Source organism: Aristolochia californica, unplaced genomic scaffold, assembly GCF_029961685.1.
Source record: "Aristolochia californica isolate CCGP_79_NKW_82.1479 unplaced genomic scaffold, dmAriCali1.0.hap1 SCAF_14, whole genome shotgun sequence".
Taxonomy (NCBI): Eukaryota; Viridiplantae; Streptophyta; class Magnoliopsida; order Piperales; family Aristolochiaceae; genus Aristolochia; species Aristolochia californica.
This window is the reverse complement of record NW_027181815.1, coordinates 9563764-9687269: the sequence shown is the minus strand read 5'-3', so window position 1 is coordinate 9687269 and position 123506 is coordinate 9563764. Positions and strand designations below refer to the sequence as shown.

The following is a 123506-nucleotide window of genomic DNA, read 5'->3' as shown; positions in this document are numbered from 1 at the left end:
TTAGTTAAATTCAAAATAAAGAATTTAAGACCATTAATTAATTAATATTAACATAAAGTGATTGATTGAGAAACTTTGGCCATAAACTTTAGTTAAATTCAAAATAAAGAATTTAAGACTGTTAATTAATTAATATTAACATCTTTTTTCTTTTAATATGGTCTAATTAATTAATTTGTTTATTTTTTGTCAATATGACACTTTGGTTGTGGATATTAATAATAAAGAGAAAAAAAAATTGTTTATTTCGTTTGGTCTTACCATATTTGTGTCTTCTAAGAAGTATATGATGTTTCCCTAAAAAAAATATAAATTCATATACGATATCATCATGATGTAAATGTTTACATTTAGGGGGGGGGGTCAGGGCAACATGGGTTTAAGTTCAAGTTCATATGATTACATGGTTAAAGCATTTGAATCTGTTAGGTGAATAGATCATTCACTTGTATTTGTTTATTACAGGGACGTGTGCGATAAATCAACTAGCTAATCAAGTTTTGTTATAGTAGTGTAGTAAAAATATGTTAACAAAATATTACAAATAATTTACAATTATGATTTATAAAAAAACATATTACAGTATCATGATGATAAATTTATGAAATAAGCATTTATAGTTACTTGTTGTTACTATAGCTGTTTTCATTATCACTTATGTAAGTTTTTTAACATGAACAAAATTTAAAATAATTAATATTTGATTTCAAAAGCAATATTATTAACATAAAAGAAATTTAAGGCGAAAAATAAAATTGATGAAAACACAAAATACAAAAAATATTATCTCATTTAGTAAAAACTGAATCAGTAAATTAAAAATAAAACAAGTAAAAGAATAATCAAGATAATAAAATTAAGTTATAATATTTCAAAACATGAAGCATCAAAGTAAAATATATTATTAATTACAATGAGTAATAATAAAACACTACCGATAGAATAAGTAATACTATAATATGTAATAAACTATAAATAAATTTTAAATGATAACAATATTTGAAAAATTTTATGAACTAAAACTAATAAAATAATAAGAAGAGCAAAAAAAAAGAATTAAAATCATTGTATAATATTTTTATTAAATAATAATACAACATTAGGTAAATAATTTCAACGTAGAGACAATTAATATTAACATCATTAAATAAAATATTTTTAATACATTTTTAAAATAAAGTATTAAAAATATTATTTTAGTCAATTAGAATAAAATTAAATATTAAAAAAAATAATAATAAAATTTAAATATTAACCAAATGTTAAGGAGTTTTTTTGCTTTTTAAAACAAAATAATGAGGTGCATATTTATTTTTCAGAAGTTATGAGGTACTTATTTCTATAAAACACAACAACTACTTCATTTTGTATATAAAAAAAAACAAATAACTAATAATAAGTAATAAAAAGTAATAATACAAACAAGTAGAATTATAATTAAATAAAAAAGTAAAAGTCAAATAAATAACGTTCTACAGTGAAAGTTAAAAATAGAAAAAGAACTAATATTTTGACAAAAGAAAGCCTAATAAAAAGAGAAAACTAATAATAAAGATTAATAAAATTTTGAATAAGAATGATAACTAAATAATACAACATTTTGAAAATATATTTAATATAAAATATAATGATTAATGTTAATGATATTAACAAAATCCGCGACTATAAAAAAATATATTTAAATAGTTAAAACAAAAAAAGGAATATTTTTAAATAATAATAATCAAAAGCCTAATAAAAAAATAACAGGAGAAATTTTATTAAAATATTAAAACTTTGTTTAATAATAAACAATAATAGCACCATAACACATACAATAATATAATTTCAAAAATATATAATCATTAATTATAATACAATATAAAATATGTAAAAATAATATAAAAATCAAAATATAGAGATTTGTTAATTTACTAAAATTATAAAATAAAAACAGTTTAAAAATTAAAATATAAAATTATTTTTAATAAAAATTAAAAATCCAAAAAAAGCTGTGTAGACTTATTTGATTAAATTACAAATTTCTTAATTTTACTAAACACAAATATATCACTTTGTTAGAATAAAGCAGTATCATGGTAAATTAAATAATTTTCTTAAATTATTATTCTCTTTAGATAAAAAATTAAACAATATTAAGTAGTATTAATATCACTAAGTATAGATATTAATGTAATAATAAATAAGTAATACATTAAGAAACTATAATATTTAACACTTAATATATAAAAATGGTAAAGTAATTTTATTTGGTTTTCATTTAGAATTATATATATAATATTTTGAAAAAATAAAAAAATAATAGTAATAATAAAACAGTAGAAACTTTGTTTAATAATAATTTATTTTAAAATAATGCAAGTTAATGATTTCAAGCAAAACAAAAAAAAACATTTAAATGGAAATATATATGTATATATATATATATATATATATATATAAATGAAAACGAAATAAAATTAATAAAAAACTATAAGGTGCATATTTATTTTAATCAATTATTCTGCACTTATTTTTATAAAACACAAGTACTACTTATTTTGTCATAACTAAAATAATAAAACAGTAAATTAAATAGCTAAAAACAATTAAAGCAATAAATTCAATAATTTAATTAAGCATAAACTATTTATTCAAATAAAATATAATTTAAAATATTAAATATATAACAATATTATTAAGTGAAAATATTATTTAATACAATATTTTATAACCAATTAAATAAAGGTAAATAGTATATAAAATAAGAAGTATTCAATAAATAAAATAATCAATGTATATAAAATAGTGAAGTTGTTTTTTAGTATGTTTTATGTATCGTTTGTTTATCCCTTTTTTTATGGTGTCCCTACTTGTTCCATACTTCACTCTTCACATATCAATCTACTTATTCAGTAATTAAGTATATTTTACTCTTATATTCTATTGAACTATTGTAGCTATTTTTGTGTTGGCTTCTCAATCTATCATTTTAAATTAATATTAATTAATTAATGATCTTAATTTATTTATTTTAAATTTAACTAATGTTCTTAATTAACTAGACCTTGTTAAAAATAATTAAGAATATTTTGTAAATAATATTTTTTAAAATTATAAAATATCTCATAAATTTAATAAAAGTGACAATTATTAAAATATAAATGATTTAAATTAATTATTAAATAATTTTATCTACAATGGCTAATTGCGGATATGAAATAAGTTTAAACAAAATAAGGATGATTTGTTTCTATTATTTTTTATGAATCATTTGTTTGTTTAAATTTTTTGTGACAACTCTATCTCTATGCTCTCTCTATTTAGTCCATACTTCACTCTTCATATTCATTAATTAACATTCTTAATATTCTTATTTAAATTTAATATTCTTAATTTAACAACACCAAAAAAATAAAAATAAATCAATAAAAATATGTTTAAAAAATAAACTATCTCGTAAATTAAAAATTAAAAATAATTAAAATGATTAAATATTTATCAAATATTTCTATATATAGGTGATAATTAAGGATATGAAATATGTTTAGTCATTGTTTACTCTCTTAAAACAGATAGAATAATCAATTTGACAATACTAAAACAAACAAAGCTGTTAAAAAAATGAATATTAAATAAATACTTATACAATTAATCAATAAAAAGACATTAAAAATTTAAAATCGCCCATTTAATGTAATAAAAAATAATTATTGCTTCAATACTATTGTTATTTATGTTTTTTTCTTTAAAAATTAATTAATTAATTAAAATAGCCAAATATTATAATACATTACCAAGATTAATTACAAAAAAGTATATTTTTTAAGAATGGTTATTCAGTCAAGTGCTTAACCAAAAAATCTATAATAGCTGATTTACGACAAGTGTTTTATTAGTGTTCAATTACATTCAGTTTATTATAGTTTTCTTATCTTAATAGAATTAGTTATTTACGATAAATTAAAATTCATATTAATTCATTATTTACTCTTATAAAACCAATAGAATAATCAAAGTAAAAATTAATATCTTGAAATTTAATTCCTCATAAAAAATAGAAAAAAGTTAATAAAAAGATAAAAATAAAAATACTAAACAATAGACAAAGTAAAATTAATTTTATATAATTACAATTTAAAAGCATAAATAAAAGACCAAATATAAATTTAAGTTTTTAATAATATTACATAATAAAATAATAATGGAATAAGAAGTAATATTAAAATAAGGGATAATCAAATAAATATAAAAAATTAATAATAAAAAGGAAAGTAGAAATAATTTTGTAGAAAGATAAATAACACCTTTTATTGTGTTACGTGAATAAAGTAATATCTAATAAAGTATTTAAAATAAATTTTAAAAAATAGGAAAAACTTACTTTTATTTTTTGAATAATATTTAATAATAGAATAGTTCAATGTTAAGATAATTGAAAATTAAAATTAAATAAAAAAGTTTAAAATTTAATATTATCTTTTAATACTATCAATAAGTAATATTATTATACGGTGCATATTTAATGTATTTAAATACATGTTAATGAGGTGCTTATTTATTTTATTATTAATTATAATAAATAATTATAAAGTATATATTTGTAATAAAATGGGAAATGTAAATAAGTAAAAATAAAAAATTAACATGACATAATAAAACATAAAGCCCGAGCATTCTTCTCGAGGCATGCTTTGTTCTCTCACCCAAACTAACTAGGTGAGATCATCAACCATTTTCATCATTAGGCCATTAATTATACATTAATTTCATTATCATTATCATTATCTATATCCCGATTTGCATTTACATCTAATTTTTGTCTCTTTTCTCTCATTGTTATCATTATCTACCTCTCGTTGATTTTCATTTCAATCTGATTTCACTCTCCTCGTAAGGGCCCAGAGGAGTTAGATACCATAATTTCATATGTAGTTTTTTAATTTAAATCCAACTTATACTTATGCTATACTCCTAATAAATAATTACTTGTGTTTATTTTAAAATAAAATTTAATTTGTTCATTTTCTCCTCTCACATAATTTGGGGAAAAAATGAAAAAAATGGAGGAGTCATCATCCCTTCCCTCCAACCAAGTAAATGGGGGGTGCCCAGTTGCTCTCATTTTTGTTTGATAGAAAAGCTCGTTATGTTGGGCAAAGAGGGCAAAGCCCCTCCAAGGATCCCTATGCAAACACATTGTTCACAAAAGGAGGATCAAGAATAACTCCACCCATCCTTCTTCTCCATAGTGGGACTCTCCCACCATGAGGAAAAGGGACAATCACCCCTTACATGAGGAAGGGAGGGAGGTCCCTCCACTCCTCTTTTTGTGTGCAAAAGAATAATAAAAGTTTTTTATGGAAGTTATGCACAAATAAAAATGGCAGAAACAAAATAGATGAAAGATTAGAGTTTTCTAATGGTAAATCAACCATTCAAAGGGTGGTCCAAGAATAAGAACACAGTCAAAATGAAGCAGCATTAGAATGGTCCCATCCCAGCATTCAAATGGTTAAAAAAAAAAAAACACTAGAAATGTAGCATTTGAGTGGTCCTTATCCTAGCATTCGAATGGTTACCAAACAAAAGGTCATTGAAAAGAACAATATCTGGATGGTCTTCATCTTAGCATTCAAATGGCTCTCAATATAAAATGTTATTGGAAACTAAAAAAAATAAATGGTGCTAACATTTGAATGGTTATAGCAACAAAATTATAAATTAAAATTTTGAGTTTTTTTTTGGCCAAATATGTATTCAAACTTTTAAGTGACTTGCCATTGTGATCAACAAGTCAAAAGTATTATGAATAATAACTTGAATGTTTTTTATAAAAAAAAATAGTTTGTAAAAAGACAATGTCCCTTTCCTAGCTCAACAACTCTATTTCGAAGCGTTGAGGTCTTTGTTGTTTCATTTATTTTTTTTATTTACTTGAACTCAAAACAATTGTTATAGTCACATTAGACTTTCCCTAAAACAATCTTTGACATTGAAATCACTTGTGAAGGTTGAATTTGAGATTCTAAAGTTCATCCTTTATGGTTCTTTTAAATGTTAAAACTTAGAATTCCATGATGTATAATCACAGTAGAAGATGGTTAAGGGGTGAGAAGAAGAAAAACAGTTGAGGAGATAAGGCTTCAAGAGTAGAAAAGGAAAAACAACAATTATGGAGAAAAGAGGAGGACAAACAGGGTAATAGATTTAGTCCAAACCCTCCCCCTTAAGCTCTATTTAGAATCGATAAAAATATAATATTATAATTATACCCTCCAACCTAGTGAGAGTGAATAAGAGATAAGACATAAATTTATTACACCAATTACATCCTAATTACATCATATCTTCCAACACTCCCCCTCTAGCTCGGAGGTAATGACAATGATCCCAACTTGAAACAAATAACACAGATGTAGTAATAATATCCTTTATCATAATGTCTTAAGGATAAATACGACTTTGGGCACATACTCTCAAAGGGTGTAAATGGGTGATAAAACATAAGTTGAAACCAATCTCAAATGATTTTAAACAAATAAAGTGATAATAATCACTAAAATGGGTAATGCATATCATTCAAAAAACGACAATAAAAACCCTAAAGATACTAAAAAAAAGTCACAGTGGACTTTAAAACACCCATATATATAAAAAGGACCAACCATAACAACGCACTAAAAAGGGGTAATGAAAAGTCAAATAAAGGATGGTAGGAGAAAGGCTACCAAATAGTAAAAGGGTAATGGGTAACGATAAGGAAGATGAGATGAAGAATATGAGGTTATCGTGTGCTTTATTTTCTGAAGTAATTCAAACTCTTCATCATATGAACCAATGCCGACAACAGGCACCAAATAATGAACCCAAGGCAAACAACTGAGGAGTTCTTCTTAAAAAATATTGTCTCAATCAAATAGACATAATAACAACTGCAATAATGACACATGAGATAATCTACAACAAGTCCATCTTTGAATAAGGAAGATATGCACCAAATAATAAGCTGGAACCGAGTAATAAGCTGCCAATAAGTTAAATCGAGTGTTGTTAATCTTCTTAAACAAAATAATTGAACTGAGTAATGCTAGTTCCAAGAGCAGCTGCAAGGTTTTCTAAAAAAAACAAGAAGTGTGAATAAAACAGTAATGGATGTTGCTCCCACGCTTATTGCATCAATTACTAATTCAGACACCAAACCGAGAGCTAGCCATATTAAACCAACGAATTAGTAGCCAATGATATAAATGTCATGTTTCTGAATATAGTATATGCTTAGAGATGTAAATACGTAATGAAACTGAAGTTGATAGGCAAGATAAAAAAATGAAAGCAAAGTTTGAAGCTAGACCGGTTATAGCTTGAAAGGATTTCACCGAGTGAGCTGAGCGAGACAACTCACTTCATAAGGAGATAAGTACACCGAGTGTTGTTCGAACATTTTGTTAAAATGTTGCAAAGATTTCTCATAACCATAAAAGAAACACACGTTTTGAATATAACCATAGATTAGAATCCACGTCCCCCCCCCCCCCCCTCTTAGATTCTATGTATAACTAATAAAAGTATAATATTATAATTATACCCTTCACCCTAGTAAGAGTGAAGAAGAGACAAGAAACATAAATTAATTACATCAATGATACCTTAATTACATCATATCTTCCAACTAAATACACTTGATCATTTGCTATTAAATGTTATATTGTACTTGCTAATTTCTAACTAAAATTATGCCCCTTTAGTTTCAAAACATTAGTTAAATATCTAACTGTCATTTGTGTGATAAAAATTTGTATTTCTTCTCCATTTGATTGTGTACAAAAGACTTTAGTGTCAAATCAGTATTTGAGCTTTAGAAAGGGCCTTATATTTTCAAACCAAGTCATTTGGCATTGTATTTAGCTGCTCCTCAAGTTGGAAAGACGTTTTCAGGGTGGAGGAGTAATATTTTGATTTTATATTACAAAATACAACTCCAGATAGATATTAATTACGCTTAATTTGCAAAATAAATAATTTAGTATTATTTGGTGGGCAATCTTTGTGTCAGCACGTAGAAAACTTATCTCACGACCATTCTAAGCCTCTGTAGATATTGATAGAGCATGAGTTTGATAAAAGTGACTTGTGTATCACTGTGTAAAATATTTATTGTTTTGAGTAGTTATAATTTGTAATTTGGTTTGTAAAGTCTCAACTTATACGTGTCGTTAGTCTTTTAACCTGGTGGATTGAACTCTAAAGTGCGAAAACACTTTGAACTCCATGTATCACCTTTTCTAGTTTTGTAAATTCGTATATTATTTTGACTAAATTTTGATTTGCTTGTGCATATTTTGCTTTATAATGATTGATTTTTATTTTTTGAGAAAAAATTGTAAAAATTGTCATTAGACAAATATAAATCTATTGACCCACCCTTATTAGGACCTCACAATATATATAATTACCCTATTACTATATAGCATCAATTGATCTTCCACGTCTTCTATTTTAGTTGATTTTACATTTGTGTGCTCTAGTCATTAAAAATATTTTTTAGAGACGCTTGTTTGGTAAAATCATTATCATAAATGTTAACATTTTCAATAGAATTACGTACTTGATCTTATAAAAGTGTTGGTTGAGTCGATAAAGGTGGTGGGCTAGTAGATACATAAACAACAAATTAAAGTGTGACTATGTTTGGTCTCAATCCACAATGAGACCAAAATAGTCAAAATAGATAAAAAATTTATCTAAAACCTAAAGTAAAATTGATTAGGTCCAATAATATGGGAAGTAGTGCATGCATAATATATTATATATTATTGATAATGAATATTCATTATACAACTTAAAATTATGTAGAAAATAAAAAAAACATAAAAATGTTTCAAGATAAAACAAATTATTTTACATGAAATTAGTACCACAATAAGCATGTAAACTCAATAAACAAATAATACACGATGACATACAATATTCTCCATGCAAGTTTACATGCATATAATAATTATTCCTTTTGGCCAAAATATCTTATTGATCTAACACAAATCCATTCATAGATCTCAATCATCAAGCACAACGATCGCTAAAGTTGCTCCCACTATACAACTAATGGATTGAATATGAAAGAGAAATTCCATAGGAAATCAAGTGGTTCCATTAAGAGCTAATAATAGATACTCCGTAACATAAGCAAATTCAAGTCTTTTCGGGATTTTTAAGGATTATTATAAGAAGCCAAAAAGAACAAATATAAATATAAGAAATTATGAATTGACTTATTGACATATCTTTTATTCTCCCACGTAGTTATACTGAGTTATATTTGTATTACAACACTTGTTGAAGAGTAAACACGAATTCTGACTACCACTCTTTTCATAATCAAAGAGTGACATCGATTTATTTTGTGTTTTAATGCCAATTGTCATTGCCCATATGTCATTTGCCAGATGTCTATCAATTAAAAATTTAAATCAACACTTTGAAGCTTGAATTTTATTAACATTAATCTAAAGTAAAAAATTTCAATGAATTTATGTCGTCGACAAAATAGCCTATTGTTTTCATATGTTGGATTGGATCTAGGCAGAAGAACAATAAAAAAGTATCATGAATCTTTTGCATAATTAAAATGACTGAAACAATTGTAAAACCTTGTCAATTTTGAAAATATAAATTCTGTTACATCAAATCAAAACATGAGGATGGTGAGGTTGAATGTTATCTTTTTGAACATTAGGAAAAACTAAGCACTAGGGATAAGAAGTTCCATACATCTTTCATTTACAATGACATGAGATAAACTAATAGCATACGTGATATAATAGCGATACCTTAAACTATCTCCCCCTCATTGACAAATTGTTGTAGACTCCAATGTGCAAAAAAAGTATTCGATAAGCTTCAGAATGACAGTTGTAATTATATATTTATCTTCGAAGTTTCACTCGTTTAAAATGGATTACTTTACAAGTCTCTAGCTCAACAAATCGATTTAATGAGGACTTGAGCTGTAGTTCCTTGGTCTTTTCAAGTTTGAATTTGCCTAGTCAAGAAGGGAGGTTTAAATTAGTAAGAGATAAATTACTAGTATGTGTGATAAAATAGTAATTTCTTAAACTTCTCCCCCTCTTTGAAAATTTGGAGTATTGGACTCCAAATGTGCAAAAAAAAATATTCGACAATATCATAATGATAGTTGTAATTGTATATTTTTTTATTGGGAGTCTTGATCATTTTGCTTGCCTTGGGTCGACATTACACAATACCTCTAAAGATTTGCATCTTGAAAATATTTCCACAGGGGCAGGTCTACAAATGATTGATTTAGAGGGGGGTTACTGCATTTTCAAAGTGAAAGTGAATTACTTTTTTGAGTTAATGTGCTGAATGTAAAGTAAAGAGTAAAATATTTTCTTGTATCAGTGTGTTCAATGGAAAATGTAGTGGATAGTGGAGAATGAGTTATTAATAAAATATCGAAAGACTTAAGTTTATTAAGATAATTTTAAATGACTTTTTAATTAAAAATAAGAAAAATAATTTACAAACAATAATAATAATTTATTTAAATTTAAAAAAATAATATATCTAAAAAAACATGGTTACTTAAACTAAGTAAAAATAGAAAAATAAATAAATATATGTATATAATTAAATATGAGATCAAACAAAGTAAAAGGAAAATAAAAAATAAATTATAAATTTATATTGAAACACAAAATGAAAAATAGAAAAATATTTTTTTGAACTGATTTTTTTATAGCATTAAACAAATAATAAACATCAAATTTTAATAAATTATTAAAATTTAAAGTATTTTTATTTTTTAATGAATAGGTTAAACACACATAAGTTGAACAAAAAACTAATTAGGTACAAATTTTTAAACAATTAAAATTATTTATTATAAAAAAATAAATAAAATAAAACATAAATTAAATTTAAATAATAACTATTTATTTTTTAAAAATAATTATTATAAAAATGCAAATCTATAAACATAAAATAAATCAATCAATTGATAACATATAATACGGATAATAGAGTGGATATAATTTGTACTTTTTAGTGTTTAGGGAATAAATTAAATCATAAAAATAATTTTAAAAGAAACGCAAAAAAAAATTAAATAAACTTATAAAGCAATTTAATTAGCTATAAATGAATAATATTTTTTGGAAATAAAAAAAATGCGAAATAGATAATTCTTCTAGCTATTATTAGAAAAGTAAACAATTAAAGTTAAAATTATGTAAAAAAATAAATGATTTAAAAAATACTAATCATTGAAAATAAGTGAGTATGAATAGTTTTAAACAAGTGATAATTGAATAAGATTTTTTTTGTAGAATTTAAGACTCCTTCACAATGATCTCGAGCCAAAGAGGGGGGGGAGATAACTAGAAGAAGAGAGACATAAGAGAGTTTAGAGATCGACTTCTAAGAAAAGGGAGAGGAGAGTTTGGACGAATTGGAGAAGGGAGTGGAAAAGTTAATGCTCTACGTCTTAGCCAATGACCTTTATTTATAGTTTTTACAATACCCTTAGGGCTACAACATTACAAGAGAAGAGACATAAATAGGCAAATAATTACATCTCCATGTCATCTTTATGAGAAGTTTTCTTATCTACCAATATGCCACCTCTTGGATGTGTGAGTTTGAGTCCACTTTTTAACACTCCCCATCAAGTTGGAGGAAAAAAAATATCATAAATACCTAATTTGCCATATATAAAAGATAAGATCTTAGACGTATCCGGTTTAGTAAGAATATTTGCTACTTGTTCTTGTGATGAAACATGTTTGAGGGAGATTATACCTGCTTGAAATTTCTCCCGTACAAAGAGGCGTTCCACTTCAATGTGTTTGGTCTTTTCATGGAAGACCGGATTCGAAATGATATGAATAACCGCTTGGTTATCACAATATAGACCTATTGAATTTATGGAAAAAATAAAAAAATGTATTGACTTGATGTAATCAGAATACATGAACCCCTACTTATAATAGAGGAAAGTAGTAGAGTCCAATTACAATTAAATTACCCTTGTTCCAATTACACCCAAACTCTAACACTTAAAGATAAGTTATAACATAATTAAATAACTCAACATAAATATAAGACTAACATAACTAAAACACTTTTAAACTAAGACTCTCTTGTGAGAATCTTGTAAGACTTCACCATATTAATTATAGCTTTATGAGACTGCTTACTGTGAGAGTCATGTAAGAGGTTTTCATATCTTCTTTTCAACACTTCCCCTCAAACTGGAGTTTATAACTTGACCTTGCAATGAAAAGGATTTTTGGTCTCCAATTTTCTTTGTTCCAAAAATTTATTTTTAGATACAAAAACTTCATCTTTTGTGTTTCCCATTTCTTAAATATTTTTGTCACAATAAATTTACCACAACATATGGAATAAAATACCTCTTCCTTGTAACTTTTTTTTCTACTTCTCCACCTCAAGCTGGGAGGTAATGGCAATGATCCCAACTCAAACCAAATAACATAGTTGTAGTAATAAGCTCCTCTATCATGGTGTGCCGAGTATAAGTGCAACACCAGGTACAAACTCTCAAAGGGTAGAAATTGGTGATAAAATAAAAGTCAAAACCAAACTCAAAAGATTTCGAACAAATTTAGTGATAATAATTACTAAAGTGGGTAATGCCTGTCATTCACAACACGACAATAAAACACCCACATATATATATAAAGTCTCAATGGACTTAAAACACCATATAAGTAAAATGGACCAACCAAAGCAATGTTTTTAAATGGTTTGGCCAAAGGGGTGAGTGAGAGTCAAATAAAGGATGGTAGGAGAAAGTCTGGCAAAGGGTAATGGGTAAAGAGGAAGATAAGATACTCAGGCCACCGTGTGCTTTATTTTTCTAAGAAATTCAAATTTCACATTAGACGAACCAATGCCAACAACAATCAGCAAATAATGAACTCAAGGTAAGCAGCTGAGGAGTTATTCTTCATAAATAATGTCTCAATAAAAGAGACACAATAGTGGTAGTGAAAATGGGCCAATGCCCAAATAACATGCACGACATGTGCAGTTGTATAGTAGTAGATAACCAGTAAATAATAGGAGTCCTTAAGGGTAATAAGGACACATGAAATAGTTTGCAGCAAGTCCATCAATATATAAGGAAGTTGCACTAAAATAGTATGTTGGAACCAAGTAATAATCCAAGATAATAATCCATCCAGAGATAGAGAATCGAGTCAAATAGTCGACTAATATAACTGAGTCGCAGAAAAAATATGTATAGAACTCAAGACTTGAACTCATATAACCGAGGCAGAAAATAAGTGGGCTAAGTCAGGTTGACCCAAACTCGAGGTGATTCACTGAGTTGACCTGGGCCAAGTTGGCCCTAGTTAACTACGTAGACTGGTGCAGAAGCAGTAAGTTTGGGTAAGCAAAACCATTGTTAGGTGAACTCAGGTAGAACCAGCGATGGTGTAATTTTTCCTAACTTAGGAAAAATTAAATCCACAACAGTGCATCTTCTTCCTCACGATGTCGAAGATTGCAGAGAGACATCATCGCAGTCGTCCGCTCAGGCAAGTACTTTTGGAAGATGTCAACAGCCAGTGAAAGCAAATAACTCGGTGAATAACAGAGTTCTCAGCGAAGGAAATAATTCAACAGTCCAAAACAGAAATTGGACTTGGCAGTGTCTTGTTCTCCAGCAATGGCAGTGGGAATCAATCAACGAACAAAGAGGATTGTCGGCGATGAACCAATGTTGGTAGATGAGTCAAAAATAGAACCCGACAGGCTAGACCAGTGTCTTCATCCTCCTGAAGTGGTTCTTGGTGATTACCAAGCAAAGTGGGATGAGTTGTTGAGACAACTCAGTGATTTAAAAAAAATTGCCGCAACTATAGAAATAAGATCTTATCCAGTAGGTACACCAAGGCAATCAACAAGAAAATGACCAAAGGTGAACATAGTAATTTCCAAAAATCAATTGAAACAATAGTGGAGAGAAAAATAGCACGACGCTGGAAATACGACTAACAAGGCTTAATCAATGTCTCCTCTCTCCCCGCGATGCGTGAGCCAGTAGAGACAGTTTCAGATTATCAGCAATGCATTAACGGATCGACAATTTTTTTTTACCGAAGATAGTTATGTTGGACCGATTCAAACTTGCAAGAGTTTCTGAAACCCATAGTGAAAAATAAATCTTGCAGTTGTATCTGCTGTCGATGCCAATTTGTCATCTTCCTTCAAAGGTACTTAAGCATCGCTTAACATGGGAGTCCTAAATCCTCAGCTCTGATACCATATAGAATTTAGGACTCCTTCATAATGATTTTGGGCCAAAGAGGGAGAGGAGAAGAAGAGAAGGAGAGGAGAGTTTGGACGAATTTGAGAACAGAGGAGAGAATTTAATGCTCTACCTCTTAGCCCAATGACCTTTATTTATAATTTTCACAATGCCCACAGGGTTACAACATTACAAGAGAAGAGACATAAATAGACAAATAATTACATCTTCATACCAACTTTATGAGAAATCTTCTTATTTATCAATACGCCACCTCTTTGATGTGTGGGCTTGAGCCCACCTTCTAACATTTTTATTTTTATACTAAAAACAAAAACAAAAAAGCTAATTTGCCAAAGTTTCTAGCATCAATCATGTTGGATGTTCTTCCTTAACCAACATCGAGTAGGCGGGAAGAAGGTTGCAGGGAACAGAGAGGGGGGGGCAGCGAGAGGGAGTAGTGATGAGAATGAACAGAAAGGGGAACAGATCAGAAGGGCAACTTCGAGCAACGACACGAGTGGAAAAAATCAAGCGCAGCGAGTCAGAGTGGCGATAGCAGGGCAAGTTGAGTGAGGCAATTCGATAAAAGGATAGAGATTGGATCACGACGAGAGGAGGAGGGGGGGATATGAGGGTTGAGGGCAAGATGAATGCATCAACAACAAGGAAACACTGATTTTAGAGGATAGAGAAAGGAAAGAAACAACGTCTAGGTGAGGGGAACGTTGAGAGAGAGCGAACGGAAGTGAAATCAAGGGTGAACCCTCTGGTTTCACTTTTACTCGTTTTACGCAAGAGAAAGTGAAAATGAATTTACTTTTAATTTTTTACTTATTAGGTACACACTAATAATTTTAGGTAAATCAAAATAAACTAGAGTTCACTTTCACTTTGCTTCGACGTGCACTAAGATGAGTAAAAGTTTAGGTGACACGAATCTGCATATGTGACAGCGTAGCCGATGCGCCTAGAGTCGAAAGCGGTGCGGCCTCGCCACTTTTAGGCATTCAACGAGTTACCCAAATAACCCTTGGTTATTGCCTTAAAATGACGGGAAACCAATGCTAGAGCAAAAGATTGTACCGGGTAAGAAACCGATCCGTAAAACTAATGCTGAAAAGTCGAAACAGCACAACTACTCCACTGTCAGAGACTCAGAAGCGAACAGAGGAGATTCGTGGGAAATATTAGTCAATTAGGGTTACAAGTGTAATTTCATTCTGAGAAGAAGGAGCTAAGGTTTTTTAGTTTAAGTATTCTTTCGTTTCTCTCGTCACCAGATTTCTGTGGAGCAGCTGCAGCTTCTCGTACTCTCAGGTGAACGCTAGGGTTTCTTTTCCCTAATTTTTTTTTAAATTTATTTCCTGCGAGTTAGCTTTTATTTCGTTCATCACGTCAGTGTAATGCGGCTTTGTTTTTCGTTTTTCTATTTCCTTCGTAGTCTTTTTTTAGATTCCTTTTGCGGCTGAATATTCGTTTATATTTCGTTAGGTAAGAACAATCGTGGTTCTGGAGTTATCTTCGTTTCTTATCTTTTTGTAAATTTTTCGATTTTTGCATTTTTTCGCTTGCTTAAAGTTGTTAGGGTTTAGGGTTTAGGGGGTTTTCCAGTTACGGTATCCAGAGCTGTGGATCTGTACTTTCTTAGTTGTTGCCAGTTATTTACCTTTTTTCTAATTTTGTTTGCTATTCCTCATACACTGGGGTCGGACAACAGCCTATAATTATCTTGCCGATTTCTGCTTCTTCGAGCCATATATTTCCGTTTTCCTAACCGTTCCAGAAACTAGAGGAGTTAAATTAGAGTCATGTTTAATTTTCTCTTTGAAGATTTCCGTTGGAGTTCCTTACTGCAATGCTGGATATCTTTCTTCCAACTTTTTGTGTGGAACTGATTCCACCTGATGTATATGGTATTTTTATGGACATATTTCTTGAAGGTAGCTGCGGTATTTCGATCCAAATTCATGTCTTTAATTTATCCTTCCTCACATTGTTAGTGATGTCTGCTGATCCGCTGTGATGGAAAAGGTGGAAAAAATGGTTAAAAAGAAAAATCCTTTGGTTTTTCTAGACGTATCCATTGATGGGGACTCTTCAGAAAGAATGTTATTTGAGGTATAGACCATTTCAGATGATTTTTAAAGAAGAATTAATTAGTCTAGCTTCTGTTCTTCTTGTATGTTGTGCTGATTCCATTGATTTCTACTTTCTACAGCTTTTTGCTGATGTTGTTCCTAAGACTGCGGAGAATTTTCGTGCATTATGTACAGGTAAATTTGATGCATCATTGATATTGTGCATATTTGATCTCGTGAAAAGCTTTGTTTGTTTTATGTGCTCTGGAAGGTACTATGATGGGGATCAGTTAGAAGATTGTGTAATTGTTGTTTGTGCTTGTTGTTCCTTATTTTGAGCTTTATGTACTTATAACTGAATGTCAGAGGAGGTACACTGTGAGCTGGGTTGTAGTTGTAGTTGTAGTGGTTCAGATAACACAGGTAGTTGGTTTCACTTTCTGTTAATCAGAAGTAGATGATATGTATATCATGGAATGTTCACTGTTTTATACTTATCTGTAGTTGTGGCTGTTAATAGTTCTTGAAAAGAAACTGTTTGTATTTCTTAATTATTTTAGAAATTGCTTGGAGATTCTTTGCCAGGGTGTTGAGTGTTAGTTGCTGTTTGTCTCCATATTTTGGCAAGATAGTGAAGAGAACTCTCATTTTTATGTCTCTGTGGAGTGAAATTAGTAGCAATTAGTATGAAAGCAAATTGAAATGATTGACACGTAGTTTTAACTTAATTTTTTTATTTCTGTAGGAGAAAAGGGAATTGGAGCTACAACTGGGAAATCCTTACACTACAAGGGATCCATTTTTCACCGAATAATTAAAGGATTCATGGCTCAAGTATGCTATTTAATTTTACTTTATGTACTGTCCAATTATCAAAGTTTAAACCCTGTTGTACGATCACTTATGTTCTCCAGTTAGCATGAGTTAGAAGCATTCACCTGTCTTTTAGTCAGTTACCCTTGTTTATGCTGTAGGATACAGGGCTGATGGTCACGACTGCTTTTCTTGTGATCTAGATTTTGAGGTTGTATTTACTAGTTGTCCATCCTCATAATTTTACTAAGCATCTCTGCATGTTGAAGTCAGTTTCATGCAAGGTTATCCTTGTTGCTATTGATGTCTGATGATTCGTTGCATGTTGCAGGGTGGCGATTTTTCTAAACGAGATGGTATGTGCTTGCTTATTACTTTATTACCTTCATATATTCCTTTGCTATGACCATTTTGATTGGTGTTTGCTGCCTTTTAATAAATGACTGAATTATCGTGATTTCTTTGTTTGTCTTGGTGGCTTAGAGAAGTCAACATTACTTTGCAAGAAAAAAAATAATTGATTTCTCTAGCAAAAACATTATACTGAACATTATACTGAAATTTGTTTAGTATGTCATCTTTCTCTATAAGTTCGCCAATGTGATTCTGTTAATCCATTATTTTGAGTCATTAAGTTGCCCATGATTTATGACTCTACTTGATGGTCGGTGATGATAATTGTTGGCTTTCACTTCTTGTCAGTCATGTGCATGAATGATTGTTGTGCTGATTTGATTTTCATGTATCTATTATATGTGGTCAGTGTGATTTTAAGAAGCATCTGTTGGTAACTGAAACTTGTCCCATTTGTCTGGATTGCGAGTCAAAGAAAATGTCCAATGTCTTTCATTCTGTGAAAAGTGATTTGGGATTCCTCTTTTTAATATTGTTAGTAGCTAAATGGACTGATCGGATTAGGACTTTTCCTGATAAAGCAAAAAAAATAGCAACAGTATGATTTGGTTTTGAAGATGCTATATGCTAGTTTTTTTTTTTCTGTTTCATGACTCAATTTTTACTTAGTAATTTTTTAAACATTCTTCATTAGCTGATTTAATTTCATTTGTGAATTGTAACTTAAAAGCTTTTAAAAGCCAAATATGACCCTGTTGAACTGTTAGGTCAAAGCTTATGTTTGTGTAGACCATTCACATTGAGTCAGGCAGTGATGTAGAGTAATGTTTCCAAGTTTCTTAATAAACCGAAAGCAGCTTCCTAACTTCATTCTTCAATTTATTGTGTCAGTTATTGTGATAAAGTGGATTGTAAATAGTTTCTATAGAAAAAGATAGAACCTGTCTGAAGGAATTCACTATTTCTATAGGTATATATGTTCTACCATCTTATGAGCCTCAAACATGATGTTTTATCCTTTTGCTTAAAGGGAATCTCTGTCCTCGTTTTCTTATCTTACTCATTTGCCTCTTCATTTTTTACTTATTTGGATTTATGACAATTTATAAATCAGTGATTTCGCAATGATCTATTATCAGGCACAGATGCATTGCGAAAGTTAAATGAGTATGAAAATTGAACTTTACAGGCCTTTTTTTTGGGAAAAAGGCTGATCAACTTTTGTTACTTTCATTTATTAAAAGAAAGTGAAATTTATTTAAGAAATGAATTTTTTTAATCAGTGAACTTGAGAGCTATCTAAGTTATATTACTTTAGACATGCTTTTTTTTGTTTTTTTGAATTAATGGAGAAGACATTAGATATGATCAGTTTGGTGATTATTTTTAGCACAATGCTTATGAAACGACCTTTGTTAAATTTGACTGATGCACGCTATCTTCCAATCATGATTATTATTTCTCATGTTTTGGTAGATAGGGATGTATTGGGGTGGCTTATACTTTGGCTGATAACGGAGCAATAGCAGTGGATAAGCCTGCTGCCTATGTTATCACCATTCCTCATTCTTCAGTTACGTTAATCAGGTTAGAGGCTTTCAGTTTCAACCAAATGTTTTCCTCACTCCTGGGATTGGTGTCCTTTGTTATGGTTTTCAATTGACATCTTTAAAAGGTTTGCTATTTTAGAGTGCTTAATTAACTTTTTGGTAGCTTATTTCTGTTGCCTGTAATACTGTTGTTGAAGCAGCTGAAACACTTAATTTGATGTCAACTGGACACACTTAGTCCTCTGCTTGGCTAATTCATTGTTGGTGAATTTACTGAGGATTGCATATGAGGCAAATGCTGCTTCAGTGTTTAATAATGATTGCTTTGAACAATATGAGGAGCCTATCGAGCAAAGGCTATTGGATAATTCTGCAAACCACAGATATTGAGTACTGGACAAACAGTGCTGTTTTACACTGGTACAAAAGATCAATGAGTCTGATTTTCTGCATATTTATGTGTACATGGGTTAAAACCAATTGCAGAATGCCTTTCTGGCGTGGATGGTGAAGAAACTATTCGTGAGAAGCTTTTTGATTGGATACAGATGTCTCAGTCAAGATTTGATGATATACTGGCATCTGTAGAAAGCTGAGTTTTCTTATGTTTGCATTAGGAGAACAAATTTAATTGCTGCTTTTTTCTTCTTTTTTCTACTGCCAACTTGTCTGGATTGTGTGGCCTCTGTTTTCTTGCGGATGTTGCTAAACAGTTATCTTAATGATTTAGGATGTTTTTACTCTTGATGTTTGTAAAGTTGTAGAGAACTGACTTTGTTGGTGGTTGTTGATGAGAAAGGTTTTATTGATGTTGAATGGTTGGTCTTAAAAATGTCATAAAAATTCTGCATTTTTTTGAAGCACCCGGTATTTTGCTGTTTGTTCTCATTTTTGTGCTGGTCGCTTTCTCATGGACTACTCTTTTTCTAATTAATGTGCTGTCTGAACTTGGTTTCTATTCATGTCATGTTGGTGAGCTTATAGTCTGATAACATATATTGTGTGTCGGAGTGTGCATGTTCAGATAGTTGTTTAGAAATGCTGTCCAATGATATTTTCACAATTAAAACATGTTTTGCATTGTTTTCTTTTTGAATGTTGATTACACACACACATGATCCCTTTTCCCAAGTGAGACTTGAACCCAAGATCTCACACTATAGAGATGCCTCATTATGGCCATTGAGCAAAAGGCCCAATCAACAAACTTTGCACTGTTGTTTAACAAGTTTTTTGTAAAAAAATGATGTGGACTTTTTTGGTCTACATTACACGAATTGAACAAAAAATAATCTCCATAAGATGCTTTCCAAAAATATGGCCACTAATTATTTCAAAAAAAAAAATGGCCACCGAGGCTTACACCCCTTGAAGGTTCATCTTCCTTGAACTTTTACTTGATTTTGGCTTCTTTTAAAATTTTATGAAGTTTTTTTCTCATCTGTGTCTTGCAGGTTCTGGTGGAGAGAGCACATATGGGGGCAAGTTTCCAGGTATTTTTTTTTTCCTTCTGTTCTTTTTAAAAATTCTAATCTTGCATTTTTTTCGTTAAAAAACTCTCATTTTGTTCATGAAGGCATGCATTGTCTGTAAAGTTTTCTCCTTGCCACCTATATAGACATTATTCTGCAAAAGTTCTTACCACAAGGCCTATGTATACTTTATGCACCTACTTAGTTTTGGTTGATGTAATCTTTTTCACTTTTGCAATGGAGTAGGTCTCCAAAAAGACTAAATTGAAGCATGTCACAAGGTCAAGTATTTGTTTATTAATCCATGTATTGAGATCTTACATATGGTATTTTGTGGGTAATCCGTGTAGGATATGTTTCTGAAATTTTAAAATTTTAAGTTTCTTATTTGTCTTAGTATTAATTCTTCAATGTAATTAGGTAGTTGCAGGTCATTTTTATTGATGTCAACTGTCATCTGCTCTTTTCTCAGTTCATTCACAATAATGAGATGTACCTACCTAAAAATGAATGCATTTATGTTTGTGAATTGGGTGGTCCTAACATTATTAGAGAAGTGTTCTGTCAAAAGAAATACTTGCTATCATTACAAGTATATTTGGATATCGCGTCCCGTCTGCTGAAGTGGTTGTTGCTGTTCTGTGCATCATCGTGTTTTTATGTTATGTTACGAGAATGCTATGATTTCTTTCCAGAATGCTACCTAAGCTATTGAGGACTTCATGCATTTTTTCTTATGGTAATAATGGTGAGCTGACTGATACATTCCAGATGAGAACTTCAAGCTGAAGCATGACGGGCCTGGTCTCCTTTCTATGGCAAATGCTGGTCCTCATACCAATGGTTCACAGTTCTTTATTACTTTCAAAGCTGCTCACCATCTTGACGGGTTGGTTTCTTGTCCTCCTTATTCGTACATTCCTCTTATCTAATTCATAGTTTTTTTTTCTAAATATTGAATTCTCTCTTCTGAATCTGTTTTCACGTAATCTAAAGGCACTTTTTTTTTTGAAAAGGGTAATCTAAAGGCACTCAATCCCCTAAATTAGTTGTACCTAATAAACATCTCTTAGTGAGGGTTATTTGTTGAAGTTGGAGTACTGGGTGTTGGAAGTATAGGCCTGTATCACTTGAATTATAATCAATATTGAGGGATTTAGGAAATATTGCAGAGTTTCAATTTTGATCTTTAAATTAGTTCTAGTTATCAATCTTTCAGATAATTTCCTCCTTTTTTTATTTTTAGTTAGGATATATTCTCTCTCCATTTTCAAGTGCAAAAATATTTTGTCTTAGTATGGTAATGAGTTTTTAGTGATTCTAAATTTAAGGAAATTTTTGTCATGTAGAGTGAAATTGATTTTTTCATTTCATCTTCGTGATGCATGTACAACAGTCAACATAAGAAATAGTTTCCAAGTAAGCAGTTGCATTTAAATTGCAAAGAACTAATTGATTGCTTTGTTGTAATAGAATTAGGTTAATTTTTCTCTGTTTCTTGTGTAAAGTTTTATTTTAGTTTCCTGGGTGATGTGACCAAGACTTTTGAACATTTGACAGCAAACATGTTGTCTTTGGAAAGCTAGCTCAAGGACAAGAAACTCTAAAGAAGATCGAACTTGTGGAGACTGACAAGAAGTCGAAGCCTGTTGTTCCAGTGAAAATTGTCAACTGTGGAGTAGTTGGTGGTAAAACTCTGACAGCTTTTGGAGAGAATTTTACTTCTTTTTGGTTATTTTGAATGGTTCTTTTGCATGGTGACCTTCATGCATAACATGAAATACTGGCCTAGTCCTGTTGGCTTCAGATTCAGCTTGATGGAGAGGGAAAGCCTTTTTTCTTTCTGTCTTTTTTCTTTTTCTACCTGAGCTGGGTTCATGCTGGGGCTTGTTACCTTTTGTATTATCCTTTTTTCTTCTTAATGTATACTCTTAACTTTGTTCTCTATTCAAGATGTGTACTAGGTGACACTGGATAACCTGCTCTCCTCAGTTATACTTTTTTCTTATCCTCAATCTGCTACAATTTGTGTTTTTCTTTGCCTTTGCCACTCTCTTCAAGGATCCTTATACTGTTTATCCTTTGTGTGATGGTGTCACAGATAAGAAGAATGTTGGCAAATCAAAACTAGGGAAGAGCATATCTTCTGATGATGATAATCATGAAGAGCGCCGAAGAGGAAAACATAAAAAGTCTTCAAGAGATAGAAGAAGGAAGAAGAGAAGAAGACATTATTCATCTGACTCAGACAGCTCATCAGATACTGAAACTGAATCATCTGATTCTGATAGTTATTCTGATTCATCTCTGTCATCATCATCTGATGCCACTTCATCTAGTGATGATAAGCGTCGGAGGAGAAGGAAGTCCTCAAAAAGAGACAAACATAGACGCGGAAAGAGAAAGAGGGATAGAAAGCGTGACAGAAGGCGTAGGCGTCGTGATAAGAGATCTAGGCGCAAATCAAAACGGTTGTTATTCTCTCTTTTATACTCATATAAAAGGACTTGGTTGTGATTTATGTTTACATATGAAAGTTTGAAACAACTTGCTGCTGCATAAGTTCTTGGATAAGAAAGGGAATTAAAATGGATGATATGCTTTTGCAACTTGCTTTAGATTGATCAAGCCATCATGAGGAAATACAAAGGCAATTAATGTATTCTTTTAAAAAAAGGAAATTAATTTGGATATTCCTTTTTAGTCTTGCAGTTGTTTAGCAACTTTTTGTCATAAACTGCTTCGGTTGAAGTGAATTTCTGTTTTTTGCAAGACTTGTTTAGTTTGTCGTGTTTGGGGGTTGTGAGGAGAAGCACAAAAGACACCAAGTTGTGCATCATGATGTGCATGAGCTAGGATTATTCAGCTTTTAATCTTATGAGTGCCTTTATTCGTTTTTAGATTGTTGTGTAAAGTTGAAAGAAGGCACTTTCTTATGGTGACACAAACACATTGTGTTGAAGGAAAAAAGAATAGATAATAGAAAATTATATTTGTGTCTTATTTTGCCTGTCATGTTGTTGCATAAGTACCTGATAACCAGATAACTGAGGTTATATTCTGGTCGCAGTTTGTGTAGTTTGTGTTTATTAATTTACTTAATGTAAGAATCATACTTCCACATAGGAAAGTAATTCATCAAGATACCAAATAACTTTGTGACATTGCAGTCAATTGTTTAGTAGTCATTTGAATGAGATGCAGGAGTTGATGGTTAGGCAAATGTATTTTATTACAAGTGTCTCTGCTTTACCTTTTCTGGTTGTGATTTTTATTTATTCATTTCTCAAGTGGTTGAAATTTGTGTTTTCGTTAGGAAAAATGGCTTGGCTTTTTGTTTCTTCTCTTCCCGTACCAATGGTACATTCAAATGTAATTGTACTATTTATTTCTTTCTTAAATCTTTTGAGACAAAAGTTCTCAAGTATTGAGGCCTGCGAGGTCAAATGGACTTGATGTGTGCCTACTCTGTGTTAGGGCATGGAGCTAGTTGTATTCCAGTTGGGTTGTCTGAACAGTCCAATTTCTTGTTTTCTGCAGTTGAGTGTCTTACTTGCATTTGTTTTATTTGTATTAGGACTTCGGATACCAGTGACACTGATAGTGACACTAGTGAAAGCAGCTCAGAAGAAGATATTGTTGAAGCCAGGGGTCATGGTCGAAAGTCTCGGAACTCTTCAAAAGCAGCTGGTATACTGGGTTCCTTGGTTATTTCCAGTTCTTACATATTTTGCTTATGTGACTGTCAGATTCTTTTGGTTGCTTGGAATAAGTTGTAATTTATAGGCTGATGAAAGTCTGAAGAGGTTATTTTAACCCCATCATCTATTTTGATATGACATAAAATGAACTATTTTGAAAATTATGGGAAAACAAAATGATGGGGAGATCATTTTTTTCTTTGACCGGTTTGTCTATTGAAAATTTTCTTATTGGAAAATCCCTTTGACTGGTTTTCTGGCATCCCTGCCTTTTGGTTTATTTTCTCATTGTTTCCTGTTGCGGTGATAGGAAACACGTTTTTTTATCCTTTTACATTGTGGAGCAAGCCCCCCCCCCCCCCCCCCCCCCCCCACACACACACACACACACACACACCAAACTGGTTAAAAAGACCAGATTTTTTGTTGTATTGTTTCTTATGGCAGAAACACAGCTGAAAAATTGATTTGACAATTTTGGAATGTCGCTAATTTTATTTGGCTAGATTATGATCTTGGCTGGAGTATGGGGATGTAGAAGACATCAAAACACATTTTATGGTTGGTCTTGGATTATCTACAATTATTTTTTTAATGGCTCGTATGGAATTTTTATCGAAGAAATAACAGAGATTTTAACAACTATAGCTAAGTTAATTGATGTGAGAAGTGGTATGTATGTTTTAGTGCCCTTCTTGGGGATGGGATGATGCATACATGTCTTTCTTGCCTTGGGCCCTTATATCTACAGTAACTTATGAATGAAAAGTTAAAAGTTTGCATTATGTGTTGTTGCTGGGTCTATTAAGACTACTCGAGAAACTTTGGTGCAAGTGCAGTAGACTGCATATTCTTTTGCTATTAGGTATTGAGTTTTCCCTGCCTCTATATATGATGTCTATTTGCTCCATTTTAAGTTGGTTCGCAGTGAAGAGATGATAGTATGAATTATATCTTCTTGATTGTTGGCACCATGTTGGACTTTGAAGCCTTTCCTGCTGCAACAGTAGTATAATTGTTTTGTTTGCTTTTGTTTAAGGTGAATGATAAACTTTTTAAAAAGAGATCACACGATAATGATCCTAATTTGAAAGTTTATTTCACTGATTGAGTTGCTTAATGTTTTATGGCTTTATGTTTCTGAGTTGTTTAAATCTTTTCTCTCCATCAGAGTATCCAATTCTGTGTTTTGTAGAACCAGCTTTTCTAGTACAAGTTTTACTTGTATGCCAATAATTTTAGCATGACATTGTTTGATAGCTTTTTTATTTTCTAAAGCTTCTTTGGGATGAAAAAATTGGTGACTTGTTGAAGTCGTCTGTGAAATTTTCAAGTTAGCTAGTGTTTGTTTAACACTGGAATCTAAAATCTTTTAATATGATGATCCCATGTAGTCTTTTGGCCTTTGCACATTATTCTGTATGTTGTGATAGATCACATGCAGCTGGTATGTTATTATAGTTCGTGGTCCTTTTTCTTACTGGGTTTATTTGGAGTCCTCCATTTAGTTACCTCCATTTTATAGTGTTGTGATATTGTTCTCTCTTTTATCATATCACGTTTTGGTGCTGTGGTTAGTTCTGTTTTGTGTTCTTCTGTAGCCAATCAGGCTTACAGGTTAGTTCTGTTTTGTGTTCTTCTGAGGTTTTGTATTTGTTCTTTACTTGATTGTTTCTGGCAGGACTTTCTCGTACACTTGAAAGGAGCTCAAGTTGTATTGTTTACTTCTTTTTCTTTTGACTGGTTTCTTGATTCTTCATTGTGCATTATTGCATATATTGAGTTGGTTTTTGTGAGCTTCAGGTTCTAATTTTGTTGCTGCTATATTATTACAATCTGATGAAATGTCTGTTATTTGCTGCTTAGCTTTTATGTAATTAAGAGTTTTGTGCTCCTTGTAGTTGGAAAAGAGTCTCCTCTCGTGTTAGATGAAAAGGATGTTGTAAACCATAAAAAAAATGGGAACACAACTGATCAACTCGAGGAAGAAGAGGGTGAGTTCTCAAGGGAAAATGGGGAGTTGACAAGCAATGGGGTTGGGGCAGATGCCAAGTCTGATAGAGGTGCAGAAAGACAACCTGATGTGGATGGTCATCTTAGGAAATCTAGGTATTTCTTCTTTTTGAATGTCCAGGTGTTTTTTTATTATTTATTTATGCTCCATGAATCCTTCAACACCGTAAGTTTATATGGGACTGGTGGCACAGGAGCAGAAGTGTAAGCCCTAAAAGGTCAATGAGCAAGAGTATGAGCATAAGTCCTCGGAGGAGCAAGAGCCGAAGTGCGAGTCCTAAAAGGCAGAGCTTGAGCAGGAGCCCGACTCCCAATCACAGCCGAAGTCCAGTTCGAGGCTCACAGCGTGCTAGTAGTAGTCGAAGCCCTTCTAGGAGTAGCGGTAGCAGAAGCCCAGACAGAAAAAGTGTCAGTAGAAGCCCACCTAGGAGAAGTGTTAGTAGAAGTCCTGTAAGATCTCAATCTCGAAGAAGTGCCAGTGGGGGCTCTTTGAGGTCCTTGCCCCGAAAAAGTGCCAGTGGGGGCTCTTTGAGGTCCTTGCCCCAAAGAAGTCCCAGTAGGAGCCCTGTGAGGTCCTCTCGCAGAAGCATCAGTAGAAGCCCTGTACGGGCTCCATCGAGAAGAAGAAGTGTAAGCAGGAGTCCTGCTAGGGCTCCACCCCAGAAAAGTGTTAGCAAAAGTCCAGTAAAAGCACCTAGTAGGAGCAATAGACGCAGCTACTCAAGGAGTCCAGCCCCCGTGCGCAAGGCTCCAACTCCTCGTCGAAGGAGCTTGTCCAGAAGTGTTTCACCGGATGCATCTCCAAAACGTATCAGAAGAGGGAGGGGATTTAGTGATCGCTATTCTTATGCACGTCGTTATCGAACACCTTCCCCTGAACGATCTCCTGTGAGGTCACGACGTTATGGTGGAAGAGGGGATCGAGATAGGTACAGAGCAATTCCTGATTACTTTGAATTGGTCTTTCGTCTTTAGTTGTTTAATATAAATAACTTGTTATGTTTGACCAGATATTCCAGCTATAGAAATTATTCTGAGCGTTCTCCTCCTAGACGGTATAGGAGTCCTCCAAGAGGCAGAACTCCACCAAGGTTTGGTTCTTCTACATGACTATCGTCCTTTTCACATTTTTAAGAGTTAATGCACCATTCCCTCTTTTTTTATTCTTTAATTTCTGAATATATAAGTGTCATTCATTGCATTATGAACGGATGTTGTGGCATTAATCTGTCTTCATTTTAGCATGTTTTAGTTTGGAAACCCGATGGCCGATTCTCTGGTCTTATGGATTTTCTTAATTTCATTGCAGGTACAGGAGGAGGAGCCCGTCCCGAAGCAGAAGTGTCTCTCGCAGCCCCATAGCCTATCGTAGCAGGGGTAAGGGAGGTTACAGCCGTAGTCCAGCACGGAGTCGCTCTCCTATCTCTGATAGGACAAGGCCCCATGGGTCCCTACGAGGTTCTGGACGAAGTGAGAAGAGGAGGTCGATTTCCAGAAGCAGAAGTTCATCGTCCAGGTCCTCACCGGAGCCATCCCCTAAGCAAGCAACCATTGAAGATAAGTCTAGGTCACCTTCTTCGAATAGCCCAGTGGGGAAGAAAGGGTTGGTTTCTTATGGAGATGGGTCTCCTGATTCTGGCCAGAGGTAGGAAAGTGGACTTTATGGAAAAGCTTAAGCGTACATTTTCAGTTAAAAAAAAGTAATCGAAGGGGAATGAGATTTATTTGTAGGTTTGTGGTGAATGTTCTGTCAGTCGAGATTGTTGTTGTTGTTGTCTCTGGATTTTCTTCGGGTCTGGCGTTACGATGTGTCGTAGCGCTTTTATTCTAATGCTTTTGGTATTATATAACATATTTGTCTCTTTCGACGGATAATTGGCCAACACTAGATTGGCCTTTATAATATAAGCCTATTAGTGAAAACACTTTCCATCGTAGATTTAAAGTTTATGAGGAGGAGAGGTTGGCTTGTTGAAGCGCATGGTTATCTTTTTAAGTAAAGAGTTATGAGAATATTCTGATTATTGATTAAATAATATTTAAATTAGATTCTTTAAGAGAGAATGATCAATGGGTAACCTATTATTTAACAGCTAACAATAGTAAGTTATAGTTCCACATTGTACAATAGTAGTATGTACTCTTAATGTCATAATATAGTATTTGATAATGTATAATATAATATTTTATTATAGGATAATAAACTATTATTTATGTTGAATTTTGGATTCAATGATAAAGAATCTCAATCAAGGTGGTGAAGGAAGAGAGGAGGAAGAAGATGAGAAGAAAAAAGAGGAAGAAAGAAGAAGAAGAGAGAGAGAGAGAGAGAGAGAGAATAGGTCATACAAATTTATGACAAAATGAGAGGCTTTTTACCTTGTGTCTTGAACGTCTTATTTATAGTTGTAAAAAGAGGTTTATAATGATTACAATGCCTTTATGGTTATAAGCTCTGTAATGAAATGACATAACTAGGCATACATCATCTTATTTAATTATACTATTGTGCCATCCTTATGAAAAACCATTTATTTACCTCCTTTGCCACCTCTTGACGTGGGAGAGGAGTTCTCTCTTAATTTATATTTGTGGCACTTTTGTTTTTTCTAACACTCCCCCTCAAGTTGGGAGAGAGAAAACATTATAGATGCCCAACTTATTCCAAATAGTGATTTGTATCTTAGATGTGATCAGGCTTTTAGGAATATTTGCTATTTATCCTTGAGACGAAACATGTGTGAGAGATAAAATTCCGGTTTGAAAATTTTCCCATATAAAATAACAATCTACCCTAATGTGTTTTTTTCTTTCATGAAAGACCGGATTTGAAACAATATGAATGACTGTCGGGTTGTCACAATATAATTTCATAGAGGCTTCCTTATATAACCTCAATTTAGTAAGAAGAGATTTGATCAATAGAAACTCATTGTTTGCATGGGTCATAGCTCTGTATTCGACTTTTGCACTGGACCTTGCAATAACATTTTGCTTCATACTTTTCCGTTTAACTATTTTACCTCCAACTATGGTAAAATTCCCAGAAGTGGACTTCCTTTCTTCAGGTGATCTAACCCAATCTGCTTATAGAAAATCTTAAATGTTGAAGTGACTATGATTTTTATTGAAAAGTTCTTTCCTCGGACTAACCACACTTACTATATATGATGTATCTGGTTTGGTTACTGTTAGGTAAATAAGTTTTCCCAAGAGTCTCTGATACTTTCCTATATCAACATCTTTTCCAGAGCTTGTATATAGCTTTGTGTTTGCATCCATAGGGGTCGCTTATCGACTTCCCATCATTCCTATGTCCTCAAGTAGATCCAGAATATAATTCCTCTGAGATAATATGATCCTGTGTTTTGACTGGAGGACTTCAATACCCAAAAAATATTTCAGAAGTCCCAAATATTTCTTTTTGAATTCTTCGCATATATTTTCTTTGACTTTTTTTATACTATCTTCATCATTGCCGGTTAAGACAATTTCATCCCCATAAACAGTCAGTAATATTTTTCCTTTGAAGGTATCTTCACAAAGACAGAATGATCTACTGAACATTGATTGAATCCAAAATGCAATATTGCTTGGTTAAATTTGTCAAACCAAGTTTAAGGAGACTGTTTTAGGCCATTTAATGACTTCCTCAATTTGCACAGTAACTCCTCCATAACCACAAAGCTATGTGTTTTATGCATATATATTTCTTCTTGAATGTCACCATTCAAAAATACATTATTCATATCTAGTTGATACACTGGCCAAGAGGAATTATCAACAAGTGATAATAAGATTTGTACCAAGTTTAATTTAGCCACCGAAGAGAAAATTTCCTCATAATCTACTCCATAGCATTGATTATACCCCTTTGCAACTAGGTTGGCCTTGAGGCTAGCAATAGAACCATCTGGATAATGTTTGATTGTAAAAACCTATTTACAACCCACGAGTTTCTTGTCGGGAGGAAGTGGAACTAGGGATCCAATCTAATTCTCATATAATGTATTCATTTTTCTTCCATGGTTGTCTTCTATCTTGGATGCCTCAATGCCTCTTGATAAGATGGTGGAGCAAGGGTGGAACAAAATAGATGCAAATAGAAGACAAAAAAAGGTGAGAGACGAATTAAAATATAGGATGAAAAGTGGGGCGCCTAGGTGCAAGTCCTAGGTTATTTTTGAAGAGCTATGATAACTGTGGACCAAATATAAGAGGGAAAGATGGACTTACCTCAGAGAGATTCGTAAAATCCACAAGTGTGGTATCGTACGATGCTTCAACGGGCTGAAGTAGATCTACATCAAGTGGCACAACAGACTTCAGAGCAGCCTGAATAGATAAAAGACACAGAGGAAGATCCTTTGAAGAATAAAAGGTCAAGTCCTAACAAAAGTGACATCCCTAGAGACAATTAGTTTCCGAAGAGAAGGATTATAACATACATATACTTTTTCGGTATGAGAGTAACCCACAAAAATACACTTAAGAGCCTTGGGTCAAACTTACTCTTGTGTGGGGATGCGTAACCAAATACTTTCAAAGGAAGGGAAAAATGGGTATTTATTCGAAAATAACAATGAGTATGCGGACTTATGATTCAACATCCAAGATGGTAACCTATTAATAAGGAAACATATAGTAAGAATTGTGTGGAGGCCAATAAAAATAGGGTACATTCATAGAGTAGAGTAGGTCATGAGCTACATGGAGGAGATGTCGGTTTTTTCTTTCGACTACACCATTTTTTTGAGGAGTCTAGGTACATGATGTCTGATGGATAATGCCATTTAATGTCAATTTTTTTTAGCTTCAATTGTTTAACCTTTATGCTTTATGTCTTTATTTTTCCTATTGAAATGGTAAACACTTGTTTAAGTAGTAGGCTCATATTTTCTCTCTCTTTTTATGTTTATTTGAAAGGTTCAATTCAAATGGCAAAATGCACATGAAATGCTTGGTGATTCTGAAAATGCCTCTACCTCTCTTGTTTAATTTTTTTTGTAAACTTAGCTTACCCTCTCTATGAAGCTTGGAGGCAAATTCTTGATTCCAATATAGGTTTAGGTTATCAGTGTCTAAGCTTGTTGTGACCGTACCGAACGCCCGAGCCGTTCACCCGAGTTTGCTCTACGCTGGACCCGCAACGAGCACACGACGCTACCGTCGCCCTATAAAGAATTAAACGCCGCGCGGCTATTTTAACAGAATCATTTTGATCCGAGCTTCTGCGTGAGTACCCTGGTTGGGGGCGACCTGAGAACTTGATCCAGAGATGTGGAGAAGGCTAAACACTCTTGCTGTATGGCGATCGGCACTCGGTCTTCGCCGATCTGTACCTCAGGTAAACCGGTCTCTTGCGTCGCTTCACTCCTCCTCGCCGTCGTCGTCGCCGTTCCAGAACTCTCCGCCCTTCTTCTCTCAGCACGGTACCTCCGATATTGGTTTGCATTTCTCGTACCCCGGTTCATCGATCTTCACTTGCTTGCTTGCTTCCTTCCTGTGGCTCTTTGCTACCTAGGGTTTTCGTTCCTGATTTTTGTTCCGCTGGCGCTTTTTATGTGCAGATGTTTCATCGGGCGGGAAGAAGAGAGTGGAAGATGTAATGCCGATAGCCACTGGGCTTGAGAGGGAGGAAATTGAAGCTGAGTTGGAGGTGCGTTCTCTTCCCTGAGGCATCTAGGAATTTCATTCGAGCACAAATACTTGCTGTAACACTAATACGTGATGTCGGAGAGCTCATTTTGGTTTGTTTGATATGGTATCAGGGGAGTAAGAGGTTTGATTTGGACCCTCCGGTGGGACCATTCGGGACCAAGGTGAGCCTGCTTGTCTGAATTTTGATAGCTTCCTACCGGTTACGTTTTTGTTGATTTCTGACTTGTTCTGACGCATTTACCTTTTGTTATACTTATTTATTTTCTTGAAAATGTATTGGCTCTATTTTAATGGTTATAAATCAGAACTTTAAGTTGATTTATGGTTAAGGCCTTCATTCTTTTGGTATACATAAGTAGGTTGGTTGTAGATGAACCCGTTTTGTTATTTCATTTCTGTTCACCCCCTGGAAATATCAACTAGTGGAGGCAATGCGTTATGAATCCACCTGTCTTCCTTTCTTTTTCACAAATAGGTTGTTATGGGGTGTCGGTGGGACTACGAAATCTAGTGGAAACTATGTCCTGTAATCCTTTTTCTGTCTTGCCTTTTGATCCTTTATCATTCCTTGTGAATTAGCGCTGTTGATGTTTGATGATTTTCTGCTCGTATGTCCAATATTAGCGATCCAACGCTTAGTGTCAATAATATTTTCTAACTTTCAGTTATTATGTGATTTTTAAGACAGGTGGTCATTTTCTGCTGGAATATTTTAGTGGCACCATTTTCTTATTTTAGCGACCGTTTCTGGTACTATCCTTTTTAAATAATACAAGTCGAAAATATGGGATTGTAGGTGCTGTTTACCCAGGAGTATAAATTAACACTTTCAAATGTTATTAGAGATTCGAATTTTGGATCAAGATGCTTAGGAAGGCAATTCTTGGTGCACCCAGATTTATGGTTTTGTCCTGTCTTTTTCTTCGTTTATTTTTTCCCAGTGTGGAAGCTCTGACTGATGATGGGTGATAACGGGCTTTATGAACTGTTCATTGAACTCTACGACCTGCCTTCCAACTTGTTGCATTTTTGTGTTCTATAATTGATTATTAACCATGCAAGTTAAGATAGGAATATATTTTTATCATCATGGGGATGAAGTATATTAGAAGAGCTATTCCGATGGCATGTTTAATGCTGCTACCACTAACTTCAAACATTACGTAAGTTGGACATATTATTTTACAGTTGTATAGATTTGAATGTTGTGTGCTCTCACAAAAGCCTGAATTGTGGAGTAGAAGAGAAATATTGGAACTCACGTCAATGTATACATTCTCATGTAATAGTTGTTTTGCAGCCTTGACATGGCACTTGTCTTGGATAAAATTCTGTTAAATTGGATACTTGGATTCCTGTTCATAGTGTTTGCAGGCTTAGTTGGCTTCTAGGATGGTACTTATACTGGGTGAAAACCTTCTGAATGTGATAGGTGGATTACTTTCATCGGTGCTTGGAAGTACCTAATAGTTTGACTGGTTAGCAACTCTTTTTGAGCCTTTGTCTGTGTCCAACTTGAATGAAAAGCTATATAAGATACAAAAATATTGGTTTTTGTTGGCAACAAGCTGAGCCTAGTTTTTGCAGGTTCAGGTTTGACTTGAGCCCTAATAATGAGGCTCGAGTATAATTCCATTGGCTTGTGCTCGGCTTGACTCGTAAAAAATTATGGCTTGACTTGACTCAGACTTCTTTGTTTTACCTCTTATGCACAATGGTGTTTTTGTGTAAGATACATAATTTTGAGCTGGTTCGCGAGCCATTGACCTGAGCTGGGCATGGCTTGACTAACAAGCTTAGCTTCGGTGAGAATCGGTCTGAGCCGAGCTAACACCAATTCAAATCTGAGTCGCTCGCAAGCCAGCTGGCTGGTGCTATCCTTAGGGGTGTTATTCTACTCACACTTGTTGTGTTAGTTAATGCAATGTTGAGAAAAAAGCAAATTCCACAAATTGAAGTTGGAACATTTAGCAGATAACCATCTCAAAAAGAACATTTATCAGATACTGTACCATGGCATGGTACTTTGTTTTATAAATCTGTTACTCGTGGAACTCCTTTTGTATATTCTCTCTCTTCACTCTTACAAACGTTTGCAGGGTTGTTTTGCTTGGAAACTGTAGATAGTTTATTGCAAATATTTCTCTGTGGTTCAATTTTCCATTAACTCCATTTACCTTGACACCCTTGCTTTTCTTGTCTGGCTTTTGCTCCTTGCTTGGTTTTTATGCATTTTAGTTCTCTGACTTGTGCACATGTGTTTTAGTTCATTATATGAACATCCCCATCAGTTTTGTAAATCAGTTGATAGGTGCTATTTGTATGCTGTTGATGATTCTGAATCCTTTTCAAGGATTTTAAAAGTCAGTATTTCATAATTTTTGGGTGTGGAAATTATATTGTTGACCATGATTGCATTAGCCAGTATTTGAGTAGATGTATACTCCGATGAATTATTTTTCTTGTTTTTTGCTTGTAGGAAGCACCTGCCATTATTAAATCCTCATTTAATAAAAGACTAGTGGGATGCCCAGGCGGTGAAGGCGGTATGTATTTTATCGTAATTTTTTTTCTATTTGAAATGAACCTATTATTTATAATTTTAATTCTTCCAGAGGTCTAGAGTCATTTATAATTTATTTTGGCTGCAGAGGATGAGCATGATGTTGTGTGGTTTTGGCTGGAAAAGGGGAAGCCACATGAATGCCCTGTATGCTCTCAATACTTCATGGTAAGAGAAATGTGTCAGCTTGCTCTTGGGAACTTCATTTTGTTTAGAGCCTAATCAGCAGGGAGATAAGAGTATCACTTCTCACTTATCGTGCTAAAAGCTGTCAGTTAAAAATTGGTTTGGAGCTAATAGTTCACATGTATGTCCGGTATCTATTTCTTATTACGGCATTGTGGTTAAGATGCAGTGGACTATCATTCATGAAAGCTAAATGAACCAGTAGGGGTTTGTAAAACGACAATATTACCTTTGATATGAATTTTAGAAAACTATATTTAAAATTTGAAAGTAAAAAATAAAAGAATCTCATCTCTTTGACTCTCAAGATAAAGGGAGGCCTTGAATTTGTCTTCGTACCCGTACCCGTCCCCGTGCCCTGTCGCCCTATCTTGCCAGTCGTTTAGAAGAAGGACAACTATGTGCCCCCTAAAGCAGTTTCTGTTAGGATTTAAGGGTCTGTTTGTATTTTTCTCAAGTTTTTTATGTGCTGGGGACAAACTCAAATTCTCAGTTTCTATGCATAGATAATTTCTAAAAACTGGCTGTAATTCTTTTCAAGCAAGCTATGTCTGTCTATATATAAACTTGCACAAGATATATGGATAAATCTATATTTCAATAGTGAATTTGAGTTCTTTATTGGTGTTTGTCTATTAATTGGAGGATATTGGCCGTCCAGAGCTTTACTGCTGTTTGCTGAAATCTGATATATTGTCTTGGGTTGAGACCGTGTCTCTCTTTTCTAATGCGTGTGCAGCTGGAAGTGGTTGGCGAAGGAGGTCCTCCCCCGGAGGATGGTCTGCATTGATTTTGGACACACTGTGGATGAGGCAAGCGTTTTCCATGGTGGAATAAGAAAATTGGTGAGGCGCGAGAGACAGTTTCTGCTTCATAGTGTAGTATCAAAAATTGCTTGTCATTCTCTGCCGTTGTTGGGTATTCATTTCTTGACAGACTCCGAGTTCGACAATTTTTGCTCGGTGATTTTGTTTCACGATATGATCACCTGTTAAAATGCCTGTTTTAAATGCTTCTCAAATAATTCATGATAAGTAAGTGAGTTTCAGTCAATCTTCTCGAATTTGTCGTGCGTTATATAAGTGAATCATTCAGTCGTCATTTACAAATCCAAGCCTCCAATATCTGTAAATGGGAGTTAGATGCATGATCAAGAGTAAGTGACCTTATTACAGTTGCTTCCTAACAAGACAATTCTTCTAGGGTTCAGCTGCTTCCAATTATTTCAAATATGACCGTACCTCACCAAGGTAAGTCCTTTGAATCGAAACTTTATCTAGCAGAGCGATGAAGCTCTCTATCTGGCAAGTTAGCTTGTGCAGTTTCACGGTAACTGTACATCGGCGGAACGTTCCGGGAAGCCTGTCTTATTTGAGATGGTAAAAGAGTGAGGATCCTCCCTAATGTTCTTGAGTCTTTTAGCGAGGTTCGATGAAGTGTCTGAGGCAATAAGGACAACCGAAGTAGTGAGTTTATTGGTGGATGTGTTTTTTCTGGGAAGAGATTGGTGGGTTTTAACGCTTGGGTCTTCCCTTATGTCGCTGCACTGTTTAAGGGAGCCTCTGCTCAGTCAGGCCCGCTATTGTGATCGATTTCTTGAGCTTTGTTGAAGTCTAAAATCTCATCTCCTCAGTTGACTTGGAAGGCCTGCAATAATGGGGGCGAGTAACTGTCCCTGGTTCCTGTCCGACAAATGTCCCTATCCCCAGCCCGAGTCCAAAATGGTGGCGGCAGTAAGAAGAATGGACGAGGATGTGAAATAACAAAATTACATTCGATTAGGGTTCTAAAAATCTTAGAAAGGAAGTTAAATCAATCGTAAATATCGAAATTTGAGTAATGAGAAACTTACCATTTCTGTGGCAACAGGCACGGTCGGAAATCGATTCGAAGGCAACCGGCCGGGGACGACGACGGGATATTTGGGAAATTTTAGGTTTCTGAATTTTTTTTCTTTTATAAATGCCCTTTTATTAAAATTAAACGCTTATGGCTGACAGAAACCCGATCCGATGCCCACCCGGCACCTACTGTGCGATCGATACAAATGCAGGATCCTCGTTTCTGCGAGAAATCAACGCGGAGTTTGAACGATTCAAGTTGGAAGAACGAAGAAAGACAATAAAACACACAAAAAAAAAAAAATTGATTTCAAATTCAAAACCGTGTGGTCACTCTATTATTAAATTGGGAGGACAAAGCCACTCTCTTCTCCGGCAGAGATGTAATCGATGACAATTTCGCCTCATGTCATCCTAAGCAAATGTCAGAGTAGAACTTAAGCATAATAAATTAAAGAACTGTCTTTGATCTGAAATTACTCGTACGAGTTCACAAATCGTCTGTGACATGAGCTCATTGGTGCTCGGGTCAATTTTCTGATATTAGAAAACTGGACGTTAACATATAGGTCCCGCGCTTAATTTAAGTATTCACATCCGTTCAAGACGAAACCTCCGAATTCCCAAATTGTTAGAGGTCAGGAACGTTAACAATGGCGACGGAGTCGTCGAGTAGCTCACGGATGATCGAAAAGGGTTTCTAATCCAGCAAGGTAGCTTTAATGGAGTTCAAGCAGAGAAATTTGATCGCTGCAGCAAGTATCACCGCGCTCCTTATTCTGGTCGTCGTCCTCGGAGTATCTGTCGGCCCCACGAGGACATTCTTTGTCATTGCTGCCGCCGATGGTGCGGTAATTCTGGGAATCATCATCTGGGTTCTCTTCCAAATTGCAGTAAGTCGCCGTCACCGGATGTTCGTCCAGAATCATCTGGCTCTGGAGGGGGAAGAGCTCCGAATAGAGTACAGCTTCCTTAGGAAGGTGGCCGGGCTGCCGGCCAAGTTCCGGTACGAGGAACTAGAGGCAGCCACCGATAATTTCAGAGCACTGATCGGCCGAGGAGCCTCCGCGTCCGTTTTCAAAGGCATCCTGTACGACGGTACTCCGGTAGCAGTGAAACGGATCGAGGAGGCCGAGCACGGGGAGCGTGAGTTCCGCGCGGAGGTGATGGCCATTGCCAACGTACATCACGTAAACCTGGTTCGTTTACTGGGCTACTGCTGCGTTCCGGGCGGGCCCCGCTTCCTGGTGTACGAGTTCGTTCAGAACGGGGCCTTAGACGGCTGGATCTTCCCCCGGAGAGTGAATCACGACGGTGGAGAGTGTTGCCTTCCATGGGCTCTCAGGTACAGAGTCGCCATCGACGTTGCCAGAGCTCTCGCCTATCTCCACCACGATTGCCGATCGCGTGTCCTACACCTGGATGTGAAGCCCGAAAACATTCTCCTCGACGAAAATTTCCGCGCGCGAGTCTCCGACTTTGGGCTGTCGAAGTTAATGGGAAGAGACGAGAGCCGAGTGGTGACGACGATCAGAGGCACGCGAGGGTACTTGGCCCCCGAGTGGCTCCTGGAGCGGGGAGTCACGGAGAAGTCAGATATTTACAGTTATGGCATGGTCGTCTTGGAGCTGGTGGGAGGGCGGAGGAATGTCCTTTTGGTGGGAGACGGTGACAAGTCGGACAGGAAATGGTCGTATTTTCCGAGAATTGTGGATGGGAAGGTGAGGGAAGGGAAGGTAATGGAGGTGGTGGACGAGAGACTGATGGAGGAAGGAGGGGTCGAGGAGAGGGAGGTGAGAACGCTGGTCAATGTGGGTCTCTGTTGTATACAGGAAAAGGCTCGGCTGAGGCCTAGTATGGCGGAAGTGGTGGACATGCTAGAAGGGCGGGTACCGGTGGATGTGCCGCCGGAGACTGAGATGATCATGGTCGATCTTCTATCTATCGATCAACAATCCGGTGTAGCCGCTCGCCGATTGGAGAGCGGGTGCCCTTCGTCGTCGTCCTGTGCGATCACCGTTTCTGTCCTGTCGGGCCGGTAGGCTTTGCCAGGAGGCGTCTCCCGAATCGTCCGGCTTCTAACTCGGAATTGTCTCATTTCCTGTGTAGTATACTTGTTAGTAACATTCTTGTATCTGCTTTTTCAAAATTTTGCACATCTGAAGCGAAGGATCCCAGAGTTTTTATTCACAGAGAGTAGCTCTGCTTTCTCTTTTCCCCCTTCACCTCACCCTCTTTGGCTTGCAATTTCAAGGGTATCTAAGATGGAGCGAGACAGAGAAGGATTTCTATTCCATTTCGACTTGATAAAGGAGATTTAAGAGACGAGTAGTTTTGAGCTTGTAAAATGTTGCCACCCAGATTCTTCTCCATCGAACCTCCGGACTTCACCCAGTTACGAAATTCGCTACTGTTCTCAGTTTTTCTGAACATATCCTTTGATTTGACCCATCAGGAAGGAAAAAGGACCAATGTGAAGACTGCAAGTAAATGTGGTGCGCCCGTGAACATCTGATGATGATTCCCATCGGGAAGACTGCGCACCAGTGTGGCCACTAGAGAAAGTAGCTCGAGAAGAACAGATGTTCAAAAAGTGAGGAGGAACAGGAGACCCTGCTCCCCTGGTGCATCATCCAGATCAACCCATCATCTAATGTGAAGAATAATTTCCATTCCAGAAAAGACCCATCATCAGGAATCTTTCCGTTTGAATCCCCACGTTTCTGAGAAATAAATCCACCCAAGAATCAACACATTCCTACCATCACTAAACACACAGAATCGCAAGAAACTGAACAGCCCTGATGACCCCTCCTCAGATGTGCCAGTTCTAAGCATTAAAGCACCTTCAGAGCTCACTTCTCAACTGATAGTTGTATCAAAACCTCAACCTTTTAACTTCCAGATACTCAAAATTAGTGGCAACAGCATTTGGCATTGCTCAGTAAAAAAACGTCTGAAAGAGAAAACATATTCTCAGACCCCTCCCCCATCTGTTTTTGTTTAATATTGATGCTAATTCTTTGAAGGAAATTGAAAATGGGAGCTAATGAATTACACCCAATGGGTAGGAATGTAGGATTCTCTCCATGAAAAGAAAGAGTCGACATACTACCTGGATATGCCTCCAAATTTATTCTTCTTGAGAAGTAAACTTTGTAGAAGATAAAGTTGGATGTGACCTTTTCGTTTTTATCTAACCTCTTATCTGCTTTGTAGGTAAGACCTACCCAGGCATCACTTTTCCCAGCTTTAGCTGCTTACAAAAAGGCAGATTTAACAAAACAGATCCTCTGTTTTCTCCTCCAGATACTTGGTATCTCATCTGCTGGCAAAATGACCAAACTGTTGGGACCCTGGATTGAGTTCTGCATCTTCCATGGATTCAAGTAAACTAGCTAGCTTCGAGACAGAAAATCAATCGCTCCAGTCAAAGAACCAATCATGGAGTTCTGTGTCATTTCGTTTTTAATTCAGTAAAAAGATAGTCTGCGAATACAGCATCGAATCTGGTTTACTTGGTGCAAAGCTTTCGCCTGATAATGGAGGAGGGATTCGATGGAGAGGATGATATCTTGTTGGGGTTTTTCTTACCGGGCCGTGTACGTGAACCCCTCCACTGCTATTGGGTAGTCACAGAGACTCCTGAGACATCCCCACCATGACAAAGGGATCACTTCCATCTTTGAACAAGTTGCAGAATCCTAGTTTGGCAAAAGATTTAAAATTCTTGCGACCGATGCAGAGTGAATTAGGGGGCTGCACACAATCATTTTCTGATGCTTGATGGGTCTTATCATGGGACACAAACGTCTCCTCCACCCACCAGAGGTTCTAACATTGTTTCATTTTTATATCCCCATGCAGAGAGGATAAACAAGAGAGAAGCTTCCCGCAAACGAAGGGAGCTGTTGACGAAGACGATGATGCCAAAAATTACTCTCATCTTACACCTTTAGCACATGCAGCTTAACATTCAAATGACTTTGCTTAAAAAGCAAAGAAGAATACCTTACGGTTCTCGTAATTTAACGAGCTATCTTTCACAAAACAAGGAAAAGGAAACTGGGTTTGTCTGCCAGTGAAGAGGACACTTCAATCGTTGGCATTTTATGAAGCTGGCAGCAGAAAGAATATCAATTTATGATGATTGCTTGTCTCAGAACCATTTTTTTTTTTTTTTTGAAAAGTTACCAGCTAACAAAGATTTCCTCTGTAGGAAGACGAGACACCACTAACTGGTGACAGTCCTTTGGTTTGCCAAAGACGCGCCATTTCCTTGTCCTCAGGCTAATGGCAGTTGTTGTCAACGATGATGGCAGTTTAAATCAAAATTTTCTGGTGCCCATGAAATTTATTTCAGTTTACCAGTCGTGGGTGTATCTGATGACAAAGTAGGGGCTGTAATTACATTCGAGGAAGGAATCAATCGCACTCTTCTTGTTCCTGAGAACTCATAATCTTCCTGTCATTGACGGCAGGAAGGGCAAGTATCAAACAGAAGGGAAGTGGTCGATCACCTTCACTTTTGTTTCAATTTTCCATTTTTTCTCCACTCCATTGGGACAAAGTGACTCAAATAGCTATTCAAAAGCTAACTTGAACTCGAAAACATGAAAATCTTAGTTTACTTCTCTAAATCTAAGTAAAAAATACCTTCATCATTAGTACAATTTAGTTGAGTAACAAATGCCATCACCCTCAGTGTTGCCACAATAGTTCCTGGTGAAGATGTAAATTATGTGTCACTATTACTGCGGCTATTCTACTATATTGTGTTACGAAGATGGGTATATATATTGATTATATTGTAGGTTAATTTATGTTAGAATTTTTTTTTTTTGTTAGTGTGCATAATGAAAAGTATAAAGAGGACAAAGAACAGGGTTAGAGAGAAGAAGGCGAGATAACGGGAAGGAGACATGGACGGGTGAAAGTGAAATGACAAGATCAGGATAAGGATTTCACTTTTTCTTAACAAAATACTTAGGTAATTCACTTTCAATGCATATTAAGGATAAAAAGTGAAAAAGTGGGTAACCCGGCATAGAATCAAGTTAGTAATTGCAGCATATTTTGAGCTTTGGATGTCTGGAATTAAATTAAAATAATCTTCATATAAAAAAAATCTGCAAACAGCAAATGCTCTGTTTAAGTTTAAACTTCTAAGAAGGATAAGAGGTCAAAGGAAGTTTCACGAAATCCGTAGTGGTATGGCGACATCCTCGATGGTTTCAGGTTCGAATTCGAATCATTTCAAATGTTCAAGAAAAAATTAACGAAACAAACGAATGGGATAATTTGGAATTTTGTGCAATGGCAATATTGCCATCTGATTGAGTCATTGGATTATTTGCTCTGACGGGGTTGCTTACGATGATCATCAAACCTCCACGAGTATATATAAATACACCATTCCGATGCTGAGAAACAAATCAGAACGGAAAAAGAAAAATAGAATGAAATAAACCGTATGAAAAAACAAAGGATCATTAGCTCTCATTGCCGACCCACAAATCCAGGTTGGTTTTTGAGAAAAAGCACGACCGGGATATCTTTCATCCCGCATTTTATTTTTTCTCGAAGTCTTCTTTTTCCATATTAGTTTTCGTGTCTGTAGCTTTGTGTTCCGTCTCTCTCCCTCCCTCTGATCTTTTATTTCAGGATTCATCAAAATATGAAACGAAAACAGACACGAAAAAGCTGTTTTGGTTATAGAAATATTCCTTGGTCCTTTTCTTTTCCGTGCCCACAGGCATTGATTCTTTTGTGTGCGAGCAAAACACGAAGCCCCTTCAATCTATAGTTGGATTCTCTCGCTCGGAAAGTGTGTATGCTTTCTGGGTAGTGCCCTTGTTTTTTCTAATTTATAGACTTTTCAATAACAGTCTTTTGCTGTTGTAAGCGAGGGATTATGATTCTCGGATGCATGGATTTTTTTGCTCGTTCGCCCAAGTGGGTATAAATAGAGAGTCAAATTTGTGTTTTTCATCATTGCAGGAACCGTTTCTAGTAAGTGCAGGAGCTGAGTTTTTTGAGGGTGTTTCTCACGCCGCCAAACTTGTCAACATGAGCTACGGAACTAGCTCTCTGGGTTCTGGTCAGATTCTCCCTAATCTGGTTTTCCATTTTCGACTTTTTCTCGTGTTTTGTGAGAGGGCTGTGCTCCATGTCTTCGAGGAATGAGGACATCCGTTTTTTTCTGTTATTTTTGCTTTAGGTTGCTTCTCATTTATTCACGCTGCTCGTGTTTGTGTTTTATAGTGACTGATGAAATGTTCCACGTATTCAGGGTGTTTTTGGCTTTCTCTGGTTCTTTGAATTTTCCTTTTCCTTTCATCTTTTTTGTTGATTCTTTGCGAATTATGTATTCAGTATCACGCAGAGAATAATGTCTATCCTCTTTTACCTCTTTTTTTCCCCCATTCTTCTTGGATATTTGTTGGTTTCCTGTTGCCTTCAACTATAGTGAAATGAAGCTCCATCACTGTCAGTCAAGATGCACAAATGTTTCTTGTGGTTTCTATTATGAACTTTCTAGCAACTCATCGATTGATATTCCTCATAAATGAATAGCTGGTCCATAAGTTGATGGTTGTTAGTTAAAGTTCTTGCTCGTTCATTTTAATATCCTTTTTTCCTGTTGATTTTCGTTTTGAGTTACATCAGTGTGCTTGCAGGCAGCAGGACTGCTAGGAGGACCTTTGAGTTTGGGAGGACCCATGTGGTAAGGCCCAAAGGAAGACATCAGGCAACTATTGTTTGGCTTCATGGTCTTGGAGATAATGGCTCGAGGTTTGTTTCTCTATTAATCTTTCCTCTCTTGATATCTAAGAAAAACTTGTATTCTTTTCATATTGAACATGTTCAATCTTTCATCATTTTTGAAAAGAAGAAAACAATCTCATTTCCTTAAAAAAGAATGAGCAAGTGAAAGCTGTATATTTCAGTTGGTCATTTATAAAATCAAGCCTCACTTGAGTTCACATCTATTGCCTGCATTTTAGTTCCTTCCACTGGGAGTGGCCATGTGGACACCATGTGAGCTGTGCACTCCGCAGTTATAAAATATTTGTCTTTACAATTATAAAAAAGATTTGAATCTATGTTTTGTTTTTTCACTCTTTTCTTCATAGATCATGGTTGGTGAAATTCAGTCCCTTGTCTGTTTCTGAAGCATATATCTTGTATAGACGGTGAACCTCTTCCAGTGTGAAACAGGAAAAAAAAGTATATAGAGAATGTCAACTTCTTGTCTTATTTTCCTAGAAGCATGGTTTTGTTTGAACTAAACCATGTAAAAGTTTGGAGTCTTTTTGCTGGAGATTCTTATTCTAATTGACTTGATAGGAGGTAGCACTCTCAGCAGAATAACTTATGGAGTATATGAATGTAGTGTTTGTTTTATACTTTTGTCTGCTACTGTAATCTGAACTGCTTCTGAAGGCCCTATAATAAAAAGCTAAGTATCTTTTTGGCTTGATTTAGGGACCACTAGATCTGGTTGCTTTTTTTTCCATGTAATTATTGAGCTCCATATACTGTTCCATTAATTTTTTTGTTTAAGTTGATTTATGTTAAGAAAAATATAGAAGCATATTTTTTGAAGTTTGTCTATTTTCAGCTTAAGCAGAAACTTGGGCTTTTTCTTTCTTCCTTCTTGAAGACGATTTCCTTTTGACTGCCTGGTTAACATAAATGGTGGCTCATTCTAGTTTTACTCTGTTTTTCACATAAGATTGAATGAATTCTTATAAAGAAAAAAAAAAAAAGGAGATTGTATGAGAATCTACTGTAAAATGTAACATCCTTTTGAAATTTACCTTGAATTTTCCATTCTGGTTTATTAATTTTGTACATGCTGTACTGTATCTTCCCTGTTAAACACTTTACAACTAACTAATATTTTCTGCTGATGCCTTTCTCAAATTGATATAAGATTTGTTATTTTTTCAGAGGGGTTTGCACTTGATTATTTTACAATTACCATATATTCTTTGTCAAGTTACTTATTTTACTATAATTTTAGGCTCCAGGTCTGGCCGACTTGCAGTTGTTCCTGCTTTCACTAACTAGCCAAAAGGAAATAGTTACATCCTAAATTTTAGCAGTTACTATATCATCATTTTTTATTGGCTGAGTGAATTTATTTTTTCAAAACTAGTATACATGGAGATATATCTTTAAATTTTTTCTATTTTTTCTTTTAATTTGCAGCTGGTCGCAGCTCTTAGAGACTCTTCCTCTCCCCAACGTAAGTTTGAATAGTGTTTTTGACTTGAGCTGATAAGGAGATGCATCAAATTGTCATGATCTATGGTTTTCATGAATGAATAGTGTGCGGTTACATAGTCAAAAAAATAAAAAAATTCTGTAATAAAAATTTCTATTACACTGTCAATTTTGTTTCTGTAACATATTTTGTTTTCTAATCTTTATTAGTTGATAATGTAGATCAAATGGATATGTCCTACCGCTCCTACAAGGCCTGTGGCAATCTTTGGAGGGTTTCCTTGCACAGCATGTAAGAGCTACTCTCTAAGTCGCAAAAATAGTACCTTGGAGGATATGTTCATTTGGCAAATATAGTACACTCTTGATTGCTTTCTCCACTCTTTTTTTCAGGGTTTGATGTTGGAGACCTGTCCGAGGATGGTCCTGATGATGTGGAGGGTTTAGATGCTTCTGCAGCACATGTTGCAAATCTTTTGTCCACAGAGCCTGCTGATAGTAGGTTTTTTGAAACTCCGAGTATTCAATAGTCTTTTTTCCATTTTGATATCAATCTACGAATGTATTGACTTTGCTTCAGACTTTTGATGTTCGTTCTGTTGAGACTGATGATTGATGCTATTTTTCATGCTCTGAACTTTCCTACAACTTCATAACTTTGATCTCTTCAAGTTTCGTTTTGTTAGTTTGTCTGTCCATTTCCATATTAGAAAATGAGACGTGTTGCACAAAGACAGGGATCCCATTGCTTCATACGTTTGTCTGGATGTCTCTTTATTCAAGAACATCTTATGGTTGAAATATGTTGAGGAGAGCATCTGTTTTTTAAGAAAAAAGTTGTTTTGTTAATGTGGTCATGTTTAAATTTATAAGTCAAATATTCCTTAGAAGAGAAGAAAAATGCAATTTATTTGAGTACTTGAAGCTTTGCCGTCTTTCAATTTACAGTCAAAATTGGAGTTGGAGGCTTCAGTATGGGTGCTGCAACTGCTCTGTACTCTGGCATTTGTTGTGCCCATGGGAGATATGGGAATGGCAATGCTTACCCTGTCAATCTAAGTGCAGTTTTGGGTCTAAGTGGCTGGCTTCCTTGTTCTAGGTTCTCTCTCTATCCTCATGAATTTCATTTATTTGTTTCTATAGCTGTATGAACTGCACAGTTTGTTGCCTTCATTTCTTTCCCATCTTTGGTATGTTCATTTCGGAATCTGTTTATTTGTTTTCCAGGAGTTTGAAGAATAAGATTGAAGGATCAGTGGAGGCTTCAAGGCGTGCCGCATCCCTCCCTGTGTTGCTTTGCCATGGCAAATGTAAGTATCTGCAGGTGCTACATTTGTTGACCTGTTTTTTGTTTTTTATTCTAGATTATGTTAGTTGGATCTAGTCTTACATGATGAATGCATGATGACATTGTCACCATATTACAAAATGAGTTGTTTTTTGTTTCTAAACTTGGTCTCCTTTTAATTGGCTTCACTTGGCACATTAAAAGACCATTGATGCCTCTGAAAAAGCAATAAATGCACCAAACTTTTCTAATTGTGAAGGAGACTGAGCTCTAATGTATCTTCCAGGGGATGATGTTGTCCTTTATAAACATGGAGAAAAATCTGCTGAGTGTCTAAGCTCGAATGGATTCAGAAATCTTACTTTCAAAACCTACAACGGGTACTAAGTTCATTTCTCCTTGCTTGCAATTTGTTGTAGCCGTGGGTTGAGACACATCCTACTCTGAACAGAAATTTATTTAGATTCATTCCATCCTCTGCAGGCTAGGACACTACACAGTTCCTGAAGAAATGGATGATGTCTGCAAATGGCTCACTGCCAGACTGGGGCTTGATGGATCTCGCTTGTGAATGCGGATTAAATAGTTGCTTTAAAATAAATGGGTGTGGAAGGATTCTAGAATGAAGAACATGTTGTATGTGTTTAGCAAATAGAAAAAAGAAGGAAGAAAGAGGAAAAAGAATGTAGTAGTAGTGGGTTTGGGATGTATGGTATAGTGGGCATTAGTTACCTGTTCCCTTTTAGTTCTCTTGCCTTTATAATATAGAAATGTTTGACATGTTTTGTCTTTTTTAATCTCAATTATCTTGTTGACTCCTTTATAGGATTGGTGTTACTTGAATTTGATTTTGATAATGGGGGTGGTTATTTTTCTTGAGATCTTATTCTTTCCAATTTGATGACCCTCCAATGTTTGTGTAATGGTTTTATGCTCAACCTTGGTTTATAAAAGAGTACATTATATTAGAAATCCTATCGGCTATTTATCCGATATGTATTTATCTCGCTCTGATACCAACTTTGTCATGTCATAATATTTAACTGATAGGATGATTGGACCTATTTTTTTTTTTTACACCAAAATACCCTTATACCCTGCTAACATTGGCAAACACAAAATTTCATGTGTCCATGATTAGTCTTGGACAATGTTGCTTGTCATGCAATATTATTGTCTCACAAAAGAAGAAACTATTTATATTTACCCTTTTTATATCTACACATACAAAACCTTAAATATCTTACAAATATTTACAAACTTGCACCCACATTTCTCAATCCAAGGGTAAGAAACCTCTCTAGTAAACCTATCCAAATTTTCAATGGATTGGTTTTGAAGTATTTTTGTGGCAATTTGGAAATTTCAAGGATTATTCATCAATCCATCATAAATATAAAGAAAAAAATAACAATACTTAAAACACAAAGCAATTGCATAAACTTTAACTAGACTAACTCAACATCGCAAATTCCTAAGAACTAAACATGTCCAAATTTTTGTTTTCTCTCAAATCAACATGTCTAATTCATAATGGAGGTTGAGGATCAATTAATACAAACCTTAACATATAAGCACATTTATAGGCCATTAAACAAACAACTCTAGGTAGCAATATCAACCAACATTACAAAGCCAATGTAGATTTACTTATGACACAAACTTTCAAATGTCATCATATGAAATGTATTATATCATTTGAATAAGACCATATCCTCATTGGTCACCCAATAAGGTCCTTATTCCTCGTTGTAGATGAGACACATTACATCTTGATGTCGGACTTGGCATTTCATCCTTGCAACATTTTCTAGACTTAAATTCTTGTCCCTCAATCGGCGTATCAAAAGAGTCCTAGTACGTACCACTTGGCATCCCAAATGAGGTCCATATTATCTTGCCAGTATTCTAACAACGGCCACATAATCCTCCTTTAGTTGCCTAATCGAGTCCCAAATTCCCCACTTTCAAATGGAGCACTGCCACAATTACTTTGTAAGTACTGAGGACCCAAATATTCTTAACTACCAAGTTGGCAAAGTCCATGTTTCTTGCCTCCATGTGAGACGAGGCCAATGATGCCATTCACTAAAGTCCTGTATCAATTCCTTCTTAAATCTAAATCAGAAAGCTAATTTACACTTGACATCCAATCGAAAATAGGGAATGAACTACTAGTTACTAACTTTGACATAATACAACATTCTACAAGACCAACCCTTCAAGAAAATAATGGATACTATATCAATGCAAAGAAGTGTTATCTCTTTTAAGTATGATATAATGCATGGCAATACTTGAAATCCATAACAATATAAACTACTATACCTCTTGTAGCTTTCTTTAATGACCCATAAGAGAACACATAAATAAATCTGAAATAACAATTGCAATTCCTCTTAACACTCCCTTAAGAATCCAAGGTTAACATAAGTCACAAGAGGATCCCAAGTAAGTTATCAACTAAAATCTCATACAGCTAGTGAAATGAAGAATACACAATTATACACACATATTTATTCATGCTTCTTGATATTACATGACCTAAAGAGCTGAAAGTATAATAACCCAATTTACAAAATGATCCAAACAACATAACATGATTTGAAAATATACTTCTATTCCACCTCCATCTTGCTTTAATGAACCATAAAAAAAAAACACATAAATAAATCTCAATTAAGTACTGAAGTTCTTCTTAAAAGTTTATATTTAACATAGCTTCCCCAATAGAATCACCATTCTCTAGCACCAAAGATCAGAAAACTCTCTTTTACAAGAACCCAGAAATCAAAACCTCACATGTAAACCGAACAGATTTCGTGTTCTAATACCAGAAATTGTCAACCTCTAGAGGAGATTTGCTACCCATTATTCCTTCTACTGACCTTTATATAAACTTAGTATTTTTGAACTTAATAGAGAAATTAACAAAAACAAGTTAAACTTGTTTATTAAATGATCTATTAATGAAACAAGTAAGAGCTTAAAACTTTAATTTTGAACCCTCAAACAGTAGATACACAACATATAAAGCTAAGTGTAGTTTATAAATATAGTTTTGTTGATTGGGTCGTGTTATTGGATACGAATGGGTTTTTTTTATTGGTTTGAGTTGGGGTTTAATAAGCTTACAAGAATTTTTTTTGGAATAAGGCCCAGAGTAGAACTCCCATTTTCGGTGACTTAATTAAAACTCCTATCCTCGGGGTCAATATTAACACTGGCAAGATTAGGCCTAAATATGAAACGACAGTTGCTAAAAAAAGATTGATTAGTTAAGAAAGTACTCAAATGGTTTCCTAGTATTTTACTTAAGAAAAGCGCTACCTCCTATTCATTATTACACATTAATAACATTGGGCTAAAACTAGAACCACCACCAGATCATATGAAACAATTGCCTGTTCACTTCAATGGCAAAAAAAAATAGAACCCATGAGATGGGAGACCAATCTAAATGTAAAGAACACTGAAACCAGAATTAGTTTATGAGCAGCACTGGTACATACAACCAAAGAAAACATACCCCTGCACTGATAAAATTCCTTACACCACATGAAATACATCAAATTACTTACAACTACAATTTCCTTTGTAAGCTTATACTGATCCCTCGGCCGTCACCAGATGCTCAAGGAAAAAGGTCATAGCATCAACAGTGCTCCATCTGACATATTTCTTACGGAGAAAACTACCTTATTTGTCCTACTCTGTAAATTCTCCATTCATACCCCACAGCAGAATGAAAGACGAGTAGAATATCAATGCCCCCAATTGCTGGAGGAAACGTTGGTAAATAAATAAAAAAATGTACATGTAAATGGTACTGCTCTTGAACCTGAGCCAAAGTTTCCTCTGCACATGCCTCTGCTGAATTGACTTAATATTTCATTGCTAATTTAGAAAGCAGCAACAATGAAAGCAGCCAGAAAGTAACAATAAATATGAATTGATTGCTAGTGATGACAACCGATCTCCTGCATATTGTTGATATTACAGAGCTTATTATTTCAGGGAAAATCTTTGACAAGCTTGTCAACATGCCACTGTAACCAAAGAGCCGAGTCCCTGCAGAAGACACAATACCTGTAATGTAAATATAAAATGATTAAAGTGTCTATTGTACCCTACGGATCTTCGATGAACTCCTACAAGAAGGCAGAAAAAGTGGAATCCTATGCCAAAATTTCATGTCCAGCTGATTAAATTGAGAAATGCCTGTTAGAGTCTTACATGGCAAGGTAGCACCGATCACTGGTCACTTCCCTTTTGCTCGCTGTATGGAGTAAGTGGAGGGAATGAAGGCACAGATTGCAATATAAATTTGCGTCCACCTTTCACTGGGGAAGAGCTTGACCTTAATTCCTGCATGCGGTTGTGTGGAGGAGAGACTCTCTTCTGATTTGGAGAGCTCACTTTCACAGCCTTTATGGGGGAGAGGGTCTCCTTCAATATGTCAGGAGTTTCATCTTCTGGTGTGTTGCACAACCCACTGTCTTTGTCAGGCTCTATAACAAACTTGGTCCCACCAAAGTGAGCAACTGGAGTGACAGGAGAGGTCCGCCACTTAAAGGGGCCCCCACCTGATAAATGGACCTTTCCATGTGATACTGGGGCTTGTACAGCTTTTTGACAATAGCTTGCATCAGAAGATGCAGAAGATGCAGAACCTGAATGATGATAGCGTGCCAACGGGGAAATATCATATATGTCTGCAAGACCCTCCCATCTGGGTGAGAAGGGGTCAATCTTTGCTGCCATATTGCAATCCAGTTCTCGGCTCAGAGTGGCAAACCCTTCTCTTCCTCTTGCAAAGCCAATATTGACATTTGAAATCCCAGGAGATTTCGGCGATTTCCCATAGGAGCACAGTGCTGAACTTGCAGACTCAGGAGAGGAAGATGTCAAATGTCTCTTTGACGGATACTGAATTTTGGATACATCCTTCCCAAGGCTGATTATGGAAACAGAGGAAGAATGTGAACCTTACCAGAAGACAACTAGTTCAAGGAATAATTAATAGAAGCACAAGCAGGTTAATCAAGGTTTTGGTGGCTAATGGTTCGTAGTTGCACCAGAAGATTTTACCTAGAGCTTTGCACAAAGGGCGTGGGTGGTGAGAGGTCTGAATGACTATGTTCCATGTGTAACATATCTCTGTTAGCCTCTGAATGTAAGAGATCACGTCTAACCTCGACTTTCCGAGGAACTTCTTTAACCCATCGCTCATCTTCAACCTTTCTATGTTCCAATCCTGTGATCCCAGTGCATCCTGTGAAAAAGCAAAACTCAACAGCCAGAACTTAAAAAAAAAAAAAAAAAAAACTGAACCTCCTAAATCAACTCAACAGAGTAAACCATTTTGAGCGTTCTATAACTACGATAGAATTTGCAATGAAAGGATAAGCACCTCAATCAATCAAAATCAAGTGTTTATTCCACAGAAAAGTTTTCATTTCTGAAATGTTTCCTCAAACTATTGATAGGATTTTACGTTTCCTTAGATTCCTACTTTCACAGTCACTAACTCATAATCTCTATTTTTTTGTGGTTGCATTATTTTCAATAAGATATGTTCATTAGATCTAATTGTAAAGTTGGGTCCAAGGCCCATCCCAAAATGACTAGCCAACTTAGGAAACCTCTTTCCCAGCTAATAAACTCAAGATCTTTGTACTCACTAATCCATGTGGGACTATTCCTTAACACTCACCCTCACGTGTAGGCCCTCTTTTGTGGCTCTACAAGTGGATAATTTAGGTGTAGGCCCTCTTTTGTGTCCTACAAGTGGATAATTTTAGGTGTAGAAATGGATAATTTAGGTGTAGCCCGGTTTTTGGATGGTTTGGGGCATGATTATGATGCTACTAGAGCCCAGTTGTTGGTCAATGAGGATGTGACCACTCTTGAGCAAGCCTTTAACAGAGTTCTTCGAGCTGAAGGTACAATTGTAAATAAGAATGAGTCAGGTGGAGCCTCTTAGAAGCAACTGCTCTTAACCTTCAATCTTCTACAGGTAAGCCTGATGGTCACATGGTGGTAATAATAGAGATAGAGGTCACTCTTACACAACCCATGGTCATGGCCCAAATTATCAAGGGGATTGGAAATGTGTTTATTGTGGTAGGACTAATCATACTTTTGAGAAATGTTGGAAATTTTTTGGTAAACCTACTTGGGCCAACTCTATAGTCATAGATAAGGACGCCTTCTCACACATTGGATCCTATGAGAAAATTCAGTAGTTATTACATCGACTGGATCAACTGACTGTTTCATCTGCTGCTTAGACTACCGAGACTCCTCCTTCTTCCTTAGCGAGTGCCACGATGGCTAGTATAGATATGAAAGCACTGAATGTGTCTCATTCCCCCTCTTGGATCATTAATTCAGGAGCCTCTACACACATGTCAAGTATGCCCTCCCTATTTTAGTCCATTAGTCCATCTCATTCATATCGTCGAGTTTAGCAGATGGATCCACCTCTCCCATTCAGGGGGAGGGTATAGTTCACACTACTCCACAAATATCCTTAGATTCTGTTTTATTTGCACTAAAGATTCCAATTAATCTCTTGTCTGTGAGTCATATAACTAATCCTTAAACTGTTCAGTAACCTTTTATCGCACTTCTTGTGTTTTCTAGGACTTGCAAATGAAGAGGTCGATTGGTTCAGAACATGAGAAGGGAGGGCTCTATATACTGGATGATGTATCCGTTTCTCGAGTTGTAGCTCTCACTATTGCAGATTTTTCTTGCTTGTGGTATCTGTGCTTGGGACATGCCTCACCAGCTAAGTTGCATCAGTCTTTTTCTTCTTTGCCAGCCAATATTTCATTTGATTGTGAATCATATTAGCTGGGAAAGCATCGTCGCTCCAGTTTCCAAGTTAGTTCTAGTCAAAACACCAAGTTGTTTGAATTAGTTCACTTTGATCTATATGATTCCAAGGCAGCAAAGCTGCCCCTCTTCCATAAATCTTTTTCCTCTTCTATTTTCACCCCAAATCACCTATTTTTCATGGTATCAGAGCAGTAATGCAAGTCTTGGGCAAATATCTTTCGATTTGTAGATCTTCTATCCATTTTCAGCAATCTCCTTGAAGGTTTTTCCCAGATTTCTGGAATGGTAGGGTAAAAATTCCATTTTCCCCCTTTTTCTACCTATCTTAGCCTATTGGCTAATGATTGCTACTTCTATTTGATTGATTGTAGGGATTTAGAAGTGTTTGATGATCCCAATTTGAGGAAATTTCTCAAATCTGCCTGCGTCATCATCCATATAACCCACATCATCCTGGTTTCTTGCAATTAGGTCATTCTTTCATCGATTTATGGTCTCAATTACTGAAATTGATCACTATTGGTTCTAAATTGAATGAACTGGGTGCTGAATTGCCCTAATTGAATTCAATGTGGGCCCACTTGACTACGCAAACATAGAAATTTGGGGAAAGTGTTTCCCTTTGGTTAATTGATACTCTAGTGTATTGAATTGTGGTGTTTGGTGATATTTAATGGCTGATTCCAACCCACGGGTGGCTGTCCAAAGGACTACTGAGAGGTCAGATGTGAAATTCTCTCAGTCTATTCAGATAACTACGATCCAGTTGAATGGATCGGATTATGTAAACTGGTCTAGATCAGTTTTGATGTATTTGAGGGCCAGAAGAATGGAAAAATATATAAATGATGATCCCCCCGGTAGCCATTACTAAAGATTAGGTGGCAGAAGATAATTGAGTAATGACTTGGTTGGTCAACAGTATGGAATCCAGATTTAGTGATCAAATTTTGAGTTGCAATACTGTTAAGGCAGTGTGGACTACATTTACATTGGCTTCCATTTTGTCTCAAGAAAGTAATTTGTCAAGGATATATGAGTTATATGTGAAGTTCTTTAATATGAAGCATAGAGGTAGATCAGTGACAGATTATTTCACTAAGATGAGGGGAGTACTACAGGAGATTAGTACACTAATCAATGGCACAAATCATCTTTAATGCAGTTAGTCACAAAGCTAAATGTTGAATGAGATGCTCCACGAGGATGTGACACAATTTTCCCAATTTCTTAGGAATTTGTTTCCACTTGACAAACTTGTTATCCCATATCCCCCAAGTTGCCCATTAGAATATCTATATTAATTTTCCTACAACAAAATATTCATACTATCTTTAATCATTTGCTCAAGTGCATAGCGAAGAAAATTAGCCAATTTCTTACAAATTTGGCTCAACTCAACCAAATTTGCTACGCTACCCTACACAACACCCCCCCCCCCCCCAAAAAAAAAAAAAAAAGGCAAGAATAGTTTAATTTTCCTAAAACAAAGATTCATACTGGATATAATAATTTGGTCAAGGAAACAACAGGAACCACACAATCACCAAAGCATAAAGGTGGAGAACAAGTTTATTTCTTAATGATTGGTGCATAAGGGTATAATTCTGATCCATTTTGTCCTTCTATCAGAGCATGTAAGATGCGTGCTATTTCAATAAACAAGTTACTAAATCCAAAATAGCTCTCCGAAAAATTGAAACTCAAGAAGCCCATGAGCAGCCCATTAAAGTTAACTCCAGGTCCTTTCCAACATGACTTGCTGAGTTAGGAGGTCATTTCCCAACTAATAACTATAGGATCTTTCTTAACACTTATCTATGTGGGACTATTCCCACTAACACAAACAGGTAATGGGGCTGAGGCATTGACAACAAAAATGGATACAAACTAAATGAGGCACAAATTGGGCCTAATAAGGCAAAGTCCTATTCTGATACTATGTTAAAGTTAGGTCTAAGTTTACCCAAAATGACTACCTGAAGGTAGGACATCATTTCCCAACTAATAATCATAAGATCTTTCTTGATACTTATCTATGTGGAAATTGAAGACAACCAGGTTATGACTTGGTTGGTTAATAGTATGGAGACTAAATTCAATGATTAGGTGATGAGATGATATAACTCTAGAGAGACTTGTTTAACCTTGGAATCTATCTTCTCTCAGGAGAGTAATTTGTCTAAGGTATATGACCTTTATGTCAGATATTTCAGCATGCAACAAGGTACCAGATCCGTCACAAATTATTTTACTGAGGTGAGGGTATACCACAAGATGCCTTCCATCCATTTACCACAAACATAGAACAACTTTGGAAAGAAAAAAACCAAATTCAAGTAGCACGCTTCCTAGAAGGACTCAAACCAGAATATGATGCTATACGAGCACAGATGTTAGTTGATAATGAAGTAACTACCTTGAAAAATCCCTTAATCATGTGATTTGGTTGAAAGAGCAGTGGTAAATAGAGGTGAAAAAGAAGTGATACCAACTGAAGCATCAACACTTAATCCCAATCCTACCCCTACCAGGTAAGACAATTCCAGAGGTTGTGGAGGAGATGGTTCGGGGTGACAGAAGATGTATTCACTATGGGAGAAATAATCATTTTCCCAACAAATGCTGAGAAAATTTTGAAAAACCAGCATGGGCAAACTCCATCTCAGCCACAGACGAAAAAGTGCCCAATGGTGAACTCATGGGGAACATCCACATCATCATCCTTTGTGAGTCAAGACACCGAATCTTCATCCATAGCAAGTGCCATGATGACGAATTCAAGTATGACTGCATTAGATGTGTCCCCTGGTCCGTCCTGGATCATTGATTCTAGAGCATCTACACATATGTCAAGTATGCCCACTTTGTTCTCATCAATTCTTCCCTCACAAAATTATTGGACTATCACTCTTGCTGATGGGTCCACCTCTCAACTCCATGGTGAGGGTGTACTCTGAATCACTCCACATATGTCTCTCTCAAATGTCTTATTTGTACCTAAATTTTCTATTAACCTTTTGTTTGTTAATAAAATTACTAAATCCTTGAACTATTCTATAGCTTCTTATCCTACTTCGTGTGTATATCAAGGTTTGTAGATGAAGAAAACGATTAGTTCCGGAAATGGGACGGGTGGACCCTATTTGCTAGATGGCGTTAATGTTCCAAAGGCTATGGCTTTATCCACCGACACTTCACCATATCTATGGCGCTTGCGCTTGGGACATCCATCTACAGCTAAGCTTCGTCATTTCCTTCCTTCTATGCCGTTTGATTTATCTTTCGAGTGTGAATCATGTCAACTTGGAAAGCATCCTCGATCATATTTTTTAGTTATTTTGAGTCAAAATACTAGTCCTTTTGAACTGGTTCATTCCGAATAATGGGGCCCATGTCGAGGCCCTAGTATCTTTTGGTTGTAAATATTTTGTGTCCTTATAGATGACTTTAGCAGAGTGACTTGGGAGTATCTCCTTCAGGAAAAATGAGAAATCTTTGATGTATTTACCAAATTTTCTAATGAAACAAAACTCAATTTGGACATCTATTCACATTTTTGGTACTGATAATGGTCTAGAATTCCTTAATAAAAATTTCAGATCATTTTGTGACTCACATTGTATTATACATCAAAATTCATGTGCTTACACTTAGCAAAATGGGGTGGCTAAACGCAAAAATAAGCATCTATTCGAGGTCACACATACCTTGTTATTTGAAATGAATCTTTGTTTGCATTTTGAGGGAATACGGTTCTCACATTGTGTTATTTAATTAACCATACGTCATCCTCTGTTCTTCAGGGACGTGTTCCTATTGTGGTCCTAAAACCTCAAAGTAAGGTGTTTGATGTTTGCCACGAGTTTTTTGTTCCACTTGTTTTCTTCACTCTCTTGGTCCTAATAGTCATAAATTGTCTCCTTGGTCCACTAAATGTGTTTTCTTGGGTCATTCTCATTATCAAAAAGGATATAAGTGTTATAATCCTCTTACATGGAAAATTTATAGTTCTACTGATGTCACATTTTTTTAGAATACACAAGATTTTCCATCGTCAGAAGTGTCTGCTTCACCTCCTTTGGGATCTACTAGTGAAAATTCAGTTGTTCAACATCCAGTTCCTATAGCTGTTATGGATGACTCCTGTGCCGGTGCGTCACCTACTCTTTCCACCAACACCTTCACTAATCAAGCCACTGATGGTATATCAACACCACAATGTCCAGCAAAGAGAGCCTCCTCAAGTTCAACTATCAGATTCTTCATCTGCAAATTTTGGACCTTTCGATTCAGTCCTTCCAATTGCACTCCTAGAAGCAAAAAGGTCATGTACTATTCACCGAGTCTTTAAATATGTGTCTCTTGACTTCTTATCTCCTTCCTAACCTTTGCCTTATCATTGTCTACTTCTATTCCTTATACACTACAGGAGACCTGAATGTTGCTTAAATGGAAACAAGTTATGGATGCAGAAATGAGAGGTAAAAAGCTCGATTAGTGGCGAAGGGTTACACACAGACCTATCCTATTGATGTATTCAAAACATTTTCTCCTATTGCACGTCTTACCTCCATTAGCATTATGAAATTTATGACAGTGCATAAGGGATTGCCCTTACATTAATTAGATATCAAGAATGTTTTTCTCTATGGAGATTTATAGGAAGAAGTTTTTACTCGGGGAAAAGCTGGAAAGACATGCAAAATTGCAAAAGAAAATTTATGGACTGAAGCAGAGCCCTAGAGTTTGGTTTGAAAAGTTTAGCACAATTGTCCAGAAATTTGGGTTTGTTTAGAGCCATTGTGACCATTCTATGTTTGTACTGTAAAGACAGTTAAAAATTGTAGTTCTTGTTGTATATGAGGACAATATTGTGTTGACAAAGAGTGATTTGAAAGGAATTGGTGAGGTTAAAGAGTATATAGCAAAACAATTTCAATCAAAGGACTTAGGACAATTAAAATATTTCTTGGTATTGAGGTGGCAAGAAGCAAGTAGAGTACTATTTTACCTCAAAGAAAGTATGTACTTGACATGTTGCACAAGTATGGCCTTTTGGGTGCTCATCCAGTGGGTACTCACAGAAGCTAATGTAAATCTCCATGATGATCAGAGTCCTAAGCTTAAGGATAAAACTCAGTACAAACACTTATTAATTTATGGCACTATTGAGAGTCCAAATATATCCTTTGCAGTGGGAGTGATAGGTCAATTTATGAAACATCCCCAAAAGATTAGAAGTTGCACATAGAGTTTTGAAATATCTCAAAGGGGCACAAGGAAAAAGGTTTGTTATACACATCTTGTGGTAAAATTGGTGCTAAGCTACTCAAATACAAATTATGTAGGGTACAAGATAGATAGGGGGTCGATTACGGGTTACTATTGCTTTATTGGAGGTAATTTTGTTAGTTGGAGGACTAAGACGCAAAGTATAGTGGCTAGATCTATTTCTGAAGTTGAGTATGAACTATGGCTCATACAGTGAGTGAGCTCATTCGGGTAAAATTGGTATTGGTTGAATTAGGCTTTCACATCACAGAACCTATGGTTATGAAATGTGACAAGCAAGCTGTAATTTTTATAGCAAACAACCTAGTTTTTCATGAGAGAACTAAACATATTGAGGTCGATTGTCATTTCATTAGAGATGTTGTGATGATGCAAGGAAAGGTTGTTACCCCATATATGAAGTCATCTAATCAGCTAGGTCATATATCTACCAAACCTCTCAAAAGATATGAGCATCATTCATTCGATGAAAAACTAGAGCTTTTTTATATTTATGCTCCAACTTGAGCAGAATCATTAAAATACATGTATAAAGGCATTTTGGTCATTTCCTATTTATGCATGTGTCCTTCTAGGAATTGCAGTAAGTTAGTCATCAGAGTAGCAGATGTTTCAAATTTCAACTCATTCTAAGAAGTACTTAGGAAGTTATTGGGTTTTATATAATGAAGGGCATTTTAGTAATCTATATCATTTTTCACTTGAGTGATCTATTAAAGGAGAGAACTCGAGTTTTCAACCCTAATGCGTGCCTATTCAACCCACACTTTCTTCTCCCTCTTGTTTCTTCAACTTTTCTCCTTCCATCTTCTATCTCGTCTATTCTTGAAACTTCCTACAAGAATATCTTCCTATTGGTCCCCCACAATAGACATTGACTTTAGATGAAGATCCTTCCAATAGTGCTACAAATCTCAATCTTCCAACTGCACTTTGGAAAGGGATAAGGTCTTCCACCAAGCATGTCACTCCAAATTTATTTCCTTCGGTTAGTTATCACCTTCGTATTGTTCTTGTTTGTTGTCTTTTATCCAATGCCTCTATTTCCAAGTTGTATTAGGATGCCTTAGAGAACCTAGAGTAGAAATGTGTCATAGATGAAGAATGCAAGCTTTGCAATCCAGGAAAACTTGGGTATTGTGTGATCCTATAAGGGTGTTGAGGTGGTTAGTTGCTGATGGTTTTTTTTAATGGTATTTGCTAATGAGAATTAACCATTAAGAACCAACCAAATGGTTCATTGCACAGCTCCATCCCAGTTATTGGTCAAATGGATGTAATCCAAACCTATGATATTGATTAATTTAAGACCTTCTTACTTTCCAAGTGCAAACATTTTTTTGGTCTTTCACAAGAAGTTGAATATATGATAACAATTTGCAAGTTGACAAAGACGATTTATAGTTTGAACCAAAGTCTTAAGTTATGGTTTGACAAGTTCAATTAGGTTGCAATGAACTTTGGTTTCAACAGAAGTCACTCAAATTTTTATAAATTATTAAAGTCACTCAAACTTTGATTTCAACATAAGTCACTCAAATTATTACATATTAGTACTCAAGAGAAACATTGACACTGCAATATTAATTGTACATGTACATGACATTGTAATTTTGGCCCTGTTAGTGCGCAGCGTAAGTGAAATGCATTTCACTTAAGCCGGGTAAAAGTAGCCAAAAGCCGTTAGTGCCCAGTGTAAGTGACGGGGGAAAGTAAAATACAAATGTATTTCACTTTCCCCCGTTTTTGGCATAATGGGAGGGAAAGTGAATTCAGAGGGTCGAGCTCTGAATTCACTTTCCCTCCCTCAACTACATCGGGCTCGGGCTGTCGGGAAGGAAGGCTCTGTCGAACGAAGGTTTCGGAGAAAAAACAAATTCTCTCTCGCTCACTCGTGACCTTCGGCGATTTCAATCGCCCTTTGTGCGACCTGTCTCCGGCACTCGACTCCCATCCTCTCACCGTCCCCAGCACCAACGACCTTCGGCAACATTAAAAAAATAGTGTTGTACTTTTGTATGAACATATATAATTTTTTATATTAAAAAGGTGATTGAGTTATAATTTGTATTATTTTTATTTTTATTATTACGATGTTTGGTAGTACGATATTTGTATAATTATTTTATATTTAGATATTACAAAATTAAAATTTGATTAAATTTTTAATAATATAAAAATAAACATTTGTTTAATTATTATATTTAATGTATTTTAGTTATTAACTAATATTAATTTAATTTTCTGAAAGTCAGATATATCAAAATATTTTATTTAATAAATAATCTATCTGTACTTTACACCCACTTTACATTGTGCACACTAACACAAACAAGTACTTTACACCACTTTCCATTGCGCACACTAACACAAACAAGTACTTTACATTCCATCTCACTTTCCCCCTGCACTTACATTGTACACTAACCCCCCCTTTGACTAGTGATTCTCAAGAGATTGAGGGTCATCAAATTATATTTGAAGAGGCATTTTCAAACTAAACGTTTAGGACGACTGAAATACTTCCTAGGCATGAAAGTTTCAAGGAGCTAGTGGGACAATGATTTGTCACAAAGGAAATATTATTATCGAGCATTGGATTACTTGATCCAAAACCAATAGATACTCCAAAGGAAATTGTTGAAAACCAGTCCAGGGGTATTTTGGTCATTTCACATCATCAGTAAATTTATTTTTGTACGTAATCTTGTCCCTCATGTTGAATTATTTAATCTTCAATTTTTTTTCCGAAATGAATGTGAATTTACATGATAAACAGTCCTATGATGAAAGATAAGACCCAACATCGTAGGCTTGTTGTAAACTGACACATATCTCAGGGACTTGATTTGATATATCATATGCATTAGGTTTGGTAAGTCCATTTATGGAAACTCCAAGAAGTCCTCTTGAAGCATTGCAGATAATCTTGAGATATCTTAAGGGAACTCCCAGGAAAGATTTATTAAAAAACAAGATGATAGGCATCAAACCAATCAATCTAATGAACCAAGCATTATTGACCAAATGGTGCTAGAAGATAATTAGGTGCAAGAATGCGATTTGGCAGAGATTGGTAGTTCACAAGATCAGGCTAGGAGATCAGGTCAAGTGGTATGGGGAAGGCAACATAACCAGGTTCTCTCCACTTGGTGTTGTTTTGCCAGGATTTTCCCCAAAATCCTTATTGCCATCCGCATCCAGGTAGGAAATGGGAACTCATTCTGATTTTGGCATGACATCTGGTTTTCGGACAGCAGCCACTTAAAGATCAATTCTTTAGTCTCTTCCGCATTGCAATAATCCAAATAGTCTTGTTGCACAAGATACACACTAGACAGCAGCAATGGCAACAGTTGGGACTTGGATCTCCAAAGAGCTCTCAGTGATGAAGAAGCTAATGCTGCCTCATGCTTTCTCCATCAACTCAACAACCTCTACATTTGCAGGAGCATGGATGATACCCTCATTTGGGCACCCAAAGCAGATGGGAAATTCTCGATGGCTAGCTGCTTCAAGCTCCTCTAGGCATAGACCCTTTCCACCGCTCACAAGATAAAATTCTTTGTCTGGAGTGCTCTGAAATGAAAAATCCTAACCCTCTACAACCTCAGTAAGCGAGACACACAGGTACACAATTTTACTTGCTCCCTATACGGAGACAGCAGTGAGACAATCAACCATGTCCTCATGCTCTGCCCCTAGGCTGTGCATGTCTAGATAAGCTTCCTGAAACTTTTTGGAATCAGCTGCTGCCTCCCCAATTCATGGGCACACTTAGTTGCTTAAGCATTGAGCCTCAATCGCCCCAAACTCGGATGAATCATGATGAGGGCTTGCATAGCCTACATTCCATGGATGATATGGCTGGAGGGCAACCGCAGAATCTTCCAAGGGACATGTATGCCCCCAAGCTCTTATCTGGCATACTCTAAGAGGAGTGGTTGCATGGCTCAGCTCCCTAAAGGAATTCCAGTAATTTGAAGCAGGTCACATTAGAGAGAATTGGTCTCAAACTGCCGCCATGTTTGGCCCAAAGCCCACCAAAACTTCACCACTGGTGGCTGCCTCTAATTGGCTACATAAAGCTGAATATCGATGGCAGCTCATTCGGGAACCCGAAACTAGTGGGTTATTATGGCAGTCTTCAGGTCTCATGATGGGGAAGTGATTCTCTCCTATTCTGGCCCTTCGGAACAAGCCGATTCCTCACTTGCTAAACTTTCAGGCCTTGTCCACAGCCTCAAAATTTTTAAGGACAGACTTCACGACAACCTGATCATCAAAGGAGACACCCTGGTGGTGATCAACAACTGCTCAAAAAACTCCTTCCCCCCAATGGAGACTTCGACCTCTATTTTTTGAAATTATGGGCTAGATTTCCAAGGTAATTCAGTGGATTCATGTATTGAGATCAGCCACCTCCATGGCTAACTCCTTTGCTAGGGAAGGAGTATCTCTCCAATCCTTCATTGTCAGGTTCCCCTTCCTCTAGCCTTGTAATTTTGTTTGGCCCTCGAGCCCTCAATGAAAAGAACTCCTTTCTCAAAAATAAAATAAATAAAATAAAAAGATGATAATATTGATTTAGTTAGATTTTCTAATGTAGACTAGGCTGGGACAGAAATTGATAGGAGGTCAGCAAGTGGTTTTTATACACCTGTGAGTAGTAACATTGTTACATGGACAAACAAAAGGAAAGAAATTGTAGCAAGATCCAGTACTAAAGCAGAATATACAGTCACAGATCATGCAACATGCATGCTAATGTGAGTCAAAACATTAATAACAATAGTTTAGTATCCCAGTTGACAGCAAATTATGCAGGGATATGATAATCAGGCTGTGATTTATTTTTTATTTTTTATCTTTTTTTTTTTTTTTTAATGTAGGTTGTGATTTTTATTGCTATTAATCCAGCATTTCAGGATACTACGCATAACAAGGTTAATTCTGACTTTCATTCAAGATGTTGTAATGAGCAAGAAAATTACAACTCCTTCGACAAATTTGAAGATTAGAGGGACAACATATTTGTTAAGGCCTTGAGTAAGAAAGAGTTCAACAACATTTCAAATAAGTTTGGGTGATTAGACTAATATGTCCCAACTTCAGGAGGAGTGTCAAGATAAGCAAGTTTGATTAATTAGGGGTACTATTCTAATTATCCTGACTTATGGCTATCTTTGTTTAAGATAAGAGTGGTCTAGTTATTCTGTCCATCTAATATTTTACATTAGGTGATTGTAATTAAGAGAACGAGGGGTTGACTTTGTCCTATTATCTTCTCTTTTCTTTTGACGCAAACCACTGGTGTGCACTTCTTCCTCTTCTTTGCTCTGTTTCACATCTCAACCTCAATTCACTCAATAGAATACTGCATTAAATAATTTATGCCCAAAAACAAATATTATTTTCAGTACTCTCAAAATCTTACTTTTCAATTCCCAAAAACGAAAAAGACATGATAACAACCCCACTACCGAAAGTAGTTTGTCAATGTTGGAATCTCTCTTGTACAAACTCTTGCTTCTCTTTTTCTTCTTTTAATTAAATTTCTCATTGTTTTCAACAAATAATGTTAGAAATTCATTCAAAGAAAACAGATTTATCCAAATTTTCTAATATGATTTTTGAGGGTGACAATATTCAGGTCTAGATCACTAGATCATTCTGGAAAAGGAGAATCTTCCCCACCAAGCGGGCAGTATGACAATGTTGGGCTTTTCGTGATGCTGAACTTTTGACTTGGGACTTCCGTCAATTATGAGAAGTTCAAATGCTAATAGTTAAGGGTCATATGATAGTGCTCTTACCTTCTTTTTTCCCAAAAACATTTTTACATCCCTCACATCTACATCCTTCAGAACATCCAACTCCAGCCTTTGAAAAAGGAAGAGACATTAAGATAATTTCAGAAGTCCATGGAGCAAGCAAAGAAAAATGATAGAATTGCAACATGTAATTAGAAACCTCAAACCTGATAGCATTCACAATATTTCTTCAGACATAGAGACTTCTTACAATTGCATCCCCTTTTATGTCTTGCAGAGGCTGGTGTTGTCCAGTTACCATCTTCCTATTGACACGAAAAAGACATTGAAAGTTATATTCCAATTGTCAGACAAGGAACTGACTAGTTTTAGCCAGGTTGAGTTCCTCACCCCACTGTTTTGTGGAGATTCAGTGATCCGTTGCACAACCCTTGGGGCAAATGCAAGTGGATTACGTGACTCTATTTGTTGCCGAGTTTCAAGAACTGTATCTTCATATTCAGGCTTATTAAAACACTCTTGGCATGTGCAGGGTTCAGCGCAATAAACACCCGCAGCAAAACATTCACAGTACCTGCATAACCAGCAAAGAAAGTTGGATTGTATCACCTGGAAATATATACAAAAGCTAAAATATCCTATGTAGTCATTTCGGAAACTCAAGGAAGACTTACAGTTTCAGGCACTTTGATTTCTTGCAGTTGCAGCGTTTGCAGCCTTCATTCTCAACACTAGGAGTTGCCCTCTTCCTGTATACCAAATCCGCTGTTGAAATGTCAAGAGACAGAGAAAGAAAAGAAACAAGAATTAGGAACACAACTCTGAAAGAAGAACATGCCTTTTCTTTCTTGGACTTGTTTGGTTGAGCTCCTCAAGCTTCCCAGTACCATAGCTAGCAAGCATTTGCTTCTCGTATGGAACCAATGCTTGTCCAACAAAGCTGAGGTGCTGGGTATGGTTTAATGAATTTAGCTCATGTGGGGAAGTCTTAATATTGGTAGAAGAATTACTCGATATCAAGGCCTGACATCTCTGCTGATCCAATTCACTGTTTTCGAGATCAGAAAAGGACATTGATGAATCTGTATTCACATTTCCTTTAGCTGAAAAGTTCACAATTGAACTTGATGGAACTAGCAAATCCTTTGAAGTGCATGGCAAGTGACAGTTCTGGCCAGAAAGCAGCTTCTCCCCTTGCATACTAGACCCAATTCCAACAGCTTTCCCAATGTTGTTCAAGTGTAAACCGATAGCCAATGAAATGGGAGCAGTAACAGGTGAATTTCCTCTGTTTTGAACAGTATTATCTACTTTAATTGTGTAAATTTCAGGTGTTTCCCCTGAACAAAATTGCAACCTGGATGATGCATGAGACAGTTCAACTACTTGCTTGTCACTGGAGAATGAGTTTGATTCTGCTTGGGATGACATGTTTAAAGTCTCTGAGTGTATAGGACTGGCAGGTGGACCCAAGTTGGGTGGAATACATGACGAATCCCAGGAATTACTGTTGATTCCAGTACATTTCTTTTGTACCTCAGCAGCCTCAAATTGAAGACAACGTCTTCGTATTCCACGATGAAGTTGACTGGCCTCCTACAGAGCAATGTCACAATTATTCATGTCATAACAAATCTAAAAAGGAATAGAAAAAAAGTTGTAGAAAAAATATCCAACACAAAAGCTCATACTTAGGGTAGATAGGCAATATTAGATATGGATCACTACCCAACTGCAGAAGTTGGGTCCAAGAGCATCCCAAAATGACTAACCGAAGTTAAAAAGTGTTTCCCAAATGGATATCAGCAGGATTTTTTCTAACTAAGTTATGTGGAATTGTTTTCTACAGCTCCCCTTCCCATCCAAGGCTAAACAAAGGAACAGAAACATGGACAATATACAAACTAAACAGAGTAAGGATGATGCCTGACAGGATAGACACCTTGCTTTAACACCATATAAAAGAGTTTTCCGATCCTGGTTCTTTTAAGTTTGGGCCGAGTTACCCGAGTTAGGTTGCGTCACCCTGAGTCTAGGGCTCGACGCAGACAAGTAAGCCACCAACCAAACCCACCAACTTGAAATACCAAGTCAACCCAACTGAGTCATATGTAGACTTACCAAATTGAATAACCATGTGTCTATCCTAAAATAACTAGCTGAAATTAGGAGGCCTTTTCACAACCAATAACCATAGATTTTTTCCTAAATCTAGCCTACTTGGGATTATTCTCACTAAAAACAACCAATGCGGATCTTTCTCATTTTCCCCTCACAATTAGGGTATCAATGTGGCTCCAAATCATGGTACTAAAACTGAGTATTTCTCACAAAACTCAAAGATGGAATGAGTTTCTATTAAACGTGCTAAGTTTCTTAAATTTGATTAAGAAAACTTGATTGTTCATAGTAGAAAGGAAAAGATTGGCTGAGTGGTATCATATTTTTCTTCTTGTTCAACAATTTGGAACCTGAGTCATTATACATCCAAAAAAAATGTTTTTTGATAATTGTGTATGGCACTATGGCTACTACATATTTAGTTCGCACTACCTTAACTCTTACCATTTTAATCTTTTTTCTTCAAGATCACAAAATCTTGACAAACATCACCAATCCTTGTCTTTTGTAGGTATTTGTGCTATGCAAAAATGTATTAAAGTCTTATGTAAAAATCAAGACTTGAATGAAGGAAGAAGAGAAAATTGAGAGAAAAAGGACAAAAGAGAAGAAGGGTTTTCTGAAGAGCCTGAATAGCATCTGTTGTTGTTGTTGTGTCAATTGCTACATATCATCTGAGCACCCGGTGTAACTGATATAAATGAATCTAAACTCCCACTTCCACTATCAAGAGTTGTAGAATTAGCACATGCTGGCTTCCAAAACTTAACCCTACATTTGTCAGTACAATGATTATTTCTGCAACAATGAATACACTTCCTTTCTGACTTACCATCACCATGTCCTTTACCACGGCTTGTGCTCTCTCTACCTTGGTCTTTACCTCTACCTTTACTACCTCTAGAGGAATTTGTAGGAACTGATGTATTGTTGGAAGCATTAAGAGCAGTGACTTCCATTAACTTGCCTCATTTACCTGCTCCAGGTACAACAATCTTCACAACCGTCATAATATGATTAAAAGAGGTAGAGAGACTAGGAATTTCATCTGAAGATAACACCTGGGCTTTAATAGCATCAAATTCAGTACCTAAACCATCTAAAAATTTTGCAACAAACAACTGATTTTGTTGTTTTCTCAACTCATTCTCATCCATAAAAAACGGATAATATACATTGATCTCATGTCATATGCTAAGAAATGCCAATAATATTCTATAACAATTCGATTTTCTCTTTTCAACCCAAAAAAGTTTGTATTCAACTCATAAACTCAAGAGAGATTACCTTCCTCTGCATATAAAAATTCTAGAGATAGCCACATAGCCTTTGTTATCTCACAATTCATCACCTGATTTCTAAGAGTAGAATCAATACTAAAGACAATCCAAGTCATTACCTGATTGTTTTCTGCCTGCCAATCATCATCTGGAGACACTGGGGGATCATCTCAAATAAACTTCAACTTATTTCTACCGTTAAGATATATTTTGACAAACTTAGCCCAATTAAGATAATTAAACCCTATCAACTTTTTCAAAGTAATCATGATGGTAAACCCAGAATTTCCTCTAATCGGGGTATAAACTTTTCATGTCTCAACCATAATACCGATATGTGATCGCACAATAACAAATTTAAGCTTCCAGATAATTTTCAGATTTATCACCAAGGTGGGCCCCACTTACAAATTTAGGGTTAGGTCACAAAAATAGGATATGCACACTTCAACAATCCAATAACCAGCAATTCACAGCTATTTCAACCAATATCATGCAAGCGTAGTAGCAATTAAGTTTAACATCATCAATTGGGTGATGATGTAGGCATCCAACATTAGGTTGGGTGATGCAGATCTCAAAAAATCCAATTAGGAAACCAATTAGGGTAACCAAAGTGTAGAGAATCCTTCAATAATTCATAAATACTAGTAATCCTAATGTTATGGCAAAGAAAGGGAGAAAAAAGCTTAACTTTGATGAACCAACATAAAAACCTATAGTTTTTCTCCTTCTAGCAGGTTGTCTTCTTAAAAAATGGCAAGAATCTACAGTAGAATGCTCCCAACAACAATCTACTGCTCTGATACCATGTAAAAATCAATATTTGGGTGAAGGAAGAGGAGAAAATTGAGAGAAAAAGGATAAAAGAGAAGAAGAGCCTAAATGGGCATCCTTGGAAACTGTGCACGAATTCATAAACTCCTTAAATAAGTGTTTTGATTACAAATTACAAAAATGCCCAATATACTTAATAAACCTTAATCTCCTTATTGTCCTAATAAACCATAAATCCATTGGTGCCTCTTTCATTGCCCTCATACCAAAAAAAAAACTACTCAGCCCTCTCTCAAGATTACAAACCCATCAACCTGACCACAAGTTCATACAAAATTTTAGCGCCTTCTCTCCAAACGTCTCAAGGTTGTTCTCCCTAGTGTTATCAGCCCATGCCAAAGTGCTTTTATATCTGGCCACAATATCCTGGAGTTGACTATGGCAGCGCGTGAAATTCTTCATTCGTTTAAAAAATTGAACCAACCGAGAGTTGTCATCAAATTAGATTTCGAGAAAGCCTTTGATAGGGTCAACTAGAAGCTGATTGAGCACCTTTTTGGTGGAATAGGCTTTACCACTCGATAGTGATTCTGGATGAGAAGCTGCATCTCAAACGTTTCATACTTTGTGCTAGTTAATGGCAAGCCATGTGGGTACTTCAAAGGCACAAGAGGTATCAGGCAGGGAGATCCTCTCTCCTTTTATTTTCACACTCATTGCGGAGCACTTGGCTGCCATGGTCTGACTGGCTAAAAGGGTAGGATGGCTTATGCCTACCTCCTCTGATCCGGCTCAAGACATTGGCCTCCTTCAATACGCAGATGACACAATTATTTTCTGCAAAGGCTCCCTTAGCCAAATTCAAAACATAAGTGCCCTGCTTAGCTTATTTGAGATCTCATCGGGACAAAAAATCAGCTAGGCAAAATCATCCATTTTTGGATTCAACATTGAGCCAAGTTTGCTTAGCTCAATGGCAAGCCATCTTGAGTGCAAAATTGAAATGTCTGCTAGAACATATTTGGGACTCCCTCTGACCCTCAGCTCTCTTCTAAGGCTTTTTGGCACCCTGACATTGAGCGTTTGGAAAGGCGCTTGGCCTCCTAGAGGACGAAATTCCTTTCAAAAGTAGGTAAACTGGTTCTGATTAAATCTTGTTTACATGGAATTCCCAACTACTTTTTGTCCATGTTCCATTGTCCTGCTTCAGTCAGGAACAGAATTGAGCTTCTAAACAGAAGATTCCTTTGGGGAGGGCCAAATGGGGAGAAAAAATATCATCTAGTAAAATGGGAGGAGGTGCGCAAACCAAAATCTCTAGGTGGTTTGGGTATTCTGGACACTACCACTACAAACTCGACACTCCTCAAATGGATCTGAAAATTCAATATGTATCCTGCCTTAATTTGGAGAGCTCTTGTTGCAACAAAAGCTAACAAGCAGTCAGACTAGTGGACTGAGGGGGGACGTTTCTACTCGTTCTCCCCTGCTTGGAAAAAAAATTGTCAAACTTCTTCCGGAATTCAAAAATGCAGTAAAGTGCTACATCAGAAATGGTACTTCAACAAAATTCTGGAATGATTGGTGGACTGGCCAATCTTGTCTCAAAAATAGCCATGAAGCAATCTCTTTCAGGTAATTCTGATGCCCTCATCGCGGACATTTGGTCAAACAGTGGGGATTGGAATTTAAAACTCAAAAGACCTCTCTGATCCTGAAGCCATTATGGCCTCCAATCACCTTGATAGCCTTCCCGTAATGAAGCCAAATAACACAAATGATACTTTAATTTGGACACCATGTTCAAAAGGGTCTTTCTCCATTGCTTTTGCCTACAACTTCCTATGCAACACATTCACAACCCATCCAAAACACCCTGCGGCCTTAGCCTAGAACCTCCTTACTCCAATACATACAAAAATTTTCATTTGGACCGCTTGCAGAAATAAAATCCTTACCTCTGATTCTTTAATCCGGAGGGGAACCCAAATCCAGGACCCACTTTGCCCTTTTTGTAAAGTTGCCCCAGAAACAGCCAATTTGCCCATTCGATTTGGACCTCTCTTTTAAATAAAATTGGGCTCCAATACTGTGTTGTTGCAAATCTTTCAGCTGCTATCCTCTCACTTATTGATTCCAGACTACCAAAGTTGGTAAAGATGATTATATCATGTTGATTTGGGCATATCCTATGGGTACTATGGAAAGAAAGAAACAGGAGGAAATTCAAATTCAAATCCTCCCCAGTTGAAGTTCTGACTGAGCAAATATCGCGACAAGTATCTATTTGGCTCCTTAACCGAAAAGAATTCAGAAACTTTAGCAACACCAACTTCAGAGAAAATTGGAAGTTAGTTGCAGGTCTCTCTCAGCCCTCTTGCCCACCTGTTATGGCTATGTGGACCCCACCTCCACTGGGCCATTTCAAGCTAACTTTGATGAGAGTGCTCTCGGTTGCCCTAGTCCGACGGGTTATGGTGGAGTTATTCACAAAGCAAACAGTAATCTCCTCTTCTCTTATGCGAGCCCCCTTGGTAACTTTGACTCCACAACAGCTGAATTATCGAGATTGCTGAACGAAATCAATTTTTTTTCAAATCATCTATCGGGTCCACTATGTATTGAAGGTGACTCAAAGGTGGTTATCAACTGGTGTGCAAAATCCATCAGGCCCCCGTGGCATCATTGGGATATGCATTCGGAAATATGTAATTTAATTTCTCAATTTAATTGTAATTGGAAGCACTTCCTCGCTCTGCCAATTACTTGGCAGACACCCAAGCCAAGGCGGGCATTTCACTCCAACACTAAAAACAACCAATGCGGATCTTTCTCACAAAAAACAACCAATGCGGATCTTTCTCATTTTCCCCTCACATTTCATGTTTTTGGTTTTCCACAAAGAAGAGAATTAATGTTTTTCATTCTTTTGATAATTACATAGTTGGATTATGAGTTTCTACCTCACATTTTGATTTCATGGTGAAACTTAACCTCTCTACATAAAGAAAAATTAACACAAAGATACCAAGCATTGTTATAAGGATGATGAATCATTGAACCATTATTGATCTAAAATAGGGTAATTTTCAATTACTATCCTCTTAAATACCATATTTCAAAGGGAAATAGAACCTCCACCGGGACCTCTTTGGCACCGTTCAGATGGTATTTGGGACTCGTTTGCCTAGAATTGGCAAATTACTTCTCTCCGCATGCCTCACTCACATTCCTTGGTGTCTTTGGTTAGAGCGCAGCAATTGTCGTTTCAACTTCAAGTTCAGCAATCTTGAGAGCACCATCTCTTCCATTATGAGTCTTATCTCTAGTTGGTTGCACAGCAGGAAGGAATTTGCCCCCCAGGCGGGTATTTTCCTTCGATGGAATTGGCAACTTTTGGCTCATATGTCGGGACCCCAAAAACCTCCTACCATGGCTGAATGGATTCCTCCTCCAAGTGATTGCATTAAGCTGAACTTTGACAATAGTGCTTTGGGGTGCCCAGGCCCAGCGGATACCAAGGGTGTTTTTAGAAACCACAGAGGCGAGATCATCCTATCCTATGTTGGGCCAATTGGCATTACGGATTCCAAAACCACTGAGGTGACTGCTCTTCAACATGGTGTTCAAATTTTTAAGGATCGGCTGCATGGATAGCTACTCATTGAAGGGACTCCAAAGTTGTTATCAGTTGGTGCTCGAGCTCCGCCCCTTGGCGTCACTAGCCCACCCTCTCCTCTTATCTTAGACTTTGTATCTACCATTTCTTATACTAGGCATCATGTTCCTAGATCGACCAACTCCTCGGCCGACATATTAGATAAGCTTGGGACCTCCCTGTAATCTCTCATTGTTTGGGACGGTCCCCCTACTATGTAATTTAGCACTATTTTAAAAAAAGAAAAAAATACCATATTTCTAACTTCCAATAACATGAATTTCCAAATATGGCCTAGTTCCAAATACACCACCCCCTTAACCCTAAAAGAGTCATATTATCATCTCTAACAGATTCATTCTCATATCATTTTCATGAGGAAGAGAAATGTGACCTCCTATCTCACTTCAAATGTTGGGTCGAAGAGGAGATGGCTCCTCAAAGAATGGGACAAGTAAGGCCAATGCTATCAAACCTAGACAAAACCGACTTGCTGATCCAATGTTCAACCTGACCTTGTCACCTGTCCAGGTTTGATTAATATAAAATCCAGGGTAGATGAAAAACCAGTCCAGCTAAAAACGCTTTCCCCCACCTCCTCTTTGACTGAATAGACTGGGGAGGCCCCCATCAGCATATAGTTGAATGGGAAACCGCAAAGACCCCTCCCCCGTCCACAAAGAGCATGCCAGAGCCGCACTCCTCCCTGTCATAGTAGAGAAGGGGGCTCTGCTCCACCCTACCCCTTCTATTCCACTAGTCGATAAGAACCTCCCCTCCAGCACCAGAAAAAGACGGGGAGAACACTCCTCCCCCTCCCTGCAATTTTGATTTATAGAGAGGGGGAAGTAGAGGAGAGCCGCTGCCCTCCTCCTTTTCCGTAGAATAACCTAAGGGACCCCTTCCCCTCTATAAACACATAGTGGGGGGAGGGGATCACTTTTTTTCAACTTTTAATAAAAAATGAAATCATGTTGGTGTCAATCCGATTCAACAATCAGTCAAACACAAGTCCACCCTCTGGGCTGGTTTTTATAACATTGACATAAACCCTAAACATTCATATTTATAGATAGATAGATGGATAAATGAAGGAAAAAAGGAGGGAGGTAGGGAGAGAGCGAGAGAGAGAGTAGCTCCAAAAGCAAGCTTTATAAAACCAGCACAACATGTAATTTCTTGGGATAATCTTTTCCAGGAACATAACCAAGACAGTGACCCATAATTATCATAAGGATTTTGTACCTCACAATCATGCGGCATCTGGCTTCTGGCTGTTTCTTTGGCTACTGTTTCCACTGTCTCATTCTTGACACAATCCATCATATGGATCTCATAAGATTCAGGCTGCATCTGGGAAGTGTGATGCCAATCGCCATCTAAACCACCTTCTCCAGCAAGTTCCCTATCCGCATTTGTTCCTTCAACATGAAGATCTGATGACAGAACAGGAATTTCTCTATTGTCTTCAGGAATGTCATAATCCCGTGATGTAACAGCCTGATCTACCAAATGCTGCTGGTCATGTTCTTTACCTGTGGTACATTCAGTGGATGAGTCGACCACCACTGGACCACTTTCATCCTTAGATATCAAACCTGACCACTCTTCAGAAAGCCTTTCATCCATCATTTGTTCAAAACTGCCAATCTGTTTCTCTCCAGATTCAACTACAATTTTTCTTACATTTGCTGCTACTTTTTCAATGGCTCGACTCTCCTTAGTTTGAGTTTCTCTAAACAAGGTTAAGGTTGAATCATCCACAGTTGAATCTTTTGGCACGTTCTCATCGACCACAGACTTTGCAGTGATTTTACGAGGGCTACTACTGCCACCTTCTATAGCTCGAGGCAGAATATTAGCTTTCTTAGATAGAAAATAAGGAGAACCTGTAGAACTGACACACTCTTCTGAGGGATAAATAAGATACTCATCAACACACCCTGAAGGACTGAAAGACTGTGCTTCTGCAGAGCCCTCATTGTTATTTGTTTGGGACTGAGTAATCATATGAGCTTCTGGTAGGGTTCCAGACGTTTGAGGAATATAGGGAATTGCTTTCAGTTTGTCTCTATCATTGTAATTTGATGAAAATCTTGTGTCTGATGAGCGTGGATCTTGAGACCTGAAATAAAATAAATAATAAAGCAAATTTGACAACCTTGAGATTTTCAGATTTTTAAAAACAAGTAGATAAATTTGACTGAACAAATACCCTTTTATATCTTTAGTTTCTCTTATTGTTTCCCTTGGTGACATAAAAACAGGGGGCGGAGATGTGAGATTGATCTCTGGAAACCGTTGTCCAACACGTAAAGCTGCTGTCTGATTTATAGGGGACAAAGTGGATACATAACTTGTGAAGGGGGACTCCTGCAAGAAAAAGATGGAAATGACATAAACTACGGATACAAAAGAACAAAGCCTAGATGCAAGGACTAACAAACCCTCAAACAATGTCAATAAGATCCTCAAAAAAAATGTCAAACAAGATTCAGCAGGATATAATATTTTTGTTAGAAAATACATCCAGGGGTACTTTGGTTATTTTATCATTCAGGGGTATTTTGGTCATTTCACCACCTATGAGGTTAAATTTCTTTATGTAATCTTATTCTGCATGTTAAGTTATGTCAGTAGTTAAATTTTCATGTACATAGGATGTATAGTTAGGGAGATACAAGGAGAATAAGGTTTATTAAGTGTATAGGGGCATTTCTGTAATTATCACCCCAAAACAGTTATTTAAGATCTGGGTGTTGTGCACAACTCCCAATGAGCCTCTCCTGGCTCTTCTGAGAAATTTCTTTCTCTTTTCTCTTTTACTCTTAATTTTCTTCTCTTTCTTCTCCCAAATCTTCATTTTTCATGGTATCAAAGCAGTAGATCATAGCTGGGAGCATTCTACTGTAGATTCTCATCAATTTTGAAGAGGCGACTTGCTGGAAGGAGTTCTACAGGTTTTTTATATTGGTTCATTAAAGTTAAGTTTTTTTTTCTCTTTTCTCTACCATAACCTTAGGGTTACTTGTCTTTATGAATCATTGAAGGATTTTCTATGCTTTAATTGCTCTAATTCAATTGCTATTTGGGTTTCTTGGGATCTGTGTCACCCAACCCAGTGTCTGGTGCTTGCGTCATCATCCAACTTGTGACATCAGCCCTAATTGTCACACATTCTGCATGTTATTGGCTGAGATCTGTTCAAATTGTTGGTTATTGGCCTGTTGAGGTGCAATCTTATTTTTGTGCTCTAACCCTAATTTTGTGAGTGGTGCCCACCCTAGTGATAAGTTTAGAAATTGTCTAAAAGCTTTGATTGGTTATTTTGTGATTATATATCATTATAATGGCTGAGATAGGAGAAGTTCACACTCCATCTAGAGAAAATTCTGGATTTGATGAAAAGGATACACCATCATGATTACTTCGGAGAAATTGACAAAGTCTAATTATCTTAATTAGGGTAAATCTGTCAGGATGTATCTAAAGAGTAGAAAGAAGTTGAAGTTTATTAGAAATGACCCTCCAGTAGGAGTGGCACCAAGCCAAACCGTTTACTTAAGCTCGGCTCGAAAAAAACTCAATTCATTTCAATTTTTACTTGAGATCGGCTCGAGTTCAAACTTGAAATAAGACTCGTTAAGTATAACAAGCCAAACTCAAGATTTTCCAAGCTCGACTTTTTAGCTCGTGAACCGACTTGTTAGCATAGATTTGTTTATGAAAATACCCTTTACTCTAATTGCCCTCGTCAATTTCCTCTTTAGTTGGCTGATAGTTGCTCTTATTTACCTCAAACCTCAAAGATGATCGATCATTCAGCCCTTTTGGGTCCCTCAGCATCTAATGTTGTTATTTGTCAATGAAATAAACACTATTGATGGAGGTGTTTGCTATTTCTTTTAGGTATATTAAGTTGGTTATTATACATTAGTATACTCCATTGCAAAGTCCTGGACTCATCTGTGATAGCTTGCAGTTCAATGGTATTAAGTTCATCACAATAATCTCTTTATTTATTTTTGTAGTTTTAAATGTCGGTTAAAATTTTTGGGCTCGAGTTCGAAGTATTCAGATCAAGCCCATCTCAAACATATGCAGATTTGAGTTTGGCTTGGCTTGATGCCTCCCCTACCCTCCAGTGCCTCCAAATGATGATTGAGAGACAGAGGACAGTCAGGTTATGACCTGGATTATCAACAATATTGACTCTACTTTGAGAAATCAGGTGATGAACTGTGAGACAGTAAAGGCTATGTGGCTGTCCCTAGAATCTTTACGTGCACAAGAGAGTAATCTCTCTCAGGTTTATGAGTTGTATAAAGATTTTTTTGGACTGAAAAAAGGAAATAAAACTATTACGGAGTACGATAGCACATTTCTTGGCATATGGCAGGAAATTAATGTATATCATCCGTTTACTACGGATAAAAATGAGTCGAGAAAACAACAAAATCAGCTGCTGGTTGTAAAAAATTTGGGGAGGATCATGGATATATAAGTGTGGACACTATCTCTATTGGTATGAGCCTTTTGGGGGTAAAGCCCAAGAGCAAATCCATAAGGGCTTAAGCCCAAAGTGGACAATATCATACCAATGTGGAGATAGGTGGTATCCATAGTCCTTACAAATGGTATCAGAGCTATGCCCCGGAGTTAGCCATGGTGGATGAATCCTCTGAATGCCGAATGAGGGTAGTGGGCCTCGAATTAGATCGCAAAGGGATCCGTAGATGTGTTCTATTGGACAGGTGGTGTGCTTCGAATTCTTCATGGACGTGTCCTAGTCCCAACACGGTCAAGAGGAGTTGATCTGGATAGAACATGCTCTCGAGACAGGTGGTACTCCATGTAAGGTGTGTACTTCCAACACATTGGAGTGGAGAATCCAGGTTGGTTGAGAGTGGACGGATGGATGATTGTTTGAGGGGAGGCTCGATGGTCCTTTGTTCAAGGGGAGGATTGTTGGGTATACGACCAAAGTCCCACATTGGCTAGAAGTCAGGAGGATTATAGATATATAAGTGTGGACACTATCCCTATTGGTATGAGGCCTTTTGGAGGTAAAGCCCAAGAGCAAATCCAAGAGGTCTTAGGCCCAAAGTGGACAATATCATACCAATGTGGAGATAGATGGTGTCCATAGTCCTTACAGATGGTTTAGGTGCTGAATTTGATGCTATTAAAACCCAGATGTTAGCTTCAAATGAAATTCCTACTCTCTCAACCACTTTGAATTGTATTATGACGACTGAGAAGATTATTGTACCTGGAGCAGGTAAAGAAGGTAAGATAATGGAAGTCATTGCTATTAAAGCTTCTAACACTACATCAACTCCTACAAATTCCTCTAGAAGTAGAGGTAGAGGTAAAGGCCAAAGTAGAAGACATGGTGATGGTAAGTCACAAAGGAAGTGTATTCCTTGTGGCAAAAATAATCATTGTTCTGACAAATGTAAGGTTAAGTTTAGGAAGCCTTCGTGGGCTAATTCTACAACTCTTGATAGTGGGAGTGGGAGTTTAGATTTCTTTCTATCAGTTACCCGGGTTCTCTAGATGATATGTAGCAACTGATACAGTAGCAGCAACAGCAGCAAATTACTCGGTGTATGGCTTAGATCTTCATTGCCTCATCTTTAGCTTTTGTAGTTCATGTTTTCATCCCAGTTCCTAGTTCTACCAATATTGACTCCGGTATGGCAGCTTATCATGTTCACTCCATCCTGGGTTCTTGACTCACGAACCTCCAGACACGTGTCAAGTATGTCATCATTGTTTTCCGATTTGAACGAGTCTTTGTGTACTAAACATGTTAACCTTGCGGATAGTTCTACCTCTCCTATTCAGAGAGTAGGCAATGTTACTTCGGCTTCTTTTTTGTCTCCTCAATCAGCACTTCTTGTCCCCAAATTTCCCTTAAATTTGTTGTCGATTAGTCAGTTAACTAAATCCATGAATTGTACTCTCACATTTTATCCTACTCATTGTGTTTCTCAGGATCTCACGACGAGGAAGAGGATTGGTTCCACTCGAGAGAGATGGATTATACTACTTAGAAAACCATCTGCAAAATAATATCCATGTGTTATATATTGCAGATTCTCCTTTACAGTGCACTTGCGGCTATGTCATTTGTCTGCAACAAAATTGGCTCATGTCTTTCCAGAATTTCCTTCGAGTTCTACTTTTCAATGCGAGTCGTGTCAATTGGGCAAACATCACAGAAATTTGTTTCCGGTCTTAACTCAAAAAACCAAACATCTATTTAAGATTGTACACTCCGACATCTAAGGTCCTTGTCTTGTGACTAGTCAATTTGGTCATAGGTACTTTATTTCCTTTATCGATGATTTTAGTAGATGCACTTGAATTTACCTTCTTAAGGAAAAATTCAAGGCCTTTGATGTATTCAAACTTTTCTTAAATTAAATAAAAAAACAATTTATTACTTCACTTCATATCTTGCATATTGATAAAGGCCTCGAGTTCATGAGTAATAAATTCCAGGTTTTTTGTCAAAATTAAGGGGGGGTTAGTGCCCCAAATGGATTCTTGAAGATCAAGTTCATGTCCAACATGAAGATCATGTCAGTCATGTACATGAAGATCATCTTTGTACTTGGTGTTAGTGTTAACGACTTCATGTGCACTGGAAAACAGTTTCCAGTGTTAGTACCCAACATGAGAAAAACATAAAAAAAAGAGAATCTCTAAACCTTTACAGTGCACTTAATTACAACATAATCCTTAAACCCCAAATTAGGTAAAACAACCATTATTACTACACGAATAAGTTATTTAATGTATAATTAAATATATTAATATATTTATTAATTGAATTAGATATTTTATTGTGCATTAATATGGTAATTACATGAGCCAATGAAATACGTATATGATTAATTACAAATAATAAATAAATAACGTTATAAATAAAAAAACGAAAGTAATACGTTAAGTTATTAATTTATTAATAACATATGATATACTTTAACCTAAAAATGAATAATTTAAGAGAAAAAATTGATCTAATCATAACTTTAACACACAATATATTTGTACATAATATATTTTATGTATTATTAATTAATAATATATTATCACAAAATTTAAAACCATTGGTTTGATTAACTATAGCAATCGGATAATTATGCCAAAATAATTTATCAAATATTTATTTTAACAATATTTTAATTATGAATATTAAATCACTATTTTAATATAGTAATTGTAAAATAAAAATAATTATTTTATAAATAAAAATTATAAATTAATGATTTTTATGAAGATAGTTTAATTTTTCCTAACTTAGGAAAAATTAAACATCTTCGTCTTCCTCCGCAGTGAGCCAGCGGGAAACGGCGATTGCGACGGGGACGGGCTAGGCAAAGGCGACGGCCGGCAACGGCGGCGGGCAATGCCGACAGAGGCGGCGCTTCGACGGTACGCCGAGAGGGAGAAGAGAGGGAGGCCGAGAAGCTCTGCAACAGAGCTCGACCTCCCATGCTCTGCGGGAATGAGAGAGGGCTGCGGGAATGGAGACGAGAGAGGGAGCAGAGAATGAAAGAGGGTTGCGGGAACGGAGACGAGCGAGGGCTGTAGGAATGGAGATGAGAGAGGGCTACGGGAATGGAGACGAGAGAGGGAGCAGAGAATGAGAGAGGGTTGCGGGAATGCAATGGCAGAGAGAGCCCCGAAAGACAACCCCGCGCGAGAGTCATGTAGATGATTCTCAAAATCGGGCGGAAAGCGCTTTCCGCCATTTACTCTTGGGACATGAACTCCTGATTCATGTACATGACATGAATTTCGGCGCCCCTTAACAACACCAGGACATGAACTGCGTAATGCGCATGAAGATCATGTCCTGAGTCATGTGCACTAACCCCCCCTAAGGAATTATTCATCAAACATCATGTGTCTTTACCCCTCAGCAAAATGATATAGCTAAACGTAAGAACCACCATTTACTGGAGGTGGCTAGGACAAAGATGATACATATGAATCTGTCCAAATTTTATTAGGGTGATGTTGTCCTTACTATTTGTTTCTTGAATAATAGAATGCCTTCGTCTGTGTTAGAAAAAAAATTCCTATGCAGGTTTTGTTGTCGTCCGCTCCATTATTTCCTAGTTCTCCCTAAGTGTTCGGTTGTATCTGTTTTGCCCATGTGTTTGGGTCTTCCAGGGATAAGTTATCCCCTCAAGCAATTAAATGTGTATTTTTAGGGTACTCTCGAACACAAAAGGGGTAAAAATAGTTTTGCCCGTCCACTAGAAAAAACATTTGTATCTACTGATGTTACTTTCTTTGAGGATGTGTCGTTCTTCTCCTCTGTATCATTACTGTTTGATCCTATTGTCTCACCTGGACCGGCATCTGCTATCCCTATACTAGTTGATGAGCTTGTTGGACCATCACAAATTGTCACTGTTGAGAAATCATTACAGGTATATAAACGCAGGAAAGAAGTCTCAACTCCAACTCTCTCACCAAACCATGACTCTAACTCATCTCAGGATCTTGGAGGTAATGATCTACACTTTCCTATTGCACTCAGAAAGGGTGTCAGGAAAGGTACACGGTATCCGCTATCTCATTTTGTGTCTTTTTGTTCCTTATCTGACTCCTATAAAAATATTGTTTTGTCTATCTCTACTTGCTCTGCCCCTTCTTTAGTGCAGGAGGTTTTCTCGTCTTCTCATTGGAAGCAAGCTATGGATGTTGAAATGGAAGCTTTGATAGATCGAGGCACTTGGCAATTGTGTGATCTACCATCAGGGGCGCCAAAAGTTGTTGGTTACCACTGGGTTTACACTATCAAGTATAATGCAGATGGTTCTATTAAGCGCCTTCTTATATGGTGATCTAAAAGAAGAGGTGTATATGGAGCAATCTCCGGGATATGTTACTCGAAGGGAGACACATAGAGTATGCAGACTCAAGAAGGTGATTTATAGGCTGAAATAGAGTCCACGTGCTTGGTTTAAAAAATTCATCCAGGTTGTAATATCTATGGGATTCTCGAGGAGCCATTGTGATCACTCCTTGTTTGTGATGAAGAGGACCTCAGGAATTGTGGTGTTATTAGTTTATGTAGATGATATTATATTATCTAAGAGTGATATTTCTGGAATAGAGCATACCAAGTCTCTTTTGTCTGCATATTTTCAAACTAAAGACTTGGGACCGTTGAAATATTTCATGGGCATTGAAGTGGTGAACAGTAAAGGAGTTATGATGACACAACGTAAGTAAATAGCAGATATGCTTTAAGAGTATGATTTGTTGGGAGCAAAGCCAACTGATACCCCAATGAAAGTGGGACATGATCTTCACGATGATCAGAGTGTTGAATTAACTAATAGAACACAGCATCAAAGGTTAATGGGAAAAGTTAATTTATGCAACAGTTACTAGGGTTAATATTTCTTTTGCAATAAGTGTAGTGAGACAATTTATGGAATATCCTCGCAAATTACACTTAGAAGCTACACAAAGAATTTTGAGGTATTTGAAAGGGGCAACAGGAAAAAAAATTCTTTAGACCTAACAACCATATGAAGGTAGAGGTTTTCTCTAATGAAGAATATGCAAGGTCCAAACTAGACAGGAAACCAACCTCTGGATATTGTGTCTTCTTAGGAGGAAATTTGGTTTGTTGGAGAAGTTAAAAAACAGAATGTTGTAGCCCGGTCTAGCGTAGAAACTGATGACTCGCACAGTGAGCGAGTTGATGTGGGTCAGATCAGTCTCACGGGAGTTGGGTTTCAACCAGGATGAGCCAATGAGCATGTTTTGTGATAATCAGGCTACAATCTTTATTGTAAGTAATCTAGTTTTCTATGAGAGAATTAGACACATAGAAGTGGATTGCCACTTCATTCAAGATGCAGTAATGAATAAGAAGGTAATAACTCCATCTGTTCAGTCTGGAGATCAGTTGGGAGACGTCTTCACCAAGGCCCTTGGCAAATGAGAGTTTTTGTCATTTTGCAACAAGTTGGGACTCCTGGATATATACACTCCAGCTTGAAGGGGAGTCTTAGAAAATACATCCAAAGGTACTTTGGTATTTTGATCTTATTTTGCATGTTATGTCAGTGGCTAAATTTTCATGTACATAGGATGTATAGTTAGGGAGGTATACAGAGAATAAAGTTTATTAAGTGTATAGGGGCCTTTCTATAATTATACCCCAAGACAATTATTTAAGAAGATGGTCGTGCACCGACTCTTCAGAGAAATTTCTTTCTCCTTTCTCTTTTCCTCGCAATTTCTCCTCTTACTTCTCCCAAATCTTCATTTTTTTCATATTAATTTAGAAAGGAATCAGGAATTTGTTAATTTGCTTCTGTCAGTACATTTGGAAGGCAAGAAAATGAAGTTAACTTAAAGATCTGCATATTTCATCTACCAAAAGGTAAATGAGAATCCAGAGATGGATGAGAGAGGATGATCCCAATCTTCAAAATATTCCAATTTAATATGGATTCTCCTGTGCCGGAAAAGGAAATCCTTCTCCTCTCTAAGACTGCTGCAAGTGGACTAAAATGTTTTGAAGTGAAGAATACTACTCAAGTGAGAGAAGAATGGATGTGCACCACTCAAACTCCTTGTGCACTTGCTGTCCCCAAGGCATAATTTTGTTCCAATGCCATAAAGGAGCTCAAAATGCTGGCCCCTTACCATAAGCACTAAGCCTTTGCAGCAATAGCAGCCATGCAAGCCCAGAGTCACTACACTGCTACTCAGAAGGTAGCATTAGGCACTTCTCACTCTAATGGCATATAAGATAGTGCCAAATTCGCAGTAGGCATACAAATTAGGTAGTAGAACATTGTTCCGGTAATAAGGCCACATTTTGCCCTTAAGCAGCAAGGCTCCATTATATAGATTGGAATGCTAAAGTATATTTTTTGGAAGAGGAACATGATGAAATTTCGATTCAGCAGTAAACAAAACTTTCATTTAAAATAGAGAATCCAAAAAATTAAGTTCATGTTAACCAAATCTTCCTTCGATGCAGTATAGAGCCCAGATATGAACCTGCATGATGCAAATTCAACCCCTACCTTAACTAAAATACAACCCCCTCTTACCAGAGAGAGAGAGACAGACAGATAGACAGAGAAAGAGAGAGACAGAAAGAGGGGTAGAAGACCCAAATACACAAGCCAGGTGAGATCAAACTTTAGCTTCAGGCTAACCTAAGTGATTCAGGTCAAGCAAACACAACCACACAACATATCTCTTTGCTTTCAACTCATTAACCATATAACAGTTCCACCTTACTTGAAACATCAAAAGATCCTGATCCATGCAGTTAAGACAAAAAAATCTGCACTACCCTGAACGTTTTCAGCTATGAAATTGGTAAATCAACAAAAAATTATCAAAAAACCTTCTGTTCAGTTCCAGTCATATGCAGAAGAAAAAGATTGAATTTTTTTTTTTGTTGTCCAGTGGAGAAATGGACTTTCTTTGGTTCCCAAGCAGAGTTGCCAGAGGAATGAAGGTATTGTCCCTGCAGCTGCCCATATGACATAACCTCTGATTAGAGAACAGACAGATCTACCAGGTCCCAGGTAGGAAATGGAGTGAAACATGGACAACAGCCAGTCTAAAGAAGAGAATGGAGTCGGGACTAATTCCCTACTTAAAAAGATGTAGACAGAAACAACATGAGGCATTCAAAGAGCAAAAAACCTACCATATACAGCTCTTTTTGGGATTTCAATATTGAACAATCAACAAGCCGATGAACAAAAAGCAGCAAAGGAAAAAAGAATGGAGCACTGAACAGACCCTTACGAGATTTATTTATTTTTCTGAGAAATGTACAGACCCCTGTACTTGAAAAAACTTCATTACTGAGTGCAGCTAATGTTGGGGGTTAAATAAGTATTTAATTTCATCACTTACTGACTCAAGATTAAAAGTAAAAAAAAAACAAAGAAGATAAGAATAACAGATATCTCCAACCAAATCTAGTAATCTTGTTAATCTTAGTTTTTTGGAATGCAATCCAGAAAGATTCCAGAACAGATCACCAGGAAATTCGCGGTCTGAAATCAAAATAATCCCTTGAAATGCAGACAACCATCCAAAGTATCACACTTCAGCCTCAAAATAAACCCTAGAGAGACATAAAGAACATCTACTGATACTACATGAAACGAATAATTGCGCAACTGCAATAGGCAGCGCATATATGTTTACATAAAAAACAGCATTGCGGCAAGAATCAAAGGAAAGACTACCTGCAATGGAGGAGACTTGGCGCCGATTTCATTGGTTTTGGGAGAATCCATGGTAGAGAACCCTAGCCGTAGTTGGAGAATGCCTAGAACGGCCGTTTTGCATTTTTATCTCTTCTTCAGTGGATTGGAAGCGATCGGGAAAGAGAAGCAGACTGACATTGTGCTAAAAGGGAGAAATGCAAATGAGAGAGCCCGAGCGAGTGTGAACTCTTAAATCCTGTCGTTCCATCGGCGGCATGGGCGGGAAGAAGGAAAAGAAAGTAGGACTACGTATCTTTTAAAGAGCAAAATATGACGACAACAAATACGGATACGTACACACGTTTTTAAATTGGTAAAGAACGAGGAGGACTAGAGCGACGAGCCGTCTTCGTGCCTCCGCTTAAAACGACCAAGGGTAGCCGTTGCTCACTCGAGGGCTGACCCTAACCATGTGTGCAATCATCCTTTTCTTATGTGGGGGTTAAGTCCACAACGAACTTGAATTGAAGTGAATAATTGAATTAAATTTAAATAAATTTATTCAACTTCAACTCATCTTTTGGTGTTAGTGTAGACAAGTTCAAGTGCACTGAAAAACAGATTTTAGTGTTAGTGCCCCCAAATAAAAAGTATGATATAAACAAGAGAATGAGTAACCTTTTATAGTATACTTAAATAGAATATATACTTAATTAGATAATTAACCAAAATAAATATGATTATTACACTTATAAGTGATTTAACGTGTAGTATTAAAATATGTTAATATCCTAATTAACGATAAAATATATTATATTACTTAATGATTATAGTTTATTATAAATTAATAAAATAATTACGTGTGACTAGAATAAATGATTAAAAATTAATAAAAAAATTAAAACATAACAAAAGCGCATATAATAAATAAATAAATTATTTTGTAATAACATAAGAAATATTTTAACATTAAAACTCAGTAATTTAATATAATAATAAATATAAATATAATAAATAAATAAATATATTTATCAATTAAATAATATATATTTTTATGTATTAATAATTAATAATATATTATCACAAAATTTAAAACCATTGGTTTAATTAATTATAGCAATGGGATAATTAAACCAAAACAATTTATCAAATATTTATTTTAAAAATATTTTAATTATGACTATTAAATCACTAATTCAATATAGTAATTATAAAATAAATATATTAAATAAATAAAAATAATTATTTTATAAAAAAATATAAATTCTTATTCTTATTACGATGGTTTAATTTTTCCTTAACTTAGGAAAAATTAAACCATCGTCTTCCTCTCGGTGCGCGTCGTCTTCCTTAGCGGTGGACCAGCAAACAAACTCCTCCAAATTTGGCCCTAAAATAGTTACTTAAACATTTCAAGTACACATATTAAAAAAAATCGAAGTACACATAACAGGTAATACTTATCCAATATCCCAAAGATAACTCTTATATTGTTGATAGAGATAACCAATAACTCTTATCATGTATGTTGGAAAATATGGTGGACTGCCATTTTATACGATTAGATCCTATACACCATTTGCAGCAAACTAGGTGTTCATGATGTTCTCTCACCCCCAACTTAAGGGGGAGTGTTGGAAAATAAAGATAACTGATAACTCTTATCATGTATGTTCGCAAATATGGTGGACTGCCATTTTATACGATTAGATCCTATACACCATTTTCAACAAACTGGGTGTTCATGATGTTCTCTCACCCCCAACTTGAGGTGGAGTGTTGGAATATGGGCCCAAACTCACACGACCAAAGGAGACCCATACATCCACGTGTATTAGAAGATGAGTTCAAACCTATAAGACCAAGGAAAACCCACACATCCGAGATATGTGGAAGATGGGCTCAAATCCCATAGGTTCACATAGTGATGGCAGGAGGGTAAAATCTCACAAGAGATGGTATTGATGTAATTAGGTTAAATTATAGGGGCATAATTATAATATTGTAGTTTTATTCATTTATAAATTGAGTTTAAGGGGAAGGGTTAAAATAAAATTTCATAACCTATTCTTCCTCTTGTTTTCTCCTAGTGGGTCTTTTTTTTTTCCATGAGTTAAATCCATGGACTTCTGAAAATCAACAATGTAATATTATCTATATGTAAACCATTAATACTTATATTCATGAATGTAAAGTACAGTATTATCTTCCTTCTAATTATCAGAGCGATCGATCTCTTTAAGCAATTCCTCTTCTAGTCGTTGAAGACTCATAGCCGCAACGTCGCTCCTGTTTGGAACCCTCTATGGAAATTCCTCTCCTACATCTAGAGAGAGAAGTTAGTTGTTCCTCTGTCCATAACCATCGATCGTCATTAGAAAAATTTGACATTGTTTGTGGTCACGTTCGATCAACCAACGTCGTCGTTGATGGAACCATAAGCCAGGTAACTCGTTGAGCCGATTACCTCTTTCCGCTTACTATTGCTCATCGCCAACGTCAATAGAACTTTTCGATGACCACTCCTTCACCGATGATCTGCCATCTGTGACACCTACGAGGCACCGACGATGTTTAACATCATCTTTGTTGTCGTCGAGTAGAGGAAAGGCACCACAGCCGCAACTACAGGCTCATCGCCACCACAATAGCTAAACCCTAAGGATCGTTCAATGACACCGCTACCTTTGCTCATCCTCCTTCCTCCACGTCCCATACCTTTGGTCTGAGTTTTGATTGATCAGATCTCTGATTAATCGAAGTCTCAGAGAAGAGGTCGATGCACGACGTCCATGTGAGCCCCATGTGTTAATCTCACACGTGCGAGAAAAAAAATTTGCTTCTCGAAACCTCATCTGACTTTGTGCTCATGGCTCTTGAAGAGACTCAAACCACCATTCCCAATGCCCATGACCCAACGAAACCTCTTGATCAACATCCACAATTTTGTCAAACTATCATCCACCAATTATCTTTGCTGGAAGATTTAGATGGAAGTCATTCTTATTGGTTATGATCTCTACAAGTTTGTTGATGGTTCTTTCTATGGCCTCAGCCACAAAGACAGTCAATGATCGTTGCTCCTAATCCCGAATACTATACATAGTTTTGTCAGGACAAACTGATTTTTGGTGCTCTTGTCAGCTATCTCATGCCATCTCTCATTCTGCTTATCACTCAATCAACTACCTGTCGTGAAGCTTGGAATACTCTCACCCGTACTTGTGCTTGGCCTTCACATAGTCACATCAAGCAGATCAAGGAACAACTCAAGCATGCCACTAAGGGATCTCAAACAATTTTCGAGTATATACATTTTATTAAAACACGCGTTGATGAACTTGTGGCTCTAGGAAAACCTATAGATGCAGAGGATATCATTGAGAAAATTTTGGATGAACTGGACAATAATTACAAACCACTTGTTGATATTATCAATGGTCGTGACACACCAATTTATTTTGATGAACTGTGTAAAAAACTCATCAACAAGGAATCTTCACTACATGTCCATCAAACTCACTCCTCTCCACTTCCAACTTATGCAAATCCCGCTAATTCTCACTCCAATTTTGTCAAATCAGGTAATCATAATCGACGACAACATGGGGCATCCTCCCACCGCCCATCACAAGCTCTTGCCTCAAGTCTCATTAACACCGTCACTCCAGATGGTCGATCTCAACCTCAACCCTACCTTGGTAGTTGCCAGTGGTGTCATGAAAAAGGACACACCATTCCACAATGTCCTATCTTTTGTCAGATGCAACCGCTCATGCCACCACCCTAGGCTCCTCGCCAACCACCTCATTGGCGACCTCTCCCTTTGGCATCATGACAACCATGAGCATATCTTGCAACCACCAACTCTCCTATTGGGTCTACTTGACTTCTGAATAGTGAAGCACCACACCATGTTACCACGGACTTGAGTAATCTCTCTATTCATACTCTTTATGATGGCATTGATGACTTTATGATTGGTGATAACACTGATGATATTATGATCAGTGATGGCAAGGGTCTCCTTATTACTCATACTAGTTACAAATCTCTCTCTACACCTTCACATAAATTTTCCTTAAATAATGTTCTATGTGTTCCTACTATACAAAAGAATCTTATTTCTATTTCTCAATTCTATAAATCTAATAACATTCCCATTGAATTCTTACCTACTTTTTGTTTGCCCGAAAGAAACACTTTTGCAAGGTTCAACTAAGGATGGTGTATATGAATGGTTATCGTCCTTAGTCTAGTTTTCACTAATAATCGCCTTTTCCAGTGTCAAGACCACTTCAATTGTGTGGCATCATTGCTTAGGTCATCCATCGTCTACAATTCTTAGGCACATCGTGTCCACTTTTTAGTAAGATTTATCTCATACTCTAAATTTTAATTTCAATTGCAATTCTTGTCAAAGCAATAAGAGTAAAACATTACACTTGTTTCTAGTCTCTTCTTCCCCTCTTGACATTATTTTCTCGGATGTCCGAACTTCTCTTATTTATTCTATTGATTATTTTAAATATTATGTTACTTTTGTTGATCACTTTATAGAGTATATTTGGTTTTACCTTCTTAAACAAAAATCACATGTGTTTGATATATTTGTCCAGTTTAAATCCCTTGTTGATTTCTAGCTACCAATAGCATGTCTCATCTCACCTCTCCTCCACATACACCTGAACACAATGGGTATTTCGAACGATGACATCGTTATATTGTCAAAACATGTATGTCTCTTATTTTTCGTGTCTCTGTACCTCTATCTTACTAGTCATATGGTTTCTCCATTGTTGTCTATCTTATCAATCGTCTACCTACTCCCACACTTAATCTTCTTTCTCCATATGCCAAACATTTTGGCACTCCTCCTCACTACACTAAACTCTAAAGTTTTGGTTGTTTATGTTATTCATGACTCAAGCCATACTCTTCCCACAAACTCTCTCTGCATTCCTCTCCTTGTGTCTTTTTTGGGTAACTCAAAGTGCTTATTTATGTCTTGAACCAACTACCTCTCGTCTTTATGTATCACGTTATGTTAAATTCGCTGAGTCTATCTTCCCCTTCACAACACTTTAGTCTCACCTCAACCGTCCTTCATTTGACACACTCTCCCACTCGTGTCCCTCTATGTCCTTACTTTTGGTTACCAACACATTAACCACAACTTTGATCCATGAACCCTCTACAAGCTCCATTCAAGACCTCACACCTAACCCCACTCAAACGTCTGACGATTCACACCCATCATCCCTACCTATTTTCTCCGCTCCTGGGTTATTGTCACCAGATCCAATAACAACGTTTCCAAGCCCATCCAAAAATTAAACCTCACAACCTAGATTCCTACATTTGCTAACTGTGAACCAACAACTGTGACTTAAGCTCTCACCGATCCCAAATGATGTCAGACTATGTCTGATGAGTATAATGCTCTTGTTCGGAATGGGACATGGGAACTTGTTCCCTCGGATCCCTCGCAAAATTTGGTTGGTTGCAAATGGATTTTTCATACTAAATATCTATTTGATGTCTTTATTGACAAGTACAAAGCTCACTTAGTTACCAAAGGGTTTCAACAATGCCTTGGGATTGATTGTCATGAAACCTTTAGTCTCGTCGTCAAACCTACCACTATTCACATTATTCGTAGCCTTGCCATAAGTTGTGGTTGGTCACTTCGATAACTTGATGTCAATAATGTGTTTCTCCAAGGCACCTTGTCTTATGATGTTTTTATGGAACGACCACCAAGTTTCATTAATCGTGATCATCCCCACCATGTTTGCAAACTTCACAAGGCTATCTACGGTTTCAAGCAAGTTCCACATGCTTGGTATCATGAATTGCACCAATTTCTTATCACCTCTGACTTCACCAACTCTCATGCATACTCCTCTCTATTTATCTCTCACACATGTACTATTGTATTGTATATTCTGGTCTATGTGGATGACATCATTATTATAGGAGACAATGATCAAGTTATGGTAATGTTCATCCACATTCTTGCTAAACGATTTTCACTCAAGGATCTTGGCTCCTTGACTTACTTTCTCGGAATTGAAGTTGATTCTCATTATCAAGGATTACTTCTGGGTCAACGCGCCGGTATATTTTTAATCTCCTTGCTCGTACACATAAGACAAATACAAATCCTATAACTACGCCTCTTGACACAACATCTACACTCACACTTCAGTCTAGCACGACACTCTCTGATCCATCTGAATATCAAATTGTTGTTGGTAGTCTTCAATACTTGTCACATGCCTTAACATTGCTTACATGGTGAATAAGTTATCTCACTTTATACAGTGCCCTACTACTAACCACGGGGATGTTGTTAAGTGATTGTTATGCTATCTTTGTTGGACTCTGGATCATGGCATTGTCCTCCATCGATAATCTTGTCTCTTCACTCGTTCTTTGATGTTGACTAGGCAGGAAACAAGAATGATTTCACTTCCATAGGTGTCTATCTTATTACCTAGGTCATAATTATATCTTTTGGAGTTCTAAGCAACAGATTGTAGCTCACTCCTCTACTGAGGTGAAATATCGCTCTATTGTAACCACTATAGCTAAGATCCGTTGGATCTACTCTCTTCTCACCGAACTTGGAGTTTTTCTTCCACAACAACCAGTGTTTTAATGTGACAATGTCAGTGCTATAAATTTGTGCTCTAATCCAGTATTTCATTCTCTCATGAAACATGAAGTTTTGGACTACCACTTCATTTGAGAACAAGTTTAGAGTGGTACTCTTCAGTTTACTCATGTCTCCTCTGCTGATCAGTTAGTATATGCTCTCACCAAATCACTTCCACGAACACACTTCATCCTCTTTAAGACCAAGATTGGACTCCCCTCTCAGAACTCCATCTTGCGGGGGCATGATAGAAATAATAAATAATACTTATCCGTAATCACAAAGATAATTCTTATCTTGTATGGTAAAAATAACTGATAACTCATATCATGTAATCTTATCTATCTGTAAACTATAAATACTTGTCTTCATGAATTTAAAACACAGTGAAAAATATTTTCTTCCTTCATATTATTCTATACCTTCGTGGCTTTGTCCAAACCAAATAAAAACAATGAAGAAAGAGGAAAGAGAAAACATATGCTCGCCTTTCAACTTTATGTCACGTGGATCAAGGGGGAAGGGAGATGAAGAACGAAGTAAGAAAAGGAAGGATAGTACGTATTAAAGGAGTATTTTCAACTTTGAGTTCTCAATTAATTTTGCTTACTTACGAAACATGGCAATATTTTAATATAAATAGATGACATAGATCGAGAAAATTACTCTTGATTGTTCTTTAGAAGGTTGAACTAATGAACAAAGATCCAAAAGAGAGAAGCTTAATGTCAATCATCCATGCAAGTGAAGGTAGTAGAAAATTAGGTGGATGAGAGAGAGGGAAGGTCATGGGGTGCAAGAATGAAAGAGAGAGATGAGTCAGATGACTGAAGAAATACGAGAGTTCTAGTGATAGAGTGAGAAAAGTGGTGTTTGGTTGCTAGCATAGAGAGAGAGGGGAAAAGATAGATCATGCGGAGGAAAAGAGAGATTTAGGAAAGGAGAGAAATAGGGTCAAGTGTGTAGGAAGAGAGAACCGGTGGATGGAGAGATAAATATGGACGTGGGGGATACTATGACCTTGTTAATTGGTGGTCAATCACCTCTTGGACTAAGCCAAAGCCATGATTTTATTGATTAACCAATTCTCTAGAAATTCAATGTGCAAAAGCTTAACTATATCACTGACAATCCTATAACTATTGTGCCAACTCAATTACAATATGAAACCTCAACTCTTAGACTGTGTTTGGAACACAAAAAAAGTGGAGAGATAAGAAAAGGAAGAGAAGAGAAAGAGAAAAAAAAATGTTTCTTTTCTCTCATTTGGATGTCCATGGAAAATGAGAGAGAAAGGAGAAGAGAAATATAGTTTCACTTGTTTGGATACACGAGGAAAATGAAAATAAAATAAAATAGTAAATTTTAAAATTTTAATGATTAAAATTTTCTCTCAAGTTTCTATTTATTTTCTTTTCACCCCAAATTCTATCATTTTGTAAGAGAAAATTTATTAACTAAGAGAGAAAGTGATTTTCTCTCTTATTTTCTTTTCTCTCAATGATTCTCTACTGCCAAACAATAGAAAATACATTTCTCTCCCTTTTTTTTCTTTCTTTTTGTGGGTTCCAAACAAGCCCTTAAACTACCAAAATTGTAAAAAGTTCTCCCTTGCTTGAGAACCTTGCCCTCTAAACTTTTGGTTGATGGACACGAACTTATATTTGAGCAATTTTTTTGTCCCGTTCGCCACAAACTTCTTCTTCTTGTAACTTCTATGGTAATAACTCTATCCTTCATCCTCTTTCTCATATATCCTCCCCATATTTTGCAAGCTTGCAAACTTTGCTAGTCTTCCCCAAGGTTGGATTTCCAGTACCTTGTAGGTAAACATATTCGTCATCCATGTCAGTAAAGTCTATTATCGCTCCTTGAAATTGCAAATGGTGTCACCGTATTGGGATAGCCATTGAATACCCACTACACTGTGATCCCATTGCCTCATAAAAGGAAGTAGGTGGCTTTATGGAGAAATTCCTCAAAGGCAAACTTAGTCATTCTCATCTCCATTCCATCTACTATCCACAATGGTATTTCGTCATTCTCATCTCCATTCCATCTACTATCCACAATGGTATTTCTTTCTTTTCATAGTTAGCATTCTCAAACACATTACCGATTTAGCACTAGAAAAATTATTGAGTGTTGTAACTCTCTATGACAAAGGTTACAAGAGAGAGAGAGAGAGAGGTTGTGTTTCTAGTGCTCCTTTTTCTTTAACTATCAAAAAAACATATTTTAAAATATAAAAAATAAGGAAAATACTCAAGTATATAATTTTGATTTTGTGTAAAATTGTTTAGAACTTTTATTACTTTAAACGTAATTGACACATTAATAATTATTGAAAACATGTTATGATACATATTCTTATTTATCTATTTATATTATATATAATTGTTGTTACTAATATTTTTGCAATGGAAAAAACTAAAAAAAAAGATACGCCTATTAAAAATAATAAAAAAGAACAACCAAATCTGAGTAGACCAACTAAAAAATTCTTGTCTAAATGGAATTTTACTCAGATAAGTTATAGATGGAAAAGATAATAACAATATAAGCAGCCAATCATATATTTTAAGTAAGTATTTTTAATATGATTTAATTATCTTATCACTTTTAGATATATTGGTAAGAAAATATGTTAATTTAATTCATTAAAAATAAAACATATTTTCTTAAGGATAACAAATTTTAAACTAGAAATGTTATGTTTTAAGTGGATGCTGATGTAAGATATATACCGATACTTGTGGACCTATTGACCGATTCCAATGCAAAAATATATATAAAAATATACATGACAATTTATACAAAGTCATAGAAACGGATTAGTAACTAAGATCCTATATCTATTTATCATTTCTTAAAGTAAGAAAACGGTAATGTAATAATTATTAGAGGATATGCAAGGAAATTGAAGACCGTGCTGAGAGAGCCTCAACAAATTTTTATCCGCTAACGGTTCAGGTGCTGAACCATTAAAACCAGCCAGGTCCAACCAATGATTCACCCGGTTTTTCAGCTCCAAGTTGTCTGCATTATTGTTTTTGTTTTATAAATGGTAAGCTATATAATTGAATATTTTGGGAAAGTAAGACTGTATGAGCATGATTGAATATTGTAGAAAAGAAAAGAAAAAGAATTGAGTGTTTGACAGAGAAGCCACTCACCAACTAAAAAGATACATTGCGCCATTTTGTTAAGAGTTACTTTAACATAGATTCATCGTTGTGTCATCAGTCGAGCGTTATTAATAAGTAAATCCCCACATCACTGGGATACGAACACCATTTGCCAGGAGGTCGTCGATCACCGAAACTCTTAATTTACGTTCTCTTATAGCAAAACACTAAACGACGCCCTAGAGAGAGGCATGCAAGACTGAGAGAACACTCAAAACTGTTCTCAATTGAATTTCCTTCAAAAAAAATATTAACTTACATCACACAATTCGTTCAGAAACTTGATTTGCCGACGGCGAAGCTAAACCACCTCCTCCCATCCCGAGAACCTGAAACACCCACCGATTATGTTAAGAACTTGAAAACTTTCGAGTAAATAAGAGACCAAACCATTAAAAAAAAAAAAAAAAAAAACAAGCAAGCAAAATAACGCAAACAGACGAACTCACGTTTGACACTGAAGTAAGCACCCAAGCCGGCACTACCTCAAAGAGGATGATGACAGGTGAAGTCACTCAATTGCAATTCATCGTTCCTCATTGTCTTCATCAGGTGTAGTGCGTCTTCTACGACGCCAAGAACCTAAAACCCCTTCCAAGCCAGGCCCCTGAGCATCGTCATTTTCTCTATTTGCAGGTTCATTACTATCAAAACTCTCTCCCCATAGCATTATTCTTCTCCTACTCCTTGACATCCCCCTTACTCGTGAGGGAACTGATGACCAGCTTGATGAGCTTACCCTAAAAAGAAAATAGAACGTGAGCACTCCCTCGTCACCAGCAATGGGAAAAGGGGATCCTTCATCTACCCCCCCTCTTCTCTCATCGCCAAGCACAGATTGGATTGTGCTAAGTACATCACCCAAATCTCGCTGCCTCTCCAATCTCCTCCAATCACGTTGTCTTTGCTGGTCCACCTCTGAAGGTCGTGCAAGTGGGTGTTCTTGCCTGGCATGCTTCCTCAGTTCTGCGTATGTACCAGCAAATGGGCATGACTCACAAGAACAACTCCTGGTTTTTGTATTCATAAACTGGCGAGCAGTCTCCTCAACAATCCAACCATTTATTCTTCCTCGACACAGGGGGCAAGAAAGCTTAGCTTGTTCCTGGTCATTGCAGGGTAACATCGTATTTTGGGTTTGTTGTTCCCCAAATAATTGTCCTTGTGGCATTTGATACTCTTGTTGGTTCCTCGAATGGGTGAAGTTATTTGGGCTGGAGGGTGATTCCTGAAGACTTGATGGGGATTCAGCACCGAATGCTTTACAATATTGGTCAAGGCAATTTGAGTGGCGGTAGCTGGTGTCACACATATAAGGGTGGCATCCCTTGTCATGAGAAGAACATAAGAGGAGAACAGCATTGTGAGGGTGCTCCATGCAAACAGAACATCTTGCATCTTCCCATTCTTTTAAGTCTTCTGCTGATTTGGAAGGGTTGGAGGATGACTGTTGCTTGCTGCAGCTGCTTGAGCTGCTGGATGGGAACGGAGAGACTCTGGAACGATCAAACGACACAGACCGAGCTCTTCTTTCCTTTGGCATTTTTTTTGCACTAGGTAGTAAACTACTCTTGTCTTAAACCACAACACCAATAACCTTATGTTAGAGAGACAACATTTTTGCAACCCCTTTAAAAATGCACATTTGTGTACTCATTTGAGCCAGAGCAAGTATAACAAATAGGGCAACTGGGGCAAAAATACGCCTAGCAACTAAACAAATTATACATATGGAAACCTTACACCACATTTATGTCCAAGAAAGATGCCAGTAGAGAAATTACACATGCTGCAAAATAATAATGGTGAAATTGGATGCACAGATTAATCCCATAAAGTTGGATAGGTTGAAGAAAACAACTCCAAAACCAAGAATCTAAGGAGTAATAACCATAAACTGAACAAATATAGTAAAATAAAAATACATGGTCACTTTATATTGTTCAGTAACTGAAGGAACAATACCTACTATCGCATACAACTTTTATCTTCACATGCATTGATGTTCATGACAATGATAACAAGTATCATCTTCCGTACATCCCAACAACATTAAACTGGAAATACAACAAAGGAATTGCCACTTACAACAGGTTGCAAAAACAGGACACAAACTGACTCTATACCCGAATTCATCTTTTTTTTTTTTTTTTTTGCCCTGAACACACCTGTGCACATTAATCATGTCAGTATTCAGATTTAAAAAATACATGACCCATGTCCTAATCTGAGGATTTTTCTTCATTCCTTCTTGGCAAGTAAGGAATTTTTCTTCCATTTGTAGACTATTTCAGCTTGCTAGAGCTGACTGTTTTTACATCCACAAGCGTGAGATGAGGGGAGGCTCAAACAGAAAGCAGGATTAAAACTAAGATAAAACGCATATGCAAATAATTAAGCCAACATGGGCAGCACTTACATAACCCATTTACAACAGAAAATTGAAGTGGAATTAATCCCTAAGAAAACACATCCCGATGGACATATTAGTTGTGGAATGGAGATCACAATTTCTTTTAGATTAACATTTATTATTATCAAAAGCCAGGTTTCATTATAAGGAAAATATCTTTTCATTTTCCTATGCCCGAATGTCTGGAACGTTTTAGACAAGGCTAATCTACAAACATGTCATGAAACAACTACGGAACCATGATTCTCCTGAAATAAAGTCACCAGATGAACTGAATTGGAGGCCACCTCTCAATCGCAAAACAAAACGAAATGGCCTATCATCCAGTTATCCTTCTCAAAACGCAACCGCATGACAACATAAGAATTATTTGTCCACATAACCAACTCTTACAAGACCAATGTACAGAAGACAATACCACATCACTTGTTTCAAATTAAAAAATAGCTAGAAAACTTGAGACTTGTTACGACTCACCGCCGCGTAATCCTAGGGGACTAGGAAAGGTTTCTTTTAAAGGAAGATCACGGATGTTCTATATCCGTTTCAGATTTTAGTACACAACATAGAAGCCATCTCCTTTACTTGACAATCGTGCCGTCCAAGTTTAGATCCGTAACAATGAAAAGTAGGTGATAGTCAGAAGTCCAAAAAAAATCAACATACAGCATCAGGGCACAAAAATCTCCAAAACCGATCTCGGAAAAGAACATAAACACAAAACGGAGTAGAATCCGGTGGGAGATTAAAGAGAAAAAACGAGATCCATTTATGAGCGGATGAGAAAGAACGACCATGCGCTCATGCAGAAGTTTACCTAAAAATCCGAGATCGGCGACGAAGACAAAGAAAAACAAGATGTTCTTCTGAGCAGCTTAGGAAAACCAATTCGAACAGCTAGATACCAGGGAAGGAGCCTAGGGCATCCATCATCTTCCACTTTTTCAAAGAAGAGAAGAGTAGAAGAGAACGCAGACGAAAGGCCGATAGCTATTTATAGGCCAGGTTTGCTGATGTGGCAGGTGACCTTTTTAGTCGGCATAAAAAGGTGAATAAAACTGAGAAGCCTTCAAGAGTACAGAGGGAAACAATGCATTTGGTCGAAGTCGGCTGTGAAGCAAATGTGGTTTCACCAAAAAGCCCTTTTGATGTTTTCCTTTCGCCGACATTCATGTAGTAGGGATTCCGGATTCCAGCGAGGAGCATCTGGTACTTTCATCGTTAACCGATCCGTTAACGGTGATCCGGCCCAGCATCATGTTTAAATTTGAATTTTAAATTCGTGTTTTAAAATATCAATCAATTGTGAAAATCAGAGTTTTAGTTAGAATTTAGATCAATTATTAAAATTAAATTTAGTCAAGAATTAAAATGAAATGGATTGTAATGGGCAACACTAAAATCACATTAATAGGCGGCATTTTGATTTTTGTTGCAGAAGAGACTCTTTTGTGGTCTTTGGTTGTTTTTCAATTCCATCCCAAAATAACTAGCCAAAGTTAGAAAGTAATTTTCCAACTAATAACCATAGGATTTTTCTTAACACTTATCTATGAGGGACAATTCTAGCAAGGAAATTGATGAGAAAAGATGGGTTCTACTCTTGTTTTTATCCACTAGCACAATGAGCAACAAGCTGAGATTGGGTTATAGTACAACTATAAAGACAATATCAAACACCATATTATACCAGGAATGAAGCTGAAGCTAAGAACTCAAGTTCAAATTCTCTTGAAAAGAGGATGAATGAAGTGATACAAGTCTACAATGGTCATTAGTTGGCTTATGGCATCAGTGAGGCCCTCATGGGATTAATTCTGTATATATAATGTGATTTGTTCCCTTTGTAGGAAGGCATTTTGTTGAGAATCATTTAGTATGAAGTTAATTGTATTGCAGACTTTCTAGCCACATGGGTGATTCATTCCCTTGAGATACAGGCTGAGTTCTTGGTATGCTAGGGTTGTTTGCTTCCCTCACTTGTATCCTTTATATTAATTTTTGTTAATGAATTTCCCACTTGACTCCAAAAAGAAAAGAAAAGGTAGTACATGCCTCAATTGTGGAAGAAAAACTAAAGAATATGGAAACACAGAGTTATCCAAAACGATTGAAAATAGGAATAAGAACAAAGAAAATAAAAGAAGAAGACTGAAAGGCTTACTTTTCTATTTTAGGGAACTAATCAACTTGGTACTTTCTATCTAGGAAAAGTCAGTAGCTTTCTAGTTCCCTAGTTTGTCAACAGTAACAATTAGGAATGTTTTTGTTAGTAAGTTTTCTTCATTAATAGTCAATTTAAAGATAGTACGTATATCATTGGCAATTTTCATACTTGTTAGTTGCTAGAATCTTTCTTTAGCAAAGTTGTTTCCAATATTAGCAAATCCATGGTTGTTTTAGAGTCTATAAATAGGGAGATAGGCTATAACTTAGGTTCGGTTTGTTTAATAGTTAATAAAAGTTTTCTTTTTGGTTGTTGAAGCATCCTTGTTTCTCTTTCTTTTCCCAAGAACGTTATCTTAATTGCTCTTGTGCTAGTTACTGCTACAACATCTCTAATTTCAAGTTCTCCTCTTTGAACTTCGTTGGGTTAAGCCCAGTTCAATCCCAAATAACAGGCCTATTGTTCAATCTTATAACTCATTAACTTTTATTCCCATTTCTCAATTTGAGACTTTTCTGAGTTCAACACTCCCTCTCACGTGTGATCCCTCTTTTTCTAGCTCCTACCACACATGGAAAATCTGGAGTGGAAACCCATGCCTGAGCCTACTCTAATACCATGTTGGATTGAACCAGATTCCATCCTAAAATAACTAGCCGTTTAGGAGGCCTATTGCTTAATCTAACTAAGGAGTCTTTTTCCTCCTTTGTGGGTACCCCTATATGTGAAAATTGGAGAAATTTGGCAATGATGCACTCTGGGACAAAGGTCTCGATCATGCAGGAATGGATCCCTCCTAAACCCGGTTACCTTAAGTGGAATATTAATGGCTCTTCTCTTGGTAATCCTGGGATTTCTGGTTTTAGAGGGGTTATTTCGGATAATTTTGGTAATCAGTTTTTCTCATATGCCGACCCTTTAGGAATATCTGATTCTACGTCAGCTGAGCTTCACGGCCTCCTCACCGGGCTCCGTGTTTTATGAGACAAGTGCAACAGTCCCCTTCATATCGAAGGGGACTCGAAGGTAGTCATTGGATGGTGTGAGTGTGCATCCCCTCCCCCGTAGTGCCATTGGGATATGTCTCAGGAGATTCTAGAAATTACCTCAATTTTATCTTGTATTTGGTCTCACATTCCGAGATCCGCAAATTCGGTAGTAGATGTGCTTGCCAAGTAGGGAGCTACCCTACAATCACTTTTTGTCAAGGATTTGCTCTCTCCTCTTTTGTAATTTCTCTTGTGAATAAATACATCTTTATAAAAAAAAAAGGCCTATTGCTAAATCTTATAATAGTTTTCTCAATGTGGCCCTTTTCCCCACTTCACACTATCCCTCACGTCTAAGCTTACACATATTAGGCCTGTGACGTGTCCACAATACAAAAACAACTTGGCTCTAACCTCATGGAGCTCATACCACACAAAAAACTTGGGAAGCATACACTCCCATGCACACAACTTCCTCTGATACCACTGTTAGGTTGAGCTTGATACATCCCAAAATTCCCCTTTCTTAATGTGGAATTCTTTCCCAGTCAAAAAACTTGAAAATCAAGGATTACTTAAGAGTTGAGGTGATGGTGGCTAAGTCGTTCATAGCCAGCCTTATCTATCAACTTTATTTTTGTAGTTTTTTGCAACATTAATTTGTCAATGAGGCACATTAGATGAACCAATTAACTCATAGGGAACCCTCTCAAGGCTTTTTTAAACCATCAAATGGCTGTTTCACACATTAAATGCCTACAAAGAAGAAGCATCATTCCCATGCACAACATTAGCTTAATTCTAATCTTGTACGAAAGACAAACCTTTTCATCTCACATACTCAAGCACTCTAGAAGAAGAGCATAATCTTCAGCATGGAGTGCTTGTTTATATAGCTCGTGAACTGAATCAGCACTTGGAGGTCTTGGATCTAGAGGATTCTCTAGGTCTTCAAGATTCTTTCCATCCTCAATTAGATTCAGACTAGCAAGCTTTTCTCCCATGGTAGGCTCATCATCATCATAGTCAATGTTAGACTCATCATTAAGCTCCAAATCACCTAGGGAACACAATGAAAAGTTTATAAGAAGCAGCAGCCATAAAAGTAATCATAATCAATATCTACCATATTCATAGCTTGGGCCCTTGAGGGGTTCCACGTGAGACATCTAGGGCTCAAGTTTCACTAGGGAAAAGTGTGTTTTGTGAGTGTATATAACCAACGTTCATAAAAAGATATTCAACAAATTATGTTACAGTGATTTGATTTTTCTACGTCTGTAGCTTAATACAGTTCCATATACTGACATACATAGAAAAAACTGAGGCTCCCATCGGTGACAAATATTCACCATAAATGTCTCCTTTCCCGTTCAAAGCAATTTATAAGGACTTTTAGCCACTGACAAGTCTACGGAATCTTGAAATGTTGATTTGACTGAAAACTAGTCATCTGCACGGGGCTAAGATTTTTTTTTTTTCCTTTGGGTGGGGTGGGGGGAACAAATTTGGTCATTATGAAGCACATTCCTACATAAGAGGAGATCATGTGAAGATAATTAACTAGTAGCAAAGAGACTACTCACTTTTTAAGGGTAACACAAACACAAATCACCTCTTGGGTGAAGAATAAAAGACTTGACTCAAGCTGGATGTTGGACACACTCCTATACTTTTTAGGTAGTGAGTTTAGGCATGAAGTGATAAAAACACAAGATAATAAACTGAAGAAATAATAGAGGAAAACAACTTTAACCAGAAGGAGGCGATGCAACACTCAATACTTCCAAACGAATCTAGAATGTGACTTTTTTTAAATATATATAGGGGAGACTATAACGGTAGAATTTAAAAAATATGACCAAGTATGACTTTTGGGGGGTGACCACAATTTTCGAAATTGACGATGTGGAAGATACACAACCAAGTAACAAAAAAAACAGAACTAGAAAACGGCGTCAAAGCAGGATATTGTATACCTTGAGCAAACCCATCATAGAGTGATCAAATCTGACAAAAAATCTCTTATTAGAAGAAAATTTTGGCTAAAAAACTAGGATTCTAGGATAAAAGGAAACTCAATTCACATCAATGCATGGAGAGATAATAGGGAGAGAAAATAGGAAAATGAGATTTTTTTTTGTAAAAACTATCCTTTGGTACTTCTGATATCAATCTCCCAAAATATAGTTTAGAATCGCAAACGGTTTGTTGATCAAGAAACTAGACTCAGATAACTTTAAATTGATACCCAATTTGAAATATAAAGTTTTGTTCTTGAATTTTTTATTTTTTTAAATGATTATGACCTCTTGATTTGCTTCATTCTATAGCTTAACCTTTGCCAACTCCAACACAAATATCTCCTTACATATAGATCAAATTGACACGAAATTTTCTCCTTATGAAACTAGACTTTGATACTTTTGATTCAAGTATAAGTAAAATATACTTCTTTTGAGAGAAATAATTTGATAGATTTCAAACTCTATAATCTGATCGAACTAAGTACTCTTTCTTCTTTGGTCAGCATGACCATTAACTCTTCCGATATTGATATCTCCATCTAGAAAACTCAACTTAAGAATTGGTTTAATAGGTAAGAAAATGGACTAATAGATCTTTCTTTTGACATGTAATTTTTCATATACAACCTCATTCTTGATGGCATAAAACGCCTCAAAAGTTGAAGTTTTTTGTTGTTGCTCAAACCTCCCTTGTAATCTGACCTTTACAGCTTAAAATATCAACTTCTCTTTGTAGAAAACTCTGATTGTCAAAATTATTTTTGCATTGGAAAGTAAACTCAAATATATTTCTGTCAATATATAATTTGTAATATAAAAAGTTCAATATGCAAGAGCGAACACTAAGGAAACAACAAGTACTGGGACAGGAAAAAAAGAAAAAAGATACAATACGAACCTAAACTATTAGAGATGATAAACCAAAAAAGGATCACATTGTTTTTGTGAGTTGACTTACTCAACTCACAAAATCCACTCTAATACCATGTTGAATTTCTGAAGAAAAAAATACTTCACTAACTTATTCATAACCGAGTACAATAAACCTTTTTTTATATAATAGAAGAAACTAGTAGAACCAATTACAATTAAACTACTTTGTCCCAGTTACACTCAAAATTAAACACTAAAAGATATGTTTTAGAACAATTAAACAACTGAACATAAATAAAAGACAAACATAATTTTTTTTTTCTGATGAAATGTGAATTTTATTAAAAGAAACAAAAGGAGCTAACTCCTGACAACAAAAAGACAAACATAACTAAAACACCTTTAATTGATATTTTTCTATGAGACCTCCTGTGAGAGTCCTCGTACAATCCACCATATTAATTCTGGCTCCGCGAGACTTCTTGTTGTGAGAGTCATGTAAGACTCTTCCATACCTGCTCTTCAACATAAACACTAAAATTTTCCCTAGCTAAACAAGACAACTCTCACTTCACAATGTGTGTGACACTAGTGGTTGGACCTTCAGCTTAATGGCTATATGGGAGGTTTATGAGTTTGAGGTCTTCGCTTCAAGTGTCAACGTGTTTGGGATATGAACATCACTTCAAAACACTTTGCTTGCCTCTTTCTATGTAAGAGAGCTTGTCCAAGAAATAACATTACTTGAAAAAACTATTAGGTAAGAAATAAAAGAAGTCTGAAAATGACATGGATGAAGCTCCCTAAATTTCTTCTTCCTCACAGTACAACCAGAGCGTGAAGCTCTTCATTCAGGCTGCTCCGTCGGCCTCGGGTGGTGGTTCCGTCCACTGATCTCAGAGCTTAGTGCTCTTGGTGTAGGCTGTGCCGTCAGCCTTAGACCGTGGTGGTTCTGTCCACGAAAACCCAGAACGTGAAGCTCTGGTCTTGGCTGTTCCGTCAGACTCTGTTCGTCACCGTCGACATATGTTTGTCAATGTTGACTAAAATTGGTTTGGCAAAGCAATGTACATGAAAGACATTTAGCAAAACACATATCTGAAGTTTTTTTATATTTAAGGACACTTGCCCCCGCATAATAACTACTAATAGCACTCAGACATGCTTGACATCGTACCCCACTGCGCAGCATCAATGAAAATTAACCACAGAAAAATCATTCAATAAAAATCTTAACGAATGAGAATGGGAATGGAAACAAATGTTATCTCAAAATATGTTATTCTACTACAAGGTAACTTCAACCTAACACAGGAAAAGGATCACTTTACGATGACGGTAGCAAAATATGCCACCTGCGAGCAATGTCATTCTCAAAGCCCACGAGAAAAACTGATGGAACAGAAGAAAGAAAAAGTATTTTGAGAAAAATGGTTAAACAGTCTCGGTCGAATTTAGCATAGGATCTTGCTCCTCACGAATTCATACACTTCTAATGCTTTGAGGAAACTACCAACTACAACAGAAAAGAAAGGAGAATGGGAAAGGAAAACAGATGTGAACTCACTTTGACGAGTCCACCAGAATACAAAATCGCGAAATAATCTCCAGATGGAGTAAAAGAGCTGACCAGAGGTTCAATTTTTTCTCTTCCCATGTAGCTGCAAGTGTCGCAGGCGGGCGTAGAAGATAGCTCCCGAGAAGCAACCAGGGGTTTGGGTTTAACTTCCACATTCCAACGGCACCTACTAGTTTTTCTTTATGGCAGCTTTTCCAACTCGCTACCCTTCAGGAGAATCAAGACCACCGACTTGAACCTGTCGAGTGAATCGACTCGGATTCGGAGAGAACGGTCAACCCGAATTTTCCCACTAGTGATTTTTTTTGCCTGTCATGGCTGGAAAATGATTAATTTTTCCAGGTAAGAGTTTATAGGCAGAAATGTGTTTCCAGGGTACTAATGATCCCAGGAAACACATTTCTACCTAAAAATATTTTTCTAGCATTTCTTGAAATAGGTACTGGCCTAAGAGTTTCTTTTTATAGTGCATGGTCTATCATCCAAAATGCTACAAGGTAAGATTATAAACCATGATCGATAAATTACAATACATTGATTGATTATCTAAAATATTGCAAGATAAGATTATAAAGTATGATCGATTATCCAGAATGCTATAATGTAGGATTATAAAGCATGATCGATCATCTATAGTATATGATCAATTATCTAGAATAATGCAAAGTAAGATTATAAAACATGATTGATCATCTACAGTACATGATCGATCATCTAAAATATTGCAAGGTAAGTTTACGAATGGCTAGAATCATTCTCCTATCTTTTCCATCCTCTATTTTCTAGAATCTCAACACATTTGTTGGTTAGTTCAGGTTTAAAACCACTAAGTAGCTTTTGTATGAAATAGGTAAGGAACTCAAATTCAGTATTGCAGTAGTTGGGGAGCATCTAACTGTAAACAGTCCCAAATGTTCAAAACTAGCAAGAATGTTCTTCCAATATCCGATTTTCTACAATCGTTGGAGCAAATGAAACACACGGATGATAGATTTCTCACATCCCAGCATGCTTCTGCTGTTGTAAACCCCTATTTACAGTGATGAATACAAGCTCTGGTCACATCCAATGATCTCATTTAATGTTTGCAGCACCTGCCATGGAGCGCAATTCCTTGGCAATCTCTGAGAAAGACGGCCTAGAGTTGGGATCTAATGACCAACACCTCTCCATCAGGGATCTCCATAAGGGATCACACCAGTTTGGTACCTCAGGCCTTAAATCACCCTTGAGCACACCAGCTGAAAAGAAACAACAAAATAAGTATATCAATTTTCATAGACCAACTTCATTTTGGGCATGGTTTTTATTTTTTGAGAGGGTGTGGCGCGATTCGAAGTCGCGACCTGACACTCCTGGTTGTAAAGAGAATACCATCAGACCACACGGCCTTAGGTCATTTTGGGCATGGTTGGAACCCCTAAAAACGAAAAAAAAAAAAAAGGGGGAAAGGAAGTGATTTTCTGTTGTTTGGCAGCAGAGAATCACAGAGAGAAAAAGAAATGAGAGAGAAATTATAATATCTTTCATATTAAAATAATGGAATTCCAAGATAAAAGAAAAGAAATAAAAACTTGAGAGAAAATTTTAATCATTAAATTTTTTTAAATATTACTAATTTTATTTCTTTTCCATTTTCCTTGTGCATCTAAACAAGAGAAACCATGTTTCTTTTGTTTTCTCTCTTATATTTTCCATGGGCATCCAAACAAGAGAAAAGAAACTTATTTTCTTTTCTTTTCTAGGGGTTCCAAACAAACCCTTAATTAACATCTAATATCAATTTGCAAGAATCAGATAAAAAGACAAAAAAAAAAAAAAAAAAGAGAAACCGAGATTGCGAACTATTCAATTTGGACAAGCTGACTTTTACTTGCTGCTTAAAAATATAAGAAAAACTAACAAAAAAGTGCAAATCTTTCTTTGCAAATTGGGGTTCAGAATTACTAGTAAATAATAGTAAACCAGTTGATCATTAGTGATAAAAACAGCCATACCCAGTATGTCCCTAGAGCGCATTTTTGAATAAGGTTCATCCCCTATCAATAGTTCCCACATAACTATCCCGAATGAGTATACGTCAATCTGCATCAAAGATGAATAAATGTTAGGCTGTGTTATGGAATAGTCCCATATGGATTAGTGAGTACAAAGATCTTGAGTTTATTAGTTGGAAAATAAGTTTCTTAAGTTAGCTAATCATTTTGGGATGGGCCTTAGACCCAACTTCACATGGTATTAGAGCAGGTACTTGATCATGTAAAGCAAAAGCACAAAGTATAGAAGCAGTATTCCTGATAATTAACCTTTTCAGTCACCATGCAGCTTTTGCCCATCAAAAGCTCTGGAGCCATCCATTGGATAGTTCCCCTAACACCTCCAGATACTACTCTCCTTCGCTTCACCTTTGATAGGCCCAAGTCCCCAATCTAGAGAAAAGGAATCACATTCAGAAAAAAGGAATTCATCACAGATGACCACCAAATGTTATGCATAAGAGTATTGCATGATTACCTTACAGACTGGTCGCTGAGGATCACGCATATTAACAAGGAAGTTGTGAGACTTTAAATCAAAGTGGATAATGTTTTTCTCATGAAGATATTCCATTCCAAACACCGCATCCATTGCTATAATTATCCTCTTCCGACGATCAATAGTTCTGTCAAACAAAGACTTGTGATTAGAAAAGATGATGTTATATATAAGCACTCATCTGTTTTACTGCAATGTCAACTCCCCTACTTCCACAGATTCATCTTTTTCGATTCCTGGACTCCACAAGACCAAAAGGAATGGACCATAGACCCGACATGCTGAGTGCAGCATAACTACATTTTTGGTAAATCCTAGCCTTAAAATAGAATGCAGCACAAGTTTGGTTAAAAATTACTTCAAATTTACCCTTGTTATGTACAATTACATTGAAAATCTACACTTAACAAAGCACTTTTCAAACTGGGAGTCTTCTTCATAAAGATATGATAAGAAGGGTTTAGTTGTCAGACAATCCAATCCTCAAATTGGCAGCTTATAGCTATAATCAGATTCTTGAAAGTTCAAAACTGAAACTCCCGCTTATTTGCCTTTTGGCAATGAGAATAAGCAGGTAAGAACCATACCTATCCTTTTTCTGCAGAACTTGTCTCAGGGATCCATTCACCATGTAATCAGTTACGGTTGCTAAGTTCATTATCGGCCCCTTCCGCGACCACTCCATAAAAAGCCACCACGTTTGGATGGCGAAGTTGACCCAGTAGGATGGCTTCCTTCCAAAAGTCAGCAATCTGCAAGAACATGTGTAGGCAGAAGTTAACAAGGCAATACTAAAACAAATGTTCAAAAAATAATTAACTTAGAGAAAAAACAATGTTTTAAAACCATCAATAAAGCTCATTGATTTCCAGTTCTTTTATCAAGGCAGAATTTACTTGAGATGAACTCTACATTCACCATGACATATATAGCATTATCAATCATATAGTCACTATGTGGGATGGAGAAGAGAAAAGCAATGACATTACACAAAGTGAGACAATAATTACCAAGCGATTTTTCCCCTCCAATTCACCTCCTATAAAGCAGCTTGGTTTAATACGCTTGATGGCAACATCAGAGCCCCTCCATTTGCCATAAAATACAGTACCATAAGTGCCAGATCCCAACTCCTTTATTTCCTCCAGATCTGAATTCTTAATTCTCTACAAGCAAGAAAAAGGAGAGAAAGGTTTCTCAGCAAACTGAAATGAAAAGAGTAGACACTAGAAATTAAACAAATTGAAAGCATTATTACAATATACGCCAAGCACCTGCAGCTCTTGAGTTGCTAAATGAGCAAAATCGCTACAGGCATCACCTTCTATCTTAGGAGAGCAATGCAATCCTTTCTCATTGGCCTGCCAAGCAATTGAAAATAAATAACCTAAACAATAAATGCTAAGATAAAAATCAACTTTGAATCTAAAAAAGTGATTGTGAATTACCTTTTTATCTGCTTCTAAACATGAATTCCCAGTCTCCTTGTCAGATTCTTGATGCTCAACCAATATTGAAGTGCTACTTGAAGAAGAGCTCACAGGAGTAACAAATTTTGCAGTTGAGACCAAGCAGGAGGCCTCATCATCCAACAGATCACATCCGCCTTCCACCTGATACCTGAGAAAGAGATCTTCCAATAGTGACATACTACCACTACAATCCCTTTGTGGAGATGACATGGAGTGGGTGACTTCCATAGATGACAAGGAAAGGTTCTTCATTGAAAGATCCAGTAATGCGTGACTATTTTCACAGCTTAATTCTTTCACAGCCCCTTCAGCATTAACATCTGTGAAGCTCAATTGTACTTTCTGGTCTTCGGATGGATATTTTATCGATTTTGAGCTGCAGTTGAATCACAGATCATTACATGAAAAACTTGAAGTAACTGCAGCCTGATTCGGCTCGGTGACATGTACTTCCTTGTTTTCTCCAGTTATCCTTGTTGACTGGCTTGCAACATGAAGAGGATGATTGCATTTAGAGCCATAATATGTTTCACAATTAGTTAATTCAGAACATGCAAGGTCATCCCACATAGTACTAGCCCGAAAACATGGATCTAGGCTCTCAATAATGTTACAACTTGTGGATGTAGAACGATCTTCAGGATCTAAGATACTACAGGGGGCTCCATGATTGTTTAAAGAATTTTGATGATGGGGTTGGTCTCTGTAGTCTCTCTCTTGAAGATCATAATACCAGGTGCAAAAATGACTAGAAATCCCACTTTCACTGTTTGGCTGCATACTCTCATCAGTTAAAATTCCTCTACCATTTTCGATATCTAACAAAGATGGAGACCCCTTGGAGGCTACTACATAAGGAGTGTCACATGGCTCTCCAAAGTAGGCACTAAGTCTTGCCTGTCCAACTTTTGGAACACCACCTTTAGGCTTCAACCAAGCAGAGTAACATTTCAAACACTGCTTGCCTTGTGAAAAATAAAACCACATGTTCCCCATATCTTACAGACCATTCTGGTTAGCCAGAACATTGTGTGGCATAGACTTATGGTTTCTGATATTGACTGGATCAAGTCGATAATCGCCTGACGGGCCATCCATTCTGACAGAGAACTTGGTAGAAGAGACTTTTGTAGCATTTCGATTGCTGCAATAATCAGGCAGTACTAAGAATTAAACTTTATTCAAGAATTAACCACTCCAGAAATTAAACATTTGCAAAGTATACAGGTTGAACTTGGAGAGGATTGTGTATGCCTTTACCTCAGGTGAAAAGAGTTAAAGAAAGAACTGTCAGAAAGAATGTAAAAAAAGCAAAAAATTTTATCCGGAGAGTTGGATTTGATAGCTTTTGGCGTTCAACAAGCATGTGATTGAAGAGTCAACTAAGTTTCGTACTCAGGTTCAATCAAATAGCATAGCTTTTGTCCAAATAGTCGCGAAAATCTATTCTGAAGCATTGAGTGGAGGGAGCAAACGGGACATCTGATAACTTGCCGCATAAATCGATAATCAAACTGTCTTACAATAATGCTAAGCCAAAGTAAATGGCCAAGAGTTTTCCAGAAATAACAAAACGAGTCGAATTAAACCACGGGTCTCGTATTTATATTACCGGAACAAGATATCTTGGTTGTTCGCCATTGTGGGTCTAAAACCGTTTTGCTCATCTAATTCTCAGAATCCCCATGAGTTCAACGTAGTCAATCGCACGCTATGATTCTTAACAAATCAAGCATAAAAGATTTCACCAGAATCACAGAGGTCTCAACAACTGAGGTTTCTGTCATGCATGAGTACGAAATCGAACCAAAACGACAAGAGACTTACCTACACCTGGCATCACACACAAAGAGTCTTACTCGAACGTTTTTTCCTTCCGTCAAGAGCTGCTCGTGCTCCTCGATCATCCAGAGCACATCTTCGTCCGTATCGACAGACACCAATGGCTGCTCGCCGGAGCAGTCAGGCTCTGGTAGCTGGTATTTGATGCAAAAAGAATGACACTTTGGGCGTAGTTCGGCAATCCTCGACAAAAGACGAGATATTCCGATATTGCGATCCACGGCCAGGATGCGACTCTCACCACCAACGTAACGGAGCTTTCCTGGCCATTGTGATCTCTGCTGAAAGGTGCCATTAAAGCTACAGAGGAGCTTGATCTTTCGCAGGGAGGGTGGGTGTTTCCACTGCTCTCGGATTTTCGAAGGTTCTTTCATGGCGGACGAGAAAAGCCAGTAGGGGGAGAGTCCAAGTGTGCGCGGCTATTAATAGAGAACGGAGAGCTCTCTGGAAATTACCCTTTTATCACCACTACAATTTCATTATTCCCACAATTACCTTTTTACAAAATTACCCTTTCCATATATGCCTACATTTCTTTTCTTTTGATTTTACTGGTGGGTTCATGAAAATGAAAATTTATTCTCTGGTGATTTAATTTCCTCAAAGAAACAAATAATATAAATTGTCATTGTTTTCAAAGAAAACCCATCAAAATCCAAACACCAAAAAGTCAGAATTGAACCGATATCTTCACTACCGTCATTTCAAATGCTCAGTAACCCTTTTCCTTTGACACAACAAAGAGACGAAGGGTTTTGCACAAACTCATTTTGCATCAAATGATCCCCGATACTTCTTTAGTGGAGGAACTAAAAAAAAAAATATACCCACATGTCGTAGATCTCTCTTTCAAGCAGTCGAATCGCCAACAGAGTGGTAATGTTAGTGGTGAAGTTTTTTGTTCTATTCATAAGATAACATCCTTGTCAATTGCAATAGAATCTTCATTATTAGCAAAGAGAAAGAATTGGAAATAGAAAATTGGGCTCATTCACTTTTTCTAAAATAAATGGGAACATGTCATAGAGGCAATGCTCCGGAGTGATCCCTATTTCAACTTTTTAACCGAATATATCAACAATTTGAAAGCAAAAGGAGGGTGAATTTGTCATTTCGATTGGGGAATTGGGGGTATGGATGTAATAAAGGGCAGTAAAGGGGTATTTGGCACAGTTGCATGGAGGAGAAGGAAAGAGCGGTTCTCAAAGTGACGTAACATCTGGTTTTGTCATCCATAGGCGCACGCTAGCAGGACGTAAAGTACCAAACTTAGGATGCGCGGCCCCAGCACGTGACCACTAAAATTCTCTTGAAAGAAGGTGGAGGATGCTTAGAATCTTATCGTGGGACCCGCATAAGGGAAACCCAGGGCCACGTAACGGGCGGGAAAAGGATATCGCGCAGTAGCGCGACGTGTTATCGACCGGATGAGGTAACAGTCTTCCATCGTGGTGGGCCCGACACTTGGTATAATTGGTGCTACGTGGAATACAAAAACGGCTCATATGTGCCGGGCAGAACCTCGTCGGCACGTTATGTGGGCCCTACGAGGTTTTTGAAGTTGTGCCTCATATTGGGGGGTTAGTGCCCCAAAGTGGATTCTTGAAGATCAAGTCATGTCCAACATGAAGATCATGTCATGTCATGTACATGAAGTTCAGGTAAGAATTTGTATTAGTGTTGACGATTTCATGTGCATTGGAAAACAGTTTCCAGTGTTAGTACCCCAACATGAGAAAAACATAAAAAACAAGAGAATTTCTAAACCTTTACAGTGCACTTAATTACAACATAATCCTTAAACCCCAAATTAGGTAAAACAACCATTTATTACTACACGAATAAGTTATTGAATGTATAATTAAATATACTAATATATTTATTAATTGAATTAGATATTTTATTTTACATTAATATGGTAATTATATGAGCCAATGAAATACATATATGATTAATTACAAATAATAAATAAATAATATTATAAATAAAAAAACAAAAGTAATACATTAAGTTATTAATTTATTAATAACATATGATATATTTTAACCTAAAAATGAATAATTTAAGAGAAAAAATTGATCTAATCATAACTTTAACACACTATATATTTGTACATAATATATTTTATGTATTATTAATTAATAATATATTATCACAAAATTTAAAACCATTGGTTTAATTAACTATAACAATCGGATAATTATGCCAAAATAATTTATCAAATATGTATTTTAACAATATTTTAATTATAACTATTAAATCACTATTTTAATATAGTAATTGTAAAATAAAAATAATTATTTTATAAATAAAAATTATAAATTAATAATTTTTATGAAGATAGTTTAATTGTTCCTAACTTAGGAAAAATTAAACATCTTCGTCTTCCTCAGCAGCGAGCCAGCGGGGCGATGGCGACGGGGACGGCTAGGCAAAGGCAATGGCCGGCGACGACGGCGAGCAATGCCGACAGAGGCGACGCTCCGACGGTACGCCGAGAGGGAGAAGAGAGGGAGGCCGAGAAGCTCTGCAAATGCTCGACCTCCTGTGCTCTGCGGGAATGAGAGAGGGCTGCGGAAATGAGAGAGGGAGCAGAGAATGAGAGAGGGTTGCGGGAATGGAGATGAGAGAGGGTTGCAGAGACGAGAGAGGGCTGCGGGAACGGAGACGAGAGAGGGCTGCGGGAACGGAGACGAGAGAGGGCTGCGGGAAAGGAGACGAGATAGGGAGCAGAGAAAGAGAGAGGGCAGCGGGAATGCAATGGTAGAGAGGGTGTGCGACAGAGAGAGCCCCGAGAGACAACCCCGCGCGAGAGTCATGTAGATGATTCTCAAATCGGGCGGAAAGCACTTTCCGCATGTCGTTAGGGAGCGCCCAAATTCATGTTATGTACATGAATATACATGAATCAAGAGTTCATGTCTCAAAATCGGGCGGAAAACACTTTCCGCCCGTTACTCTTGAGACATGAACTCTTGATTCATGTATATTCATGTACATAACATGAATTTGGGCGCTCCCTAACGACATCAGGACATGACCTGCGTAATGCGCATGAAGATCATGTCCTGAGTCATGTGCACTAACCCCCCCATTATTTTCTATATTGGATGGGGGGATAGGGCCTGCGCTTCAAGGGGGAGAGGGGGAGGTGAATTGAGTCAAAAAAATTAAATTTAAGTATTTAATTTAAAATTAAAAAATTGATATATGAAATTGTAAACACATGCACATACGGAGACAAAGATTTTTTGTTGTCGATGTTCATCTAGCAGTTATCACCCCCAAGAATCCTTGATTGGGAAAAATTTATTATTTTGATCAATTATCTCCCAACCACTTATTTTTTGAGTTCTTATAGCCTTTATGATTTATAAACTTTTGCAAAAATAGGATAATTGAGGATTTTGGATGATCGATCATGCCTATAAAGGATGTTTAATCATGTTTTATAACTTTTGCATAACAACATTCTATATGATAATTCTTGTATGAGCTTAAAAATCATGATTTTTGAATATATTGCATGCCCTAATACTTCAAAACATCATTTTACCTAGGAATCGAATTTGGTTGGCTATCCTCTTACAAAGTTAAGAGTTCTTGAGATTTTTCAAATTGATTGTAGGTCTTCAAATCTTTAAGCTTCCTCATGTGTGTTTTTTTCAAGATGACTCGATCTTCATTTTGGTTCAAGGTCTTTTGTGTGAATTTGTTAATTCTTCTTCATAGACCTTATGCTTGTATCACATGAAGGTTATTCAATTTAAAAATGCTTGTTGTAAACTCTAGCTCACTAGTTTCATTTCCGTTGTCATCAAAATCTAGGACAGAGTTAACCTAAGTCAATGTTTTTCATCAAAGTTTTGAAAAACTTATGGTGTCATCTAATCTAATCAATGGTCAACTACTGGTCAAACTTGGTTGGTTGACATTCAATAGGACTTGATCACCTTTTCAAGTCGATTAACAGTTAGCTTTTATAACCTTGGTTTAAATCACTCGAAAATATTAGTGTAATACTTTCAATGATGTTTGTGCATCATATATAAGGTATAAAGCAGATATTGCTTACCGTAAAAGGATAAAAATAATTTAGCATTGATTTATTTAGGCGGGGAAAATGTATGAGATCATTGTGTAATTTGGTTTGTTAGCTACATCATGTATGGGAAAAATTGATTGTACCACCTAATTTAAAATTTCTTGTTGACTCTTACGCAAATAGAATTTAGTTGTCAAAGTGATTGATTCAACCATAATCCACAATCAGTCACCATGTTGGCATTGTCATTATACAGTGCAAGTACAAGGATTATTCCTTCTATAAAGAACTTTGAGGCGACTATGAATTGGAAACCATCTTCTTTTTGGTCTCCATCAAGTGGATTCTTCACCTTGACAAAGATAAGGTCTTGACTTCACTCCAGATCTTGCTAAGACGGAAGGACAAGGTCAGTAAGGAGGAAAACGTTTGTAAGGAGAAAGTCTTTCTAATATGAGGGTCGAAAGCCGAGGAACTTGATAAAATCTTATCAAGTCTTGCTTCACCAACAACAATGCATGAAGCTTGATAAAATCTCACTGAGCCTTGCTTCTCCAACAACAATGCATGAAGCTTGATGAAAGCTTAATCATCACCTTAATATCGAGATCTTAAACCCAATGTTCTAATACCATGTTGGATTTAAGATCTCATGATAAGGTTCTCCAATAGAAAGTGAAAGAGAGCAGAGGAAGAAGAAGAGGAGAAGAAAAGAGAGGAAGAAAGAAGAAGAGAGGAGGAAAGAAGAAGAGAGCAAGAGAGGGACCACAAGAGAGAGATGGAGCTCAACAGAGCTTGAGAGAAGAGAGAAAGGCTAGGGACAAATTTGAGAGAAGAGGGGAGACTTGAATGATCTATCCCTTACCTTGAGCCTCTATTTATAGTTTATGAAGGAAGGTTACAATGACTACAATGCCCTTAGGGCTACAAACTTTCAAAAGAAAAAGACATAAGTAGACGTGCATCGTCTTACATAATTACACCCTTCTGCCATCCTTATGAGAAGAACACTTAATTACCCTTTGTGCCACCTCGTTGACATGGGTAAGGTTATTACTGTTAGGAATTAGATGCCCTAATTCCAAACTAATGAGATCAATAATAATAAACGCGAAAGCAAGAAAAAACAAGCAAAAAAACAAACAAAATTTATACAGGTTCACCTCAAGGTGAGACTACATCCTGTCTTCCGCCGCTGAGGAAATTCACTATAAAGATGAGATAGAGAAATTGTTTCTCTAACCTCTTCGGTCGTAATAGATGATGCTACTCTGATGATTATACTTCGGGTGATAAAACCCTAACAATGGTGCCCCAAAATATAAAGAGAAATTTTGGGCAACTGGATTACAAGTGTGAAATTCTCAAACTATCCTTAATGAAACAACAATCAATATATCATGGATCTAGTGGGGGCTTTGCCCCTACACCTGCGGGAGGGGGGCTCCCCCCCCTTTCCAACCCCCACAATGACCTTACCGTGAAGGCCAACTCACGTACCGACTCAACATAAGGCGTTAATTACTCTCCACAATTTAATGATCTCCCACTTGGAGACTAATCCATCATCAATATATCTTCTCTATAGCGACAACAACTTCTCAATCCTCAAAGAGAAGTCCAATTAAAGTTGCATAAAACTTCAGTTTCTCAATCGTAACAGTCTTTGTCAACATATTAGTCGGATTTTGACTCCCTTGAATCTTCTAAAGTGCTAATATTCCATCCTCAAGAGCCAATCTAAGGAAGTGGTAACACACTTGTATGTGCTTTGTTTAGGCATGATAAACAGGGTTGTTTACTAAATTAATAACACTATGACTGTCACAATACAACACATTTTCCCCATGTTTGAGACCTAATTCTTCCCAGAAAGATTGAAACCATACCATCTCTTTCTTGCCTTCGGTCATGACAACATATTCTACTTTAGTAGTGGAGAGAGCAACTACCTTCTGCAACTTAGAGACCCAACTAACTACTATGCCACCCAATGTGTATACATATCTAGTGGTACTCTTCTTGCCATCAATGTCTCCAGCCATGTCAGTATCTATATAACCCTGTAACCCCAAGTCTGACTTTCTGAAACATAAGGCTGCGTCTGCAATGCTTCTCAAATACCTGAGAATCCACTTCACTGCTTCCCAATGTTGTTTACCTGGATTCCTCATATATTTGTTTACAACTCCCACTGCATGAGCTATGTTTGGTCTAGTGCACACCATAGCATACATGAGACTGCCTGCCTATAGTAGATGTATAAGGCACATTGACCATGTGGGCTCGCTCTTGCTCTGTAGAAAGTGATTGCTCTTTAGAAGCCTAAAGTGACTAACCAAATGAGTACTCACTAGTTTTGCATCATTCATTGTGAACCTGTTCAACACCTTCTTCACATATTCTTCTAGTGATAGTTTCAAGACACTAGTATCTCTAGTAATCCTCAACCACAAAACTAGGTGGTTGATGCATATATATCTCCTCTTTATGTTCCCATTGAAAAAATATTTTTGACATCCAATTAAAATATTAGTCAAGAGGAATTAGCATTTAAAGATAATAAGATGCATACCGAGTTTAATTAAGCCACTAGTGAAAATGTTTCCTCATAATCCACTCCATAACATTGAGTGTAGCCTTTGGATTGTGTTTGATAGTAAAAATCCATTTACAACCCACGAGTTTCTTATTGGGAGGAAGAGGAACAAGGGCCAAGTTTAATTTTCATATAAGGCATGCATTTCTTCTTCCATGGCAACCTTCCATCTTGGATGTCTTAAAGCCTCCTAATAGGATTGTAGAACAGAGAGAGAATAAATAAATGCAAGAAATTGACAACATGAAAAAATAATCTATGGTGAGAAACAAAGTTTGAAATAGGATGAGAAGTAGAGGGTCTAGTGCAAGTCGAAGGCTCATTCCGTAGAGCTATGAGCCAAGTATGAAATTGTGTGCCAAATACAACAGGGGAAAATGCCTTAAATTATTTTTTAATGAAATCAACCAAGATTTTTATTTCAAATGATTTGGCCTACTCTGATGTAATTGTTGGCCTAGGTGGCTTCTTAAGAGGGAGGGGGGGGGGGGACGTTTTCAATCCTTTCTTATAGGTGTTTTTGTAAGACGACTTGACATGACATATGGTTTGATGTCTTGTATTACATTTCCCGATTCTTTTGTACAGACCTTGATCTTGTGTCTCTTAAGGAAATATATCTAAAATGCTTGAGTTGCAAATATTAACACAATTTGGTTAAGTTTTATTATCATAAAAATATGGATAAAAGTAAACCTAGGTCAACATTTTGTCATTAGCATCCAACTCTTCACAACCAAGATCCTTGCCTTCTCATGCCACTCCTCCTTTCTTCCAATTGGAGATTTTTTTTCGAGGGAACTCTTTCACTTGTTTCTCCTTCTTCATTTTTCTACTCAAAACTCTTCTAAAACATTTATTTTGTTGTCACATGGAGATTTGGGATTGACGAACCTATGAATGAAGGGAGAAAAGTCACTTCTTGTTTTGTCATCTCAATTCAGGGTGGTTTGTGTCTCATCTCACTCCTCTTTTCTTCTAATTGAGAGTGTTTTTTTTTTCTTTCCTGAGGGAACTCTTTCTTCATTTTTCTACTCAAAACTCCTCCAAAGCATCATATTTTACTATGACACGTAGAGTTGGGGTTGACAAACCTATGAATGAAGGGTGACATTTCATCATCTCAATTCAAGGTTGTTTGAGTCTCATCTCACTCCTCTTTTCTTCTAATTAGAGATTTTTTTTTTTTGAGGGAACTCTTTCACTTATTTCTCTTTCTTCATTTTTTCTTCTCAAATTCTTCCAAAGCAACATATTTTACTGTCGCATGGAGAGTTCGAATTGACGAATCTATGAATGAAGGGAGACAAGTCACTTTTCATTTCATCGTCTCAAAGAGTTTTTTTTCAAAGGGGAGTCTTTCACTTATTTCTCTTTCTTCATTTTTCTATTCAAAGCAACAAATCTTACTGTCGCTTGGAAACTCTAGATTGTTGAACATATGAATGAAGGGAGGTTCTCTGTGTCTGATCTCACTCCTCTTTTCCTCTAATTAGAGGTTTTTACCGTGGGAACTCTCAATTATTTTTCTTTCTTCATTTTTCTACTTAATCCCATGAACGACAAATTCATGACTATTGCTTAGAAAATTCAGATTGACGAACCTATGAATGAAGGGAGACAAGTTACTTCTCTTTTCATCATCTCAATTCAAGATTGTTTGCGTCTCATCTCACTCCCCTTTTCTTCTAATTAGATATTTTTTTCGAGGGAAATCTTTCACTTATTTCTCTTTCTTCATTTTTCATTGTTGTTGGTGGTAGTGTTGTTCTTGTTCTCTCCCATGCCCAAGGTATGCTTCATGGCATCGACAGCCGCTTGAGCCATGTGCTTCACCTGCTCTCCTGTCAGCATGAGAGCCCACAAGGGATCGGAGATCGAATACCTGGTCAGAACTGAACCGCAACAGATGGATCATACAACCGGAGAAGAGATATGTTCATACCTGCTGAAGGATGCTCACAGTTTCCTCCTTGCCAGCCTCCGCAGTCTCACAGCTCCTGTCTTTGGCGGCCCCCATCTTCTCTTTCGCAGCTTGGGCAGTCTCAGAAGCCTTCACTTGAGCAGATTGGGCAGTCTCGGAGGCGTTGTTGTTGGCTGCCTCCGCCTTCTCCTTCATCGCCTCCATCGTTTGCCCCGTCTTCTCCTGTAAAACGCAAAAGTAGGACGTTACACCACGCATAAGAAACCCAACCCATTCCCATACTCTCCATGCATGACTATCAAAAACGGAGAACAAGACCCAGGACTAAAGAAGGGTCTTACCTGGGCCTGCCCCTTGGCTTCGCGATCCCTGTAGCCCTGATCGTAAAGGGTCTCTCTCTCCCCTTCTCCATTTCCCTAATTCGTCACCAATATTTCCTTGTATTCTGCAGTGAAAACTGAAAAGGAGTGAGAATATCGGTCTAATTCAGACTGATTTTTTCATGGTTAGATAATTGAAAAGTAAGAATCAAATGGTCGATTTTTTTTTTTAATATATTAGACTCCGACCAGGGTCCGGCTGGGGTTGAATCCAATGGAGTCGATCTCTAGGTTTTTAATAATATCCCAACCAGCTATGAATTGTGAGACCAAGATCCTGATCGAACATTTACGGTCTATATCTCTCGATATTATATATTAGATTGTTGAACCGGGAGAGCCGCCGGTTTAATCATGGCCAGTCGGAATTGGCACGAGCATGCCTGTCGTATTAGGCAGGAAAACTAAACGTTGGGTGATCCTGGTAATTTCTGCATTTGCATTTTGCAGTGACAGATGCGGAATGCTAGTGTCGAAACGGCGCTTACCAATAGTAGGACTGTAGGCGTCCTTCCGTGCACAATCATCTGTTGAAGAATGAAAGAAAAGCATCATCGGTAAATTTTGAAGAGAAGTCCTCGAGATCATCTGGGAACGGCTCCTTTCTCTCATTCTCCGGGACTGGTTTTTTGTGATCGTAAAGGATTCGCCCTCCGGTAAATTCAGAAGAGAAGATGTCCTTAACGAGTGTCAAAATGTCGGAGGATGTTTGGCTCACTTGTCTCAACCATTCATTGACGACGGAGACTGAAGAGATTATGGGTCTTTTGCTTGGTGACATTCAGGTGATTCCAATTGTTCGATATTTTTAATTTCAGTTTTTCTCATTTTTTTCATCGATAAGTGGTTTTGCTGAATACTGTTATTTCTCATGTTATTGTCAATGCTAATTGCCGATCGTTTGGAATTATATGGAGCTGATTGTCTTTGGTGTTCATCTTGTTCGGGAAGGTTTCTGGAATGGGAATCTTAACGTCCCTTAATTGAATTCTGGGATGTTATTCGTCTACATGCCCGAGAAATACATGTACACCTATTAGACTTACTGAATTTTCAGTGTTCTGTTTAGTAAGAGTGTTTTGGGAATTAGTCATACCCTGAGTTGGGGATTTTGTATATGTTGCTAGCGCAGTTGCAGTCTTTCTCACAGTTGATTGGTGGCTGTGATTGTTGGGGTACTACTGGGCTTATTGAGGTAAAGTGAGTTGTTCGGAGAGATATTTGTAGCTTAGTGAAACATTTATTGTTTTTATGCTTTTATGCTTTCAGTGTGAGACTGAGAATTTCCAATTGTATTTCAACGGGGTCTCTGGCATTCAAGAGAAGCTGTTATTTGCACGAATATATGCGGCTGTTTTGCAACTTTGAATTGTGTTTCTCTGTAAAGGCTGCGGTTCCTCCCTTGGTGACCTTTTAAAAAGTTCCACTTCCATTTACTAGATTTATTACTGATATTTAATCACCTCTCTCGCTCTCTCTCTTTCTCATTAGTTTCCCTTTCTTAGGTTCTAAATCGTATGTTTTGTGAATTTGGACGTCTCAAGAATATATAAATTTTTATTGCTGAAGTGGTGAGTTTATATTGCTTGAGGAACTGAGTGTTTTTGTTATCAAAAAATTTATACAGGGTACCACAGTACTTTTTAATTGAATCTTTTGTGATGGGGGTTATTAATTTACATATATTTCAGTTCTTTGTGATTTTGGTTATAAATGTATGAATCTATTTCAGTTCTTTGTCAGTTTTTGGTTGTGATCTGACAATTTTTCACTTGAATGAAGCTCGAGATCAGTTATGTGGGTTGTTTGAGGAATTTTTTTCTGCTATTTAGTCAGATTGCAATATGGCCCTGCTTGTGCAGATGAGCAGTTGATGTGTGTTTTTTCAATCAGACCTGTTTTTTTGTTTGCTTCCTTTAATTTTTCACATGTTTTCTTTTCAGTTTGTGAAATTCTAGAAGGTTATTGGAGAGTTGGCTTTCCAAAATAAAAATAAAAATGGAGAGGTTAAAATCTTTGTTGAAGAAAGGTTCTCATAGGTTCCTGTGAGTATTCTTTGTTTGAGTTGTGAAGGTTATGTTTCTTCTGGACTGGAGGGGGTTTATGATGGTTAAACTTCCTTTTGACTTGGGATATCCCCTCTCCATGTGCAAATGGTTTTTGGATTTCTTCATCTTCTTTAGTTTTTATGACTTCTGCAAATTTTGGTTCAGCATTCTGTAGCCTGACAGTGGAATAAGAGCAGAGTTTTGGGAAGTTGCTTTTTAAGAGCATTCTCCTATTTGAGTATCAATGACTTATTTTCTTTTTATAGGGGCAACTATTGTTGCCAGTTGGAGTAGGAAGAGTTTCAGTTCTTATGTTAATGGTATTTTTTCTAAATTGTTATGTTAGATATTATGAGCTGTCCGTTTTTGGTTTAGTCTCTTTTGGGTATTTTATCTTGTGATTGGGTTGGTACAATGTAGGAAATAGTATTTAGATTTTGACAGGTTTATTGGATTTTATGTGATACGTGTGGTTTAGTGAGGTATTTTCTTTTAAAATGAACTGAAAGAATGAGAAACTTTCTTTGGTTTTGATACTAACTTTTTTTTTTTTGCATGTCTTGCAATCTTTCTTGTGAGGGTCTTATTTAATGCTAAAATGTTTGCATTTTTCTTGAACTTTGTTTGGCTTTAGCTTTTTCAGTCTGGGCTTTCTTTTACTAACTTTTGCCTTCTTTCTGAGCATGAGGGTTTTGAGTTCACGTTATAAGGATGAACATGAGGTTCAGTTGTATCAGTTGAACGTAATTTGTATGTTTAAGTTGTTTGAGCTATCAGAAAACATATTTTCTGTCTCTATGAGCTATTGCATTGATGTATCCTCTTATTGGGGTTGAGGAGATGGAACAATTTTATGTTTGAGAGGTAATGAGGGTGGCTCTGATATTGATTTATGAAATCTTGATTACCCTTTAGAGGACTAGGTCTGTCTTATTAATATCATTTTGATGATTTTTTGGGCCCTTTTTTGCTTTTCCTGTGCAATGGGAAATCTACTTTGGTTGGTTAGTTTCCCCAAATTTTGTTGTTGGTTGGTAAAAGGCCTAACCATTCTGTCGTTGGTCTCTACTCCACTTCTCAGGCTTGTTGTTTGAGAATAAGATTTTTTATCGGAGAACAGTCCTGTGGAAAGATCTCGATCATATTTGTTGAGAAGTGTCCTCCCAATTTTGGCTTGTCATTTTGGGATGTACCATGACTTAAAGTTCACGTGGTATTATATTTCAGTGTAGTGGCCTGTGTATGTTCTATGTTGCTTTTGTGTGTATGTTCTCCTAGGGGTGGGACCATGTTGGGTTTGGGATGGGCAGCAGGGAGGCCTAATTACCGGGTTTGTAATAGGTAGGCCTCAGGAGTTTTCCCTATGCCTGTCAGGCAGGCAGCAGGGGGGGCTTCCCTACCCCCTGCCTACTGTGGGCCTGGGACAGTGGGTCTCAGATGTAGGACCCACGGTGAGATATAGGTATACGAGTGTTTTTTCATGAAATTAAAATGTAAGCAGTTTTTGCTATATCATTGGCTATTGTCAATTAACCCCTTTTCAACTGTGCATCATTGGGTATGTAGGCCTGGGATGCTATTGAATTGAAAGAAAAAATAAAAGAAAATATTAAAAAAAGTAAAATTAGCCCTTTTTCAGTTGGATATTAAGTAATAAAGAACTAATTCAACTTTAACCCAATTAGTTTTTGTATGTGTTTCTCTTAATTTTCTAGTTTTTTTATTGTTGTTATTATTTTTGTAATCTGAGGTTGAAAATATAATCAAAAGAGTGATTTCATGTGTTCGTTCTGATGTTTGGAATTTTCAGTATTTAGGCAATGGGGGTGCTGTTGCATTGATATGGGGTGCCTCGCCTCAGACACGATCTGATCGTAGGAAGGACCGCGTCGAGACTAATCCTGAGCAATTGGCTGCTGCATCAGCTCTGGCTGAAATATCCCTCAAATTAATATTCTTTTTGTTCTTATTTATCTTAATATCACACTTGTATCTTCTAATTACTAGTGTTGTATGTGTCACCATTGTTAACATATATGTAAAATAGGAATAGGGGTATTATTGTAAATTTACATTTGCCATCACTTACGGGACAATATGTTCCCTAAGTTCTTTGCTCTCTGGGTGACATTCAATTGGGAAAGAAAATCTCTTCGAAAATCCTCTTGACATGGTATTAGAGCTAGGTGTCCACGTTCTGTGTTTGAATCTCGGAGTGCAGCGGTCAGAACCCGGGAATGGTGGGTATCAGAGTGTTCCGTCCACTCTTGTTAGAGTCTCTGCTTTCTGTTGAGTTGTATTGGCTAGGCGTCTGACTCAGAACTCTGAAGTTAAGTGAGCTTGGGTGAGAGTAGAATTAGGATGGGTGACCTCCTCCTAGGAAGTCCTATTGGCTAGGTGTTTGACAACCATATCCTTTATAATGGCTGGTATATGACATGTGTGAATGGTTTTACTTTTTTTATTTTTTTTGTTTTGTTGTTGTGGGGGGGGGGGGGGGGGGGGGGGGGGTTGGTTAGCAGGCTGCATCTAATTGGTCAATGTTTTAATGCGGATTGTGTATATGTGGGGTTCCTCTAACTGGGCTTTGTTTTAATGTATTTGTGTGTGTGCTTGTGTTCAGTTGCTATTTCGATGTTACACTTGATTCTGTAACACAGAATGACACAGACAACAGGAAGAACAACTAGGGTAATTGGATGGTACCATTCACATCCCCACATTACTGTCCTTCCATCTCATGTTGGTAAGAA

General features: G+C 36.6%; 8 protein-coding genes across 16 annotated transcripts in view; 5 read left to right on the top strand and 3 right to left on the bottom strand.

Moving 5' to 3' along the window:
• Positions 1 to 15541: 15541 nt before the first annotated feature.
• LOC137949485 (peptidyl-prolyl cis-trans isomerase CYP95-like) lies at positions 15542 to 28116 on the top strand. Of its 2 annotated transcripts, XM_068795529.1 has the most exons (14): positions 15542 to 15598; positions 16282 to 16399; positions 16500 to 16554; positions 17105 to 17193; positions 17504 to 17528; positions 20531 to 20569; positions 21320 to 21437; positions 22109 to 22236; positions 22650 to 23019; positions 24126 to 24238; positions 26151 to 26358; positions 26457 to 27191; positions 27273 to 27353; positions 27572 to 28116. In XM_068795529.1, exons 2-14 carry the CDS (start codon positions 16304 to 16306, stop codon positions 27909 to 27911), a joined length of 2397 nt encoding a protein of 798 aa, XP_068651630.1. In that variant the 5' UTR covers positions 15542 to 15598; positions 16282 to 16303; the 3' UTR covers positions 27912 to 28116. The 2 variants fall into 2 exon arrangements, with proteins under 2 accessions (XP_068651630.1, XP_068651631.1); XM_068795530.1 differs by lacking the exons at positions 15542 to 15598; positions 16282 to 16399; positions 16500 to 16554; positions 17105 to 17193; positions 17504 to 17528 and adding an exon at positions 19095 to 19113.
• Positions 28117 to 31462: 3346 nt separating this feature from the next.
• LOC137949990 (cytochrome c oxidase subunit 5b-1, mitochondrial) lies at positions 31463 to 35686 on the top strand. Of its 2 annotated transcripts, none has more exons than XM_068796301.1 (6): positions 31463 to 31709; positions 31833 to 31921; positions 32034 to 32084; positions 34403 to 34469; positions 34575 to 34654; positions 35412 to 35686. In XM_068796301.1, exons 1-6 carry the CDS (start codon positions 31541 to 31543, stop codon positions 35460 to 35462), a joined length of 507 nt encoding a protein of 168 aa, XP_068652402.1. In that variant the 5' UTR covers positions 31463 to 31540; the 3' UTR covers positions 35463 to 35686. The 2 variants fall into 2 exon arrangements, with proteins under 2 accessions (XP_068652402.1, XP_068652403.1); XM_068796302.1 differs by having other exon boundaries at positions 31464 to 31694.
• A 1438-nt stretch (positions 35687 to 37124) lies between these two features.
• On the top strand, positions 37125 to 38797 carry LOC137950546 (probable receptor-like protein kinase At5g20050). The gene has a single exon (XM_068797079.1). The coding sequence runs from the start codon at positions 37236 to 37238 to the stop codon at positions 38553 to 38555; it is 1320 nt and encodes a 439-aa protein (XP_068653180.1). The 5' UTR covers positions 37125 to 37235; the 3' UTR covers positions 38556 to 38797.
• A 3157-nt stretch (positions 38798 to 41954) lies between these two features.
• LOC137949841 (uncharacterized) lies at positions 41955 to 46907 on the top strand. Of its 4 annotated transcripts, none has more exons than XM_068796047.1 (10): positions 41955 to 42035; positions 42514 to 42613; positions 43194 to 43308; positions 44731 to 44767; positions 44968 to 45037; positions 45139 to 45243; positions 45694 to 45844; positions 45973 to 46055; positions 46320 to 46413; positions 46517 to 46907. In XM_068796047.1, exons 2-10 carry the CDS (start codon positions 42583 to 42585, stop codon positions 46602 to 46604), a joined length of 774 nt encoding a protein of 257 aa, XP_068652148.1. In that variant the 5' UTR covers positions 41955 to 42035; positions 42514 to 42582; the 3' UTR covers positions 46605 to 46907. The 4 variants fall into 4 exon arrangements, with proteins under 4 accessions (XP_068652148.1, XP_068652147.1, XP_068652150.1 ...); XM_068796049.1 differs by lacking the exon at positions 41955 to 42035 and adding an exon at positions 42118 to 42340; XM_068796048.1 differs by lacking the exon at positions 41955 to 42035 and adding an exon at positions 42118 to 42357.
• A 2517-nt stretch (positions 46908 to 49424) lies between these two features.
• Positions 49425 to 84271, bottom strand: LOC137949368 (uncharacterized). Its single transcript, XM_068795440.1, has 12 exons — positions 84051 to 84271; positions 83192 to 83320; positions 74000 to 74157; positions 73030 to 73909; positions 64787 to 65544; positions 64623 to 64697; positions 64339 to 64522; positions 64155 to 64253; positions 63991 to 64057; positions 51125 to 51308; positions 50270 to 50990; positions 49425 to 50104 (listed from the first exon to the last, which is right to left on the bottom strand). The coding sequence occupies exons 1-11, from the start codon at positions 84099 to 84101 to the stop codon at positions 50288 to 50290; spliced, it is 3288 nt and encodes a 1095-aa protein (XP_068651541.1). The 5' UTR covers positions 84102 to 84271; the 3' UTR covers positions 49425 to 50104; positions 50270 to 50287.
• Positions 84272 to 93987: 9716 nt separating this feature from the next.
• On the bottom strand, positions 93988 to 97225 carry LOC137950717 (uncharacterized). Of its 2 annotated transcripts, none has more exons than XM_068797321.1 (3): positions 97091 to 97225; positions 94310 to 95649; positions 93988 to 94189 (listed from the first exon to the last, which is right to left on the bottom strand). In XM_068797321.1, the coding sequence occupies exon 2, from the start codon at positions 95401 to 95403 to the stop codon at positions 94387 to 94389; it is 1017 nt and encodes a 338-aa protein (XP_068653422.1). In that variant the 5' UTR covers positions 95404 to 95649; positions 97091 to 97225; the 3' UTR covers positions 93988 to 94189; positions 94310 to 94386. The 2 variants fall into 2 exon arrangements, with proteins under 2 accessions (XP_068653422.1, XP_068653420.1); XM_068797319.1 differs by having other exon boundaries at positions 94310 to 95435.
• Positions 97226 to 104762: 7537 nt separating this feature from the next.
• Positions 104763 to 108310, bottom strand: LOC137950859 (RAF-like serine/threonine-protein kinase PRAF). Its single transcript, XM_068797512.1, is given in 9 exon segments — positions 104763 to 105149; positions 105906 to 105993; positions 106215 to 106337; positions 106423 to 106570; positions 107031 to 107110; positions 107112 to 107195; positions 107454 to 107609; positions 107718 to 107804; positions 107892 to 108310. Coding segments are annotated over 9 exon segments (1209 nt in total). The 5' UTR covers positions 108168 to 108310; the 3' UTR covers positions 104763 to 104982.
• Positions 108311 to 119170: 10860 nt separating this feature from the next.
• The window catches only part of LOC137949683 (uncharacterized), a 23006-nt gene continuing 18670 nt past the window's right edge, over positions 119171 to 123506 (top strand). For 2 of the 3 annotated variants that reach the window (XM_068795817.1, XM_068795816.1), the window contains exons 1-4: positions 119171 to 119490; positions 119838 to 119900; positions 122564 to 122690; positions 123413 to 123499. In XM_068795817.1, the coding sequence (XP_068651918.1) occupies positions 119380 to 119490; positions 119838 to 119900; positions 122564 to 122690; positions 123413 to 123499 (388 nt within the window). In that variant the 5' untranslated portion in view covers positions 119171 to 119379. The remainder of the gene's footprint in view (positions 119491 to 119837; positions 119901 to 122563; positions 122691 to 123412; positions 123500 to 123506) is intronic. The other variant, XM_068795818.1, reaches the window with a different exon arrangement.

Excerpts from the sequence above, each read along its gene's own strand:
- LOC137949485 (XM_068795529.1), top strand. The coding sequence starts at position 16,304 with ATGGAAAAGGTGGAAAAAATGGTTAAAAAGAAAAATCCTTTGGTTTTT. Across the intron at positions 16,555-17,104 it reads TTTTCGTGCATTATGTACAG|GAGAAAAGGGAATTGGAGCT; the intron begins GTAAATTTGATG and ends TTATTTCTGTAG. Across the intron at positions 17,529-20,530 it reads CGATTTTTCTAAACGAGATG|GTTCTGGTGGAGAGAGCACA; the intron begins GTATGTGCTTGC and ends TGTGTCTTGCAG.
- LOC137949990 (XM_068796301.1), top strand. The coding sequence starts at position 31,541 with ATGTGGAGAAGGCTAAACACTCTTGCTGTATGGCGATCGGCACTCGGT. Across the intron at positions 31,710-31,832 it reads GCACGGTACCTCCGATATTG|ATGTTTCATCGGGCGGGAAG; the intron begins GTTTGCATTTCT and ends TTTTATGTGCAG. Across the intron at positions 32,085-34,402 it reads TGGGACCATTCGGGACCAAG|GAAGCACCTGCCATTATTAA; the intron begins GTGAGCCTGCTT and ends TTTTGCTTGTAG.
- LOC137950546 (XM_068797079.1), top strand. The coding sequence starts at position 37,236 with ATGGAGTTCAAGCAGAGAAATTTGATCGCTGCAGCAAGTATCACCGCG.
- LOC137949841 (XM_068796046.1), top strand. The coding sequence starts at position 41,987 with ATGAAAAAACAAAGGATCATTAGCTCTCATTGCCGACCCACAAATCCA. Across the intron at positions 43,309-44,730 it reads CTTGGAGATAATGGCTCGAG|CTGGTCGCAGCTCTTAGAGA; the intron begins GTTTGTTTCTCT and ends TTTAATTTGCAG. Across the intron at positions 45,845-45,972 it reads GGCTGGCTTCCTTGTTCTAG|GAGTTTGAAGAATAAGATTG; the intron begins GTTCTCTCTCTA and ends TTTGTTTTCCAG.
- LOC137949368 (XM_068795440.1), bottom strand. The coding sequence starts at position 84,101 with ATGGATTCTCCCAAAACCAATGAAATCGGCGCCAAGTCTCCTCCATTG. Across the intron at positions 83,321-84,050 it reads CCAAGTCTCCTCCATTGCAG|CTGCAGGGACAATACCTTCA; the intron begins GTAGTCTTTCCT and ends TCATATGGGCAG. Across the intron at positions 50,991-51,124 it reads CCCTTTGTGCAAAGCTCTAG|CCTTGGGAAGGATGTATCCA; the intron begins GTAAAATCTTCT and ends TTCCATAATCAG.
- LOC137950717 (XM_068797321.1), bottom strand. The coding sequence starts at position 95,403 with ATGCCAAAGGAAAGAAGAGCTCGGTCTGTGTCGTTTGATCGTTCCAGA.